The sequence below is a fragment of the Dendropsophus ebraccatus genome, chromosome 4 (assembly GCF_027789765.1).
Source record: "Dendropsophus ebraccatus isolate aDenEbr1 chromosome 4, aDenEbr1.pat, whole genome shotgun sequence".
Classification (NCBI taxonomy): domain Eukaryota; kingdom Metazoa; phylum Chordata; class Amphibia; order Anura; family Hylidae; genus Dendropsophus; species Dendropsophus ebraccatus.
Window position 1 is genome coordinate 92407963 of NC_091457.1, and position 120940 is coordinate 92528902.

Here is a 120940-nt window from a genome sequence, read left to right on the forward strand (position 1 = left end):
TGAGCGAACCTCAAGCATGCTCGAGTCGATCCGAACCCGAACTTTCGGCATTTGATTAGCGGTGGCTGCTGAACTTGGATAAAGCCCTAAGGCTATCTGGAAAACATGGATATAGTCATTGGCTGTATCCATGTTTTCCAGGCAACCTTAGAGCTTTATCCAAGTTCAGCAGCCCCCGCTAATCAAATACCGAACGTTCGGGTTCGAATGGACTCGAAACCGAACCCGATTCGCTCATCTCTAAAAACTAAATATTCTGCTTGCTGACAGTAAATGGGAACGTTCTGGTTTACACTCAGACAATCCTCTGTTAAACAACACGGAATACAGATCCACTGTAACAAATCCTGATATGTTTACCTCACAGAGGTGTGTATAGACTGGTTAAGGTGTAAGAATATCTCAGCATTACACCTTCAGCATCTGGATCTTGAAAGTGATGAGGAACTGAATCATAAAGTACATTGGAAAAGTTTTAGAAGGTGGATAATAATACAATGAAATATAAGCATGCTGTTCTACCTTTTACCACTAGGTGGCTCCCAAAGCAGCTACGCAGTAGCTGAGGAATACAGTAAACTTGGTTTCTAAAGCTGCTGTGGGAACTGCAGGTCTCAGATTTGTTGTATGTTTTAGTCCCTCTGGGAGTTCCTCCAATGGCGGCTGGGGAGCTTTCCAGCATGTTCTAGACATTACATGTTAATGATTATATACAGCTCAGTGGCAAGGGTTAGGTTTCTGTAACTAGCTCCTGGATCAATTCTTGGGGACTTTGCCCATTAGATCACCAATGAGAAGTGAAATGGTGTGAGTCAGTACAAATAGAGTGCACCTGTAATGAACAATAGGCCACTCCTTCCTCCACTTATTCACTTTCATTGATTTTCTGAAATATTTTTCATTCATTTTTTTATGTTATGTTCAAACCAGAAAACATTTGTCAAATGTGGGGAAATCCTTTCTATCATATAGTTCATGTGGTTCCAACTATGGTGAAACTACAATCCCCAGCACTTTCTCTCAGTAGACAGACAGAATTTATCACTTATCATAGATGGAAACTGTCAGCAGACTGAACCTATTATTTATCACCTATCATAGATTGAAGCTCTCAGCAGACAGACTGTATCATTTATCACATATCATAGAGGGAATGTATCCGCAGACAGAGCCTATCATTTATCACCTATCATAGATTGAAGCTCTCAGCAGACTGAACCTATTATTTATCACCTATCAAAGATTGAAGCTCTCAGCAGATAGACCATGTCATTTATTCAACATCATAAAGGGAATATATCAGCAGACAGATCCTATCATTTATCACCTATGATAGAGGAAATCTCTCAGCAGACAGATTCTATTATTTATTACCTATCATAGATTGAAGCCATCAGCAGACAGACCATATCATTTATCACATATCATAGATTGAAGCTATCAGCAGACAGACCGTATCATTTATCACATATCATAGAGGGGATCTCTCAGCAGACAGATCCTTTCATTTATTACATATCATATAGAGCAGCTGTCAGCAGACAGACCCTATAGTTTATTACATAAGACAGATCCTATAATTTATTACATATCTTACAGAGAAGCTGTCAGCAGACGGATCCTATAATTTATTATATATCATATAGAAGAGCAGACGGACCCTATCATTTATTACATATCATATAGAGAAGCTGTCAGCAGACGGATCCTATCATTTATTACATATCATATAGAGAAGCTGTCAGCAGACAGATCCTACCATTTATTACATATCATATAGAGAAGCTGTCAGCAGACAGATCCTTTCATTTATTACATATATAGAGAAGCTGTCAGCAGACGGATCCTTTCATTTATTACATATCATATAGAGAAGCTGTCAGCAGACGGATCCTACCATTTATTACATATCATATAGAGAAGCTGTCAGCAGACGGATCCTTTTATTTATTACATATCATATAGAGAAGCTGTCATCAGACAGATCCTACCATTTATTACATATCATATAGAGAAGATGTCAGCAGAGATATCTTATAATTTATTACATATCATATAGAGAATCTGTCAGCAGATAGATCCTATAATTTATTACATATCATATAGAGAAGCTGTCAGCAGACGGATCCTATCATTTATTACATATCATATAGAGAAGCTGTCAGCAGACAGATCCTACCATTTATTACATATCATATAGAGAAGATGTCAGCAGACAGGTCCTTTCATTTATTACATATCATATAGAGAAGCTGTCAGCAGACAGATCCTTTCATTTATTACATATCATATAGAGAAGCTGTCAGCAGACAGATCCTTTCATTTATTACATATCATATAGAGAAGCTGTCAGCAGACGGATCCTTTCATTTATTACATATCATATAGAGAAGCTGTCAGCAGACGGATCCTTTCATTTATTACATATCATATAGAGAAGCTGTCAGCAGACGGATCCTTTCATTTATTACATATCATATAGAGAAGCTGTCAGCAGACGGATCCTTTCATTTATTACATATCATATAGAGAAGCTGTCAGCAGACAGACATATCATATAGAGAAGCTGTCAGCAGATGGATCCTTTCATTTATTACATATCATATAGAGAAGCTGTCAGCAGACAGGTCCTATCAATTATTACATATCATGGAGGCAATCTATCAGCAGATGGATCATATCATTTTAGGAAATCTAGAAATTACTAGGACAGATCCTTGTCATTCGAGGACTTTTGTGGGTCTTTTACTTGCAGTGATTTAGATGAGCCCTGCAGCTTAGGCTGTGTTCCCATGTTTAGGATTCTGATGCAGTTTTTCCAGCCAAAGTCAGAAGTGGATTTAAAAAGAAGCAAAGCATTAGCATTATGTAATGTTCCTCGGACATTGGTGTTGGGGGGAGTCTCTGCATACACCGTCTATTTATGATGGATGTAGTTAGTCAATACCATCACACGTGGTAAAAATAAAAATAGAAAACATATAGTTTTCATTATCCAGCAGACCCCAGCACACACATCATGCACGGAAGCCACATGAGTCTTCAGACACATTCCCAGGAGAATGACAGGCTGTTAGGAGCTGCTATCCCTTATTATGGAGAGAACGTCTGCACAGCGGTACCACGGCCTCTAGAGGGCAGTGCCGAGCCGGGTGCTTCTCCCATCTTCACTTGGCTCATTAGGAGTCCGCGCGGCCCCTCCCGGGATGAATATTCAGTGATATGCAGATGAGGCGGCGGAGGGTGACTCGGCTGGAGCTGCTGGGCAGGACACTCTGTTTTACCTCACGGTCTATGGCTAAGCGCCGGGTATCAGCCGCCGAGCTCCGGGACAGGTGCTCCGCGGGCGCCTGCTGGCTCCTCCGGGGGAGCAGCGTCTATGATGTGTCCAGCTTTGTTAAGCTTCATCCCGGTGGGGAACAGCTGCTGCAGGACCGAGCCGGGACCGACATCCAGCGGGACCTGGACGGACCCCCGCACCGGCACTCGGACAATGCGCTCCGCTGGTTAGAACAGTATTATGTGGGGGAGATGGAGACGGAGGAGCCCGCACCGCAGGTGAGAGGGAAGCCTGCATGTCTATGGTGGGCTGCATGTCTATGGGGGGCTGCATGTCTATAGGGCTGCACCTATAGAGAGGAACCGGGACATCTATGGAGGCTGCACCTGTAACTTATATAGAGAGGAGCAGGGACATCTATGGAGGCTACACCTGTAACTTATATAGAGAGGAGCAGGGACATCTATGGGGGCTGCACCTGTAACTTATATAGAGAGGAGCAGGGACATCTATGGGGGCTGCACCTGTAACTTATATAGAGAGGAGCAGGGACATCTATGGAGGCTGCACCTGTAACTTATATAGAGAGGAGCAGGGACATCTATAGGGGCTGCACCTGTAACTTATATAGAGAGGAGCAGGGACATCTATGGAGGCTGCACCTGTAACTTATATAGAGAGGAGCAGGGACATCTATAGGGACTACACCTGTAACTTATATAGAGAGGAACCGGGACATCTATGGGGACTACACCTGTTACTTATATAGAGAGGAGCAGGGACATCTATGGAGGCTGCACCTGTAACTTATATAGAGAGGAGCAGGGACATCTATGGAGGCTACACCTGTAACTTATATAGAGAGGAGCAGGGACATCTATGGGGGCTGCACCTGTAACTTATATAGAGAGGAGCAGGGACATCTATGGGGGCTGCACCTGTAACTTATATAGAGAGGAGCAGGGACATCTATAGGGCTGCACCTGTAACTTATATAGAGAGGAACCGGGACATCTATAGGGACTACAACTGTAACTTATATAGAGAGGAGCAGGGACATCTATAGGGACTACACCTGTAACTTATATAGAGAGGAGCCGGGACATCTATGGGGGCTGCACCTGTAACTTATATAGAGAGGAGCAGGGACATCTATGGAGGCTGCACCTGTAACTTATATAGAGAGGAGCAGGGACATCTATAGGGACTACACCTGTAACTTATATAGAGAGGAGCCGGGACATCTATGGGGGCTGCACCTGTAACTTATATAGAGAGGAGCAGGGACATCTATGGGGGCTGCATCTGTAACTTATATAGAGAGGAAGCGGGACATCTATGGGGGCTGCACCTGTAACTTATATAGAGAGGAGCAGGGACATCTTTGGAGGCTACACCTGTAACTTATATAGAGAGGAGCAGGGACATCTATAGGGCTGCACCTGTAACTTATATAGAGAGGAACCGGGACATCTATAGGGACTACAACTGTAACTTATATAGAGAGGAGCAGGGACATCTATAGGGACTACACCTGTAACTTATATAGAGAGGAGCCGGGACATCTATGGGGGCTGCACCTGTAACTTATATAGAGAGGAGCAGGGACATCTATGGGGGCTGCACCTGTAACTTATATAGAGAGGAGCAGGGACATCTATGGAGGCTGCACCTGTAACTTATATAGAGAGGAGCAGGGACATCTACAGGGACTACACCTGTAACTTATATAGAGAGGAGCCGGGACATCTATGGGGGCTGCACCTGTAACTTATATAGAGAGGAGCAGGGACATCTATGGGGGCTGCATCTGTAACTTATATAGAGAGGAGCAGGGACATCTATGGGGGCTGCACCTGTAACTTATATAGAGAGGAGCAGGGACATCTATGGGGTCTGCACCTGTAACTTATATAGAGAGAAGCAGGAACATCTATGGGGGCTGCACCTGTAACTTATATAGAGAGAAGCAGGAACATCTATGGGGACTGCACCTGTAACTTATATAGAGAGGAGCAGGGACATCTATGGGGGCTGCATCTGTAACTTATATAGAGAGGAGCAGGGACATCTATGGGGGCTGCATCTGTAACTTATATAGAGAGGAGCAGGGACATCTATGGAGGCTGCACCTGTAACTTATATAGAGAGAAGCAGGAACATCTATGGGGACTGCACCTGTAACTTATATAGAGAGGAGCAGGGACATCTATGGGGGCTGCACCTGTAACTTATATAGAGAGGAGCAGGGACATCTATGGGGGCTGCATCTGTAACTTATATAGAGAGGAGCAGGGACATCTATGGGGGCTGCATCTGTAACTTATATAGAGAGGAGCAGGGACATCTATGGAGGCTGCACCTGTAACTTATATAGAGAGGAACCGGGACATCTATGGGGGCTGCATCTGTAACTTATATAGAGAGGAGCAGGGATATCTATGGAGGCTACACCTGTAACTTATATAGAGAGGAACCGGGACATCTATGGGGGCTGCACCTGTAACTTATATAGAGAGGAACCGGGACATCTATGGGGGCTGCACCTGTAACTTATATAGAGAGGAACCGGGACATCTATGGGGGCTGCACCTGTAACTTATATAGATAAGAACAGGGATATCTATGGGGGCTGCACCTGTAACTTATATAGAGAGGAGCAGGGACATCTGTGGAGGCTGCACCTGTAACTTATATAGATAAGAACAGGGATATCTATGGGGGCTGCACCTGTAACTTATATAGAGAGGAGCAGGGACATCTGTGGAGGCTGCACCTGTAACTTATATAGATAAGAACAGGGATATCTGTGGGGGCTGCACCTGTAACTTATATAGAGAGGAGCAGGGACATCTATGGGGGCTGCACCTGTAACTTATATAGAGAGGAGCAGGGACATCTGTGGAGGCTGCACCTGTAACTTATATAGAGAGAAGCAGGAACATCTATGGGGACTGCACCTGTAACTTATATAGAGAGGAGCAGGGACATCTATGGGGGCTGCACCTGTAACTTATATAGAGAGGAGCAGGGACATCTATGGGGGCTGCATCTGTAACTTATATAGAGAGGAGCAGGGACATCTATGGGGGCTGCATCTGTAACTTATATAGAGAGGAGCAGGGACATCTATGGAGGCTGCACCTGTAACTTATATAGAGAGGAACCGGGACATCTATGGGGGCTGCACCTGTAACTTATATAGAGAGGAGCAGGGACATCTGTGGAGGCTGCACCTGTAACTTATATAAATAAGAACAGGGATATCTATGGGGGCTGCACCTGTAACTTATATAGAGAGGAGCAGGGACATCTGTGGAGGCTGCACCTGTAACTTATATAGATAAGAACAGGGATATCTATGGGGGCTGCACCTGTAACTTATATAGAGAGGAGCAGGGACATCTATGGGGGCTGCACCTGTAACTTATATAGAGAGGAGCAGGGACATCTGTGGAGGCTGCACCTGTAACTTATATAGATAAGAACAGGGATATCTATGGGGGCTGCACCTGTAACTTATATAGAGAGGAGCAGGGATATCTATGGAGGCTACACCTGTAACTTATATAGAGAGGAACCGGGACATCTATGGGGGCTGCACCTGTAACTTATATAGAGAGGAGCAGGGACATCTGTGGAGGCTGCACCTGTAACTTATATAGATAAGAACAGGGATATCTATGGGGGCTGCACCTGTAACTTATATAGAGAGGAGCAGGGACATCTGTGGAGGCTGCACCTGTAACTTATATAGAGAGGAGCAGGGACATCTATGGGGGCTGCATCTGTAACTTATATAGATAAGAACAGGGATATCTATGGGGGCTGCACCTGTAACTTATATAGAGAGGAGCAGGGACATCTATGGGGGCTGCACCTGTAACTTATATAGAGAGGAGCAGGGACATCTATGGGGGCTGCACCTGTAACTTATATAGAGAGGAGCAGGGACATCTATGGGGGCTGCACCTGTAACTTATATAGAGAGGAACCAGGACATCTATGGGGGCTGCACCTGTAACTTATATAGAGAGGAGCAGGGACATCTTTGGAGGCTGCACCTGTAACTTATATAGAGAGGAGCAGGGACATCTATGGAGGCTGCACCTGTAACTTATATAGAGAGGAGCAGGGACATCTATGGGGGCTGCACCTGTAACTTATATAGAGAGGACCCGGGACATCTATGGGGCTGCACCTGTAACTTATATAGAGAGGAGCAGGGACATCTATGGAGGCTGCACCTGTAACTATATAGAGAGGAGCAGGGACATCTATGGGGGCTGCACCTGTAACTATATAGAGAGGAGCAGGGACATCTATGGGGGCTGCACCTGTAACTTATATAGAGAGGAGCAGGGACATCTATGGGGCTGCACCTGTAACTTATATAGAGAGGAGCAGGGACATCTATGCGGGCTGCACCTGTAACTTATATAGAGAGGAACCGGGACATCTATGGGAGGCTGCACCTCGTAACTTATATAGAGAGGAGCAGGGACATCTATGGGGGCTGCACCTGTAACTTATATAGAGAGGAGCAGGGACATCTATGGGGGCTGCACCTGTAACTTATATAGAGAGGAGCAGGGACATCTATAGGGCTGCACCTGTAACTTATATAGAGAGGAACCGGGACATCTATGGAGGCTGCACCTGTAACTTATATAGAGAGGAGCAGGGACATCTATGGGGACTACACCTGTAACTTATATAGAAGGGAGCAGGGACATCTATGGAGGCTGCACCTGTAACTTATATAGAGAGTAGCAGGGACATCTATGGGGGCTGCACCTGTAACTTATATAGAGAGGAGCAGGGACATCTATGGAGGCTGCACCTGTAACTTATATAGAGAGGAGCAGGGACATCTATGGGGGCTGCACCTGTAACTTATATAGAGAGGAGCAGGGACATCTATGGGGGCTGCACCTGTAACTTATATAGAGAGGAGCAGGGACATCTATGGGGGCTGCATCTGTAACTTATATAGAGAGGAGCAGGTACATCTATGGGGACTACACCTGTAACTTATATAGAGAGGAGCAGGGACATCTATGGGGGCTGCATCTGTAACTTATATAGAGAGGAGCAGGGACATCTATGGAGGCTGCACCTGTAACTTATATAGAGAGGAGCAGGGACATCTATGGGGGCTGCACCTGTAACTTATATAGAGAGGAGCAGGGACATCTAGGGGGCTGCACCTGTAACTTATATAGAGAGGAGCAGGGACATCTATGGGGGCTGCACCTGTAACTTATATAGAGAGGAACCGGGACATCTATGGGGGCTGCACCTGTAACTTATATAGAGAGGAGCAGGGACATCTATGGGGGCTGCACCTGTAACTTATATAGAGAGGAACCGGGACATCTATGGAGGCTGCACCTGTAACTTATATAGAGAGGAGCAGGGACATCTGTGGAGGCTGCACCTGTAACTTATATAGATAAGAACAGGGATATCTATGGGGGCTGCACCTGTAACTTATATAGAGAGGAGCAGGGACATCTGTGGAGGCTGCACCTGTAAGTTATATAGAGAGGAGCAGGGACATCTATGGGGGCTGCATCTGTAACCTATATAGATAAGAACAGGGATATCTATGGGGGCTGCACCTGTAACTTATATAGAGAGGAGCAGGGACATCTATGGGGGCTGCACCTGTAACTTATATAGAGAGGAGCAGGGACATCTATGGGGGCTGCACCTGTAACTTATATAGAGAGGAGCAGGGACATCTATGGGGGCTGCACCTGTAACTTATATAGAGAGGAACCAGGACATCTATGGGGGCTGCACCTGTAACTTATATAGAGAGGAGCAGGGACATCTTTGGAGGCTACACCTGTAACTTATATAGAGAGGAGCAGGGACATCTATGGAGGCTGCACCTGTAACTTATATAGAGAGGAGCAGGGACATCTATGGGGGCTGCACCTGTAACTTATATAGAGAGGAAGCGGGACATCTATGGAGGCTGCACCTGTAACTTATATAGAGAGGAGCAGGGACATCTATGGAGGCTGCACCTGTAACTTATATAGAGAGGAGCAGGGACATCTATGGAGGCTGCACCTGTAACTTATATAGAGAGGAGCAGGGACATCTATGGGGGCTGCACCTGTAACTTATATAGAGAGGAGCAGGGACATCTATGGGGGCTGCACCTGTAACTTATATAGAGAGGAGCAGGGACATCTATGGGGGCTGCACCTGTAACTTATATAGAGAGGAGCAGGGACATCTATGGGGGCTGCACCTGTAACTTATATAGAGAGGAACCGGGACATCTATGGAGGCTGCACCTGTAACTTATATAGAGAGGAGCAGGGACATCTATGGGGGCTGCACCTGTAACTTATATAGAGAGGAACCGGGACATCTATGGGGGCTGCACCTGTAACTTATATAGAGAGGCGCAGGGACATCTATGGGGGCTGCACCTGTAACTTATATAGAGAGGAACCGGGACATCTATGGAGGCTGCAACTGTAACTTATATAGAGAGGAGCAGGTACATCTATGGGGACTACACCTGTAACTTATATAGAAGGGAGCAGGGACATCTATGGAGGCTGCACCTGTAACTTATATAGAGAGGAGCAGGGACATCTATGGGGGCTGCACCTGTAACTTATGTAGAGAGGAGCAGGGACATCTATGGAGGCTGCACCTGTAACTTATATAGAGAGGAGCAGGGACATCTATGGGGGCTGCACCTGTAACTTATATAGAGAGGAGCAGGGACATCTATTGGGGCTGCACCTGTAACTTATATAGAGAGGAGCAGGGACATCTATGGGGGCTGCATCTGTAACTTATATAGAGAGGAGCAGGTACATCTATGGGGACTACACCTGTAACTTATATAGAGAGGAGCAGGGACATCTATGGGGGCTGCAACTGTAACTTATATAGAGAGGAGCAGGGACATCTATGGAGGCTGCACCTGTAACTTATATAGAGAGGAGCAGGGACATCTATGGGGGCTGCACCTGTAACTTATATAGAGAGGAGCAGGGACATCTATGGGGGCTGCACCTGTAACTTATATAGAGAGGAGCAGGGACATCTATGGGGGCTGCACCTGTAACTTATATAGAGAGGAACCGGGACATCTATGGGGGCTGCACCTGTAACTTATATAGAGAGGAGCAGGGACATCTATGGGGGCTGCACCTGTAACTTATATAGAGAGGAGCAGGGACATCTATGGAGGCTGCACCTGTAACTTATATAGAGAGGAGCAGGGACATCTATGGGGGCTGCACCTGTAGCTTATATAGAGAGGCGCAGGGACATCTATGGGGGCTGCACCTGTAACTTATATAGAGAGGAACCGGGACATCTATGGAGGCTGCACCTGTAACTTATATAGAGAGGAGCAGGTACATCTATGGGGACTACACCTGTAACTTATATAGAGAGGAGCAGGGACATCTATGGGGGCTGCATCTGTAACTTATATAGAGAGGAGCAGGGACATCTATGGAGGCTGCACCTGTAACTTATATAGAGAGGAGCAGGGACATCTATGGGGGCTGCACCTGTAACTTATATAGAGAGGAGCAGGGACATCTATGGGGGCTGCACCTGTAGCTTATATAGAGAGGAGCAGGGACATCTATGGAGGCTGCACCTGTAACTTATATAGAGAGGAGCAGGGACATCTATGGGGGCTGCACCTGTAACTTATATAGAGAGGAGCAGGTACATCTATGGAGGCTGCACCTGTAACTTATATAGAGAGGAGCAGGGACATCTATAGGGACTACACCTGTAACTTATATAGAGAGAAGCCGGGACATCTATGGGGGCTGCACCTGTAACTTATATAGAGAGGAGCAGGGACATCTATGGGGGCTGCACCTGTAACTTATATAGAGAGGAGCAGGGACATCTATGGGGGCTGCACCTGTAACTTATATAGAGAGGAGCAGGGACATCTATGGGGGCTGCACCTGTAACTTATATAGAGAGGAGCAGGGACATCTATGGAGGCTGCACCTGTAACTTATATAGAGAGGAGTGGGGATATCTATGGGGGCTGCACCTGTAACTTATATAGAGAGGAGCAGGGATATCTATGGGGGCTGCACCTGTAACTTATATAGAGAGGAGCAGGGACATCTATAGGGAGTACACCTGTAACTTATATAGAGAGATAGAGAGGAGTTACAACAGCTATGGGGGCTGCACCTGTAGAGAGGGGCCGGAACCCATTGAACAGTGTAATAGTACAGGGCTTGCCTGCCTGTGGAAGAGAGTGAAGGGAGCTGCTGTTGAGCATTAACACTACTGTGGTTTTTTTGTGGCCGCTGATCATTTATGTACCCTTTATGTTTATGGGTCATGGGCTTTATGGTGGTTTTACACGGAACAATTTATCGTTCGAATTTGCACGATAACGATCGAATTCGAACGATAATCGTACGTGTAAACGCAGCGAACGATCAAGCGACGAGCGAGAAATCGTTCATTTTAATCTTTCAACATGTTTTCAAATCATCGTTGATCGTTCGCAAAAACTTCGCAGATCGTTCAGTGTAAACAGTCTGTCAACGATTTCACCTATGTGTGAGATAAACGATCTCAAAACGATCGCATAACGATTTTTCCGTACGATGTATCGTTCTGTCTAAACGCTGATCGTTATAAAAAAAACATTGTTCATTCAAAATCGTTAATCGTGCGATCGGGCGAATTATCGCTCCGTGTAAAACCACCATTAGTCTGGTGCTTCTCAGGCCTCACCAACAGGTCATGTTTTGAGGATTTCCCATACAAAGATCACCTGTGAGAATACCTGATGCACTGAAAATAATTATATCACCTGTGAAATACTAAGGAAATCCTCAAAACATGACCTGTTGGTGAGGCCTGAGGACTGGAATTCAGAAGCCCTGCTTTAGTCCACATATTTCAATACATAAGAATTTATATTTATCGGAATAATGGCCTATGTCCAATAAGTAAAGATTAGTTTTTTCCTTATTAGGCAATTACAATACCTTCAAAGTTGTTATACAATAAAGTTGCAGTTTATGAATAAATGATCCATTAGGAGTATGGGTGCGTTTACACAGAGAGATTTTTCTGACAGATTTTTGAAGCCAAAGCAAGGAACAGACTATAACCAGGGAACAGGTCATAAAGGAAAGACTGAGATTTCTCCTCTTTTCAAATCTGTTCCCGGCTTTGGTTTTAAAGATCTGTCAGATAAATCTCTCTGTGTAAAGGCACCCTACAGTGTTCATTGGCTAATTACATTGGACAGATATATTCTGCAATACCACCATTTGTTTTAGGGTAAAATTTTAATATTAGTTTTTCTTAGAATATACATTTATGTCCATTTTTTCATTCATCTCCTAATTAATCTCTCCATTGATCTTTCTTACTGATAATGAATGGAGAGGTGTGTAATTTTTATTATAGGTACACTAGCGCAAACTTTTAAACTGTTTAGGAGCTCCTGACATCATAATTAATCATGATGCTTGAAGCTCCCAGGTTCAGTCCGCAGAACACTGTCCGTGTACGAATGGAACTCTACGAACATGTGAGTGACCCCTTACCCCACAAGGTGGGAATTGCCATGGAGACCCAAAGCTAGGAAGATTGACAGTCAGCTTTTGTTTCTTCCATTTTCTTATAACTGCACCAACAGTTTTTGCCTTCTCACCAAGCTGCTTTCCCATTGTCTTCTAGCCTATCCAGGCCTTTTGCAGGTCTACAGTTTTGTGCCTGGTGTTTTTAGAGAGCTCTTTGGTCTTGGCTAGAGATGAGCGAATCGCTTATCTAAACAAAGTAAAGCGCTCCACTCAAGTTGGCTGGCTGTCAGCGCTGCTCCACTGCCAGCCCCTACACCCCAGATGCCGGGCAAAACATTAATACAATCCTGGGAAACTGGGATGTTTCCCAGGATTAGATCCAGCTTTTCCTTGCATCCTGGGAGGAGTGGTAAGTAGCAGAGCAGCACTGACTGCCAGCCGACTTGATGAGCGGAGCGCTTTGATTCATTTAGATGAGTGATTTGCTTATCTCTAGTCTTGGCAATGGTGAAGAAGTTGTAGTGTTATTGATGAGTTGGTGGGCAGGTGTTTTTATACCGGTGCAATCAATACAGTAGGGCTTCTTAAAGAGAAAAAATAACAGGTCTACAAGAGCCAGAATTCTTTCTGGTTGGTAGGTGATCAAATACTTATTTCATGCTATAAAATGCAAATTAATTATTATAGAATCCTATGTTGTGATTTCTGGAATTAATTTTTAGAGATTTTGTCTCTCACTCCTCTCCATTCTTTGTAGGTGGAAAAAGTTGCAAAATTGGCAGTGTATCAAATACTTATTTTCCCCACTGTATATATAGACACAAAAACACAAGAGTGTAATAGCGCACTACAGATGCTAAAATATACTTTATATATTAGATATGTATACATAGATATTTAGAATGGCAAACTGCTTATAGAATTTTTTTTGGCATACCATTTGATCAAATAGTGTGTACCATCCCACCACGATAAGATGACCTCAGTGGGACCATCATTAGCAGGGTGCCATCAGTCAGGACCTTCTATGATTCAGGATACAGAATTCTCAGACAGTACATGGAATGTACTGGAACTGTGGTCCCAGGCAGCCATGTTGCTTTTTCAGGCTGAGCCTAAGGGCCTTATTCCACGGGCCAAGGAAGGCCCCGATCAACGATGTAAACGCTGCTCGTTTACTGGACCTATTCCACGGCCCAATGATCGTTGAGCGAGGGCTGCAGGGACATCATTACCGATGTCCTTGCAGCCCTTGCAGCATACATTACCTGTCAGGTCTTCTCTACTCTGTCTTCCTCCCCGGGTCCCGCGCGCTCTGGCTTTAGAATGGCCTGTCAGCTGACAGGTGACTCAGCCAATCAAAGGCCGCTGCGGTCCCGGCCTGTGATTGGCTAAGCGCTCCGTCAGCTGACAGGCCATACTGAAGCTAGAGTGCGCGGGACCCGGGGAGGAAGACAGAGCGGAGGAGAAGACCTGTAGCGATGCGCGGTGGGGGATCGATGATTTTAGGTCTGGCCCTAAATGAACGATCAGCCGATGACACGATCATCAGCTGATCGTTCTCTCTATTCCACCAAGCGATAATCGGCCGAATTGGGCCGAATGGGGCCGATTTGTCTGATTATCGTTCCTGTGGAATAGGGCCCTAAGGAGGAGATTTACCAAACGTGGTGTAAAGTGAAACTGGTTCAGTTCCCCCTAGCAACCAATCAGATTCCACCATTCATTCCTCGCAGACTTTTTGGAAAATGAGAGGTGGAATCTGATTGGTTGCTAGGGGCAACTGAGCCAGTTTCACTTTACACCATGTTTGATAAATCTCCCCCTAAGTCTTTGTTTGAGACACCACCTCTAAAGAACTTTTTACACTGGCTGATTATTGGCAAAAAAAATAATCATTAAGTTATTCAAAATTAAGCGATAATCTTCTGGTGTAAATGCGCCAACGATTATACGATGAATGAAAATTTGTTCGCATGTCATTGGTCGCATCTTTTGAGCGGACCTTAAAATCATTGTTAATGTTTCTCAAGGCTTTCAGTGTAAACACGCATCATTCACAGTATATAGATACAAGCACAATTACGAATATTCACAGAATATAGACGAATGCAATTACGATCGCATTTCCATAGCAAATTATACTCTCGTCTAAACACCTATCGTTTGAAACAGTGCTTCTCAAACTGTGAGGCGGCCTCACCAGTGCAGCGCCCCCTAGTTGTTGGTGAGGCATAGCTGGGGGGACAGTTTTCACAAAAGTGACTATAAGCTTCACAGTCCTTTGTCTGACTGCAACAATCTTTGGTTTACAAACATTATTTACTCATTTTGTACTTATGTTAATGTTATACAGAGTTTAGGAGCCAAATGAAGGGTAGACTGAGCAATAGTTTTTATTTTTGCATGGACCTCTACCACAAATGGTGAGGCCCCGGCATCCCCTTGGTCTGTCTGGTGAGGCCTAGTAGAAAAAGTTTGAGAAGTGCTGGTTTAAAACTCAAAATCTTGTCGTTTAAGCGATTTATCTGTGCCTGTAAAAGGACCCTAACAGCACCACTTTCAGCAAATACTGAGCAACAGGAACACAGCACAGGAAACAACATTATTTTCTCTTTTAACACAATTTTACCCACCAGAACATTTTTCAATGGCTGCCTCAGGCCTGGACCTCTGTAAACTCTTACAGTAGGTTTGTGTTTGCTGTACCCCACATTGTGCACATATTTATTCACTTGGCTGCAAACACTCATTTTTAAGTGCAATGCTTTTGGCACTACACCGTACATTGTCATTGTCATTGTCATCATCAGCCCAAAGCAAATAGACAACAGTCCCTGCTGATACTTTCTCCTACTGTAAAATGTCATCCAGGAACCCTGTTCCAGATGTCGGTAACGTAAACGGGAGTTTGGACTGTGCAACTGCAATGTACAATACAATCTGTCATAACATGGCAAATAGAAAGCAAATTTACTCTGTAAGGCCCCGAACATGTTCATTCTTCAGCGCGTACAGAGCAGGAGCGCGCGCCTCCCATAGACTCCCATTATGAGCGGGAGGCTAACGGCATTCCGCGGCGGACAATTCCGTTGCGGAATTCCGCTACCTTTACTCAGTGGGAACGGGGCCTAAATGGGCATGTGAGGATTACACTTCTCCCTCTTCCTCACAGGTTTACCTGGAATGGCCAGCTGTAGGGTGTAACTTTGAGAGCTCAGGTTATGACAAATGTGTGACCGCACCTGGCACATACTCAGCCAGTTTCATGATGATATATGATGGTATAGTAATCTCTGAGCCTATATAATCTGTTGTGTCCAGAAGTTCACTATAGCTGTTCAGCTGATTAAGCAGAACATCAGCTGATAGCGACCAATGCCACACTAAGGCTGCATTCCCACGTTCCGTGATCCTAACGGATGACGGACGTGGAATGCATGTACCGGAGTCCCCCCGCGCCCGGACGGCATCTGTAATTAGATGCTGGGAGCGGGGGAGACTGTATTCATAAGCGCTGTAATGAATCAGCCGCGCGGTGCTGTTACTACAGCCGGCGCTTATGAATACAGTCTCCCCCGCTCCCAGCATCTAATTACAGATGCTGTCCGGGCGCGGGGGGACTCCGGTACATGCATTCCACGTCCGTGATCCGTCAGGATCACGGAACGTGGGAATGCAGCCTAAGGCTATGTTCACACAACATATATTTTCGTAAAATCATGGCCCTTGTTACGAGAATATATATTGCATTGCTGTCTATGGGATGCCGGGTGGAGCGTATACGTGTGGTATACACTCCGGCCGGAATCCCTAGCGGCGCCGCAAACAACTGACATGTCAGTTTTCTGCAGCCGCTATTCATTGAATAGCGGCCGTAGAAAACCATGTCAGTGCACACTATGCAGCGATCGGCTCTGGCCGCTTGCTCCATAGCGTGCAGTGTAGCAGAAACCTACGGCCGAAAAGACCGTCCGTCCGGTACTGCAGTACCGACTGGGATGATCTTTTCACAAACAGGCTGTTCTGTGACCCGCTGGGTCACGGAACGGCCGGTCTTATACAGCGTGTGCACATGGCCTAAGGCTGTGTTCACACATTGCGCTTTCATTGCGTTACTGCATCATTGTTGTAAAGATGCTGCAGTGTCACAATGGTACTGGCAATGAAATTCCATGTGTGAACACAGCCTAACTCGCATGTCAGGGTATAGTCTACCATAGTACTGGTGGTCTCTTTTTATTTTTACAAAAATCCTTTTTTTTTGTTTAAATGGGAATACCCCTTAAAGTACATACACCACCATCCTGAGACCCAGGAACCCATGTCCAGTGATGGCATGGGGATGAAGCAAATATACTTTTTTATTTTTCTATTAGCCATAAGTTCCTAAATCTTTTCTTACAGAATATGCATGGCCTGGGGGCAAATTTAGGTCCAACACCTTTTCCATAAAGGTTGGTTATACATCTTCCTTTAACTTTTTGTTTGGAGACAAACATTCCCCTCAAGATGTTGCTCACTTCTGCTAATAAGGGCTCTAGGCTGGAAGGAGACTAGCACAGCTTTAAAGAGAATGTCCAGCATAAACTAAAAACTATGATGCTGCCTTCATGCGGAGGCTTCATTCATATTTTTTAGAGGTCAAAGCTCCTATTCATAGCATGTACCTGGACATCCTTATCCTCAAGATTGACAAATGTGGGTATAGTAAGCTGTACTTAATGGCGACTATTAGACATTGATTCCAGTTTGGACATGTCTCTTTAACACAACTCAATCCGTTGTGTGCTAATTTCTTGTAAATAGGAATATACAGTAATCGGTGGGGCAAACTGCTGATGCAATACACTGATGTCATATGTAAGTGTAGAGCCTAGAATCGATTTGAAAAGTACACCCCTGACCAAATAGAACTTAGGGCCTTTTTAGATGGCCTGATAGGAGGACGATAAGTGTGATCTGCACTTGATTGCAGAGCGGTAACAGGGCAGCCATTTAAATGCATTTTTATTGGTTGCATGTCCCCTGTTTAAATGTGCACTTTGGCGTGGCTTGCACCTTGGTGCTTAGGAAGTTTTCAGGCATCAAACAATTTAGCTACTAACTCAGCATTCTTCATTGGTTTGCCCGAGGAACCAACAAAGTCCATACTCTCCAAATAGGTCCATAAAAGTGGACAATACCAAAAGTATACCTTAGATCAGTTTGCACAGTTCTATCAGTGCTCCTTTGTGTATTTACTGTTCAGACGAGAGTGGTTGGTTGACTTTTTCCTCATAGTGGGTGACCACAGCCTATCTTGTCCTGTATGATCACTCCTGATGGCACCTTTGTCCACCTATATAAGAAATCACAATCTGTATTCAGAATGGGTCCTTAGTTATATTGTCAAGAACCTACTTTCATCAATTGTCATAGTCTGCCATAGTCTCTCTCCACTATTCGGCCCTGTGGCAGAAGTGTCCCTGGGTTTAAAGCAGTATAATGCTTGAAAGAGATAGTGGAGGACGCGATAATGTTTCATGAGATAAGTCACGCACAGTTGTTTGGCTTGACCTAAGTAGAGAATCTCAGTGACTGAATGGGGGAAACATAAGCATGAGGGTGAGGGCTAAGATAATGTCAGTGACCTTCTCCTTGAGTGGTGGTCCTCTGATAATGGGGTCCACGTTTTGTGGGTGCACAGCCTTACAATGTCCCTCCTTTTCAATACTAATTAACATATTGGCCCAGATTTATCAAAGGGTGTAAAATATAGACAGGTGTAAACTTCCCACAGCGACCAATCACGGATCCTCTTTCATTTTACCAGAGCTGAAAGCTGAGCTGTGATTAGTTGCTGTCGGCAGTTTATACCAGTGTCTATTTTACACCCTTTAATAAATCTCCCTCATTGAGTATACCTACAAATACTTTTAGCATCTTCTACAGACCATTCCCTTTGTTTCCCATAGTAACCAATCACGGCTCAGCTTTCATTTTACCATTCCAAGTTCCTTGGTACAGAGGTGCAGTAACTACAGGGCCCCTTCTATCAGTCTGATGTGCTAATAAGTCAATCACACAGCCAGAGACCTGTCACACAGACATACCATAGCAGGAATGGTTTTCACCAATAACACACAGATAACCTGCACAATATATTAGCTGCGGCTTACGAAACAACTGAGGTAAACCTGTGTGGGTTCCTAGCACATCTATGCAGCTGTACTCTAGCTGTAGCTAAATATGCAGGACATCTGCTGATGGAGACCAATGACCACACTAACACCCATGTCAGGTACGTCATAACCTACCATAGTAGTAGTGGTCCTCTACAGCAAGATACAGAGATACAACACTCAATCAGATGTCAGAAGACGTCACCAGGTTATTTACAGTAAGTATAGACATCACTAACTTGACACCCAGGACACAGAAATTAAGCAAATATACATTATTAGTTTGACATTTCAATCTTCCATAAGTTCCTAATTTTTTTTTCTTATTTAACATGCATGGCCTGTGACCAACCTTACCCCCATCACTTGTCTCAGGAAGGTCTGCCTATCTTCCTCTGACTGTAGTGATTAGCTAAAACGTCCCACAAGTGATTAAACTCATTTGAATACATAGCCGACTTGTGGTCTTGTTGCCGATCCATACCTGTGCTGGGTTGGGAGGGGACAAGACGGATCAAGCCCCCCAAGATTACTTACACCAGGCATCCCACTGAAGGTGCTGCCTTGCAAATATCATTTGAAAGTTTCTTATATTGTATATTTACCATTCTTTAAAGTTTGCTGAAGCGAGCGTGCCTTTTTAAGCTTGCAATTTTAGCCCGTCCGGACATGGGAGTGAATACTTAGGTGACTCCAGGGGAGTTATTTATCAAACTAGTATAAATTAGATCTGGCTCAGCAGCTTCTTCATCCTAATGTCCTACATCAGGGGTGTCAAACTCAAATACACAGTGGGCCAAAATTGAAAAATTTGACAAAGTCGTGGGATAACCTTGATAATTATTGAAGCGCGAATGCGACGGTCCTGGCACTTTCAGAGTAGCGTGCGGTGTACCTGGCACTGTCAGTGGTGTGCGTCTCCCAGCACTGTGCACTATGATAAATGTTATGATAAATTGCTATGATATGATTAAACCCCAACCCATATAATAGCCATAGTGCCCTTGTAGTAGCCAACCCAACCAAAATTGCCGGCATAGTAGCCAGCTCTCCCAGTAGTTCCCAAATAGTAGCCAGCCCTCCAAGTGTCCTATATAGTAGCCAGCCCCCCAAGTGTCCTATAAAGTACCCAGCCCTCCAAAATAGTCTCCTATAGTAGCCAACCCTCCCTAATAGTCTCATATAGTAGCCAGCTCTCCCCTGTAGTCTCATATAGTAGCCAGCCCTCCCCATAGTCTCATATAGTAGCCAACCCACCCCCATAGTCTCATATAGTAGCCAGCCCACCCATAGTCTCTTATATAGTAGCCAGCCCTCCCCTGTAGTCTCATATAGTAGCCACCCCCCCATAGTCTCTTATATAGAAGCCAGCCCTCCCCCATAGTCTCTTATATAGTAGTTAGCCCTCCCCAGTAGTCTCATATAGTAGCCATCCCTCCCTAGTAGTCTCATATAGTAGCCAGCCCTGCCCAGTAGTCTCATATAGTAGCCAGCCCTCCCCAGTAGTCTCATATAGTAGCCAGGCCTCCCCCGTAGTCTTGTTTATAGTAGCCATGGCGGGCCAGATGTAATTCAAACTCTGAATTGCCTGGCGGGCCAAAAGTAATGGCACCACGGGCCAGAGTTTGACATGACTCAGTCAGTGACTACAGCTGTGCCCTGCTGTAATGGGCCTGAGTGGGGCCATGACATCACAGAATCAGGAGCCCAGTGGGGGGACCATGAGCCATGATGCTGCACTGAGGGGGGACTGGGACAGGTAAATAGGACTTCTTTATTATGATCCCACCACCCCTTGTGTCCCCCTGGATTTTTCACTGTTGCCCAGAATACCTCTTTAATTTCTCTCTTAAATACACATGCAGCCTGCTGCAGTCATAGCACAGTGAAAAAAACACATAATCTTCTCCCAGAGGGAAAACACCACATTGAGGACAGAGTTTACTACTACCCTACGTATGGCTTCTTCTCCTCCTTCTCTGTATTACACAGGAGTTATCTTTATATTACACTGCACATATACTGTACAATCATCCAGCATCCAGAAAGAGAACAGCACAGATCTCCTACCAATTTTCCAGACTTTTCCAGCTCAGAAACAAACTGCAAAATAGTGACCGCCAACTTTTCCCTGACCACCCTTATCTAATAGGGCCAGTGCTTTATTACTGATAAATGGAGGAATGCTTCACCCTTTCTAACTAAATGTATGTGAGAAAGTGTTTTTTTCTGGTTTTAATAAATAAGGTCCTTAGATTAATACAACATAAAATATATTAATGAGGGACATTTATAAAATGTATATGAAAACTCAATTATAAAATTTTGAATTCACCAACCTCTCCTGGCTCGAATACTCTCAGCTTAGCTCTTACCTTGGCCCTCGTGGAGGCTGCAGCTCTCGCATCTACCCCTACTTCCTTTGAATCCCTGTTCCTTTTGGACTCTCCTCCTGAGCACTCCATCTCTGTGATATACCACCTCCTTCAGCAGGAAGGGGGAGACGATCCCCCTGGGTTCTGGGCCTCGTGGGAGAAAGATTTGTCAGCCACATTCTCCCCAGATGACAGGCAGAAGGCACACATTTTCACACATAAACTGTCCACTGCCTGTTCTGCCCAGGAACAGAATTATAAAGTTCTTTCCCAATGGTACCGGGTCCAAACAAAAGTTCATTCCATGTTCCCGTCAGTGCCGGATCTTTGCTGTCGGTGCAACAGTGAGAGGGGCACTATGCTCCACATGTGGTGGGGGTGTGACAAGCTGACTCCGTTCTGGTCAGGTGTTTTTGATGCCTTCCGGGCGATTTCGGGGCAGACGGCGCCTAGGACGCCCCAGGTGGCACTTCTCTCTATACTCCCTGGTGCTATAGGCCGACAGAAAAAGAGTATCCTGCGCTTCTGTCTGTCTGCAGCTCGGACAGTTATTCCTCGCCATTGGCGCTCCACACAGGTTTCCACCCTAGCGGAGTGGCAGGCTGAAATGTCACACCTCCACCGTATGGAGGAATTGTCTGCTGAGGCCTCGGGATCCAATAAAAGGTACAAGACGGTATGGTTGCCTTGGCTGCTTTTCCGGGATACTCCTGCCTTTCAGACATTGTTTACTGTTGGGGTACCTCCTGAGTTACTCACTTAATTGACCACCGCTCTCTTCCCCGTGGGGAGATGGTCCCCTTGGTCAGGGCAAGCACCCCCCTCACCCCCTTTCATTCCCACCTTCCCTTCCCTGGCCCCCCTTCTTATTTCCCTATTTTTGTACTTCCTTCTGTACCTCTTTCTACTCACTTTTTCCGATAAGTTTCTCTGCTGAAATCTCATGAACAAAGAAAAAACTCAGCTCACCATAGGTGGTTTGTTGTGTGATGGTGGACGTTCAGGCAGGAGCAAGTGGAGTAGTAGCGGGCCGCACCCGGTAATAATAGTAAGAAGGAGGAGAAGATCCACAGCGTCCAAAAAAAGTTTTGTTGTCTTTATTATGAGGCATACAAAAAGTTACAAAAGACAAAAACGTAGGCCGACGTTTTTATCTTTTGTAACTTTTTATATGCCTCTTAATAAAGACAACAAAACTTTTTTTGGAATGCTGTTGATCTTCTCCTCCTTCTTACTATTCTCTGCTGAAATGTCTATGTTCCGTGGGATGCTCCTCGAGCGCGTTATAGTTCCTCATCACTCAGCTATCATTTGGCTTGGGGGGCTTACTGGCCTTGGGTCCTGCCTCCTAGGTATAACGCCACGTGTTTTTTTCCAGACTCGACTCCAGCCAAAACTGAGGCCGCAAGTTTCTAGTGGTCCATAGATGAAGTAATGTAGCAGGTCTCACAAAGTAATAACAAAGGTGAAAGTGATTTCTATTACAAATGGGTGTGGCTGTGTGGTAAAGGATACAGGTAAGTGCAGGGCTTAGGTACTGTGTCCATGTGGGTGTGTGCCGTGTCTATGACAAATGCAGCATGAGCGTGAAATAGGAGTGTGAAACAAACCGACCACGTAACTCTCATGGAACTGGTTGTGTAAGCGCTTCATGGTCCAGTGGCTGATAGCCAGCCTGTGTTGTGTGACGCAATGTCTCTTATCTCAGATGACTTTTACATAAGACCCAATTTCATCAATGATTCGAGGATTTTAGATAACTGACAGAAATGCAGCGTTACATTTTTTGCATGCTTTAACCCGAGCCACCAGTTAGCCCTGTTTCTCAGGCCTGCACCATTGGAATGCTTATCTTTTTCAACATTGTGGACAAAGGTTGTCACCCTAACATGACTTTAGATTAGATCACTGCAGGGCATATAGCGACCATACCCTGATGACTTCTGGTTAAGGTAGCTTGAAAATGATGACAGACTTGCTGTCTTTATGGAATACTTTGTTTCAGTTTAGATACTATTTGTACATCTGTACTTTTTTCTTGTAATGAGAGTTTGGACCTCTGCTTGGGTTTTTGTTTTAAAAAAATAATAGTAAAATTGAATAAAAATAAATATTAAAAAATTATGACAGGCTCTATTTAAAGGGAGCATGTCTGTGAATTTTTCAATATTAAACAATGACTGTTTTCTACTGAAGCCCCTAATTGGTAGCCGAGGCTCACGTCAGCAGGGCACAGTCACAGGTCTGGACTAGATAGGTGTTGACTGCTGGCTCTATTACATTGCTATGCCGTGTGATGTCACACAGAGAATACTTGACCTTTTACCCACAAAAAAGCCAAATTTCCTGTTATTCCACCAAAAGAAGAATTAATGCAGTAATCCTATACTTGCATTGCTACTTGGGCAGGTGTGGAATTACCTATGAATGCACATATCTAAGAAAAAGAAATTAATGTGTAAAGCAGCGCTCTTACATAACAATTTTGGGGTAGTATTTACTTAAAGGAAATCTATCAGCAGGATAGGGCATCCTAACCTTCTGACAGAGCCATGTGAGCCATTGCTATGTTATCTGGGCTGCTGTACCAGTGCAACACTATGGGAGGCATTTATTAAGTCCGGCGTTTTTTACGCCGGACGTAAAAATGCCCCCGCAGCTCCGGCGCTACGGAGATTTATGTAGAGGCGGACTGCCTCTACATAAATCCCGTGCGCGCCGTTGCGCACCGCCGAAAACCTACGCCAGCTGAGGACTGGAGTAGGTTTTCGGCGTACATTTTGGCGGAACGGATGATAAATCGCGCGGACTCTGAGTCCGCGCCCTCCGTTCCGCCCACTCTCCGCCCCTTTTCCGCCCCCTGGCGTACTCGGTGGAAAGTGCCGATTTGCGAATATTTTATTCGCAAATCCGCCATTTTTGCTTAAAAAAAGACGCAAATCGGCACTTTCTGCCGAAAATCATCCATTCGCCGGATGATACATGTGGCCCTATGTGTATTGGTGCACCGAGGTGTAACAGACCCCATCCCCTGTCCTCTGAACGGCCCCATTTGCATATCTATAAAGCAGAGATTATACAGAAAATCATATTTGCAGGCCTTCTAGTTCTGGGCTGTGCACGTTTGATATTTGTAACTGATTTCATGAAGCCTTGTGCTCTGGAAGCAGCAGGACATGTGGTGGACACATCAGTTTAGGTGAATTTCTACTAATTTCTACTAATATTCTAGGCTCCATAGACGCTGAGTAAATAATACTGCTGGTTGTGTCGTTTGAAAAGTTAAAAAGAAGAGCTAACCCTCCATATGACACTATAACATTGTAGCCTTTAATCAGTACATCGCCAAGCATCTGGTTGCAAGGGGTTACATGAATGACGGTGTGAGGTAATTGTGGTGTAATGGGTAGAGGGCATTGCACTGGGTGGCATCACCCCAGAATGTGACTGGTGGAGGAAGCCAAAACAGCAAAGGGACATTACTACAAAGTTTCAGCAGAGCTTATTGCTAATTTCCTATAATAGTAATAATCTCTATATAGCACTAAAGTATTCAGACAGTGTTTTGTAACACAAAGGGTACAAATTCAGACAAAATCATACATTAAAGAGTATCAGAGTAATCAGCAATTCCTACAAGAAGAGTGAGGGTCCTGTGCACAAGAGCTTACAATCTATGAGGAAAGAGGGTGACACAATAGGTAAAAAGTACTTGATCTGCACAGTGGTCCTGCTTTAGGTCATAAAATAGAGTAGTGTACATAGAAGCCACATGAGCACTAGTGCAGCATATACCCAGAGCAGATAACCATAGGCTTACAACATTTCAGCACACCGCATCAAACATGCTAGGCTGAGATATGGCCATCCAGCAGCAAGCAGTCAGGTATAACATCCTTGTCTTATTCTGTCACTTGGTGAAAGTCTCTGTGTTTGGTGTGTTCGGTGAGTGGAATTTTTCATTCTTCATCGAAACCTAGAGCAGAGGAACAAGAATAACCAGACAGTCAACCTGGTCGCTTATCTCAGGGATAACCTGCTGGGACAACGGTCTGCGCTCTCCTCTGGTTTCACAGTGTTGGACTAGGGTGTAATGCTGGGACACTTATATATAGGAGAAATTGTAGCACCCTAAAAATGTAACAGTGCAGAAGGTACAGCTGGAGATAGTGGCAGCTTTCACGTAAAAGAATCAGGATGACTAAAGTGGTGCACAGAAAGGGGGCATAAAGGAGAACTCCACTTCTTATCTCCATTTATAGAACTTCAAGAGAAGCAGTTTGTATTGTACATTGTATAGCCCATTATGTCATGTTATGGCTCTTGGATATGACTGAGGGGTTGGGGGCAGAGGGCAGCTATAGTGACTGTCTTTCACCCTGAAGAACCCAGAACACCTTAGTATTACATGGATGGCTCATTGACTTCTTGAACAATTAATAGGGTAACAGCTCTGTACAATATTCAGGAACTTTTTATAACAATAATGCTCTAGGTATTTTGTACTGATCTTCTTACATCATATCTAACTGAAGTCATAGCCAGGGCTGCACACAGAGGGAAAGGGTAGAGGTCAGGAGTTGTTCCCTGCACCTTAGGGGTACATGAAACAGGTACAGGCTCTCTTATGGCACCAAATTATGTTATCATGTAAAACTTCACATGGTACAATATAAGTAAATGTCTTCTATTTTGTTTGCTTCTGTGGAGAACCTGCAGCTAAATGGTCTCAGTGACTGTCACATCCTATAAAGCCTAATAGTGGCTTATGGCCATAATCGGGGTGGGTGAGGTGGTTTAGATTGATGTGTTCATCTAGCAGTGTGAGAACTTCTTTTAGTATTACACACACTTATCTGAACAGTGCTACCAGCCGGTCATAACATCTGACCCCAGGATCACTCTGTGACTGAGCGGACACTCACACACACAGGTGGCTCGCCGCTGTGCTGTTACACTAATTGGCTGTATTGTATATGTGTACCGCTGGGAAAACCGAGCAATGAGCAGTATAGGCAATACTATATAGATCATCAGACATTTTGGGGGAGATTTACCAAAGGGTGTAAAAAAGACACTGGTGTAAACTGCTCACAGCAGCCAATCACAACTCAGCTTTCAGCTCTGGTAAAATGAAAGCTGAGCTGTGATTGGTTGCTGTGCGCAGTTTACACAAGCTCATATGTTTCTTTGATCTCAGTTTTGGTCATTAGATCCTCTGTTAGGCCAGGACTTGAGCTGTAATACAAATGTAAAAATGCATTGGCATTACATGCAATAGAAATCATCAAGAGTTGTGTGCCTCTTAAAAAAATAAAAAAGCACATTGATAAATTACCCCCTTTATATGTATTAATGTTTTAGGCTATGTTCACACTACGTAAATTAACGGCCGTTGTTTTCACCCGCCCGGACGTATGCGCCTGAAACTACGGCCGTAGAAATATGGCCATACGGGCTAGTCGTGAAACTATGGCCGTTGTTTAATTTTGCTTCCTAGCTTGTTTCTAAGCGGGCTGAAACAGGCCATTCATTTGGAATTCTGCGCCCAGCCCAATAAAGCACAGAAAATTTTTAATTTCAAAATCAAGTTTAATTCGGCTGAAACAAGTATTCCGTGTGCGGCCGCATTGAAATCCACTGCTGTTGTTGAAGCGTTACCGGCCGGAATGATTGACATGTTCATTTTTCAGGGGGCGGTATAAACAATGGCCGTTGTCTGGTATGTAGTGTGCATTGTACAACCGTAGTTCGTATATATTGCAGCCATGGTATAAACCTCAAAACAACGGCCGTAGTTTTGCGGCAAGGACTACGGCCGTAGTTTTACGTAGTGAGAACATAGCCTAATACTTTATTTTAAACTGGGAGAAGTTTTCCAGGATTGGATCCAGCTTTTCCCAGCATCCTGGGAAGAACAGCAGTGCTGACAGGCAGGCGACTTGATGAGCGGAGCGCTGATCAAACGAAGTACTTCGCTTTGTTTAGATAAGCGATTCGCTCATCTCTAGAGGATAGGTTACATAGGCTTTGTTTTCATTATTTGCAATTAAAAACCTGAATGTGTGAAAACACATCAGATGCTCCGGATTTATCTGTCAGCCTGATAAGCTTTGATAAATCTGGTGCATTTGAAGACTGTCTGTCCTAGTTTGTCTGCCTGAGAGTTGGGGTGTAGTTATACGTACCTAATCTGATGTGTGTCTCACAATGTGTATTTCATGCTGCAAGTTTGACGCTGCAGATTTCAGCCATTTATACTGAGCTCAGCCTTCATTTCGCTGTTCTGCTGCAACAAAGGATTCGCTGAGTAGGCTGTCGGTGAGCAGGGACCTGTTGCGCAATTGATGGTGCGCAGGCAGGTAATCATGGGCTGTTTATTATTTTTACCGGAACATCAGCTAAGTAGTTAAACATGGCTGTCACTATATTCTCGCAGCAAAATGTAAATCCGAAACTCGCACTGTGAAATCCATTGGAAACTCGGAACGGGTGAAGACAACCTTAATAGAGTCAATCTGCAGCATAAATTTTGCAGCGTAAAATTGACAGTGGTTTAAAGGGGTTGGCCACTTTATAGTAAAATTGCTCAGTGTACAGTATTAGTAAGTGTAATCACTGTGTATAGTGACAGCAGCTCCCTGTGTACCTCATACAGCTAAAATTAGACTCTCCTCCTCCAGGCTGTGCTGCCCTGCTCTGTGGTGAGTTTGTCTATAAGATGGCCGACATGGAAGAGCATGTTACCATGCCCCCCCAAGCGTCCACCATAGGCATATGCAGGCTCAGTGGTGGACACCGGTTGGGGATTGGCAGGGCATGGTCACATGCACCTCAATGTCGGCCTTCTTATGGACGGAATCACCATGGAGTAGGGCAGCACAGCCTGGAGGAGGGGAGTCTGATTTTAGCTCTATAAGGCACATCAGGAGCTGCTTTCGGTAAGTGCAGTGAATACACTTATACTATAAACTGAACAATTTTGCTATAAACTGGCCAGAAAATGTACAGTTGCAGAAAATGTACAGTGATTCTGCACCAAAGCACATCAGTGGATTTAAAATCAGTTCAGCTAATCTCAGGCTGCATTCACATGTCTGTGATTTATGGTTTGCAAGCTGGCTGTATATCATGGACTGAACACGCACAAGCCAAAAAGACAGAAATGGCTGCACATTGCACCCATGGCTGACACGAAAGCTTATTCAGCTACATTTAAAACCAACATCAGAAGTTAGTATATAATTTGGCAAAACCATATTGCCTCATGTACCATGTGCAGGTCTTCTGATACACGAGTCCCTAACTAAAAAACATCACTGTGCCGGGGGCCTTTTAGGGTCTGGTCCTGTGACAATGGGGTTGCAGGGCCATTCCGTGGCCCCCCTTCTCTGCTTGCACACGTTTTGCAGGGATTGTGGTTGCTGACCGGCACAGTGATGTTTTTTGGTTAGGGACTCATGTGTATCAGAAGACCTGCACGTGGTACATGAGGCAATATGGTTTGGCCAAATTATATACTAACTTCTGATGTTGGTTTTAAATGTAGCTGAATAAGCTTTCGTGTCAGCCATGGGTGCGATGTGCAGCCGTTTCTGTCTTTTTGGCTTGTGCATATCATGGACTGAACACTTTACCTCTTACGGGACTCCCTGCATCATAATTCATTATAATACAGTGAGCTCTGAAACCGCTAAAGCTGTAAACTACTGAAATGAAGATGTTTACAGGGCTTACAGAGTCATAGAGGCGGGTCTCAGTTCCCCCTTCTGCCCCTGCTTTATGTTGAGGCCATTGCCAATCACTCTGGAAGAAGTGGGGTGGCCTGAAGACACAGTGGTGGTCGGAGAGCAGGACAGGAGCAGACAATGTTACAGATGCACCTATGTGATACTGTCAGCCTGAAATGAAGAGCTTTTTACCCAAAAATGCTGGATCGTAGAGCTTTGCTAAAAGTATGTTCACAATGCTTGTGTAATAGGTACCTGAAAACTATAAGTTTCAGAGTTGCATAAGAGGTGTGAATGTAGTATATATACTGCAGATTTTTGCTGGTAAGTCAATGATAAAATCTGAGAAAGAAAATCCTTAGCTCATTTAGTATATGTGATGTATTTGTGAACATACCCAAACACATGCTGCAGATATGCAGATTTTCTGCAGCAGAAAATGTGTCAAAGGCAGAATTCGATCAAGCTGGATGGGGGAAGTATAAGGGTATGTTAACACAAAGGAATCAACAAGGAATTTGAAGCAGAATCCCCCTTTAATTTTCCATGGATTCCACTTGAAATTCATTTGAAAAAATATGAACAGAGCAATGTCCCATTGTATTCAATGGGATTTCCGCTCTGTTGTTGACACGGCGGGATTTTTCTTAGAATTTTCTGCCACGGATCTGCTTTCAGTCCACAGAATTGACATGCCAATTCTTTGGGCAGATTCCGCTAGAGAAATCCTTTAGAAGTCAATAGGGCTTTAAATTCTGCTTGAATTCTGCTCGAATTCCGTGACTCTTCTGCCAGAGCTGAAGAGGCGTGGAATTTGAAGCAGAAAACTTTCCTCTTCAGTTCCTCGCCTATTGCTCAGTGTGCACATACCCTAACACCTTCCTTTATATTTCTTCTATTGGTGGTGGAGCTATTTTGTTGTGCTGTTGATCTGTCTTTGCTTTAGGCATGACTGGAGTAATGCATTGGTATAGGAGGCAGAGCTGTATATGGCAACATGTGTTTTACCTGTGGAAAAAAGGAACTAAAATGAAAACTGCAAATTGTTAGGATCACGTGATTTTGAAACAGGAACATAAACACAAAGTAAGAATTTTTTGTTCCCTCGTCTGCAATGACCACAGTCTGATATGATAATCTACAAGCAGTGTCGGACTGAAGTGCCTTGGCCCACCAGGGGAAATCATTCTTGGGGCCCACCCTTCTGCCACCGCACTTATCTATGGTAACATTAATAAGGGTCCATTAACACGGCGTGATATGGGGCAGCATAGGGCTGCAAATGATTGCTAATCAGCAGGGCAGGTGATGTGCAGCCGACAGCAATGATCTTAGCCGCACAAAAGATCAAATCAGTCGACTATGGGACATTTGCTTGCATGTCAGCAGATCTCTGGCACTTTTACATGGGCCGATCATCGGCTGAATAGACTTCCTAGGAGCACTTGTTACCAATTATTGGCCGGTGTAATTGGGCTATAAGACAATTTTTTTTGCATGATAGCACTGTATACTTAGATACAAGTCATACAGCTACCAATAACACCAGTATACAAAGAGCAAATATCCCCACACATATTACCGCTATATAGTAACTGACCAAATCCTGTCTATCAAGACCGATATTACCAATAAACCAGTATACAGGAGGGAAATAGTATCACCATACATATTACCGCTATACTGTTACTAACCAAATCCTGTATACTGAGACCAATATTACCAGTATACAAGGGGGAAATATTACCGCAACACCACAACCATTGCTACCATATTGTTACTGACCAAATCTGGTATACTAAGACCAATGAACACCACACCAGATTACAAGTAACAAATAATACCCCCACATACTGACTAACACCACCAAATACTGACTAACACCACCGCTGCTACTGAATAAAATCCTCTGAACAAAAGATCAATATCCCCTCATACAGTCATATAGCGGTAGCCCCAGCTCTACACTATATACGTTACAGTGCACATAGATTTAGTGACTCACAGGGGGACGTCTTCTCTGATCGGAGTTCTTCCCTTTTCATCTTCTTCTCCATCTGCCCTGGGCCCTTATGAGAACTTCTCCGAGCCACGAATCCACAGAATCTGCCAGAGAAATATATTAGGCTCCTCACTCTGTCACCATCCTCATCTCTCTACACACTGCACATCTGTACTGGCCCCTTTACACCTTCTCTCAGTGATTAGCCCTGACTATTTGTAGCGTGTGTATGTGTGTGTGTGTGTGTGTACACACCTTGTAGATGGCCCCTTGTTCAGTTCTCCATATAGATGGCCCTGTGTGCCTCTACTATAGTAGAGATCCCCCTCTGTGTAATCCCCTTACAGTAGATGACAACCTCTGTGCATTCCCTATATCAGGGGTAGGGAACTTCTCCAGCTGTTGCAAAACTACAACTCCCATCATGCCTGGACAGCCACAGCTAAAGCTGTAGTTTTGCAACAGCTGGAGAGCCAAGGTTCCCTATTCCTGCCCTATAGTATATAGCCCCCTCTGTGTAGTCCCCTTATAGATGACCCCTCTGTGTAGTCCACTAAAGTAGATGCCCCTCTCTGTGCATGCCCTATTATATACACACCGCACCCAGTATAGTTACCCTTATACATTGTTGTCCCCCTCTGTGTAGTGCCCTTTATAGATGCCTCCTCAGTGTTGTCCTCCTTATAAATTGCCCCCAACCAGTGTCCCTTATAGATGGCTCCCTGTGTTATCCCCCTTATAACTGGCCCGCTTGTGTTATCCATCCCCCCATATAGATAGCCCCCTTATGTTGGCCATCCCTACCCCCCATATAGCTCCTTATGTTGTCTATTCTCCCGTATAGCCCCCTTAGGCTGTCCTTGCCCCATATAGCCCCTTATGTTTTCCTTCCCCTGTATATAGCCCCTTATGTTGTCCTTCCCCTGTATATAGCCCCCCTTATGTTGTCCTTTCCTGTATACAGCCCCCCTTATATTGTCCTTTCCTGTATATAGCCCCTTATGTTTTCCTTCCCCTGTATATAGCCCCCTTATGTTGTCCTTCCCCTGTATATACCCCCCTTATGTTGTCCTTCCCCTGTATACAGCCCCCCTTATGTTGTCCTCCCCCTGTATATAGCCCCCCTTCTGTTGTCCTCCCCCTGTATACAGACCCCCTTCTGTTGTCCTCCCCCTGTATATAGCCCCCCTTATGTTGTCCTCCCCCTGTATACAGCCCCCCCTTATGTTGTCCTCCCCCTGTATACAGACCCCCTTATGTTGTCCTCCCCCTGTATATAGACCCCCTTATGTTGTCCTCCCCCTGTATATAGCCCCCCTTCTGTTGTCCTCCCCCTGTATACAGACCCCCTTCTGTTGTCCTCCCCCTGTATATAGCCCCCCTTATGTTGTCCTCCCCCTGTATACAGCCCCCCCCTAATGTTGTCCTCCCCCTGTATATAGCCCCCCTTATGTTGTCCTCCCCCTGTATATAGCCCCCCTTCTGTTGTCCTCCCCCTGTATACAGACCCCCTTCTGTTGTCCTCCCCCTGTATATAGCCCCCCTTATGTTGTCCTCCCCCTGTATACAGCCCCCCCCTAATGTTGTCCTCCCCCTGTATATAGCCCCCCTTATGTTGTCCTCCCCTGTATACAGCCCCCTTATGTTGTCCTCCCCCTGTATATAGCCCCCCTTATGTTGTCCTCCCCCCTGTATACAGCCCCCCTTATGTTGTCCTCCCCTGTATACAGCCCCCTTATGTTGTCCTCCCCCTGTATATAGCCCCCCTTATGTTGTCCTCCCCCCTGTATACAGCCCCCCTTATGTTGTCCTCCCCCTGTATACAGCCCCCCTTATGTTTTCCTTCCCTGTATATACCCCCTTATGTTGTCCTCCCCTGTATACAGCCCCCCTTATGTTGTCCTCCCCCTGTATATAGCCCCCCTATGTTGTCCTCCCCCTGTATACAGCCCCCCTTATGTTGTCCTCCCCTGTATACAGCCCCCCTTATGTTGTCCTCCACCCTGTATACAGCCCCCCTTATGTTGTCCTCCACCCTGTATACAGCCCCCCTTATGTTGTCCTCCATCCTGTATACAGCCCCCCTTATGTTGTCCTCCCCTGTATACAGCCCCCCTTATGTTGTCCTCCACCCTGTATACAGCCCCCCTTATGTTGTCCTCCCCTGTATACAGCCCCCCTTATGTTGTCCTCCACCCTGTTTACAGCCCCCCTTATGTTGTCCTCCCCTGTATATAGCCCCCCTTCTGTTGTCCTCCCCCTGTATATAGCCCCTTATGTTGTCCTCCCCCCTGTATATAGCCCCTTATGTTGTCCCCCTGTATACAGCCCCCCTAATGTTGTCCTCCCCTGTATACAGCCCCCCTTATGTTGTCCTCCACCCTGTATACAGCCCCCCTTATGTTGTCCTCCACCCTGTATACAGCCCCCCTTATGTTGTCCTCCATCCTGTATACAGCCCCCCTTATGTTGACCTCCCCTGTATACAGCCCCCCTTATGTTGTCCTCCACCCTGTATACAGCCCCCCTTATGTTGTCCTCCCCTGTATACAGCCCCCCTTATGTTGTCCTCCACCCTGTATACAGCCCCCCTTATGTTGTCCTCCCCTGTATATAGCCCCCCTTCTGTTGTCCTCCCCCTGTATATAGCCCCTTATGTTGTCCTCCCCCCTGTATATAGCCCCTTATGTTGTCCCCCTGTATACAGCCCCCCTAATGTTGTCCTCCAACCTGTATACAGCCCCCCTTATGTTGTCCTCCCCCTGTATATAGCCCCCCTTATGTTGTCCTCCCCCTGTATATACCCCCCCTATGTTGTCCTCCCCCTGTATACAGCCCCCCCCCCCTTATCTTACCCCCTCTGATAAAAAAAAAACACAAGACTACTCACCTAACCACACGATCCCCCGTCGGTCGCCGGCCTCCTCTTCTCTCTTCTCCTGACAGGTGAGCAGCTCCGTTGCGAAGTGCCGCCAGCGCCATCACTGACCTCAGTGTGCGCCGCGGTGGCTGGGACTTCCGGTATTCGCTCCATGAACCGGAAGTCCTAGCCGCCGCGGCGCACACTGAGCCTACGGCTTCCCGCTTTGTCAATCAGAACACTTCCTTACATTTAACTGGAAGCGATTGTTGCGATCGCTTCCAGTTAAAAAGGGAGGTGCGGCCCCCGGCCCCCCTAGGAGCGGGGGGGCCCACTCCAGCTCGGGGCCCACCGGGGGTTTCCCCGGCCCCCCGGTGGCCCAGTCCGAGCCTGTCTACAAGGTATCCACTGCTGAGGCTCAAAGCTCCCCATACTCTGAAATAGTTGCATACATCTATATTTTTTGTTCACACTTTGTTAACAGTTGCAGACAGTATTCGGGCCCATGGTTGTATAAGTGCTCATGTGCACAACCATCGGGTTTATTTTCAACAAATTCAGATATGGATCCACAAAAAATAGGCCCTGCACTTACACGGGCCATATTTGCGGCACAGGGTTCTCCTCGGCTAAATGCATCTTTTTTACGGTTTCAAAATGTATTATTTTGGCTGCACATCTCCCAGTATAAACGGGGATGTGTGGCTGATAGCAATACATTTAAATGGCCACACAAACTATAGAGTGATCGTTTGTGTGGCTCAGCCACATGATTAGTAGTGCCTTCTAAAGGCACTGCAAATGAGCGTGGATCTCACTGATCGGCACTCACTTGCATCCTTGCATGACCCCCCCTATCATGCTGTGTAAAAGGACCCTTAAAGGAGTTATCCAGTGAGGGAAAAGTTTTTATATATTGTTGTATATTAGAGATGAGCGAACCGGGTTTGGGTTCGAGTCCATCCGAGCCCGATCGTTCACCATTTGATTAGCGGTGGCTGCTGAAGTTGGATAAAGCTCTAAGGTTGTCTGGAAAACATGGATACAGCCAATGACTATATCCATGATTTCCACATAGCCTTAGGGCTTTATCCAAGTTCAGCAGCCCCCGCTAATCAAATGCCGAACGCTCGGGTTCAGATGGACTCGAGCATGCTCGAGGTTTGCTCATCTCTATTGTATATATAAGTATATAGAAAACAATAAAAGAAGCTTTCTAGAGATGGGCAAACCTTTGTCGCTCTGGTTTGTCTGAACCCAAGAGTGCAGCATTTTATTAGTGGTGGCTGAAAGAGTTGGATGCAGCCCTAGGGGGTCCTGCGAAACATGGATACAACCTATGACAGTATCTATGTTCTACAGGCAGCCTTATGGATGCTTCCTACTTCTTCAGCCACCGTTGATCAAATACTGCACGCTTGGGTTCAAAGGGACCCAAGAATGCTCGAGATTCGCACATCTCTAATGCTTAACTCTCCACACTCCCCGATGTTCTGCTTGGGGTCTCTGGTATCCCCTGCTGAATGATTCCGCTTCCACTTCCAAGGCAGACTCGTCTCAGCTATGACAGCTAGCTATGCCAGTCAATGACTGACATGGAACCTGAGTGAGCTGTCACCGCTGACACAAGTTCGTATTGCAAGTGGAGGCAGGATTATTCAGTGTGGGCCAGTGGAGAGGTAAGCATAGCTTCTTTATTGTTTTCTATATTTCTGAAACAATATATAAAAGCTTTTCCATTGCCGAATAACCCCTTTTAAGCAGATTCCCTTAACCTGCACTCCTAACTCTGACAGTGTTTTCAAAGAGCAGACAGCACAGATAGGTTTTGTATTCATGTAGTAGAAATGCACCAATCGTGTAGAATTTCAGAATTTTTATCTAAAATTAGCAAATTAAAATAAAAAAAAATAAAAGGATGATTGAATATCCAACAGAATTCTTACACAGTTTGCCCAATAAAAATGGCAATTACTTTACACATTTATTATATCTTGTAGACACTTTTTCTACCCCGTAGGACTTTGGTAAAAGTGGACATGACTTAAGATGAGATGGCACGTGACAGAATACTGGCACAGTTTAAGCCTACTAATAAGTGGTGTAAAGATGTGCCAAGCTTATTAAACAATCTGGAATTATATGGACCGTCAATCTATTCGAAGCAAATGATCCTAGTTTATTAGTACTGAGATAACAGGACAGCGTGTCTAATCGGTAATTCTTATATGTGACGTTGTGTTATCCTGGTGCCAATGAACTAGGAACATTTGCTTTGAAAAGTGTGCCAGTCCATGTCATTCTGTTTGTACTGGGATACGTGCACCGCACAACACCATCAGGAGTGCCAACTATATGTTTTTTTATGACTTTGTTAAATCTGGTGCATTGTTTTATCTTTGTATTGTGCTGTAAAAGAGTTTGTGTAGAGAAATCTGCACTGACCACTGTGGCCTCCCACAAATCTGGACAGTAGCAAGAGTCAGCAGAGGAAGACAAACGCATGGTGCCCAGTGTCGGACTGGCTCACCAGAGGATAACACTAACCCTGACTGACATGTCATTTCTCACTGGTTCTTTATTGGTGGGCCCCCAGGATCATTTCCTCTGGTGGGCCCCAGATACCCCAGTCCGACACTGGTGGTGCCCTTTGTCTGCCACTGTGGCGTTGTTGTGGCACTTTAGGAGCCCTTTTACACCGTGATGCACATCACTGTTGTGGGGGCCCCTTGGTTTGGGCTACTTGTGGAAGTAGTCTAATATTGCAGAATTGATAATCATGCAGTTACTAAGTGAACCACGGTTTTGCTATGTCCTTTGAATGAGTTGAGCGGAGGAGGTAGCAGTATGCCCTGATGGTGGGTGATTATGTAGTCTGTGAGTGGTGTAGTGGACGGCTAGAGGTTGAAACTGAGATAAGTGCTGTTGAGTAGACAGGATTAGTGTCTTCAGAGCTGCAGACTGGAGCTGGGCTGGGTGTAACAATGCTGGATGCTATGCTGCAGAGCTTGTCTGACCGCTGTGTAGCTTTGCTGGGTTATTGAGATAAGGTGTTTGCTGTTCAGTCCATGAGCAAAGGTTACAGGTGTATACGTGATGGTGGGATAAGCTGCAGAGTAGGCGTGCTCCTGAGGTTGCAGGCAGGTGCGCACGCCCAACTTTTTAGACCCAGCAGTTTTATCATTGAAATTCAGCTCCACCCAGACACTGTATTTTTCACAAGCCACCCATTCATCTACAATAAGAGTGAAAAGACTGACCCTGCAGTGCAAGTTGTGTCACCCACACAGACCCTCATCTCTGTGTGCATGAGACTACCTTGTACAGAGCCTTTACATGATACATGTCTTCATATATGAGAGAACACCTATTGTCACCTTCTAGTTTTGGGGCTAAGGAGCAATACACCGGGTCTCATGCTCCCAATTTTGTCCTAATTTACTTAGTATTTAAATATATCCATGTATTTAAAAAAATATTTTAGAATCTGATGTAGTAACCAGATCACAATGTGTATTGTAGAACTGTTTGGTTTCATAAGGTAATATCTTATGTAATAGGCTTAGATACCTTAGCACTAGCTCAGTAGACAGGATGTCACATGACTATAACCATAACCTAAAATCCTCTGTGCTGCTGGGTGTTCCTTGCTTAGATACAGTGGCTCAACAGACAGTATCATACGGCTTATTTGCAGTAGCTCAGCAGACTGGATTACACATGATAGGTTTTGGTGTAGCAGTTTAGACGGCAGTGTCACACATAGGCTTAGATACAGTGGCTCAGTATATAGTAGCAGGGGTGGATTAACCTTACCATAGGCCCCGGGCTGTTCACCATGCCTGAGCCCTCCAGCCCACTCTAAATATGGCAGCACTAGCATGGTCTTCATGGTACAGTATAGATAATGTCATGATTGCTGTAAAAAGCAGTGTTGTTTTTTTTGTAAAGCCTGGCAGAATTGTAGCCAGGAGACAATACACCACTACCAGTATAAAGGCACTATTCCACGGAACAATTATCGTCTGTATTCGTCCCGTGGAATAGAAGGCAACGATCAGCCAACATCGTTTATGTTGGCTGACCGTTGTTTCGTTTGTCTTTCAAACATGTTGAAAGAGAAACGACTCATACAGCAACAATCTGCTGCCATCGCCCCGTGGAATAGTGGCGGCAGCAGCAGAGCGCTGCTCTATGCTATGGGCTGCCCGTACGATGTAGCGATCACCCGGACAGCTAAACCCCACCCCCCCCCCCGCCCACACACACCTCCCTGCACCACCCGGACTCACCTTCTCGCTGCTGCCGCATGGAATAGCAGCGTCAGCGAGCCAGGAACGAGGAGCAATAGCTAATAGCGCTCGTTTGCTCCTCTCAGTCGGCCCATTGAATAGGGTGGCCATGGACCTTTTATAATCCATGGTGGCCATGGACCTTTTATGATCTGCTACTGCATAGTATGACACGATTGGCTTGGATGCACTAGCTCGATAGCAGATGTTGGCTGTGGGTGCTTTCATGAGCAATGTCTATTCTATGCACTTATTGACAGTCAGATTATTATTAGTAGTAGTTAGTAGTAGTAGTAGTAGTAATAATAGTTATAAACTGTTGCTTATTACATTATTTTTTGTAATGCAGTGCCTCTCACTTTACACCTTTGTCCTGTATTATCCAAAATGAAAGGATGATTTTGTTCCTCGGCCATGTGACATGTTGTGACACTCTGGGAGAGATCCCAGATAGAGATCCTTTCATAAGCCCTGCTCATGCTGCAGCCGCAGGAACTGGTATTTCCAGTCAGAAATGTCCTAAAACAATTCACAGCCGGTCCGGATTTGTCAAAAAGCCTCTCAGTGTGGGAGACCCACACAGCGGCTGTGGCTTCTTAAAATGTCACCTCTCCTTTAGAAATGTGAACATCTCCCCACCCCACCCCGGGGTAGAGAATTGTTGCAATGTTAGGCCTCTGACCCTTATGGCGACTGCCCCCAGAATCTGTATGAAAGTCTGAAATGTTGGCTTCTGTGTTCTTTCTATTTGCTCACAGGGGTTTTCTGGTCACAACATATTTATGATCTAACCTTATGATGCATCATCAATATCAGATTGGTGGGATAGCATTACCTAGTGCCCCCGATCAGCAGTTTGCCAAAGCTCCAGGGTTGATCAGTTACTGCAGTTTAGCTTCCATTAACCTTAATGGGAGCTGAACTGCAGTAATCCACTAGTCCCTATACTGTACATAAAATATAGCGGTCTGTTTACTGTGTATATGCCAGAGCCATTTTAATGGACAAACAGATGATTGATGGAGTGTTAGTTGTTACAACCTCACCAATCTGGCATCAATGACATTAAGGATAGGCCATCTATATAGTATCACTAGGGATGAGCGAACCTCGAGCATGCTCGAGTCCATACGAACCCGAACTTTCGGCATTTGATTAGCGGTGGCTGCTGAACTTGGATAAAGCTCTAAGGCTATGTGGAAAATATGGATATAGTCATTGGCTGTATCCATGTTTTCCAGACAACCTTAGTGCTTTATCCAAGTTCAGCAGCCCCCGCTAATCAAAAGCTGATCGTTCGGGTTCGGATGGACTCGAACCCGAACCCAGTTCGCTCATCTCTAATTTTCACCAGAAATTTTTTTAAAGTGTCACTGTCGTTATAACTTTTAAAGACTAAATCAACATAAACATAAAACAAGTTTGCCATGTACATTCTTTTTTTTATGATGTTATAATGCTGTAAAACAAAGCTGAACTTACCAGAAATCCAGGTCCAGTCTCCTGAAGGCAGATTTTCTGACTTGTACTGGTTTTAAAAAGAGTACAGAGAGTCACGGCTCAATGTGTCTATCAGTCACATGACTGCCTTCTCTCTGTGAGCGCTCAGATGAACTGGGATACACAGGACTTCCTGTTTTCCGTCTGTTTCCTGTTTTTTGAGAAAAAAGGTCAAAAAACAGGAACTGCTGTGTTTTCCATAATAACAAAAAAAAAAAAAAAAAAAATGTAAATTGCAAACTTGCCTTATATCACATCTACTGTTGATTTATATTTTGAAAGTCATAACGACAGTGACACTTTAAGGTAGTCTTCTTAAGATGCAAATTATGCATGATGTTTTTCAGGGCTGAAAAAAAACACAAAAAATTGTCAGCAGTTTTTACAGGGTTTTTTTTCTGCTTTTTTCCAGTTTAGTATGCTTTAGTGTAGGTGGCTATAGGAGTGGAAACACCATTATATCTTTAAAAAAAAGCCATACCCTGAGAATGCTGTGATTTTTGAAAAACTTAGCTGAGCCAGAAGGGGTTAAAAAATGTTATTTAAAAGCAAACAAACCATGTAGGTATGTTGTTTTATATTTCCTTATTTACTCCCTGCTAACATAAGGCTGCAGTGTTTTCTTGGTTGTATGCAGTCCTGCTTCCAAGTCACAGGTACTACAAACCTCTATAGGCAGGTTGGAAGTATACTGCAGTATATTCCATTTGACAGGTTGCCAGAGTATACTGTGAGTATACAGGCAAAACATGCTAGTAACATAGCCCAAGCCCCCTCCACATGGCGGATACAGGCAGCTTTCCCATTGAGTTCTGTCATTAAAGGAGCAGCTCGTGGAGCTTTGTGTAGAATAAATTAAAAACATCTTTATCTACATCCTACTTGTTGTTTCAGAAGATGTACTTTGCGATCTAGCCCCATGACAACCATACATATAATGGAAATTAGTAAATGTCACTGGAGTGCCTCAGTAGTGCAGCCTCAGGCTATAGGCCTGTAACTAACAGATAACCGCTGGGCCAGTCACTGTATACCTATCATGGTAATCCTTGTGCTATAATGACATTTTGTCTGTGTGCGCTGAGGGCTGACGTCATTACCAGTGTGAGCACACACGCATCTATTACATAGGTAACAGTGGGTGTGCCTCCGCCTGCACTAACCCTACTCTAGTGACAGAACGTGTGTGCCTGGTCATAGTTAACAATTGATTGCAGAGTAAATATCTGGTTCTCATCAGCACCTGGTACAAGGATCGCAAGGGCACGTGGACACTTATCTCCTGGGCTGCTGTTAACTCTTTAGACTGTGACATTGCTTGTAGTCTGAAAATATAGGAAGTGGATGGGTCTCTACACTAAACAGTTTACATGTACAATAGGAGATTTACAGTAATAGATTTTAGATTGCTGTTGCATGCTGAGCCGTGTGTTCTCAATTGGAAGAGGGGAATAAGCTGGTGTTGGACTCCTCTGGCAGCTGCTTATCTCCCTGGGAACAAAAGGATTGTATTTATTATTATTTTTTCTTTCTAGCCCTGAGGCTTCCATTGCACGTTTCAGCATGTAACTGGGCAGAAAAGTGACCAGTAAGGCCTCATCCACACATCAGTGTTTCTCGAGGATTAGTGATGTCCTGGAGAAACCATCAGTGTGGTATCAGTTGCATCGGTGTGTTGTCTGTTAAAAATGGATCCATTTGGGGAGATTTATCAAATTTTATCAAAAAAAAAGTTTACACCAGTGTATATTTTACACCCTTTGATAAATTGGATATTGACTTCTATTGTAGCTTCCATTTGGACCATATAACCAAATTGGTGCAAAATCTGTTAGAGTTCCCATTAATTTTAATGGGAACTTCCACCCAGAAATGCAACAACAAAACCCCACAATGTCTTTTTAGGGTATAAACCCACACACCGTATATGCAGTGTATTTACTACTGCGATACGCAGCAAATACGCAACAAATACGCAGCAGATTAGATCTAAATAACTGAACACAGCATCAAATCTGCACCACCAAATCTGCTTCAAATCTGCTGCGTATCTGCTGTGTATACTGTGTGTGGGTTTGTACCCTTAAACATCTTACCTGTTTTTGCTTGTACTGCTAGGGATTACCAGCATCCACTAGAGCAGCCAGCGTTTGGTGTGAGACATAGGGTGACCCCAATAACCTAAACATCTCTGTACATCCTGTCACTTGTACAGAAGGTCCCTTGGGACATTGGCAATGGATGTTGATAGTGTTTCCGTGCAGTGGTTCTTCAGTTTACTATACCAATCCCATTGAGCTGTTTACATACAGTAATTATTGTGGATATGGTCACACATGGGGGTGGGTTCTTCCTCTGTGTTTTGTGGCTTGTCTAGTCCCATGTTTTGTACTTTCTTTCGATCTTGTGGACTAACCATAGGAGTCCCATATGCCAGGTCAAAAAGTTTATTGTATATTAGATGCAACCTCAGACTCTCAGTATGGAACAACTAACAGTCTCTCTTGATTTTATTATGGGTTGTTGTTACTACTGTGTATTGTTTGATTGACATGTGTAAAAAGAACATAATGCCTATTGTTATATGGTATATTTTACTTTATTTCAGCAGTTCAGCTTTTGTTACATATTTTGCAAATATAACTTCTAGATGTAAAAAATGATAAAAATACAGTAAATAAAAAAAAAAAGACATGGGTGTGTATGTGAGGGTGTGTCACTAAATAAATAGTATTTTGGGAACCACTACAGCGCTAACCTTCCTTGTCATCTTCTTTCCAAAATTGTTCCAAAAAGGTTGATTTCCTGCACCCTTACTTGTTGAGGGGTCCTATTAACATCTGGCTGTGCCCTCCCTCTCTCCAGAGGATCCATAGCAGGTGTTTAGACTTATCCTATTATTATAAATGTTACCTTGCAATGAACAGGCCCTGTCTATAAACAGAAAAACACTAAAGATGGAGGCATTGCTTACGGAAGTCAGATTCCAGAGCATGAGTGGCCTGTAAGTCTCCACACGTATTTATGACACTTTGTTCGAAGAGAAACTTAAGAACTCCAGCCCTGGCTAAAATTTGACAGGCGTCAGAGACATGGGCAAATGTAACAACCAATCCTTACCCCTGCTTCTGCCCATGCTGGAAGGCATTTTTCCCCGAGTTGTGATGATATCATGACTCGGAGGAGAATGCCCATTCTGGCTGATGGACAGCCCACTCAGCTAGGGCCTGGAGCAGCGTCCCACCCCAGTCACTTTAACCTTTGTCCTTTAACCCTTTTAGATTTCTATAAGAATCTAGAAGTTTTTCATAACACAAGCTTCAGATGGCATTATGGATTTTGTACCTCATCAGGTTATATTACATCTTATCTGTGCAGGGTCACAATCTTCAACTATGAGTGACAAAGAGCGCTCATCTAGTGTTGTCACCTCTTACTGAACTCCTCATGCATTGTAGATTGTCAGATGCGCTGCTAAGGACTCTCGCTATTTTTCGGCTGTGGTCAGATGTTGTTCTAGACCTTTGTCAGGTCCTTTAGTGCTATAGGGGTAACATATACAATGCTGCTGTGTGGCCCTTCACGTATATCATGTTTCTTGCCATACATAAATTATGAAGGTTGTGTGTTGACATCTCGGCTACATTACATAGAGCGACACAAGGACCTCACGCGATAAGTAAATCAGAAGGCACCTTGGCGATTGAGAGCCAGCAGGAAAATGAGAAATGTGCCGACTGATAAACTATCTGCATTTTACATAATCTGTGTTCTATATAATCTCTAGTACTAGTAGCACTGTGACACAGACTATTGGGTTACTGTGACATTCCCTAGTGGTACATGAAGACTGATATAGTGCATTGAGCTTCTTGGGACAGTATCACACACAAGAGGCTTAGATACAATGGCTTAGCATAAAGGATCACATAATAGATTTAGGCGAAGAATACTTTTCAAGCGTGCACCCATATCCTAGGTATCAAACCTTTTCCTTTCTGTCTTGTGCTGCCAACATTAGACATAATAGATTAGATACAGTGGCATAATACTGCAGTGTCTGTGGCCGCTGTGCCCGACGTTCCTGGTAGGAGTATTTGCTGTAAGTCTGGCAGTCGATAACTTTAACATGTAAAATTTAGGATTTGGGAACTTTTGGGGATTTTGCAAGATGCCCCCATCACCCACTCCTTTTTTTTTACTTTTGCCATATGCATTCTGCATTAAAACCTGGTCACATGTTATCTATCAGTAGTTATATTCTTGTACATAGGGGCAGTATTTAAGTAGTTGTTTAGTTAACGTTTTTTAGTTATTTAGTAGTTATTTAGTAGTTTAGTTACATCCAGTATTGTACTCAAAGCTGCCCTCAAATGTTTGCTGACTCCAGAACTGAAATCTCCTAACATTGCTTGCTTGTTCTGTGACTGCATATTCTGGTTTCCAGTGTACAGTACATACATCATTTAACTGATGTAAAACCACTTTAAGACAAGCAAGATGAGAGCGGTCAGTTCTGGACAGCAGTGGCGACAGCACCGCGTCTCACCCCACATAAGGCATGGGATATGAATGTACGTAGGCTGCAGTAAATGGACACTCACTGTGCTGTGCTTGTGTGTGCAGCGTATTCAGTGACTTGTGGAGGGAGAGTGTGGGTGGGAGCAAGAATTTTATAAATGCCGGGACCGCGAGCACAATGAGTAAGGCAAACACACTGTACATTTTTGACAGTGTCATTGTATTAACTCTTGCACCCCTGGATTGATCTGTGGATTGACGGACAATATGTTAAATAAGAGCAACTTAAATATTAGAAGTCTGTGCAGTTCTTTGAACTAAAACTTAAAGTTCTCATGGAGAAAGTCCGCCAAAACTGGTGAATGGCTGAAGGTCATATATGTCCACTGTAATGTAACGGATGTCTTGTCATACACTGCAAATATTTGTGTGCTGATAAAACTCTATTCAGGGGCAGATAAAACACAGTTATCGAAATGGCAACCAGCAGTATCATGTGGATTAACCTCTATCACAGTGAGTACATCAGTGTAAGATCAGCACTAGAAAGCTGCAGAAGCTGAAGATACCAAAGAAAACATATATACAAGAATGCAAATAACTTTCACAATGAAAATGTGACCATTATCACTCTTATGCCTCTAGAAGATCAGTGGTCCCTAACCTGCGGATCTCCAGGGGTTGTGAAAGTACAGCTTCTAGCATGCTCAAATGTTGGCAGTTGTAGTTTTACAACAGATGGCAAGCCGTAGAATAGGGACCACTGAATGGTCCCAGCTCCATTCTAGATTGTACGCCTTCACCAATACCCTCCAACATACAATCAGACAAAATCCCTAAATAATGGGATCAGCCATAGTGCTGCATTTACAGTTTATGGCTATGTTCACACAATCTATAAAAAGGTTCAAATAACTGCCATTATTAGGGTAGCTTCACACACACCGTATCGCAGCGGATTTTCTGCTGCGGATCCACTGCAGATTTGATGTAAATAACTGAACACAGTATTAAATCTGCACCATCAAATCTGCTGTGGATCCGGTGTGTGTGAAGGCGCCCTTAATGTTAATGTTCATTAATAACGACCGTTGTTTGACCTTATTTTTACTTTGTGGAAACATAGCTAAAAACATATATTACCATAAAGATGATAGTGTTTCTATGCGGAGCTAAAATCAAAGCATTTCAATACAAGAAGCCATTGCAGAAACAGGCCTACTACTATAATATTGGTTAATTCACCTTTCTCAATCCTAGGATGGGGAGCCTGGTCAATCCTTCCTCAGCTACACACCTCATGTGTGAGGCTGGGACTGACAGCCTTTGTTGTGGTGCCAGAGGAGCAGCTGTATATTGCAGACTGTGTAAGGCTATGTTCCCACTGCGTATATTTCCGGCCGTAGTGCGAACCGCGAATATACACACATAGTTTTGAGGTTGATGCGTTCGCTTGAAAGTATACGATATACGCCCGCACAATGCACACTACGTATGAGCTTACGACCGGATCGTATACGGCGCTGTGAAAAATGAACAAGACCATTGTTTGATGACGGAAATGTTGAAACTCACGGCCGTGGATTTCCATGCGGTCCCATACGAAGTACTTATTTCAGCCAAATTGAACTTGATTTTTTGATCCAAAAGATTCTGTGTGGTTTATGGGGCTGGGCGAAGATTTCCGAGTAAATGACCTGCCTCAGATCACTTCGAAACAAGCTAGGGAAGCCTAACTGTACTACGGGTGTATGTTCGTGGTTCGTACGCAACTGGCCGCATGTCTATTTTTCCCACGCCCGTAGTTTCAGCCGCACATGTACGACGGTGTACGAAATGCGGCCGGACTTGTACGCAGTGTGAACATAGCCTAAAGGTGGCCAATAGAGATGAGCAAACTTACAGTAAAAGTTTGTTTTCTCAAAATGTGGAACGCTCGATATTTGACTTGCAGTGGCTGGAAAGGATAGATGTAGCCATAGGGTAGTCTGGAAAACATGCATACAGCCATAGGTGGTATGTTAGGTAGGTTGACGGTTGTTAAACAAACAGTCGTCTGATGCAGGAGCACTTCATGAATGCAGTTACCTACATTTTAGACCATATAGGCAATGGTAATTGTTAAAACTGGGCATAGGGCGATTGTTTAAATTTCAATTACAAATGACCATTTATCTTAAAATTATCTGTTTTCACCAACTTCAGTGTTTATGGGCACTTGAAGATAAATGTAATCAATGTAATTCACACCATAGCGGCTGTGACTGGTTACTGCAGATCAGCTTAGCAAAATATAGCAAAAAAATAACTAAAATAAAACTAAACTAAAGTCACTAAAATAAGTGATGCATGCTCTTGTCAGAATTTTTCTTGCTGTTTATTTCTTGGCATTTACATGTAGCTGTATACCAGTGCTACGTTATGGGGTCACCCCCTTACTTATGCACTTGGAGTCTGCGACCACCATCGCCAAAACACCAGCGCCCATTGAGGGAGTGACCCAGTGGTCCAGTAACAGCACTACTGCCAGACCAGGCCCCCTGGCTCTAGGCAACACCACCACACCAACACCACATTGCAGCAACTGTGCTGCTCCCAGCACCACACCAGTGTGAACAGATGCATAGGCTTACTTTATGCTTCCAGTCAGTAGACTGAGGGAATAGGTACTGACCCATATACAGACTATTTGGTGTAGGAAGAGGCTAAAACCAAAGCAGAAAAAGGGGGCTTGGTCTGGTGGCATGGACCACTAGGTCGCATCCTCCATGGCCATTGCTGTTGTGGTGATAGTAGCCACCACCCAGCACTACTCCATTTAGGTTAGGGACCCACATAAATCAGGACCTGTTAAGTGATGTGTGGTCTTGTATACTTTTGATTGTGCTGAGAAGCAGTGGATCAGTGTATAGCATGCGGATGTGCGGCCATGTCTTTTTTCTTTTTATAGAATTACATTATCTTTAATCTATATTTGCTGATATGTCGATGAATCAGAGTGAATGATAATAAGTGACATATTGTTCCAGGCAGTGGGCAGGGGCTTTTCTCCTCTCAATTCTCCCCAGTTTGAGTTTGTTCCAGTCAGTCCCTGTACGGAACAAGTCTCCATGTGTATAACAGATTGGTACAAAGACAAGACTCCCACTGTTGAGCACACAGTATCTTTCAGAGCACGTGCCAGTGGTCTGAGCTCTGTTTCACAGCCTGGAACCTGGAGAATAAGCTGTGCTGTTGAAGATTTTTTATTTCTTATTGGAAATATATTTTAGAATTGAGGTTGCAGCCAAATGTGATTTTAAATGTGATGTGCGCCTTGGTTACCATCATATTCATTGTCTATTATTGGGCAGAAAGGGCCCCCAGCTTTTGTGTCCGATTGCCCAGGTCATGTTTTGAAAGGAGGGGTCATTAAATTTTCCCACATCAGATTACTATACCGGTATGAGACAGGGCATCTTTTGTAGCCTGCAGAATAGTGAGTGTAGCTCTGGAGTATAGTAAATGCATCTACCCAGTACGATAGTGTGTGCAGCTCTGAGATATAATATAGGCAGAGGACCTGTACAAGATAAGTAATTTATGTACAGAGTGACTGGGATGATAACATAAATGCTCAATATAAGCTTTTACATGATGATCTAGGGGAGACCTGAAGACGCCACGAAGGGGATCGTGCTGTATACCAATCTATACATTTCAGTGGGAGCTGTATTAATCCATATTTAAAGCACTCCCTCTAGTGGTTGCTGCAGATTTATTATATAACATAATGGCCATGTGAAGGGAAGCAGCAGCAGGAGTGGCCCCACTCCAAATCTTCTATCAGAAGACCATGAACTCAGGCCTTTATAAAGTTACATTATGAATTTAATAGAATTAAAGTTGTGTTAGTGTCAATATAAAGAAATTAAAAAAACATGCAAAGACTGCAATGTAAGATTGCGTTTAATGACGTAATGTGTGTTTTTTTACAGCCTTTGAGAGAACGAAGGAATCACTACACAAAGAAGGCACCTCACTACTCCGATGGAATTCAGTTTAAAACGTTTAACCCAGAAAAGGTGAGCATGTAAACATGTTAATTTCTGAGCGCAGTGGAACAGTAATCTTATTGGGTACTTTGGTCTGCTCCTTCACTCTCTTTTCTGGTTATAGCTGGTCATTTCCTTTGGGCTTCTTTTCTGTGAAATAAATGTGCATGTAAAAATATGTAATCACGAATGCAACAAAACAAGTAAATCAATTGTCAGACAGCTTTGCCCTAGGGATTTTTAAAGGATGCAATGTTATGGTAATTTGAAAATAACTTTTTTTTCTTTTCTGATGGCTTGTAAATAGAGTAGAATTGTAAGTTAGGGTCATTTCACACCTACAGGATCCGCAGCAGATCTGCAGCAGATCCACAGCAGATTTGATGGTGCAGATTTGATGCGGTGTTCAGTTATTTAAAAGAAAATCATCTGCGGATCCGGTAAGTGTGAACGTACCCTAAGGGTCATTTCACACTGAGGAATCAGCGACAAAATTCCAATTGGATCCCCATCACGGACTCTGCTCGGAATTCCATTTGCCTCAGTGCCTCAATGGAAGGTATAGGGTGCCTCTGCTCTCCGCTGAAAGAATATACATGTCAATTCTTTGAGGGGAGAGCTGCAGAGCCCTATACCTTACATTCTGAACAGAGTCCGCAACGCGGATCCGCTTGGTATTTCATCTCTGATTCCTCAGTGTGAACTGACCCAGAAAGTAATGTTCATATAGGACAAGACCTTAAAAACAAACAAAAAAAAAATAAAAAATTCACCTAAACAAACAGATTTTGCAGGCGAAGTTTGGTCGTCATATGGCTTCCTTGTGGTTTAGAGGGCGCTTTCTCACTTTTGTGCTTCTGTATCACTTCTGTTTTCAAGTACTTTATAAATATTTTTAAAATATTATGTATACTAAAGTTTTTATGATCCATCCCAACTCTGGTACTTCTGATTGTAATCAGAACTTAGGCTTAGTGACCCAAACACTCCATGCCCTCCTGAGCTATTTAGAGATATAGATGAAGCCACAATGAGCCAGAGCCCCCCACCTTTTTTAGGATTGTGTGGCTTCATAAGGGACTACCTGGCTAAGACAATTCTGAGTTAATAAAGGAGACAGGTCACATGTTTATGGCCATCATCAATAACCCAGAGCAGACAGTAGCTAACAATGCATCTTTGTTTGGAAGGCCTGGCCCACTAATGCAGTAAAGGAACACTATGGGGGTATGTATCATTAGCGATTTTTTTTTCTGCTAGCGCACACAAAAAACTCTGGTACATGCACCAAAATTATCAATAGAAGCACAAGCCTTGAAGATATTGCACAATTTCAGTGTGTGTGTGTGTGTGGGGGGGGGGGGGGCTAACAAACTACACCAGGGTCTGCCTGCAAATTGCACATGATAAGCCTGGCTAAAAAAATGTAAATGTTTTGCTGAATATTCACCCCTGTATCTTCCCTAGCTTGTTCAATAATGAGTGTTCCATTGTAGTAGCCTTTGCAGGCTGTTTGTCTGTTTGTTCTAAAATTTATTTGAAAATCTCTAATAAACTCAAACCACGCCCCATCCAAGCGCAAAGTATATAAAAAAAGCGTAAACTGCTCAAAAATAGTGCAAACGGCGTGATAAATGCTGCTAAAAAATATACACCATGCGCAAAACACCTTTTCTGCCAAAATAATGGCACAAAAAGAATCATACATGCTCCTTAATGTACAAAGAATTAAAAATTATTAGGGAGATTTATCAAACTGTTATAAAGTAGAACTGGCTCAGTTGCCCCTAGCAACCAATCAGATTCCACTTTTCTTTCCTCAGATTCTTTGGAAAATGAAAGGCTAAAATCTGATTGGTTGCTAGGGGCAACTGAGACAATTCTACTTTACACCAGTTTGATAAATCTCCCCCTATATGTATATAGTAGACTGTAGCTATCTTTTGATATCCATTTTTTTATTGTATTTTATCTATTCTGTGGTAATAAGAATTTCTGCAATTAGTTTTAGTAATGATTTTGAATCATTTTTGCTCTGCAGCTTATATGTATCTCAGTACTAGCAAGCTGCCTAGAAGCCAAGTCATCCAGCACTTACATAAGTGATGAAAAGTCACTCTACCTTATTACACTTCTGCATCTTTGATGCAGACATTACACGTGGGCTAAAATAACTCCTGGCATTTCAGTGTAGAAAGCGAGGGATGACGTTTTATCCCGGACCGATGCGGTCATCCCTCACTTTTTACTATTGTAGATTGATGGCTGCGTGGAGTCCACGACCTGGATGAATTGTGCATCTTGCAGGCCATTTTGCTGGAGTGCTGCTGACCAGGGCCGTCTTAACAGCATTATGGGCCCCTGGGCAGAGGTGCGAATTGGCCCCCCCCAACCGCCACCATCAAATCCCCTACATCTTTGCATATAGTGCCCCCCATATAGAGCCCCCATAGTAGCCAATCCCCCCATAGTAGCCATTCCCCCCATATAGTGCCCCCCATAGTAGCCAATCCCCCCATATAGTGCCCCCCATAGTAGCCAGTGCCCACATAGTAGCCAGTGCCCCCTTGTAGTCAGTGCCCCTCATAGTAGCCAGTGCCCCCCATAGTAGCCAGTGCCCCCCATAGTAGTCAGTGCCCCCATAGTAGCCAGTGCCCCACATAGTAGCCAGTGCCCCCATAGTAGCCAGTGCCCCCCATAGTAGCTAGTGCCCCCCATAGTAGCCAGTGCCCCCCATAGTAGCCAGTGCCCCCATAGCAGCCAGTGCCTCCCATAGTAGTCAGTGCCCCCCATAGTAGCCAATCCCCCCATATAGTGCCCCCCATAGTAGCCAGTGCCCCCCCATAGTAGCCAGTGCCCCCCATAGTAGCCAGTGCCCCCATAGTAGCCAGTGCCCCCCATAGTAGCCAGTGCCCCCCATAGTAGCCAGTGCCCCCCATAGTAGCCAGTGCCCCCATAGTAGCCAGTGCCCCCCATAGTAGTCAGTGCCCCCCATAGTAGCCAGTACCCATATAGTAGCCAGTGCTCCCCATAGTAGCCAGTGCCCCCATAGTAGCCAGTGCCCCCCAAAACAACAAACCAGTTACTCACCTGTCCGGCAGCCCCAGCAGCTCCTCTCCCGGCAGCGCGCACTCCCGACATCCTCCGGGCACAGGCAGCGGGGTACAGAGAGACTGCCTGTGCCGGAAGTGTCCGGCTGCATGACACATCAAGGACACAGGCAGAGTCTCTGTACCCCGCTGCCTGTGCCCGGAGAAAGACGGGAGTGCGCGCTGCCGGGAGAGGAGCTGCTGGGGCCGCCGGACAGGTGAGTTCTGGGACCGCCCGCCCCTTCTATCGCCGCTTAGCTGAGTCGATCAGAAGCCCAGGAAAGTGCTGCTCATTGCACTTTCCTGGGCTTCTGATCGTCTGTCAGCTGAGAAGCGATAGAAGGGGCGGGCTGGGTGGGCGGAGGGGGTGGCTCAGGGCCGCTCACTATGCATATGCATAGTGAGCGGCAATAGATGGGGCTGGCGGGACAGCTTCCTTGCGGTGTTCAGCACTGCTTGGGAGCCGTCTTTGCTTTATAGGACGCACTTAGTTTTATAAGTGCGTCTTATAAAGCTAAAAATACAGGTCACAGAGGGCAGGGGCCCCCTAGGACGCAAGGGCCCCCGGGCAGCCGCCTACCCTGCCCAATGGGTAAGACGGCCCTGCTGCTGACCCTGCTCTGTCATTTACACATTTCAGCGTAGTGATCTTTATCGAGGCTTGGAGCAAAATTGTTGTGGCAACGCTGGTACTCGAAAGATGACATTTAGATATCATGTCGCGCTCTACGTTTTGAATTGTTTGTTCAGTTTATTTTGCTGTATGCTGTGATAAAGATTGCAAGACTGGTTCTAAGAAGTTTTTATAGCCCATATGTAATGTCTGCATCCAAGGTGAAGATTTATTAATGTGTGAGGCATGGGACATGTGAGTGCTGGACTCCCTTACTTTAATGTGTTAGTGTTACGGCCCAAACAGCATATTATTGTCACTAGAACGGTAACTATAATTAATGACATGATTATAGTGAGCGCGTTTCTGCCTAAGGCTGCGTTCACACTACGTATATATTTTAGTCAGTATATGCATATTTCAGTCAGTATTGCAACCAAAACCAGGAGTGGATTAAAGAAAGGATCTGTTCACACAATGATGAAATTGAGTGGATGGCCGCCATTTAATGGCAAATATTTGCTGTTATTTTAAAACAACGTCTGTTATATTGAAATAATGGCAGTTATTTACTGTTATATGGCGGCCATCCACTCAATTTCATCATTGTGTGAACAGATCCTTTCTGTGTTTTTAATCCACTCCTGGTTTTGGTTGCAATATGAGGACCACAATACTGACTGAAATATACGTAGTGTGAACCCAGCCTTACATTGCAAGCTATTCATTGGTGCTGACTGTCAGTAACATCAGACTGGTTCCCAACTATTCATGTATCCCGAATGATCATCTAAGCTGAATTCTGATTAAATTGAAGTCAATAATATTGATAAATGCAGAAAAAAATGGATTCTTAGATTACCATAACCTTTATTTTTATTTTAAGTTGTCAGAAAACAAAGGCGCTCCTGGATTTCTATTTACTACAGGTGGGGGTGGCTCCTAGCTTAACTACTATGGTCTGTCGCTTTGCTGGCAGCTATTAGAGAGCAGGAAATGAATGGCAGTACGTGCCAGTAATTGTATCAGTTGTGGATACAAATGAGTGCACTGAAACTTGGCAACAACACAAAGCACAATGGATTGGTCACTGACAGGAGGTAATTGTCATGGGAAGACTTTTTACAGTTTGTTATGGTAAAGGTTGTGGGTTCAGAGTGTTACAGTGCTGTCGAATATATAGGAAGGAAACACACGATACATAGTGTTTGTAAAATAACCCGAAATTATCATGGTCTATTTTAGGACTTAGTAGACTGGGAGAAGCCACTGCTTTGGCAGGTTGGTCACTTGCGGGAAAAATATGAAGAATGGGTTCATCAGCCGGTGGATAGACCCATCCGACTTTTCCAATCAGACCTTGTGGAGTGGTGTTCAAAGACAGCATGGTAAGGGCTCTAATTTTACAGGTTAAACACTTTGACCCCCCAACAAATCTGAAAATTGGACCATATGTAAAATCACCAAAAATGCTACATTTTCTGATACAGAGACAATTCCCTGCAAATTGAAGACCAGGTTTAATGCTATATGGTAAATCCTGCAAAAGGTACAAAATACAGATGAACAGCCATTCACCCACGAGGGGGCAGATGCGTTGTATTAAAGGGAAGGTGTTATCAGTAAACGACCTGTTTAAATAAAGATTTTATGTTAAACATATTTTAATGTTCTGTTTTGCTATCTATATTATAACATAATTCTGAAATCTTGAAGTGCTTGTCCTGGCTACTTCGCCCAATAATAAGCTGACACTTCCTGTTCTGTAAAGATAATTCTCAGCAGTCATATCCTTATCACTGGGAGGTTTACAGTGTACATATAATATGAAATCAGGCCATTTTAAATATGTGATGCTTGGCGTTCAGCCTTTGCCCTCCATGCGTAAAGACTTTTGCACAGGTCTCAGAGCATGCTTTGCAAATTCTTCCATAGAAGTGTATGGGGTTTCTCTCCAGTCTGTTGTGCTTATGTCAATAGGGCTTGCTGTAAAGCATATCTCTAAATGCCAGTAGTAGCAGCTCAAGTAAGGTGGCTGCCTCATAAAAATGCACATAAAAAAAAATCTGGGTTACGTATTCACTTTACACTTGCACACTGCTGGGACTGATCTACCATTCAGAATTTTAGGCAGCTTTGAAATCAGCTCTACATAAGATACAGAAAGGCCACAATATTATATGGAAAGAATACCATAGGTGTGTAATACTGATTACTAAATACTGAACAGTCTTTCCATTAAAGATGGCATGTCCCCTTGCCTGGCCTACCTGTTCTAGTAAATAGTTATTATGCCACTTCTCTGTAATTCTTACTAGAAATGTATGACTGAATGGCCAACTGGGTGTTACCCATTAGGGCAGATCCTTGCACAGTCTGAGACTACCCAAGCAGAGCTGACAGTGCCAGTGTAGGGACAGCCTCCCCTACACTAAGGGCCCTATTCCACAGTAACGATAATCGGCCGGATCGGCCCCATTTGGCCGATTATCGTTCGGTGAAATAGAGAGAACGATCAGCCGATGATCGTGTCATCGGCTGATCGTTCATTTAGGGCCAGACCTAAAATCATCGTTCCCCCACCACGCATCGCTACGGTTGAATAGTGGTGTGCGGTGGACGACCGACGATTTGACAAGCAGCAGCAGCATACATTACCTGTCCAGGCTTCTTCTCCGCGCTGTCTTCATCCCCGGGTCCCGCGTGCTCTATCTTCAGAATGGCCGGTCAGCTGACAGAGCGTTCAGCCATTCACAGGCCGGGACCGCCGCGGCCTGTGATTGGCTGAGTGTGGCCTGTCAGCTGACCGGCCATTCTGAAGATAGAGAGCGCCGGACCTGGAGATGAAGACAGCGCGGAGAAGAAGCCCGGACAGGTAATGTATGATGCTGCAAGGACATCGGTAACGATGTCCTTGCAGCCCTCGCTCAACGATCATCGGGCCGTGGAATAGGCCCAGTAAACGAGCGGCGATCTAGCAGATCGCCGCTCGTTTACATCGTTGATCGGGCCCTCCTCGGCCCGTGGAATAGGACCCTAAGTTGGCCATTCAGTCATGCATTTTTAGTAAGTATGGGGAATACATGTAATTTACTAAATAGTGTCAAGGGTCACAGGTCCAAACATTAGCAGAGCTCCCATAATGTACAATGATGCATTGTTGGCATAATTCAAACATTGTTTTCCAGGGACTTTTTGACAGAGTGTGGTTTATTAGGATGGGTCTTACCACATATTTTCTTTATATTGCCCTCACTAGTGGAAACTTACAACAGGACAGTATAAAAAGAGAGCACAGTTATACTGTTCAACAGTGCTGAAATCTGCTGCAGCCAGGTTAATACAAGTGCCCAATTTAGACTAGAAAAGCATAAAGCATCAAAGCACCAAAAGCTCAGATACCACTAAACCACTTGCTACCATTGATCTGCTTTGAGATCTTCATTATTTTACACTGTACTTGTAACGTTAAAATGGGGCCTGGACTCTAGTAGTTACCGGTGAGTAGTGAATGTATACAATTCATTGTATACAGCTTCTGTTTTACATGTCACTTGGAGCAACACAAATCTGACAGGGAGATTGCATGTCAAGCTGTTGTGTGACAAACAATGACCTGAGACACTGCGCGACAAGCAGCTCGGAGCACACAGACTGATATTATTGAATATCTGTAGTAGATTTTTTTAGCTTTACCTCTGCTAATTTGCAGCAACACAATTTTCTATTCATTTACATCCCAAGTTATAATCATAATTCAGTTGCATTTATAGGACTAGAACCTTCAAACAGTTCATTGTGGGAGCTCAGATGATACAATATTATCTGTGCTGATCTTTATGTCTGACAATAGAGTGGAGCTAAGCAGACCCTGTTTCTCATACAACCCCTTTATTAACTAGGGAGTAACTCTGATGCTGGTTACCTTCTTCCTCTGGCTGCTGTTGTCTACCCACAGTAAGAGGAAGACCCGTGAAAATAAAAATTCAACCGCAGGCAGGGGGGTGGTAGGAAAATATAAAAGAACTTATGCTTACCCATCCCTCTGCCACCGGACTGCCGCTCTCACCACTCTCTGATGGCGGATTGATGTCAATTTTGGTTACAGCCCCCAGTCACTGATTGGCTGAGGGGGCAATCCATCTGCCGGGTACATGATGTTGCAGCTGCAGGAGGCCGGTGGCTGTCAAATATCGGTAAAGCAGTGCTATGGCGGCGCGGGGATGGGTAAAGTATACTTTCTTTATTATGTTCCTGCACCCCCTGCCTGCCTGAGATTTTTTTTTACAAGACTTCATCTTTATGAAGTGTGGAGTAGAGTCATGCCCTGCAGTCATGCCAATGTTAACAGGATTATTGCTATTTATTTCTTTTCATGTTGCAGTAACTACCTAGAACAGGGGTCTTGCTCCCATATGGTGGGTTATTGTAGTAATTGCATTTTCTTTTCTATGTCCAGGTACATTGTGCTGGCGGTTTGGGCACCAGTGGTGGCATATTTAACATGGTATTGTCTCACAGAACTGGCTCGAGGGGAAACCAGGCTCTTTGCTTCATTCACTACAGGTATGAAATGCCCTATATCTATTCCCACCACCCTACCAAAAATCTCTGTCCAGACTCTGTGCTCTAAAAATGTGGGGCAGATTTACTAATCCTGTATCAGGCTATGCTCACACAATGTCTTTTTGGGCAAAATAAAATATATTTTTTTTATATTGATGGCCGTAAATAAGCATGATCATTATTTATGGCAGTCATTGTAAAAAATGCATTTTTTCACCTAATAAGATATTGTGGGAACATAGCCTAATACTTAGCCTAAAAGCGTAACTGTCATTTAAGTGTCATTTTTCAGAAATTAATAAATATCAATAGTACAAGGTATTTTAAGAAACTCTGTTATAGGTTTTATTAAGCAAAAGAGTTTCCTTATGTTGTCAAAAAGCTGTTTTGATACCCCCCACCCCCTCACTTCAGAAGAAGCAGGATTTCTGTGTCCATTATGCTCTATGGAGAGGTGGGGGCAAGGGGAGTGAGTGAGCACGGAGAGTAGACAAACAGCCCTGCAAAACACTACATCCTGCAATCTTCTCTCACCAAGCTCCCAGATAAGCAGGTTATAATGGACTCTGCAGCTCTGTCTTACCTTTGCTTCTGTGTAATGAAGACAACTTTACCTGATAATGAGCAAATAAGAAGTGAGTGTGGGGGTGGCTGGGAAACATTTTTTTTTATACAGAAAGAGGCTTTTTTGCCTAAAAAAAGTTAATACAGAATTTCTTAAAATTGTATGTACTATTGATTTCTGCATCAAAAATTAAAATTACATTTACACTTTAACTTACTTAAACTGGTTTAAAAATACTCAAAAGTCTCCATAGCGGCTCATCTTCAGGGAATCTTTAGACTTTTTATGCCAAATCTTGGTTGTCTTACATTGCACCAATACTCTGTGCTGCAGTTTTGGTGCTTCTAACAGGCCTCTTTTACTGTCAATCACCAACTGCAGAGCGTGCTGAGGGCTGTGGCCAATTGCAGCTCTGGACTTCCCCTGCCTAGCTTATGGCACTCTGCCTACCCTATGCACGAGATTAAAAGGGTACTTTGGAGAAAAATCATTGTTTTTAAATTAACTGGTGTCAGAAAGATATATAGATTTGTAAACAACTTCTGTTTAAAAATCTCAAATTTACAGCACTTGCTGTCCTCTCTGCTGCCACCTCTGTCTGTGTCAGGAACTGTCCAGAGTAGTTGCAAATCCCAACAGAAAACCCCTCCTGCTCTGGACAGTACCTGTGATGGACAGAGGTGGCAGCAGAGAGGACTGTGTCAGACTGGAAATAATAAACCAGTTCTTGCAGGACATACAGCAGCTGATTAGTACTGGAAGACTTACGTTTTGTTTTGTTTGTTTTTTAAATAGAGGTAATTTACATATGCGTGTAATTTTCTCACACCTGTTGAATTGAGAACAATTTTTTTCTCCGGAGTTCCCCTTTAAGGGTACAAACACACACACCGTATACGCAGCAGATACGCAGCAAATACGCAGCAGATTTGATGGTGCAGATTTGATGCTGTGTTCAGTTATTTAGATCTAATCTAATGCGTATTTGTTGCGTATTTGCTGCGTATTTGCTGCATATCGCAGTAGTAAATACGCTGCGTATACGGTGTGTGTGTTTATACCTCAGAAGCTGTTTTTCCTGGATGTGAAGCTATGAAGTATATGGTAGGATAGGGTAGCTAGTTAGCACATCTATGTAGTGCAGTTGGGATCTTTATCAGCACAATTGTGCTGATTAGTTCCCTTTAGACCAGTGCTTCTAAATTCCAGTCCTCAGGCCTCACCAACAGGTCATGTTTTGAGGATTTCCTTAGTATTTCACAGGTGGTATAATTATACTCAGTCCATCAGGTATTATCACAGGTGATCTTTGTATGGGAAATCCTCAAAACATGACCTGTTGGTGAGGCTTGAGGACTGGAATTGAGAAGCACTGCTTTAGGCCATGCCACTGTTAAGTATGCTCGCTTTTAAGGGGAGTTTACTGTTATGGGGCAATATTTTTATTCAAAAATGCACCAAATTATTATTTAGAACTGTATTTCTGCTATATTTAATGTACATGGAAAATGGAGATTCTTGGCACACACTTTGATCAAATCCTGTGAACCCATTTGCCAATATCAAGTTGACAACATCTGTCTGGAGTCCAACATTAAAGGGGTATTTCGGAGGAAAAAAGTTTTTAAATCGGCTGGTGTTCTACAAATTGAAGTTGTACAGATCAACTGGAAGTTATACTGATTTGTAATTTAGTTATATAAAAAAATACCTTCCAGTATTTATCAATCGCTGTGCGCCCTGCATGAAATGGAGTTTTCTTTTTAGTGTGACACAATGCTTTCTGCTGCCACAGGAACTGTTCTATAGCTTATCCCCATAAAAACCTTTCTTGCTTTGGGCAGTTCCTATCACAGACACAGGTGGCAGCAGAGAGCACTGTGTTATACTAGAAAAAATACACCACTTCCTGCACTGCATACAACAGCTGAGTACTAAAGTAATAAAGTACTAAACTTTATTTATTTTAAATAAAAGTGATTTACAAATCTATATGACTTTCTGACACCAGTTGATTATAAAAAAAATTTCTCCAGGGTACCTCTAAATAAACATTGTCATGGTCCTTAGACCTATAAAATGTATTCAGGTATGAAGGAATCAGCTATACTCTGCTCTACCTAAAAACAGCCATGGCTGGAGCTCGCCCCCCTTGGGCATTTAGATTTATGACTGGTGAAATCCTAACCAGCTTATTTGTCTCCTTTTTCCTTTGTTATGGAACCCTAATATTTTTTCTATATTGACCAGTTCTTTGTATTTCTGAAAAATATTATTCTGGATGTTCTTGCCCTCTCTTTGATGGAACAATATTGTTCTCCAGTGACTGTGGAAAAGATTTTAATACAGTTTGAGGGTACAAACACATACACCGTATGCGCAGCAGATCTGCAGCAGATTTGATGCTGTGTTCAGTTATTTAGATCTAATCTGTTGCGTATTTGTTGCGTATTTGCTGCGTGTCGCAGCAGTATATACGCTGTGTATACGGTGTGTTTGTTTATACCCTTACAAAAAAAAAAAGAAGCCTTGGACAGATGAGTGGAGTGCAATACCAATGTGAAGGCAGCCACTCCTCCATACATACAATGTAAAAGACATAATTGTTCAGCAACTCCAATAGCAATGAATAAAATGTACATGTAAACGCTGCCATGGCTGCAACACAAATGCAAACACACGTAAAGGTGCACTTTGCAAACAGGAGCGTAGGAGGGGGAAACCAAAAACTGTATAGTCATCTGGGATAGGAGAAACTGAGTAAAGATGACATTTCAGAATGCAAACAAGTAGGGAATGCTGGAAATTTTCAGCTGTGAATCCTGCAGAATTGCGAATTCAGCTCTGGTGTGAATTAACAGACATTGCTTTTTAAATAGATAATGTTTTATTACAAACTGAACTGCCAAAAGCTAAATGCCAGCATCTTTGTTTTGTCAGAATACTCCATCCCTGTCCCAATGTTCTGCTTCTTCCCTCTCTTTCTCCTGGGAATGTTGGTGTGGTCACTTATGGAATATGGAATACACAGATACATATTTCACATGAACCCCCCAGCAAGCAACTACCTTCTCATCACCCTGCATTTCATGCTTCATGGACAGCACCATAAGGTGAGGTGGAGAGGGGGTATAACTGAGATCATCACTGTTAGGTGTCTGAAATGCTATATATTGAAGGGGTAATTCAGGTTATTTGTTTTCTAATGAAAGGTTATATCATTTTCCAATATACTTTTTCTATTTAAAAAAAACCTCTGCTGCCTTTATATTGTGTCTGCCAATATTAACCTTCACTGTTTACTTCCATTAGACACAAATGTGCCCTGGGCATGTGGCAGACACACAGGAGCACGGTTGGTTACAGCATGTTCATCAAAGCTGTGCCCTGTAACTCTCTACTAAAGTAGTACCTTTCTACTTAAAGCTGTGTGGGTGGTGGGTCAGCTTTTACACCCCCACTAGTCACACTTTTGAGACTTATCTCATTAATAAGCCATAAAAGTCAGTTGGTGAAAAGTGCCCCCATACAATGTAGTTTTCAGTATATGAGGGAAGTACCAGGTTTTGCAGCATGGTATAAGATAATACCAGTCATATCAGGCCTCATCCTGACAGTTCTTTCTTCTCCCTCTCTTTTCTAGGCCCCCTTTGACAGCTCACGTTTGGTTTTTCCTCCGGTCCCTGCTTCATTTGTCATCGTACCACTGTATGTCCTCCTGCAAATGATCCTACCCCCGGTAGTGGGACTCTCCCTCTTTGTTGGGGGGTTGTTTGGATATGTGGCCTATGATATGACACACTACTACCTACACTATGGTTCACCCGCAAAAGGGTCTTACCTCGCCTGGCTCAAGTCTTATCATGTCCGCCATCACTTTGAGCACCAGAAATCAGGTATGAAAAGAAATCTTATTACTGTATTTGTATAATATACAGAAATGTAATGTCCCTGTTCTGATGGATCCTTGTCCCAAAACCTGTAAAATAAAAGATGAACATAGGCAAAATAGAGTATTAAAGGCTATAGACACCTTTTGGGGCATTTTTTTCTTTATTGAAATACTTTTAGATAATTTCTAGCCTTTTGTTTTATTGAATAGTCTGGTTTCCAAGTAGTAGACTACAGTGCAGCGATATCACGTTTTATTACATTTTGAAGAATAAGTCTAGGTAAAAATGAATCTTAGCACTCAGATCCACTAGATCCATCAGCCAGCCTCAGTGCCTCAATTTAATGATGCCAGCAGACCCATCAAGGATGAAACAGAAGATTACCAGTCACTCACTCACTTTCTTTTCCTTTTCCTCCCTCCATGTAGGATTTGGCATAACCAGCACCCTATGGGATCGTCCATTTAATACTCTCATCCCCGAAGATGCAATTAAGGACTACTAGTTGCTTCAGAGAATCACTGTGTTGACTATGATGCCTGCTGACTGCAGTTGACATGTTGGGGGAGGAGAAAACCATTGTATTTCAGTCATATAAATATTTTATAATTATTTTAGTTTTATTTAGTTTTTATTTTCTTTTTCCATTGATCCCATGGAAGCGTTTCAGCAGGAATTAATTATTTATTTAAACCTAAAAGAGAAATCTAAGAAGAGAAAAGTTCAGGGGGAAATAAAGCGACTGGTTACTGAGTGCCCGACCACTTCCAGCTGTAATAGTGGTGTGTATGCCGGGTGAGACTTTGACCTGACCATGAAAAAAAAAAAAAAAAAGAATGGACTCCTGTTTAAATACCAAATGGCACTGACAGTTAAAAGCGTTAACCCGCCATGTGAAATACTTGCTGTAAAATCCATAATGTACAAATGCTTGAAAAATAAACTAACTTGACTTTTTTTTTTTTAAGAAAAATTACTTTGTATTTTTTTTTCTTCGTAATGAAAGATCTTGCTTCTGTTCAGGTTCATATTTCTCCTATACAAAGAAAGGAAGTAAACAAGTTTTCTGTGAATCAGTTTCAATGTGAATCCACACACAATGAAATTAGGAAAATAGAGGGACTTTGAATGTTCATCAGTACCAGACTTACCCGGGCCAGGATTTTAACCTTGTGGGGTTTTCTAATGCAATTGTGTAGAGAGTATACCAAGAATACTGTGATTGAGGATAAATATCCAGCCAAATGGAACCCTGTGAAAGTAAACTAGTCGGAGGAGGATCTGATGAACAGTCAAGCAACAGTCCAGCTGTATATAACACATGCTCTAATGTGTCCAATTACAAAACTCACTAGTAAGAAGGGGCTTGTAACAGGAGATAAGAGGAACAAATCACTGATCTCAGGGAGACCAGCCATAGATGACGCTGTCAGTTGCTGGTTAAAGCGCTCAATGCAGAGAAATCCTAGGTGCATTGCTCCCTGGGAATCATGAATATGGAAAAAATATTCCCTTGTCAATACATTGACTTATAGGGCCACTTAATATGGTGGTTTTGGTGGTTTCCCTACAAGAGCCACCCCTTGGCTGGGTCCTTACCAGGGGGGATATCTGACTAGTCCTGTGTTTCGAGACTCTTAAATGAGGCTCCATGGGCTCTTTTTTTGTAACAGGAAATGGCCAGTCCAAGTGCCAATACTGCAAGCTCCAGTGGGCAAAAGAGGGTAAAAATTGGATCAGATGCATTCAGATTTCTGAATGTGATGTGAGAGTCAGAATTTGGTGCAAGTAGCATGAACCAGAGAACTCTTCCCATCAGGTGTCAACTAATCCGTCTGTTGAAAGTGGCGTAAAGATGTGGGGAGTGTTTTCTTGGGGTCCTCCAATAACCTTAGGTCGACTTTGAGCAGTGTTGTTTATTTGAACATCGCAACTAACCAAGTTCATCCCTTCATGGCAGCCGATTAGCCTATGGCAGAACAGTGCACCATGCCACAGGAATCATAGTCATGGACATGTTTTCCTTGCTTTCCTTGCCTTCACAACCCTCGAAGCTTAGTCCTTTAGAGCAACTTGGAGACCTGGGCTGTGTAAAACATGTCAGCATTTTTAGTTTGAGTCAACTGTGAGAAGCTCTCTCTTCTTCATGGACCAATATTCATTCTGAACTATTTTAGCGCCGAGTGCAATCAATGTTACAATGAATGGCTGTGGTTATGACAGCCAAAGTTGGGCCAATGCACTCCTAGATAGGTGTCTAATAAATCAGCTAGGGAAGGCAGCAGTCTGATTCTGAGCCAGGTGTTTTTTTTGTTTGTTTTTGACCCTGTGCAGCTCTCTGACAACAAAAATCTTTTGTATATTGCCACTTAGATGGTACAGTAGGTCTCACTGCAGATTGCCAATATCCTGTCCATTAACACCTACAGCATAAGCTGCATTTACACTACGTATATTTCAGTCAGTATATTTCAGTCAGTATTGCAACCAAAACCAGGAGTGGATTAAAAACACAGAAAGGATCTGTTCACACAATGTTGAAATTGAGTGGATGGCCGCCATATAACAGTAAATAACTTCCATTATTTCAATATAACAGCCGTTGTTCTAAAATAACAGCAAATATTTGCCAGTAAATGGCGGCCATCCACTCAATTTCACCATTGTGCGGACAGATCCTTTCTGTGTTTTTAATCCACCCCTGGTTTTGGTTGCAATACTGATTGAAATATACTGACTGAAATATACATATAATAACTGAAATATACATAGTGTGAACGCAGCCATAGAATGTATACCAGAGGAGCGGCATAAACCAACCTTCCTGGTGAATGAGAAGATGAAGATCGAAGAGGTTAACAACGTCATCTTAGGATTTTCCAAAACCGGTATTTCTGGAAAAAAAAAAAGGGTGAGTGGCAGACTTATTCATACTCCTAAGAACATAGTAACATTGTGTGAAGTGCCAGATATTTCATGGCTGAGAAGAAACATGTCATCATATAGGTGAATATATACACACATGGCAGCTCCCTTATTTATTCCTGTTGGTCACTTTCCATACAGGAGTTATCCAATGATTCTAGTGCCAGTAGTTGCATTCTCTGCTGCCATCCTGGTGCTAGTTACTGCTGCCTGCACTCACCTGTGCAGCTTGTGTGTAGCTGCCACTAACTGGATCACTGCAGGTAAGTTTTGCCACCCAATTGCTATACAAATGCAGATAATGATTTTCCACAAGTTCTTGCAGATACTTTAAGTGTCTTTATTGTGCAACACAAAATCCATAGACCATCTCAATTGTCAAAACCCAACGTTTCGGTGTATCACACACCTTTGTCAAGGGGTCTGTATGGTGAATGCAGAAAGATATCCTGGGGAGTACACATGAAAGGGATCTGGTGCTGGTGGCAGATTGTGTGACGTTTGGCTGGCGACTTGGATGGTGGCATGCTCCAAGTGGCCAGCCAAATGCCACACAGTCTGCCACCAGCACCAGATCCCTTTCATATGGATTCCCCAGGATATCTTTCTGCATTTACCATACAGACCCCTTGACAAAAGTGTGTCATACAACGAAACGTCGGGTTTTGACAATTAAGATGGTCTGTGGATTTCATTCTCTGCATTTGTATAGCGATTGGGTGGCAAAAATTACCTGCATGAATTACAATTCCGACCCAGCTACCTCAGTGAGCGCGACTCGTTACCCATTTACACTTACTGGATCACTGTTTTGACACTTTACAATATAAGTGCTGACCTCCAATGTTGGTGATACTTATCTGCAGCCAGTCTCCCCATGTAAAAGGGTCCTAACTTGTAAATGTGTAAATGTGATTGTACAATTGTTCTCAACAGAGAGATGTAGGAATCCACCATTGTGGCCACGTATGGCATCCGTCCCTGTCATTATGGGTTGACAGTCTCATGTTTTCTCTACAGATAATGTGTAAACCTTGTATGTGCAGAAAACTGGTTGGACAACTGTGATATAATAAGGGCTCTCAGTTGTTGCCGGGCTGGTTTTGCCTTATCCTGTTGGCAGGCACGCATTGCTGCTGGGCTCATACACCATCCATTGTCACTACTTAGTAACTATCAGTCCCTTGTTTGCTTGTAAACTGAGGCTGGGATCATCCACTATGCACATTTCAGTTGATTCTGTTCCGCTACAAAAAAATGGTTCATTGCTTTGGCAGAGTTGTGCATAGAAGAATGGGAGAACCCTAACTGGTTTTTTCCAGACCAACCTTCTGCCTAGCACAGGAGTGTCTGACCCTTGTTTTACACTGCCTTCTATACATAACATAATGGAAAACAGGCAGTGTGACCCTTGCTTGTATTCCCCTTACTTCATTTGCCAATGTTGGGGTGCCTATATGGGTCATACAGTCAGTGAGGAAGAAGGCCGAGCCAGGCTTCCCGCCCCCATAGCAGCTATAGGGAAAATCTTGACGTTTCATGGGAGATTGCTCTTTGTTAAAAGTTTGAGCTCAAATCTTAAGGTGGGCTGGGCACCATGTACGTAGATTTCTCCATTTAAATTTAGAATCAAAAATTTCATCCCAAAGAGCAGATTTTTGAGTGTGAACAAACCCTGTGTTCATTTCAATAAACTTTATTTATTACAGCCATGCCCTTGTCTCTGGCAATGGGATGCAAAGTAACTTTAAAATGGAACTCAAAATGGAATCAGAAAGCGGGAGAGACGGGCATAGCTACCATTCATAAAAACCTATTTATGGAAGCTGCTTATTAAAGGGGTATTCTAGAGAAATAAAATTAGACTTTTTACATTTCTTTTATAGAGTTATGTCACTTTATTAAAGATTTTTTTATGGTTTCATTGACTTGCAGCAGTAAGGGGCGACAGAGCCCCTTTTGCTGTTACCAGTGTCTATCTTAGGAACTGAAAGCAGCCCCCCCAACTGCCCAAAAAATTCCCACAAAAATAATGAGTCTCTTGGTTACTATTTGCAAACAGCGTAAACTGCCTCACCACGATAAGGTGGACTCATATCGAGGCAGACCCTACACTGTATGTACACTATGGCCTCTCCATGGCGTATAATACGCCTATGCTCTGGGCGTGCAAGATCCGTCTAATACCTGCAAAAATAATTGCACCACCTGGGTGAGACAGGTGGAGTCAGGGCCGTCTTAACAGCATTATGGGCCCCTAAGCAGAGGTGCGAATTGGGCCCCCCCCCCCCCCAACCGCCGCCATCAAATCCCCCACATCTTTGCATATAGTGCCCCCCATAGTAGCCAATTCCCCCATATAGTGCCCCCATAGTAGCCAGTGCCCCCCATAGTAGCCAGTGCCCCCCATAGTAGCCAGTGCCCCCCAAAACAACAAACCAGTTACTCACCCGTCCGGCGGCCCCAGCAGCTGATGTCTCCCGGCAGCGCGCACTCCCGACATCCTCCGGCACAGGCAGCGGGGTGCAGAGAGACTGCCTGTGCTGGAAGTGTCCGGCTGCACGACACATCCAGGACACAGGCAGCGTCTCTGTACCCCGCTGCCTGTGCCCGGAGGATGACGGGAGTGCGCGCTGCCGGGAGACATCAGCTGCTGGGGCTGGCGGACGGGTGAGTTCCTGGACTGCCGGCCCCTTCTATCGCCACTTAGCTGAGCCGATCAAAAGCCCAGGAAAGTGCTGCTCATTGCACTTTCCTGGGCTTCCGATTGGCTCAGCTGAGAAGCGATAGAAGGGGCGGGTGGAGGGGGTGGCTCAGGGCCGCTCACTATGCATATGCATAGTGAGCGGCAATACAGGGGGCGGGCAGGACGGCTTCCTTGTGGTGCTCAGCACTGCTTGGAAGCAGTCTTCGCTTTATAGGACGCACTTAGTTTTATAAGTGCGTCTTATAAAGCAAAAAATACAGGTGTGTCCCAGAAGGCAGGGGGCCCCCTAGGACGCAAGGGCCCCCGGGCAGCCGCCTACCCTGCCCAATGGGTAAGACGGCCCTGGGTGGAGTGCATGACCAAATAGAGGCAGCCACTCCCCCAACTGGAACACAGAAAAAAAAAAGGAAAAAAAATTGGTCAGCTCTCCTAGAACACTGTTCACACTAGGCAGGAGCACGTTGCCATGGCTGAAATTGCAAACACACAAAAACACAGAAAAATGCAACAGCTCACCGCAACAGAAAAATACAGACCCACCATAGACATGAAAATAATTAAAAGCAGCCCCCCCAACTACCCAAAAAATTCCCACAAAAATAATGAGTCTCTTGGTTACTATTTGCAAACAGCGTAAACTGCCTCACCACGATAAGGTGGACTCATATCGAGGCAGACCCTACACTGTATGTACACTATGGCCTCTCCATGGCGTATAATACGCCTATGCTCTGGGCATGCAAGATCCGTCTAATACCTGCAAAAATAATTGCACCACCTGGGTGAGACAGGTGGAGTGCACGACCAAATAGAGGCAGCCACTCCCCCAACTGGAACACAGAAAAAAAAAAAGGAAAAAAAATTGGTCAGCTCTTCTAGAACACTGTTCACACTAGGCAGGAGCACGTTGCCATGGCTGAAATTGCAAACACACAAAAACACAGAAAAATGCAACAACTCACCACAACAGCAAGATACAGACCCACCATAGACATGAAAATAATTAAAAGCAGCCCCCCCAACTTCCTTTTTTTTCTGTGTTCCAGTTGGGGGAGTGGCTGCCTCTATTTGGCCGTGCACTCCACCTGTCTCACCCAGGTGGTGCAATTATTTTTGCAGGTATTAGACGGATCTTGCATGCCCAGAGCATAGGCGTATTATACGCCATGGAGAGGCCATAGTGTACATACAGTGTAGGGTCTGCCTCGATATGAGTCCACCTTATCGTGGTGAGGCAGTTTACGCTGTTTGCAAATAGTAACCAAGAGACTCATTATTTTTGTGGGAATTTTTTTGGCAGTTGGGGGGGCTGCTTTAAATTATTTTCATGTCTATGGTGGGTCTGTATCTTGCTGTTGCGGTGAGCTGTTGCATTTTTCTGTGTTTTTGTGTGTTTGCAATTTCAGCCATGGCAACGTGCTCCTGCCTAGTGTGAACAGTGTTCTAGGAGAGCTGACCAATTTTTTTTTTCCTTTTTTTTCTGTATCTTAGGAACTGTAGGGCTTTAAAAGCCTTGGTTCTGACACAGTTAGGTATCAATAATAAATGTCATCTATGCCCATCTCTCCTGCTTTCTGATTCAGTTCCATTTTTCAGTTCATTAAGTTATTAAAAAAACATTTTCTTTAATAAAGTTATATTACAAAGTTATGAATTAAGATTACACTAAAGACCACAGCAGGTAGCCATGATGGCTTGTCACAGGCAGGTGTGGATTTGCTGTGCAGCTGTGTTGCAAGATCCGTGTAATATTATATAATTGTTACTGCTTTTATTGCTACAAATGACTGGGCTGTTAGGACACTGTTACTTGTGAATCATGTGACGGGGAAAAGTGCATCTCATGAGCTTCAAATCAGATGGTGTAAAGCTGAAGTCGTCATTTTTATGTTCATGTGACCATACAGTTTCGATGTGTCATTATAAACCTGGATCAGTATTAACAATAAAAACTAAACTAAATAAAAATGCAGGTTTGGCCGCCAGTATAAAGTGTATCGGGGTCTCCTCAGGAGACAGGACAGGAGAAATAACTGTCGGCCAAATGATCGATTGGCAAACAGTTATTAAAGGTGTGTAGCCACCTTTAGGTACATAGCACATCACAGGTTATTGACAGGAGTCCTGCTCTGAATGGGGTTTAAAGGAAAACATCGGCATTCATAGCTAAAAAATAAAAAATGCCAACATGGGATCCTGTTTCCCCAAGTGTCATTTTCAGTGCAAAAATTGCTGCTTCCCGACACCCCAATACACTTCTGTCTTCACTTCTGGTTGGAGCTGCTGCTGCATGCAGCTCTTTTCCTACAGCTCCCAACATCCTTCTCTCAGTTGTCAGAGAATGCATCCCGCCCACTCTTTGAATCTCCTTACATGCCACAGGATACATGCATTGTAAAGGCATGTATACAGGCTGACGAATGACGATGAGGTACAGGTTCTTTAAGTTGTCAGTTGTCATTTTTTATTAATTTTATTAAGTCAGTTGTCATTTTTTTTTTTATTTATTAAAAATTACTGTCACACCTTAAAGATTTAACCACGCTGATCAGAGACATCAAAAAGATAAAATAGGGAAAATATTCGAGTTTCTTATTAAAGAAGCCTTATTGAATTATTGGACTGGATAGGAACTGGACTATGAAACTTCAAAAAATGAAAAGATTATGCCATCATGAGCCAAGGTCAGCCAGGCCTGGCCATTATGCAAGCAGGTAGTAAATCTAAGTGCAATGAGAGAGATGGTAAATAATTACCTGGCATTGTCACCTGCTTAACTCATTATCAGGCCCTGTGGGTAGAGAACTTCGAACGTTTGCAGGTAAAATAGTTGCATTTTATGGACACTATAGCTATAAAGTTCTAACCTGCATACCTGAGTGCAGAGAGCCCCCACTGTGGCCTAATAACCCCTTAAATACCAGAGGCTACAAAACACAACTTGTATTGTGTTTAAATACAAATTGTTTTAATTTTGGGAACGCCGTTTGTCAAATCACCCTGACAGCTCCCACGGATTTCTGTTTGTTTGATATATTTAATGACCTCGCCAAAGGCCCTAAGGTCCCCATACACTTTTATCATTTTATACTGATGTCGGCCAAACCTTGCGACAGATGATGTCAGTAAAGATTTCACTGCCCGACCCCTTCGTTCTCAGAGAGATAAGCCCCACAAGAGCTTTTTGCTGCAGCTTACCCCCTCAGATTTCAGGGAAACAGGGTGACCTTCTTTTTGTAATTGAGTGCCGATCTGCTAGATTGGCACTCGCTTACCGGGCCTATTACACGGCTCAATAATCGTGCAGCAAGGGCTGCACAGACATGTTAGTGATGTTTGTGCAACCCCTGCTGTGTATACAAAATAATAAAATATGTAGAAATAATAATAAACTCTATAGTTACCTCTCCACACCCCTTTGTCCTCCAACCTGTTTCCTTCTCACAGCAGCCACTTCTGAATCCTTCTCTGAAGTTACAGGCTTTTCAGCCAATCACTGGCCAAAATGGGACAGCACTGCTGCCAGTGATTGGCTAAGTGGTCTGTCACTTCACAGACAGCTTCAGATGGGCCAGCGGTAGCTGCGGTGAGCAGGGAACGGCTAGGAGGAGTTTGGACAGGTAAGTATAGTATTTATTATATTTAACATATTATAATCAGCCGCAAACCTTGGTCCTCCCAGCGACAGCGTTCAGCCGACGATCGGATCCTCAGCTGATCATTTTCCGCAGTATTTTCCAATATCTGCCAGTATCTGCCTGATTGGGCAGATAATCGTCCTGTGTAATAGGACCCTTAAAGTGTCACTGTCGTGAAATTTTTTTTTGCAGAAATCAATAGTCCAGGCGATTTTAAGAAACTTTGTAATTGGGTTTATTATCCGAAAAATGCATTTTTATCATGAAAAAGCAGTTTGAAGCTCTCCCCCCTGTCTTCATTGTTCTCCTATGGAGAGAGCTAAAGAAAAGACCAAAACAGGACAACAAAGAGTTAATCTACAAATCCCTCACAGGATATCTCCTGTGACAGTCACCAGTGACCTGTCTGAGCTCGGATTACAGCTGTCACCCAGCTCTGTGCCTGTAATCCTCTGTTATCTGCTTTCTGCTGCCGGCTAACTCCCTCCTTCCTCCTCCCCCCTCCCCTCTCCCTAGAGCAGACAGGGTACGTCTCCTGCAACAAGTCACAATTTTCAGATTTTTCAGAGTGGATGAAAAAGAGGAAGGAGGGGGGGGACCTGGGAAAAGGCTTTTTACATGCAGATAATGGCAGATTTGGCTAATAAACCCAATTACAAAGTTTCTTAAAATCGCCTGGACTATTGATTTCTGCAAAAAAAAAAAATACGACAGTGACTCTTTAAGGCCCTATTACACCAAGCGATTATCAGCCGTATGCGGCTGATTATCCATTGCGGCTGATAATCGCTTGATGTAATAGCTCATGTTAGAAGACAACGATCAGCCGGCATGCACAATGTTGGCTAATCCTTGTCTTTCAACTAGTTGAAAATTTTTTCAATGATAACGATGGTCTGCGACGGTCTCCTGTGGGCTCCCCAGGCAAGGGGCAGGCAAACGCTGATCTGACAGTTCAATGCTCGCTTGCTCCTGCTGATCGTCCTGTGTAATAGGGGTTTAACTCTCTGTATTATCTCCTACTATCACACAATGCCGCACATGTAAATTATCTAAAAAAAAGAAAAATACTAACACAGTCTATTATTGTCAAAAAAAAATAAAAAAAAAATTGTGTCCTGTTTTTAGTTCTGTTCAGTGCTGCCACCCTGGTCCTCCTCCCCTCCACCTTTGTTTACATCCCTGCAGAGGTAATATACCCATATACCTTGTATCCCATCTGAGGGGATTGTAGTGTAGGTTCTTGATACTTAAAAGTAGTAAATCCTCGTACTCAGGTATATATGGATCTCTGCATATGTGACCACCTTCTGCCCAATCAGATCGGCGACCACCAGGTTGGGTAACAAGAGTCCTGGGTCTCTGTCTCTAGGTAGAGCTAACTCATGAAGGTTTCCCTAGGTAGTTGAGCATAGTCAGTAGAATATTTCAGCTCTCAGCAACTTTGTTCTACTGGGGATCCTTTCCTTTAGGGGTTGACTGCCCTGACCTTAAGAAGGATCCCATGCGTAGACAAGAGTTTACCCAGTTCACTGTTAACCCACTTCTAAGGGCTGGCACTGCATACTGTTATCTCAGTCTCTCTTACTAGGGCTCCTCTCACTATTCTGACTGGATCAGAACTCTGACCTCCTTCAAAACAGGAAACCCCTATCCTATATAGGGCTTTGTCACAGGAAAGAAGATACAGAGAGTGTGAGGGTAGAAGGTCTGTATCTGTGATTGGTCTAAACAAAAGTTAGCTAAACCTTTACATACTGAAGCTGTGCACGGTGGGAAAAGTTAGACACTGGAGGCTGACCTCATCTGGGATCGTCTGGATACAGGACCAGTGGATGCTGGGGACACTATTGATCGCCTAAATAAGGCACGGGTGAAAGTGAACCTGACAGTGGGTTGCTTTGTGGCTCAGAATGGGGCTGTGGGGCAATGGGGCATCCGAAAACGGTTAACTGCTGGTCTACTGTATCTCCCAGTTCTATAAGGTCAGAAATGGCCACTCAGCCAGTCACTGACTTGATGAGCATGTAGTTTCTGTGTTGTCATGATGACACTGGAACCCAGCAGATACAGGAGACTGAAGGGTTACAGTGGGCAGTAGTGCTCCAACCGCAGGGACACTGGGAAAACTGGGAAAGTATCACTTCATTATATCACTCCACGCCTTGTCCCCCTCCCCTTTTTTTTTTTAAACATTTGTCCACACCAGCTGCATAGTTACCAACAGTCTACATTTTGCTTAGACTGTCCCGGTTTTGGGAAGACAATCACGGTAAAATCATGTAATTAGGGATGGTCCGAACCGAGTTCAGTTCGGGTTTGTACGAACCAGAACCCTCGCTAATGATTCCCGCTGTCTGCCCGCTCCGTGGAGCGGGCGGATCCAGCGGGAGGACCGCCTGGAAAACTGGGATACAGCCATAGCCATAGGCTGTATCCCAGTTTTCCAGGCGTTACTCCCGCGGGAATCTGCTGCCGAGCGTTCAGGTTCATACGAACCCGAACCTCGGCAGGTTCGTACCATCCCTACATGTAATCATGTCCCGGGTGTGTCCGGTTAAGCCCCACCCCCTATGCCACAGCAGCACCACACTCTGTTCCCTCCTCTACCCCAGACCAGCATGAGTAAGTAGGGAAGGGGAAGGAGGGGTGGAGGCTGAGCTGGATGATTGTATGACGGGGTGCAGGGGCGGATTAACTTTACTATGGGCCCTGGGCTGTTCACCAAGTTTGGCCCCCCAACCCACTGTAACTATGGCGGCACAAACTTAAGTCTTTTTCCTCCATAATGAGGCCTGTAAAGGATCTGTGGTGACATCATTGTCAAATGATAAGGTCCTTCAATATATTCTCTAATGTTACTGCATTGTCTTCTGGCTGCAGTTTTGCCCTGATTTGTGCAAAATTGTGGTAAAAAGCAGCAATTTTTATGTAAATCATGACTGAACATAAGTCTGTTTGTGGGGCCATGGGCCCCTCAGGAGCTCAGGGCCCCAGGCTACCGCCCGAAAAGGACCTATTATACTCCGCTTCTGAGGGGGAGACCTGTAGATGAGTGTGGGGAGGTTATCTGGACAATGTCGAGGGGGGGGGGGGTGGCGAGTAGGGAGGCTTGTGCACAGAGCCTACTCATTTATCTTTGGATCCAGCTCTAAACTCCCCTATGCTAGGTTCTGCAGCAGCTGGGGTTGTATTATGAGATCCTGCAGCAGCTGGGGTGTGTTATGAGGTTCTGCAGCAGCTGGGGTGTGTTATGAGGTTCTGCATCAGCTGAAGTGTATGAGGTTCTGCAGCAGCTGGGGTGTATTATGAGGTTCTGCAGTAGCTGAGGTGTATTATGAGGTTCTGCAGCAGCTGAGGTGTATGATGAGGTTCTGCTGCAGCTGAGGTGTATGAGGAGGTTCTGCAGCAGCTGAGGTGTATTATGAGGTTCTGCAGCATCTGAGGTGTGTATTATGATGTGCAGTAGCAGCTGAGGTGTGTATTATGAGGTTCCATAAGTTTTATGATGTGTAGCACCTCTTACTTTATAGAGAACCAGACATAATTTTTTAGCTGTAATTGTCATACTACCAGTTCCAGCATATAGCACAGAACATCATAATACACCACTGGTGACAAGCCACACCCTGCAAACCACACCCACTGTAGTCCACACAGACCACAGTCATACCCCTTGTTACCAACGCTAAAGTGTCTCTGGTGAAAAAAATCAAATGTTGGCAACTATGTAGCTCTGGGTGGGGGTTGAGGGAGAAAAATTACTCATTAGTGTACTGGAGAGCGGCTCCAGACATCGAAGTGCTGTACAGGAATGTACAGTGTCATGTGGGCGGCACAAAACTAGCAGAGAGCGGCTCCTGCAACAGTGACTGCATTGCAACGTGGAGGCAAGGCTGGCAACTGGTTTGTTTGCACGCACTGCAGATTAGCACTGCAACAGTATAGTATATAGGCCCAGGACTAACTTTGAACAAGGTAATTTGACATAAATGTCGCAGGAGAAGACAAACATAGGAGGGGAGGCGCCAGACTAGGCCCAGGGAGTGAGGTGTGAAGTTGGGGGTGGGGCAACATTGTTTTGTTTATTTTTCAGCAGCTGTCCTGGGACAAGAGTTCTGCTCTTGAGTGGATGCATTTTCTACTATGGTCCTGGCCCAGGCTTTCTATAATTTCATGTGTACCGTTTAACAGCTAATAGATTTCAGGTGGGTTCTTACACATGGGGGTAATTTATTTTTGTGTTCTTTTTGTTAAATGTATACATGCAAGATATACTATTGGTAATTCTAATTGGAAACAATACTTTTAAAAGGATCGTTGCATTGGATGAAACATACAATAAGCAAAGCCCTGAGCATTACCTATAGATCAAACTCGAGAACACCTTTACACATAGAAAAGAGACATATGTCATCTTTCTGACCACATTTTCCCTTATTCCCCGTAAGAGTATTTAAAAGTTGTATTCCGGCATCAGAAAATAAAATGTTGATAAAAGTTTTACCCAAAGACATACAAAGACAAGTGTTGTCACTACTAGCACTGGCTTCAGCATGCTTCACCTCCAACAGGAAATGCAAAATAGAAGACAGGGGCCCAGACTTATCAAAGGGTGTAAAATACACACGGGTATAAACTGCCCACAGCAACCAATCACAGCTCATATTTCACTTTACCAAAGATAAATGCTGATCTGTGATTGGTTGCTATTGGCTGTTTCCACCAGTATATATTTTACACCCTTTAATAAATCTCCCCCTAAATGTGTATTTTCTCCAGCTCCCCAGTTCTTCCCTCTTTCCCGAAACAATACATCATCCTCGGATGTCACAGGAGGCTTGGTTAGATCTTGTCTCTGAGCTCTGGCTCCATCCTCCTAAGCAATGTGATCAACTCTGACCAGCCCCTCCAGCCTACTTCATTATATTCCTGTCATATACATATAATTATCTCTTTATTGAGACACTTTGGGAGGGTGAGAAGCATTAACAATATGATGCCTTATAATTGCAGATGTTGCAAAGCAGACAGGGGATAAATGCAGCAAGTGCTGCAAACTTACTGTGCAATAGTCTGCAGTAAAATGAGATGTTTACAGCTTTGGATGGGGAACTGTCAGGAGCTCTGTAGAAGAGTAGGGAGACTGAAGAAGGGCAGAGGAAAACCAGTGCATTCCGGTAATTGTAGTACTGAGCAACTGCTCAACCAATAAGTATGACTTCAAAATACATAATGAACACCCCCCAAAACTGAATTTCAGAGCTGGGTTTCGAGATCACATTAAGTAGTTACCATGAGACAGCCAAATGTATGTGTGGTTTGCCACCACAGGTGTTACTAGTAGTTACACCCTTCGTAAAGCCTGTACTTTTTGATGATGTAGTAGTGTTAAAGTTTCGCCACAAGATGCCGCTATTGTAAGTATATGTTCTTGGTTGTTGCACAGCTGTAGTATGGAAAGGGTAATTGTTTATTTGTATGTCACATGGATCTGTAGACCATTCAACGTGTTCTCTTCTTCTATCCTATCATTTCTCTCTTTACTTCTTACATATGCACTCTTCACCCATTCACAGCACACCTAACAGGGGCTGTAGAGAGGAAGTCACGTGGGTTGAGGAAGTGTAGAGGTTTTTTGTAGTTAGACTCTGTAGACGAAGGACCCAAGCTAGAACGCTTTCTACAGCGGTCCAGTTGGGCCCTTGCCCTCTGCCAGGTCCCCATTCTCAGTGTGCAGTCTAGAAGCAGACCCAGGCACATGAAGCTAACCTTTTCTTCTCCACTCAACACTATGCAGTGTTAGACCCTTCACTAGAGAGGACAAGTCAGAGATCATCTCAACCCATGCCGTGGACAAGGAGAGTAACAATGTAGGACAGTATCCACAAAGCAAGGCTACGATCTGATCCGGATAGAGCAAAGTTGCTAGAAGCCTATGAACTCTATCTAGCAGCACGGGTGTCAGCAGGTCTTGTGTCACCCACTAGGATGGGTCCCTCGACACTGGTAGGGCAATAGGTGGTGCAAAGACCCAAGAGGCAAAACACGGGCACAAGTACTCTCTCTCTCTTCTCAAGTATTCTATTTCTACCTCCGACATCTCGGCAGAGCACAGTACTACTTGGGTTGGGACTCTTAAGACATCCTCCTCTCTACTCTTCTGAACCTCTTGTATAAACCTCGCAACTCAGTCAGCACAACTGTACTGCTCCCTATTCGCTCACTACAGATCTGGTTCCTAAGTTATCAAGTGTAACGTCTTCTGTCAATGCAAAGCTGTATGACCTGCTGCATATAAGTGTTATCAGAGTAAAGATGATTTTATTTATGACCAAGAGACTCTGTGATTCCTCGTCAAGCACCAACAGAGCACATATACATTCCTTGGGTCAGCTCCCCTTTCTGTGGGTTGCAGTACCAATAGTCCGGGTGGGTCACTACTCCACTCCGGACCACTGTGACAACAACCCAAAGGACCCCGCAACAAGCCGGTAGGTCACTGTCCACAGGGGAACAAGGAACAACCGACCCTTTAAACTAAAAGCAGGTGTGCCACCATACCTGTGTGTCCAACCGGCACTGGCGTCATGACATAACATCTCTGGGCCCGGCTGTATCTCGACCAACCACCACCACAGTGGCGTCATGCTCTACCATCTGGCAAGTGACCGGCTGTCCTACCTCCATACTACCAGGGATGGGCACCACATATGTAGTGGTAGGCCTGTGACTAAAGCCACTGTGTAGCCTAAACTTTTCTGTCAATCATATGTCAACAGAAGAGTAGTGTGAGGGAATTTATGTATTTGGCAACGGGGCTGCACTTCTGGCAGGTAACACATCCATTCACAATGGGCTTGTTAATATTGATGAACAGAAGATCAATGAACAACCCATAGGTGGAATGACAGGGGGCTGAGTGACTCATTATTCAAACAGGAGAGCTTGTCATAGACTAATACCTGTGACAAAAACCTGTGAGACCAGCACAGACCAGACACTCCTTGCTGTTAGTCCTGTCACCCATGACAATGTGCATTCCAGGCTTCACAGCAAGGGTTTCACACCAGTGCAAGAATAAAAACCTCTATGAGTAAAACTACTACTTTGAGAAACTGGTTTGTTTGCCCTTCACTACAGAGTAATTTTACATTTTCCATAGAAACATGCAGTGTCAACACTCAGCAAAGGAACTCCCATGATGCCTTGTGCCAGGACAAGGGTCTTACAGCTTGAGGGTACGTTCACACTGAGGAAAACAGGCAGAAATTCTGAGTGGAATCCCCGCCGCGTACTACACTAGGAATCCCGACTGCCTTACTATCTCAATATTATGTATAGGGCGCTGCGGCTCTCCACTCAAATAATTGACATGTCAATTCCAAGGTCCTTTTCCCAAGCAGAGAAATATGGAGCCCTGTGGGTGTTGCTTTGAGAAGTGTCATAAGGGTTCTGTCTAGAAGAGAAGCCAAATTTAGCAGTTCATTTGTCCAATATACAAATTGTATGCTTAGTTATGAATGACTTGGCAAGAGTGCCTATCCGATTTTAAAAGTCATGGTAACATGGCTAGGTCCACAGAGGAAAGCGTCACTTCCACTCCCACCCAACGTTTGGAGACAGCCTTATGTGTCTAGTATACGTAAAGGAGTAGTCAGACGAAAATTTTTATTAAAGTTTTGTATTGCCCCCCCCAAAAGTTATACAATTCACCAATATACATTTATTATGGGAAATGCACATAAAGTGCTTTTTTCCCTGTACTTACTACTACATCAAGACTTCACTTCCTGGATAAAGTGGTGATGTCACGACCCAACTCCCAGAGCCGTGCGGGCTGTGGCTGCTGGAGAGGATGATGGCGAGGGATGCTCAGTGTCCCTCCAGTGTCCTGTGTGTGGTGTGCCCCCGGATGATGTTGTAGCGATGGGACGGCCGCTCACTTGCTTGATGGAAGTGTGATGCCACAACCGTGGTGAATACAGCCGGGCCTTTGGGTTTGTCACGTGACGCCAGTGCCTGGTGGGCACACAGGTGTGATGGTACGCCTGCTTTTAGAGAGTAAAGCCGGTTGTACCCTTCTTCCCTGTGGTCGGTGTCCTGTCGGGTTGCTGCAGGGTTCCTTGGGATTATGTCACAGATGGCCAGAGTGGTATAGTAACCCTCCCGAATAGTGGTAGGACCCGCCACCCACAGAAAGGGGAAATGTCCCAAGGTTGCGGTGTAAGTGCTGTGCAGGTGCAGGTGAATAATCACAGACTCAGGTGATAGCGTTGACTTGGTTTGCTACTGGTAAATGTGCAGCAGGTAATACAACGAATATTGAAATACACTTGATACAGTTCCAATAAACGCAAAAATGTAGAACCACCAGATCTGTGAGATAAGTGCTGAGTAAGATATAGTAGAGTTGATAAGGTTGTACTGAAGTAGCATAGTAGAGAGGAGAGCCCAGACGGCCTGTCCCTGCAGCCGCCACCGCTGGAGGGGAGACTGGTTCAGTATCCGGGGAGCCCTCCTGGGCGGAGGACGGATCCTCCGGTGAAGAGGCCATGGCGGCCACTACGCCAGATGGCGGTAACAGGTTGGAGGACGCCGAGGACAGCTAAGGGGTACCCAGGATGGGCGAATCCTCACCCTGCTTAGTGGGCTTAATGACACCAGGATCCCCGCTCTGGGCTCCGAGAACTTCAGGGTCCGCAGGGCGCAGCATCCACGTCCCTTCATTTGCCATTTTGTCTTCTCTGAGGGCAGAGTCATCACTTCCGGTGGAGCGCAGGGAACATACATGGGAAGTAGAGGAAAGGAGTTGTCTCACCATCAGGGGTCCTCCCGTAAACAACTCTGTGCTGCGCAATCCCACAAGGGGGCAGTGTTGAGCTTTTGGAGCGCTTTTAGGCAGTCTTTCCCGCACTTTTCTCCTTTTGGCGGGCTTTCTTGGTGGTGATGGCGCAGTTGTCTTTCCAAGCAATACAGATGGCTCCCCCACTTTTATAAGCACTGTAGGGCGGTAATTATCTTCAGGGCAATAGGTGGTGCAATACTTAGTACACAGTTCCAACAATGAAAGACACACCATACACAGCGTTTTAGGCAGCGACAATAAACAGCAACAAGGGTTGTAATCCTGTTTGTGACGCCAATTCTGTGGTGAGCCCCCGGATGATGTTGTAGCGGTGGGACGGCCAGTCACTTGCTAGATGGAAGTGTGACGCCACTACCGTGGTGGATGGCCAGGATACAGCCGGGCCTTTGGGTTTGTCACGTGACGCCAGTGCCTGGTGGGCACACAGGTGTGATGGCACGCCTGCTTTTAGAGAGTAAGGCCGGTTGTACCCTTCTCCCCTGTGGTCGGTGTCCTGTTGGGTTGCTGCAGGGTCCCTTGGGTTTATGTCTCAGATGGACAGAGTGGTATAGTTCTACACAAATGTAGAACCACCAGATCTGTGAGATTAGTGCTGAGTAGGATATAGTAGAGTTGATAAGATTGTACTGAGGTAGCGTAGTAGAGAGGAGAGTGCCGTGAGAGTCTCAACCCAATTAGTAATGTGCTCTGCCTGGAGGTTGAAGTGTAGAGAAGAATACTTGTAAAAGAAGAAGAAGAAACAACCTGTGCCTGTGTTTTGACCTTTCCTATAGTCTTCACACCACCTGATGCCCACTAGCGTTAGCGGAACCGTACCAATAGGTGACACAGGCCCCAGACCCTGTTACCTGGGATAAGTGGAATCGTTAGGATTTCCTAATTATACATGTGCTGCGAGATGGAGTTCATAGACTTTATGTAACTTTGCTCCACCCGGATTAGTTCCTAGCTCTGTGGCTCTTTTGCAGATACTGTCCTGCACTGTAGTTACTCCTTGTCCTCGGCGTGTTTTGAGGTTATCTGTTGGCTAGTCCTCTCTTGAAAGGCTTAACAGTGCATCACACAGCGTGTGTGGTGCTTCAAGAAAATGGTTTGTAAGAGCTGACTGTTCTGCGTCCTACCCATGCGGGGTACTGACGAAGACTAGACTTGTTTAGGGGACCTGGCAGAGGGCCAGGGCCCAGGTAGAACCACTGTGGAGAGCTATCTGAGCTGCGTCCTTTCTCCACCAAAGCTCAGCTAAGACTCCTCCTACTAACTTCCTAACCAGCGTGTAAGATGCGCTGTGGTTGGGTGGAAAGAGTGCAATAGAGAAACCGGATAGAAAAGAGAGGATAGGAGTGAAGAAAGGAGAAATTCTACTGGATAACAGAATCTGGGACTTACAGAATCAATAACCCTTTAGTATACTTCAGCTGTGCAGCTTCTAGACCTTAGTTATATGATACAGCTAGAGACATCTAGTGGTCATCTCTGGTAATACTACAGCTGTGACAAGACCACAAACAAGTACAGACTTTTAAGAGGGGTGTAAAGTATAGCAACACCCACAGTGGGACACCACACTTTGTCCCTCAGTTTCCCCCTGTCATCATCCTCTCCAGCAGCCACACCCCGCACAGCTCTGGGAGTCGGGTTGTGACATCACCATTTTATCCAGGAAATGAAGCCTTGATGCAGTAGTAAGTGTAGGGAAAAAAGCAATTTATAAGCATTTCCCATAATAAGTGTATATTGGTGATTTGTATAACTTTTTTTTTTTTTTTTGGGGGGGGGGGGGGCAATACAATACTTTAATAAAAAAATTTACTGGACTTCTCCATTTACCCAGCAGGGGGTCAGGGGCAATTTATCAATTGAGACTCTTGATTGAGTACTCTATTGGATTTTTTTTTACTACTCATTGCCTCCATTAGCCAAAATCCTATCCACACTCATGAGGGGCTATAACCCGAAATAGCTGTCTGTGGATGGATGCCTGGCTTTGGTTTTCCCTTGTCATGTTGCAATACTCACAACTAAGTTTGACTTTGATGGAAAAGAAGCCACACTGGTATTTCCCTACTTGTGTACTTATATTAGCTACTGAGTAAGACTTTAGGGGCTATATTTCAGGGTGGTTTGGTGATCTCTCTACTGGGAGGCACCCTTTAGCAACGGGTTTCCTTCCCAGGAGGGATATCTGGCTATTCCTGTATTTTGAGGTACAATTTTAGGTATGGTAATCCCACTCTGCATAAAACTTTGCGTTTTAATAATGTTTACCTATTGAACAAGGCACGCCCATTACTCCACATGTGCCAAGTAAATTCATGCATGGAAAAAGTACAGGAAACAAGGCTGGACATCCTTTTTAAGGTTAGAGAAATTTATGGTAGAACGCCTGCAATGCATCTAGCGTCCTCCTGTGCAGTGGGAGGTAGTTCAAAGAGAATGAAAGCTTAGAAAGGGAAGGAATCAGAATCCCCAAGTATGTGATACTCTAAGGTTGCCAATGGAAGGTAAGGTTAGATTGGAGAGAGGACAACTCTGCTAATGGGAGCGTGGTGTTAGGCCCTTCCAACTCCGCTAAAGAAAGCGTGATGTTAGGCCCTTCCATCTTCGAAAGATTGACCTTAAAATTACTAAATCTACCAAAAGTTTTAAATTCTTATAAAACAGAGGGGGGGAGAGGTGTATAGAAAGGTAATGTATAGCAGTGATTGAGCTTGTGGTTATACTGCCCAACCCAAATTCCTTGGATATCTGGATTGTTGCGTAAAGAAACAGCTAAGTTCTATTCTTGATCTGGAAGGCCTCCGACAGGCAACCATTGGCTCTGTTTCTAGCTGAGGAAGGAAAAGTAAAGGTCCACGGTCCCGATGATAAAGTTAGTAACCAACCTCATTTGTGCCATTAATGCAAAACTTCCATCGTGCCTTGTTGAAGGCCTTCTCAGTATCAACCAAGACACATCAGGGTATTGATCGAATGTGCATGGACATTGAGAGATACTGTACATAGGGTATTATTCTTAGCCTCCCATCCCACTTCTTGAAAAAAAAGGAGGCAAAGAAAGAGGTAGAAAGAGAAAAAGAACACAAAGGCCCAGATTTATCAAAGGGTGTAAAATATACACTAGTGGGGGGGCGTGGCCTGAAGCTCATGGAGTGAAGACGTGTCTCCTCTGAGCTCCCGGGCCGCCTGTCTTCACACGCCTGCAGCACCCTGGCCCCCGCTCTCTTATGGGGAACAGGCGACACCAGAAGCCCCCCAAGACTCTCCCTACCTCCCGGGCAAGCCGTTCGGCGCAACCGACGCTCCTCCGGTTCACCCGCTGCGCCGTGACCCAACATGGCGCCGGACCCGCCTGTGACATCAGCGAGGTCTGATGCGGATGCTCCCGCCGGCCAGCAGCCACTACAGGACCCCGCGAATCCTCGGGACCGCACTGCCCCCGCCACCTCCGCCTGCCGCGGGCGGCAGGGTGACAGCCTGCACGACGTCAGGGGGGGGTGCACCATTTCCTTCTCCCCCGGCCCCACGTGCTCTGACTATGAGGCGCAGTACCCGCCGCTGGAGCAACGGCCTTTTACCCGCAGGCAGGCATCCAAGGAGAGGGCTGCCATACAAAGTGCCACAGCCCAGCACCAGCCGGGCCCTCCACCTGTCGCCCCTGCATCCTCACCTCACTTGTCCCCTGCTGACTTTACATTGACGCCCGCCATCTTGCAGACCCCAGGTGGCCCCTGGTCTTCCCCCTCCTCTCACTCCTCCATGGAAGATTACCCTGCCCCCCCGCATGATGCCTCTGCCCCTTGGGCACAATATCTGAAAAATCTGCCCACTAAGCAGGACTTTCAGTCTCTGATATCTGAGGTCAGCTCAGCATGTAGGGCAGAAATTGCTGCTGTGAGGAATGATATTAAGGCCATTGCTGACCGTGTGGAATTGCTTGAAACTGATCACGAGCAAACCAGAGCACTGACATCTAACCTCCGCAACACTTCTGAGGCTCAGACACAAGCTATTAGAGAAATGCGCCGACAGTTGGAGGACCTTGACAACCGTGGCCGCCGCCACAACATCAGGGTGCGGGGTTACCCCGAGGCGTCTGGAACCGAGGACCTACATGTTACCCTCCAAAAGTTGTTTAACCAAATTCTGGGTCTCCCAGCAGAGTCCCCCCTGAAACTGGATCGTGCACATAGGGCCCTGCGCCCAAAGGGAAGCTCTGCCACTCCCCGTGATATTATTTGCTGTGTTACGGATTTCACGACAATGGAGGACATTTTGCGCAAAGCGCGACTGTCGCGCATTATTGTCTTTGAGGGATGTGAAGTTCAGCTCTACCCGGACCTCTCCCGCATTACTCTTTTGCAACGGCGCCTCCTGCGCCCCCTTCTGGACACTCTGAGAAACAACGGGATTCTATATCGCTGGGGTTTCCCTTTTTCCCTCACGGCCAAAAAGGACGGTCGCTCTGCAACCCTCTTCTCTCCTGAGGACCTCCCTAAATTCTGCGATGCCCTCCAGATCTCACCCCCATCGCTCCCAGATTGGGACCAGCTTACTCCGCCCCCCCCCCCCGCTGCCACGTGTCTGGACTCCGGCTCGACACAGGGGGAAGAAGACCCGTAGCTCTGCCCCCTCCCGCCTCGATCCAGCCTGACTGATGGGAGACCTTAAATGGAACCGTAGGGAGGTGACTCCTTAGGACCTTCCACCTTTCTTCCCAGGGTCCATTTATCTGGGTCCATGAATGTTACATTATTTGTGGTTGCCTACTGGGCTGCTTATGTTGTCCTATGTTGTTCCTTCTTCTTTAGTTTGTGCCTTACCCTATTCCCTCTTCCCTCCCTTCCTCCCAACCCCCTCCCCCCTCCTTCTGCATCATGGTCAATTCTTAAGCTGAACCCTACCCAGTCCCCCCCTCCCCGCCTCCATCCCCCCTCCCTACCCTACCCACCTCTCCCCTTCTACCCTACCTCTTTTGGGATCCCTCTTTGGGGGTTTATTTGTTTTTTTACATTGCACTGTTCTTTTTTTTTTTTTTCTTTTTCATTTTACTATTATAGCGGTGCTGCAGGTTATTCTTACCCTTGCCTTGAGGGGTACCCATGGCGCCCCATCACTTGGTGCTGGGCGCCGTGGCTTCCCCTCCTTATAATCTTGCATGCTCTAATGGGCGGCCTGGGGCTTGACCTGTTGTTGAGCTCCCCGGCTTCTCCCACGTTCCCCACTGGATACAAGTGGACCACTCTGTTTATCCTCATTACTTATTTCCCACTATTGTGGATTGTGTTCGTAGCTGATTGACATTTTTCAGCCATGGTCTGGTATCTCACGCCTGACTTGGCGTATGGTTACTTAATTGTTTTCTATGTTTTTCTTCTTTCCACGCTTTCTTCTTCTTTGCTTTTCCCCACCCTCTATTCCTCTACCTCCCTCTTGGACGCTGTCTCTCCTCGCTCCACCAGTCACCTTCACTATAGGGGGGCTCTCTGGCACTTGTGGGCCCTCACTCATTCCGCACCCCCCCCCCCCCCCCCCCCTGGGACCGCCTCACTCATACACGACCCCACTCCTTCGCCCCTTTGACAATGGTTAAGCTACTCACCCACAATGTTAAGGGCCTGAACTCCCCGGCTAAACGCAGGCTCGCCCTTCAGGAATTGCGCCGCCTTAAAGCGGACATCGCTTTCCAGCAAGAAACGCACTTTGAGGCTAGCTCCTCTTTTGCCTTCGCTAAGCGCTGGTACCCTCGCGCCTATCATGCCTACCTTTCTACAAAAAGGGCGGGTGTTGCCATATTGCTGGGGACTTCTTGCCCTTTTCAAGTCCTTAAAGACATCGCCGATCCGCAGGGTCGGTACGTTATCTTGCACGGCTCACTTTCCGGGATTAAGCTTACTCTCTGTAACCTGTATGCTCCTTATGTCAAACAAGTAGCTTTTTTCCGCAGGGTGTGTAAACTCCTTGAGCCTTTCCGTGACACTATGTTAATAATCGGTGGTGATTTCAACCTTGTTTTTTCTCCCACTGCAGACAGACACGCTCCTTTTTCCCCGCTCCTCCCCCCTCGGGTCTCCCAGCAGTTGCGAAGCTTCCGTCAAGCCGTTCGCGCCTTTCAGCTTTTCGACCTCTGGCGAATCCACAACCCTTCTGCCCGCCAATACTCCTTCTACTCGCTACCCCACAAGACGCACACCAGGCTGGACCACTTCTTTGGTAATGTACTCGCCCTGTGCACCCTCACCTCCTCTCACATCGAACCTATCACCTGGTCGGACCACGCACCTGTGCTCCTGAAACTAGCTGTCTCCCACCAAGCCTCGCGTAGATGCCATTGGCGACTAAATGAGAGGCTTCTTAAGGTTCCGGAGCACAGAGACGTCCTGAAACAACACTTATCTGCCTATTTCTCCCTTAATGATCACTCTGTCTCCTCCATTGCCTCACTATGGGCGCACAAGGCGCACAAGGCGGTCATGAGGGGTCACTGCATCTCCCTGGCGTCCCATCTCAGGAAGAATAGGATAGAACAGGTGGCCCACTGGCGGGCCCGCCTTCAGTCCTTGGAGACTCGGATGCATCTACGCCCCACGGTCCCGGCCCTGCGAAAGATTGTAGAAATTCGGGCAAAGCTTAAGGGCTTGGCCATGTCGCAGGTCGAAAAGCTCATGCACTATTCTAGACGCCTCTACTACGAGAGGGGTAATAAGGCCCATACACTCCTTGCAAAACAGCTTAGGGACCGCCAGGCCCAGACTACTCCTTTTAGTATCCGCTCCCCGTCTGGCACCCATGTTTACGACCCAGATGGGATCGCGGACCTCTTCCGCGACTACTATACCTCCCTCTACTCTCTCCCCTCCGCCCTACCCGACGACCCCCTCGAGCATCAGTCTCTTATCTCCTCGTTCCTTTCTACTCTCCCCCTCCCTAGTCTCCCCTCGGAGGCCCGGGACCACCTGAACTCAGCCATTGACTCGGAGGAGCTGGAGGAGGTTATTAAAGCCCTGCCCAATGGCAAATCTCCCGGTGCGGATGGGTTCCCTTACCTGTACTACAAAACGTTTGGAGAGGTCCTCAAGCCACACCTCCTGAAACTGTTTGCTTCATTTCTTCAAGGGGACCCCATTCCAGACACTATGCTCTACTCACACATTGTTGTTATCCCTAAACCAGGAAAGGACAGCACAGCATGTGCTAGCTATCGGCCCATCACTCTTCTCAATTCTGATTTAAAAATTTTTGCTAAAATTCTGGCCAATCGCCTCAATGTCTGGCTTCCCCAGCTCATTCATCATGATCAAGTGGGCTTTGTCCCTTGCCGCCAGGCGGGAGACAACACCCGCCGGACGATTGACCTGATTGATGTAGCCGATAGACAGCACTCCTCCATGCTCCTCCTGAGTCTCGACGCCGAAAAGGCCTTCGATCGCCTTTTGTGGCCGTTCCTTTTTACCACCTTGGCTCACCTGGGCTTCCGAGGCGAGTTTATCACTGCCCTTCATGGCCTATATTCCACCCCGATGTCTGCAGTCCGACTCCCCCACGCCACATCCTCCTCCTTTCCTGTGCGCAACGGCACACGCCAGGGATGTCCGTTGTCCCCGTTGATCTTCGCTCTATGTATAGAGCCCCTTGCGGCTGCTATCCGAGCTCATCTGGACATCCATGGGGTGCGCTTACACGACAGGGAATTTAAAATCGCCCTCTATGCAGATGACGTCCTCCTCACCATCACTCAACCATTGATTTCACTGCCCTCCCTGCACACCCTTATCTCTTCCTTTGGTAAGCTGTCCGGTTATAAAATTAACACCTCCAAGACCGATGCCCTCCCCATTAATATCCCTAGTCCTCTCCTGACCACCCTCCAACAGTCCTTTCCATACACTTGGCAATCCTCTTCCCTCTCGTACCTCAGGGTCAAGCTAACTCCCTCATACTCCCTCTTTCAGGCCAATTTCACTCCCTTAATTACTGAGGTCTCCCGGCTGCTAAATTCGTGGACGCACTTACCTATCTCCCTCATAGGCCGCATTAACACGATAAAAATGGCGATCTTACCCAAATTCCTGTATCTCTTTGAGACCCTCCCGATTATGGTACCCCGCCCCGCCCTCCGACGCATCCAGGCTCTGTTCCTCAGGTTTCTCTGGAAGGAGGGGCGCCACAGGATCCCTCTCTCGGTCCTCACCTCGCCACCTCATAGGGGCGGGTTGTCGCTACCTGATATATTTTGCTACTATCTGGCCGCACATTTGCGCACTATCCCCGCCTGGGCGTCCCTCCGTTCTTACAAGAGATTTGTGGAAATTGAGAAGCTCTGGATAGCCCCTATTCATCCTTGCGCCCTCCTCTGGGCACCACGACGTGTCTTGCCAGACTCGGCGCTTCTAGCCACCATGGCTTTTCTCATATCAATTTGGTCCCAGTGTCGTTCTAAATATGATCTCTCTGCCCACTCTTCCCCGCTCGAACCCTTCCTCTTCACCCCCGACTTCCCAGTCAGTGTCACCTCCTCTATGACTCAACCCTGGTCCGCTGCGGGTCTGTTTAGGTTCTATGACCTAGTCAACCCGGTCTCCCGGAAATTCCCGGACTTCTCAGCCTTGCAAGAGAAATACGGCTTGACGCAGCGTGCTTACTTCTCTTACTTACAGATCCGTGACCTCTTCCGCTCCCGTTTGGGCTCATTGACCTGCCCTCGCCCTAACCAATTTGAGCTCTGTTGTTTGAGAGGTGCATCCTCCAAGGGGCTGATTTCAGACCTTTACCGTCTGCTCTTTCCGGCAGACCCCTCGGGACATGGTTATATGCGCAAATGGGAGCGGGACCTAGGCCTTACGATCACGCCATCTACGTGGCAGGTAGTGTGGCGTAAAGCGGCCACTTCTTCCTTATGCACACAATACAAGGAGGCTCAGTACAAACGACTCATGCGATGGTACCACACCCCTCACCTCCTCCATAAATTTAACCCTGCTTTCCCCAACACTTGCTGGCGGTGCTTGTCCGCCCCTGGGACACTACTCCACATATTCTGGGACTGCCCCCTGATCGCTCCGTATTGGGCGATGGTGCAAAACACCACACGAGAGGTTCTCGAGATACAGGTCCCACTGACCCCCCTACACTTCCTCTTTAATATCCCCCCGAGGTCTATTGGGACACGCACTGCCAAGATGCTCCTACACATTCTTACGGCGGCGAAGTGCCTTATTTCCCTTCATTGGAAGAGCACCTCCCCCCGTCCTCGCTGGATTTACTGACGAGGATTAGAGATGTCCGCAGTATGGAATCCCTTACGGCCATCTTGAATAACACAGTAGATAAATTCAACGAGGTCTGGTCGCCGTGGGATGCGTTCTGGGACAGACGTCCGAGATAACCCTCCCCTCTTACCCTTCTCTTTCCCCCCTTCCCTCTGATCCTCCTACTAGCCCCTCTCTTACTCTACCTCCTCTTTTTCTCTCCTCTTCTAATCCGAGTCCTACCCCGGAATCGGGTCTATCCTCACACTGCATTACCTGAGGGGCCTAAGGTGTTCCTTATGCCCTGCTATCTATCACTGGGTCTCCCCTGACCCACACCCGTCCGGCCCACCAGGTTCTGCACTCTCTCAGTGCCTGCCTGCCTTGGTCGTGCCCTCTATGGACCCTTCTCCGGTCAACTGCTTGGTTTGTGTTTGCAAATTGTTTTTGCTTTAATTGCTTGCTAGTCATATTCCCTTACTCTCCCCATGGACTTCCTGGTTATTCTTACTGCCCATGACTATGTCAGCTTTTTTCATTTTGCTTAATTCTGTTGTGTTGTCTTATATTGAAAATCTTTAATAAAAAGACAATTATTAAAAAATATACACTAGTGTTTCTCTCTAAAGCAGGGTCAAGCCTTGGGATGTACATTCACTTGTGGTGGAACTGCCATCTTATTCAGCCATTTTAAACAGCCATTAAGGCAATTACTGAGAAAATGAGGTTCTAACTGTGACTCATTGCTGCTCCTTTTAACACAGCATACAGTAATAGTGTCCTCACTAATAATTGCCCAACTCTTATTTTATTCACATATAATGACCCAACAGTACACCCTTTTATTACTATTGTTCTATATAATAATGCCCCATGTATTAATAATGTCCTCATGTAGGAATGCCATCATGTGGTTGTGTATGGTAATCATGCCTTCCTATGCCCCAACACAGTAACTTTGTCCCCTCATGCATTAAAATACCCCATATACCATGTGGTAATAATGCCCTTCTGCGCCTCCATATAGTAATCATGCCCTCCTATACTCATAAATGTATATTAGATTCTGTGCCCCAAAATGGTAATAATGTCCTATGTACCAGGCCCAGATTTATCAAAGGGTATAAATTATACACTGGTGCAAACTGCCCACAGCAACCAATCACAGCTCAGCTTTCAGCTGTGATTGGTTGCTGTGGGCATTTTGCACCCTTTACACCCTTTGATAAATCACCACTTATGTGTTTCCAGGGAACCTCTGGGGTTGATGTCCACTGACATCACAAGGAGCAGCCATCTTATTGAGCCTGCTCTCATAGACTTGCCCTGTTCCTTTTGCCTTCGCCTCCCGAAAGTGACTCCTAGGCCTCACATGCCTGCGAAGTTGGCGGAGGAGCAGCATGTGGTGGCAGCTACGGCCAAAGCCCTTAGTGACATTGTTGGAATCTTGTCCTGCTGGACATCAGAAGTGCCAATGGCGGCCCCTACTCACGCCTGGCACTACCTCTATGTCCCCTGACAGCCAGAGCCCTGCCCTGGGTAAGTACATCAACACTGCCCCCTCGGTCCGAAGCAAGTGGCTTCAGCTCAGCACTCAACACAAATCTAGAAACTAAGACGGAGTATAATTTCTTCTCCTTGGACAAGGGGGAAGAGGCTGCTGAATTTTGAGATGACCCTGGTCGTATTGTTGAAACGCGAACCATTGAAGGCAGGTTATGGGTATCCATATACGCGACTCCCTCCTTCACCTACATGAGCAATGGCTCTTTGGGGACGAGCTACAAGTCTTCTGAGAGCTACCACCCAACTTTGACAAGCCAACCGTACCTTCCCAACAACAGGTGGCGGTGAAGGGTGCAGACAAAGAATTCCCTGGCCTTGCTAGACTAGAAAGGCCATGACCTTGACCCGGCCAGGTCACGGAACGGCCGGTCTCTGCACAGATCACTCCGGCCGGTACTGCAGTACTACAGATGATCTTTATGGCCGTAGTGTTCTGATGCGGGCGCATCAGCGCGCACCCGCATCAGAACACTCCACAGCACACATTGAAGTAAGTGGCCTGAGCCACTCACTTCCTTGTGTGCACTGACAGAGCATGTCAGTTATTCGCGGGTCCGCATGGGATCTTGGCCAGAGCATATATGATGTGTATACGCTCCGGCCGGGATCCCATAGCAGATAGGGCAGTGTTCACAGGCGCATAAAGTATTGCGAAAGTTTAAAGGAAAATAAGATTCTACAGATTTCCCCGATATTTGGGATATTTAAATTGATAAAGACGGGCCCTTTTAGGAAGAAAGCTTTATGTATTCTATATAGGGAACTGCTTAAGAATAAACAGGGAGGGAATAAACATAATAGTGTAAGAAAATGGATGGAAGAGCTGGGGACTATGTCGGAAAGACAATGGGAAAAATGTATGGGAATATTGGGAAGGTAGGGATAAGTGCAGGGTATCAAATGGTCCAATTTAACATAGTCTACCGTTTACATTATACTCCTGGTCGGCTATCCAAGATGTATCCAAACAAAGAGCATAACTGTAGGAGATGTGGGGAGGAAAAAGTGGAGTATTTACATATGTTATGGTCATGTCCAAAACTAAAATCATACTGGGAAACTATATTGGAAATAATAAGTCGACAATTTGAGTTAAATATTCCATTTTCACCACAGATGGTTTTGTTGGGAGATGATTCGGATATTAATCTGCCTAGAAGCAAAAAACTTGGCCTTTTGAAAACCTTGTTTTTGGCCAAATATCTTCTCATAAGAGAATGGACCGATGCTAATCCCCCGCATGTAAATAAGTGGAATTCCCAAATTAAAACAATCATGGAATATGAGAGGTTGTATCATCAAGCGAATAATATCAGGCAAAAAACCAATTGGGGTAATATGAATACAGTAACCTAAGGGAAGCTGTTTTAGTAGTCCAGAACTATGATATGCTATTTCTGGGTTTGTTGGCTTCCTGATCAGTCCCTTGGGTGGGGTTGGGTGGTTAGGGGGGTGTTGTAGAAGGGATTTTATTTACACCATGGAACAGAGGGTGATTGATTAAAATGTAAGGTAAAAATCTTTCTTGTTATTTTTGGCTGTAAATGGCTGCCGCCAATTTGGAGAACCAAAAGTAGGGGCCGAGGTAGGAAGAGGGAAGAAGGATGTGTTTTTTTAATTTATTTATTTATTTTTTAAGGTGTGTATGTATGTGTATGAAAGTTTGTGTGTGATGTGTCTGTGTGTCTGTGTGTATGTGTATATGTGTATGTATATATGTATATGTGTATGTATATATGTATATATATGTATATGTATGTAGGTAGGTGTGTATATATGTAGGTATGTATATTTGTGGGTATGTATGTATGTATATGTATATAATTTTTTTTTATTTAATCATAATTTTTATTCATTTATTTATTCTTTATTTATTTTATTTACTTATTTATTTTTCTCTTTTTTTTCCCTCCCCTTTTCTTGTGAGAAGAAATGAGAAAATTTAACTGCTCAATCTGAGTATAGGTTGTAAGAAAATAAATTAAAAACCTGGATAATACCAGGGGTATGAATGAATAAAAGAGCATTACCGATTGGGAAGGGCATTATGGATGTTTTCTCCCAGTTGGTGTCAAGGTATGAGAGACTAAGTACTACTTATACCGGTTCTCCTAACCCCTACTCTTTGGGTGGGCAGAGGGAAGAACTAAGGAATGAATGTTGTGAGGGGTAGGGGCACTAAGGGGGATGATGGGCGTGATATACGCACATTAGTCCCACCTTCAGCTGACCCGTATAATTAAAAATATTGCACTGTGCTCTGGTTCTTTAAGTAAATATGGGGGTGCGAATTAAGGCACCATGAATCACTTTGCAACTATCATAACACAGGGGAGACGATTAGAAGTTGTCTCTTTCCCCTATATAAAAACTCTTATTTATTTATTTTTATTTCTTTTTTATTTAATTTTTTCTCCTTCTTGATAAACCATTTTTTTTTTCTAGTTTTGTTATTACTATTAATGAGAATGTATGTATATATGTGTATGTATGTGTGTATGTAGGTATATGTGTGTGTGTATTTATTTATTTTTATTTCTTATGATGGGGTTTAAAAAGGAGGAAAGGGTTGTTTTTTTTGTTGTTTTTTTGTTTGTTTGTTTGTTTGTTTGTTTTGTTTTTACATATGAATGAAAAGAAGTGGCTCTCCAGGTTGGTGTCGGCTAAGGAATTAAAATTAAAGAAAGAAATATGTATATAAATTAAATTCTTATAATGTATGTTACTCTGTGGTGGATTCAGCATGTAATTTTTGAATTATGATAATAAAAAAAAAAGAAAAAAATGCAAAAAAAAAAAAAAAGTATTGCCATTGTTGCCGATGGCAACAACAGCCGTACTTTTACGTAGTGTGAACATAGCCATATACTGCGAGTGTGCGAAAAAAATAAACGTTTGGTACTACTTTTTGCGTTCAGTGCATAAAATAAAACAGTTCAATGCCTGTTGCCTGTAGGCATTAAAAAAAACTTCATATATCAGGTATATGGCAGCAAACTGCAAGTGTGCCAAAAAAAACACCTTTCTTTTGCTTAAAATGTGGCTTTCTGTTCATACTACTGTAAAGGAAAGAAGGTTTTCATGTATATTTTGCACTTTACATAGAGGTTTTATTGTGTTTGGAGTGTATAGTTAATAGGGCGTAATGCTGCGACTTGAGCATGTTAGATGCACACAGGCATGCTTCCCCTGCTGTCCCAGTTGCATTCCAGAGGTGTTGGCATCATTTCCAGAGGTGTCATTGTGGACTTGGTGACCTCCAAGTGGTGAAATTTTGGTTTTAAAGAAACAAGCATTTTTCTCCCATAGACTTTAATGGGGTTTTATATTTGATCGAATAGTCGAGTATCGCGGTCTACTCTAATCGAATTTCGAAATTTCGAATATTTCTCTACTCTCTTATTTCTAGTTAAGATTTGCTGTAAAATGACACAAATTTCCATGGTGGGTATGTAGGGTTTAAGAACAAGAATGGCCTGCGTGACTAGGCAGTAATGCCACGTTTATTGAGCCATTTGATATATACTTAGCACAATTTTTTGTGACAGCTGAACTATTTATAATATGGCACTATTGATATATGTCTTCTAACAATCCCTGTGTATAGCGGGTAGTTAAGTACATCATCAGTGTATGTATCACCATATAACTTCTAGAGCTGTTGCTGCCCTTAATTATTGGGTCCAAGCAACCAATATTGGATCATTCATAGGTGTAGGGGTCATAGAGTTTAAAGGAAAACAAAAGTTAATCATTTTGTAAAACACACTAATGATTTGTAAAAATATGAGCCTAAGATACAAAAAACCATAACATATGGAAATAATCTAGGACTTGTACAACAGGTTGTCTGCAATACTGAGGCGTAGTCGTCATGTTTTCTATGCTGATAATCCAGTCATCACACGGCATTACCACACCTTGGGCTCATAGTGAAGGTAGTAATTGTTTACCTAGAGAAATGCAGTGAAGTCTTCCTATGGCTGCATAAAATGATTCATTAGAATGAGTTATATCTTACATTTCTTCATTAGCCTCTTCCTTCTACAAATACCAGAGGATCCATGAAAATACAGAAAAACTAACTATAAAGCATAATGTAGGATTGGTCAGCTGGGTCTATGGGTGGAATGTAGCATTCTTTCTTTATGTATTAACATGATTTTTCACTGTTATGCATGTCTTATGTCACATGTACCTGTGAGAGACTTCCACAGGAAACATTGCCCAGATAACAGCTGCTGGGTGCTCCACCTAGCCCTGTAAGCACTCCTGAGCCAATGGCTCATGTCCCACCCTGTGGCCGGGCCGAACATTCCTGTGTATAGGCAGGATGGGAGAGATCCAGGGGCGTAGCTAGGGGTTCAGCCTAGGGGGGGCAAGTCAGTCTCAGTGGGCCCCCAACCGATTATGTTACCCATAGAGAACCTCAGTAGATGTAGTATTTCCTACTACATTACTCATAGTGAACAAGGACTGAGAACAGTGGAAAAGACTTTCTACATTTCACATATATTACAATGTAAAAATTAAAGGGGTTATCCAGCTGTGCAAAAACATAGCTGCCTTTTTCCCAGAAACAGCTCTCTCCCCCAAAGCTTGGATGTGGTAGTGCAGATCAGTTCCACCAAAAGAGAATGGAACCACAACATGGAGGAAGCTATGGCGCTGTTTCTGTTTTCTAATTAGCCATCTATCCATTCTTCTATCTCTTTATCTCATATCTATCTGTCTAAAATCTATTTGGCAGCATGAGGACTAAACCATTGCTAATGGTCAATGACTAAATTAGCAACACCTGAAGGGTATACCCGCAGTACCAATAGAGTAAATGTATAGTACAAATGCTGGGTAATAGCAATAAATAGCCCCATGCAGTTCAAGGCGACTATACTAAATAAACTATATACAAAAAAGCCAGACTACTGCAACATAACTAAATGGAATAATTATTTGACTAATTTATAGAAACAATACATGTGTCAGCAACTTACTTGCCAGTGTTCCAGCGGCGTCCTTGCTCTCTGCTCCAACTGACGGCACTGGGACACAGCGCCGCCTCAGAGACTGGAGCCAAGTGACGTCATGGACACCCGACGGCGTCCCTGGCAACCGAGGGAGCCGCGGGTCTCGTGTCACTCGTAGCCGACCGGCCTGACACTCGGCCTGCGGGGCCTCAGCTGCAATGTCGCTGGATTCAGGAGGCCGGTCCAATCAGCTTTTGGTCAGGGCTCCTGATCCAGTATAAAGTATGGTTCAAGCCAGTATCTCATCGCTGGCTATTAGGTTAACTCCTGGTCCCAGCTTCCCCGTGTCTATTCCTGTGATTCCCTTCCTAATTCCCTCTGACTGCTCGACTTGTTTTCTGACCTCCCGCCTCACCTTAGACTATCCGATTGTTTGCTGATTTTGTACTACATTCCCTGTTTGGTTCTGACTTGGCTTGGCTTGTTCATATTCTATATTGTGTTTGTCTGTCTGTCTGTTTTGTGTTCCACATATACAGCATAGGGAACGCCTTCGTGGTTTCCCGGGCCGACTAGCGCCGACTGAGGCAAGTAGGTAGGGAAAGTGGGTGGGTTGAGATCTAGGACCCACTGTCTTGTCTTGTCCATACCTTCATATCCTGACAACATGACAATACATTAAAAATGTAGGAGAAATGAGCCCCGATAATCATGGTGTACAGGATATAAGAGAGCAGCTAATTTATGCACTAAAACAGTATATATTATACATATAGTTAATAATATAGATTCTAAATGTATTTATACTCACTCAGTGTGAAACCTGGGCCTGTTTTCTTCTCCCCCTGTGCTTCTCTCCACCATACTTCTCCCCCCTACTTATCTTCTGTGCTTTTCTCCACCATACTTCTCCCCCCTGCTTCTCTCCCCCATGCCTCTCTCCACCATACCTCTCCCCCCTGCTTCTCTCCTGTGCTTCTCTCCACCATACTTCTCCCCCTGCTTCTCTCCTGTGCTTCTCTACACCATACTTCTCCCCCCTGCTTCTCTCCCCCATGCCTCTCTCCACCATGCCTCTCTCCACCATACCTCTCCCCCCTGCTTCTCTCCTGTGCTTCTCTCCACCATACTTCTCCCCCCTGCTTCTCTCCTGTGCTTCTCTCCCCCATGCTTCTATCCTGTGCTTCTTTCCACCATACTTCTCCCCCTGTTTCTCTCCTGTGCTTCTCTCCACCATGCTTCTCTCCTGTGCTTCTTTCCCCCATGCTTCTCTCCACCATACTTCTCTCCCCTGCTTCTCTCCTGTGCTTCTCTCCTGTGCTTCTCTCCCCCATGCTTCTCTCTTGTGCTTCTCTCCACCATACTTCTCTCCCCCCTGCTTCTCTCCACCAAACTTCTCTCCCCCTGCTTCTCTCCGATGTTTCTCTCCCCCATCCCCAGGTTTCTATCCCCCCCCCCTTTCTCCTCACCTCCTCCGAGATGGTCGCCGCTGCTGTTCGCCTCACCTACTGGCCGCCCATAGGGCCCGGACGTGCTCCTCCAATCAGCGGAGATCGGGAGCGTGGTGCGCTGCGGCGGGCCATGGCGCACACGTTGATTGGATGCGTGCATCACGGCCCGCCACAGCGCACCACGCAACCGCCCACATTATAATCCGCCACTGATCGCTGTGCATTGCCGGGGAACAAAACACAGGGGCACCATAGTTTGGGGAACTTTCCACGCGGCACACCCGACCATGTGTCGCGGGACACTGATATAGTAGATAGGCCTATGTGCCCCAATATAGTAATTATTTCCCCCTGTTTCCATGTAGTAGTAGTTAGGGCCCTCTGTGCCCTCATATAGAAGATAGACTCCCCTCTGTACATCTATCTAGTATTTAGACCTCTCTGTGCAGGCAATCCCCCCCCCCCCCCAAAAAAAAAAAAAGGTATTATCCTCCACGTAGGCAGCCCTTCCAGCAACATGTCATGTAGGTTATCCCCCTGATATGTATTCCCCATGAAGCCACCCCTTTCCCCAGCAGTAATCTCCCTAGTAATCCTCCTGGTGGTTAGACACCACCCCCACCACCACTGTGAGTAGACTGTACCTCCAAATTAGGCACCCCTTTTTCAGTTATCCAGCACATCCCGTACCCCAACCCCCATATATAACATCCTTCCCAAGAGTTAGCCCCACCCACCCACATAGGCCTCCTCCTCTATAACTAAGGAAAAAAAGCCATACTTACTTGTTGTGCGGTTGCAGTACTGTAGTCTTCTGATGTCAACTCATGTCCTGCAGCTCTAAAGGAGGAAACGGCCTCTTGTGGCAACAAAAGTGATTGGCAGGGTGGAGAGCCAATGCTCTTCTCGCCTTTTCAATCACCCTGCTGCATTAGGCTGCGTTCATACTACGTATATTTCAGTCAGTATTGCAACCAAAACCAGGAGTGGATTAAAAACACAGAAAGGATCTGTCCACACAATGTTGAAATTGAGTGGATGGCCACCATGTAATGGCAAAAATTTGCTGTTATTTTAAAACAACGGCTGTTATATTGAAATAATGGCAGTTATTTACTGTTATATGGCGGCCATCCACTTAATTTTAACATTGTGTGAACAGATCCTTTCTGTGTTTTTAATCCACTCCTGGTTTTGGTTGCAATATGAGGACCACAATACTGACTGAAATATACGTAGTGTGAACCCAGCATCAAACTGTATGTTCTCCTTGCATACAAGAGCATACAGCTAAAAGGCCAGACACATCGGGGGAGATTTAACAAACATGGTGTAAAGTGAAACTGGCTCAGTTACCCCTAGAAACCAGTCAGATTTCACCTTACATTCCTCACAGACTCTTTGGAAAATGAAAGGTGGAATCTGATTGGTTGCTAGGGGCAACTGAGCCAGTTTCACCTTACACCATGTTTGATAAATCTCTCTCAACGTTCGTAGCCGTGTGGGCCCCCCAGGAGCACTGGTTGCTGGCCAGGGGCCACCTACAGCCAATAGACATTTGTTAAGTCTGTCTGCATAAGCAATAGCTTAATAGCTTTTGCAGATAGCATTATATAGCAAAATCTTCAGTAAGCCCCCTGCCGCACCCTCTGCCCCCACCAAATTACGCTACTGGAGAGATCACTGACAGTTATTCAGGGTGTATGGCCACCTTTAAAGGGACAGTGACCAACTCTCTTTTAAGGTCTAAGACTATGTTCACACTACGTAAAAGTACGGCCGTTGTTGCCGAAGGCAACAACGGCCATACTTTTGGCACGGTGGAACAATGCCTGTTTCTTTATGGGATCACGGCCGGAGCGTATACACATCGTATACGCTCCGGACGGGATCCCATACGGGGCCGCAAATAACTGACATGTCAGTTTTCTGCGGCCGGAATTCAGTGAATTCCGGCCGCAGAAAGACCTGTCAGTTCACACAGTGAAGCGAGCGGCTCCGGCCGCTCGCTTCACTGTGCGCTATGGGAAGCTTCAGAGCTCTGCGGCCGGACGGATCATCCGGCCGGTACTTAAGCCCTTAGTGACCGCCGCACGCATATTCACGGCGGCCACTAATGGGCTTTATTCCGATGCGTACGCCTTTTAACGGCGGGCGCATCGGAATAAATTACCGCCCGGCGGCGGCTGCAGGACGGGTGATCAGCGGTCAGTGTGACCGCTGACACCCTCCTGTAACTGCCCGGAGCGAGCAGTTTAACCCGTTAAATGCCGCTGTCAAACCATGACAGCAGCATCTAACGGGTCCCGATGGATCCCGGTCGGTGCCGTGGGTCACTTACGCGATCGCGATGTCCCGCGGCGCCGTCCGGTCCTCCGATGTCTCCATGGTGATCCCGGGGTCCTAATGAAGGTCCCTGGGGTCTCCATGGAGATGCCTCATGCTGACCCATTGCAGTCAGTGGCGTAGCTACCGCGGTCGCGGCGGTCGCCGCCGCGACCGAGGCCCGCCACAAGGGGGGCCCGCGGGGCCCTCCCGATCAATCACTCTTGTGACTGCAAGCATTGTTTTGCTTGCGGTCACAAGAGTCTGGCTCCGTCTTCCCCCGGCTGCTGCGCGGCTGCCGGGGGTGTCGCGTCTTACCCCCGGCAGCACGCGCATCCCAGAGCTCCCTACGCGCCTTGGGCCCTGACTTCCGGTTTCGGTGCGCAGGGGGCTCTGGGATGCGAGCGCTGCCTGGGATAAGACGCGACACCCCCCGGCAGCCGCGCAGCAGCCGGGGACAGACCAGGAGGAGTGAGGATCAACGTGAGAGCGCGTTGTCAGGTGAGTTAAGTTTTGTTTTGTTTTTTATCAGCCTGCACGGGGGTGGGGGGAAAGAGGGGGGCATCTATGAGGGTGGGGGGAAAGAGGGGGCATCTATGAGGATGGGGGGAAAGAGGGGGCCATCTATGAGGGTGGGGGGAAAGAGGGGGCATCTATAAGGGAGGGTGGGGGGAAGGAGCGGGGCATCTATGAGGGTGGGGGGAAAGAGGGGGCCATCTATGAGGGTGGGGGGAAAGAGGGGGCCATCTTTTAGGGTGGGGGGAAAGAGGGGGCATCTATGAGGGTGGGGGGAAAGAGGGGGCATCTATAAGGGAGGGTGGGGGGAAGGGGACCATCTATAAGGGAGGGTGGGGGGAGAGGGGACCATCTATAAGGGAGGATGGGGGGAGAGGGGACCATCCATAAGGGAGGGGGTAGAGGGGGCCATCTATAAGGCAGGGGGTAGAGGGGGCCATCTATAAGGGAGGGGGTAGAGGGGGCCATCTATTTGGGGGGAGGCAACATAGGGGGAGAGGGAATACACAGAGGGGGGCATATATTATTAGGGGGTCACATAGAGTCAGGGCTACCCACTAAATGAGGGTGTAAAGGGGCCAATACAGATGTGCAGTGTGTATAGAGATGAGGATGGTGTCGGTGTGAGGAGACTAATATGTCTGTCTGGCAGATTCTGTGGATTCGTGGCTCGGAGAAGTTCTCATAACGGCCCAGGGCGGATGGAGAAGATGAAAAGGAAAGAACTCCGACCAGAGAAGACATCCCCTGTGAGTCACCTGATATAACTGCCCTGTAATGTATATGGTGTATAGAACCTGTGTAGAGCTGGGGCCACCTCTATATGACTGGATGAGGTGATTTAGTATACTGGATTTGGTCAGTAACAATATGGTGGTGATGGTAGTGGTTGTGGTGTGGCAGTAATGTTTCCTTCCTATATACTGGTATTACTGGTAATATTGGTCTCAGTATACAGGATTTGGCCGGTAACAGTATGGCGGTAATAGGTAATATCTGTCTTGGTGTGTGTGTGTGTGTGTGTGTATATATATATATATATATATATATATATATATATATATATATATATCACACCAATAGCATCACTTGGTCGTAAAAGGAGGGGGGGGAGCCCAAGTTGGCCTCTCGCACCAGGGCCCAGGAGACATTAGCTACGCCCCTGATTGCAGTACATCAGGTACTGCAATGTATTGTATCAGTGATTGAAGTATTTTACACTAGTGTACAGTAATGTACACTAGTGTAAAAGTAAAAAAAAAGTGAAAAAAGTGTGCACCAAACACAACACAGCCCCCCCCCAATAATAAAGATGCATTACATTCCCCATACACAATAAAAGTTGACATAAAAGTGATCAAAAACACAAATCATATACATATTTGGTATCACTACGTCCGTAACAACCCAATCTATAAAACTATATCAATAATTATATCGCACGACACACGGTGTAAAAAAAATAATAAAAAAACCAGTACCAGAATAGCAGTATTTTATCAATCTGCTTTAGAAAATACGTTATAAAAGAGATCAAAAAGTCATATACATATAAAACTTGGTATCAATAGAAACTACAGATCTTCCCGCAAAAAATTAGCCCAAAACCAGCTCTGTCGCGCAAAAGATAAGAACGCTATGGATCTTGCAATGTGGCGACAGTTTTTGTGGGTTTTTGCTAGGAAGATAGTTTCTATTGCACCAAAGTGATAATAGTTAAAAAAACCTACACAAATGTGGTATCGCGTAACCGTAGTGACCCAGAGAATACATGTATTATGTTATTAGTGACCGCCGATACGGATTTTTACGGCGATCACTAATGGGCTCTATTCTGCTGCCATCAGCTCTTTATGGCGATGGCGCAGAATAGTGCAGCGGCGCCGGTAATGCCCGCAGCCCCCTCCTCTCAGCTATCGGAGGTAGCTGAGGGGTTGGGGTAGAATGTGGGGTCAGTCCCGGCCAGTCCCCTCACCGGTGATCGCCGTTATTACCAGTATAACGGCGGCCACGGGTAACGGGCATTGCCAGCGCAGCTGAACGCTTTCATCTCTTCCCACAGTGAATTCACAGTGAGAGGAGATGAAAAGATGTCCCCCCCTGTCCCCAGAATTAACCCTAGTGACCTGGTCACTGACCCTCCCTTCCCTGGGCGGCCATCTGATCCAAGATGGCCGCCGCCATCACTGTGAACAGACTCTGTTCACAGTGATGGATTCCTAAAAATGATCAAAGCTCCATTCTCTCCACCACCGAAGGTGGCAGAGAGCATGGGGCAATGATCGGGGACCACCCGGTGTGGTCCCAGTACAAGCGATCAGCGGTATATACTATATACCGCTGATCGCTTGTACCAAATGGTGCAGGCACTTTTTTACCCCTGTCACCAAAGTCAAAAGCCACCCCGGATTAGCTGTAACCACTCCAGATTACCCGTAACCACCCCAGATTACCTGTAACCACCCCAGATTGCCCGTCTCCTCCCCAGATTGCCTGTAACCACCCAGATTGCCTGTAACCCCCCCAGATTGCCCGTAATCCCCCCCCCCAGATTGCCCGTAACCCCCCCAGACAGCCCGTAACCATCGCAGACAGCCTGTAACCACCACAGATTGCCCGTAACCATCGCAGACAGCCCGTCGCCACCCCAGATTGCCCGTCGCCACCTCAAATTGCCGGTCGCCACCCCAGATCACCAGTGAACACCACCAGATTGCCCGTCACCACGCCAGATAGCCAGTGAACACCACCAGATTGCTCGTCACCACCCCAGATAGCCAGTGAACACTCCCAGATAGCCAGTAAACACCCCCATGATAGCCAGTAAACACCCCCAGATTGCCCGTAACCACCCCAGATAGCCAGTAAACACCCCCAGATTGCCAGTACCCCCCATATAGCCAGTAAACACCCCCAGATTGCCCGTATCCACCCCAGATTGCCCGTAACCTACCCAGATTGGCACAGACTGCTCGTAACCACCCCAGATTGCCCATAACCACACCAGATTCCCTTTCGCAACCTCAGATAGCCAGTAAACACCCCGAGATTGTCCATTACCACCCCAGATAGCCAGTAAACACCCACATATTGCCTGTAACTAAAATTACACTCCTTCCCTTCTGAGCCCTGCTGTGTGCCCATACAATGGTTTATGCCCACGTATGGGGTACCTTTTTACTCAGGAGAACCTGCGTTACATATATTTGCAGTGTCCCAGAACATGCAGACTACTACTCCTATTATGGCCATTTCTCTTGCTGTGTCTCTTGCTGTTTTCCCCTAGTATTCTCTGGTAATGTGCATCCTCATGTGTATTCTCATGTATTCCTGTGTATTATTGCATTGTACAGTGGTATGCAAGGCTGTTGATCACGTGACCTGTAACCCTGGTTCCTCCAATGGTCGATTAGCTCTGGCCAGGAGCAACCATGTGACCTCCCACTTCCTCCTAACAAGTGAGTCTTCCCCCTGCTTCCAAGCAAGGAGGATGTGTGTCGTCCCTCTCCTGCCTCAGAGGAGTTGGGCTTCTTCTCTGCAGCTCCCACTTCACCACTAGAAGTGTGGATCAGGTGCTCTGCTATATTCAAGTCTTCGGCTGTATCTGCCTGCTCAAGTGTCCGGAGTCTTCTCTCTCATCTGGGTGTCATTCCGTTATCTCTCATCATCGCTACAAGGATTCACAGCAAGTATTATTCTCAAGTTAATCCACCCAGCAACGCTATTTCTCTCATACTCCTACTTCCATCATCCGGCACGTATTCTCACAGCCTATGCAGCACCACTCCTGCTTTATTTGCCAAAGCCTGCTATATACCCGGTTGCATCCGGAGAGACTGTTGCTACTAGTTACCTCATCTATAATAAAACCGCTGTTACTGAACCCCGGCATTGGTGTCCACTAACTGGTGCCCTGACTAAGTGCAGCGAAGAATCGCATGCCCATCATCACCCGCAGATTCCACAGACCGGCCCTACGGCTGTGCTGCCCTCAGGCCTATACCGTGACAAGTATAACCCCTGCAGCTGCCCCGGTCATTGCCCGCTCATAACACCAGCACTGCGGAAGTGGCCCCCAGGGGCCAGGGCATCGCATTTTTGGCGTCACGAACAGGATCACGTACACCCCGCGGTGTTCATATTTGCTACCCCTCATGATCCTCAGAGACTCTGCTATTGCCGCGCTGCGGCCTGCTAAGGGGTCAAGTCAGCTGGTGACGCACTGTCTTCGCGCGTGCGCGCGCTCAAGCTCCGCCCCGGCCCTGCAGTACCCAAGCCTCTGTTGCAGGAGGGAAGAAGATTGTGCCCGGACCGCCGGAAGTGTTGGTGCTGACTTCCGCCATATCCCTCTCCGGTCCCGGACACCCTGCCTATCGGTGCCTGCTGTTCCCGCAAGCTCTCCTCTGCTTTCTTCCAGGCGCCTTACACCGGAACCCCTCATCATGTCCACCGGCCATCACAGTGACTCTGACGGGTCCGGAAGTCCGCCGATGGCCCGGGCGTCACCCGCGGCTCCCGTTGCTATGGCTACCGCAGCGGTTCCGTTCTTCATTGGGCCTAACAATCTCTCCAGCTATAAAGGGGAACCCCACACGTTGGCTGCTTTCAAGGAAAAAATTTCCTGCACCCTTGAACTTGTCTCACTCTCTCCCACTCAGCAGGTGCAGTTGCTGCTAGGACAACTTGAGGGTCCCGCTGCAGAGGAGGTGCGGTCATGGCCAGCTACGGAGAAAGCTAATGTACAACAGATCCTGGCCTGGCTGAGTAAAGAATTTGAGGTACAGTCACCCACGGAGGTCCGCCTTAAGTTTTATGACCGACGACAAAGGCCAGGTGAGACCCTCAGAGACTATGCACTAGCACTCCAATCTGCCTACCGGGCCCTGAGACAGGTTGATACCATAGACCCCTCAGCTGTGGAGAGTATGATCACTGACAGCTTCATAGAGGGGGTGGACTCTAGACTCATCCAGAGCCAACTGCGTATGCTAGCTGCCCAAAACCCTACAATGCCTTTCCTGGACTTCAAGACTCTGGCTCTGAGGGTGGTTGGCATTGACAATCCCTGTGCCGGCTGTACTCCAGGTTCATATTCCCCGGACCCGGTGGGACCTATACCCTCACCTCCAGTGCCCACTATGGTTCCGCCGGATTTCCGCTATACAAGCTGCCCAACAGTCTATCCCGGCTAGCTCACCAGAGATCCCTGCTCTCCTTACGCAAGTGGTTGACTCCCTCTGCCAAGCCCTAAGGGGGCTACAAGGGGCCTATCCAACACCTCCACCAACATAGGACCCCTGCCCTGAGTATTCAGTTCCCGATCGCCCTCCTCCACAGAGACTTAGATCCCCTGAGCGCCCCTATTGCCGCCACTGTAGGCGACATGGACACTACCGCTCTCAGTGCTATCAGTTAAACGGGCTACCCCTGGGTCCGAGGGCCAACACCCAGGAGGTCGAGATCCAGGCCCGCAGGAAGCACAGTGGTTCTCAAGGTTCCTCTCACAATGCCAGCATGTGACTCTCTTGGTGGACGGAGTCCCCCTGGAGGCCCTGGTAGATACAGGTTCCCAGGTTACCACTATCCCGAGGCATGTGTTTGAAGAACATTGGGATCTGAGAACCCTAGGTCCAGTTGAGAAATACCGTCTGAAACTTATTGCTAGTAATGGTCGTCCTATTGTGCAACTAGGTTACTGGGAACCCACTGTCTGCATAGGGAAGCGAGAGCTAGCACGTCAGGGTATCATTGTTACTGAGGCTCAGGGAGATAGTGGGACCGTGGTATTAGGCATGAATATTATCCGTCATGTATTCACTGAAGTGTTGGATGCCTTGAATGCCTCTATGTCTTGTGCTTCTCCTCAGTACAGGCAAGCCGTCCAGAAGACCATAAAAGTGCTCACCGCTCAGCGGAAGTTTGCCAATCCTCGAGGAGAAATCTGCCGTGTCCGCACTAGAGATGCTCGTCCGATCACCATCCCAGCTAACAGTGAGTTCCTCATCTGGTGCAGGGTCCATCCGGGCCTCAACAATGCTGACTATGTGGCCCTTCTGGATGCTATTGAAATTGAGGGGCAACCTCTTGTCAGGGCCGCTAGAAGCCTGGTGACCGTCTCCAATGGTCAGGTCCCTGTCCGTCTGGTAAACCTTGGAGACTCCCCAGCTGACCTACCCAAGTTCACCACCGTGGCCATGCTATACCAACTCGATCCTGAGGACATCGTCTGTGAGGAGACCATCAGAGATCCATCCGTGGCACTCAAAGGGACACAAACAGGGCTCTCGCCCCTTGGTGGGACGAGCTCCATATTGGCGATGCCAATACCCCACTTGAATACCTCCACGGCATCCTCAAGGTGGCCAAAAGGTATCACGAGGCCTTCAGCAAGCACTCCCTCGATTTCGGGAAGACCAATCTGGTCCAGCATCGGATCAACACTGGGGACCATTTGCCTATCAAAGAGAAACATCGGCCAATCCCTCCTGCCAGCTATCAGCAGGTCAAGAAACTGCTCAAGGAGATGAAAGACTCTAACGTTATCCAAGAAAGTCAGAGTCCGTGGGCTGCCCCTATTGTCCTTGGGAAAAAGAAAGACGGTAACATCCGGTTCTGCGTGGATTATAGGAAGATAAACACAATCACCCACAAGGATGCCTATCCTTTGCCCCGGATCGAAGAGTCTATTGCTGCTTTGGGGTCAGCCGCCTACTTCTCCACCTTGGACCTCACCAGTGGGTACTGGCAGGTGCCCATGGCACCCGAAGACCGTGAGAAGACGGCCTTAACCACCCCCATGGGGCTCTTTGAATTCACCAGCATGCCCTTCGGTCTGTGCAACGCCCCCGCTACCTTCCAGCGGTTGATGGAAAGGTGTCTCGGCCATCTCAACTTTCAGAGTGTCCTGCTCTACCTAGATGATGTGATTGTCTATTCACGTACCTACGAAGATCACGTCCATCATCTGGCTGAAGTGTTCCAGGTCCTAATCGATCACGGCCTGAAAATCAAGCCTTTCAAGTGCCACCTTCTCAAACCCCAAGTGAACTATCTGGGGCATGTTGTGAGTGCTGAGGGGATACAACCCGATCCAGAGAAGATCTCGGCTGTGGAACACTGGGATACCCCTAAGACCGTCAAGGAGGTGAGAAGCTTTCTGGGATTTGCCGGCTATTACCGCCGCTTCATTCCCCACTTTGCCCAAGTGGCCGAGCCCCTCAATGAGTTACTCCGGGGTTGCCCTCGAGAAAGCTACAACCGACGACTCCCCGTCGAGTGGTCCGAACGGCAGGAGGTTGCCTTTCAAACCCTGAAACGCCTGTTGACCACGCCTCCTATCCTGGCCTACCCGGACTATAACCTTCCTTTCCGGCTCTACACGGACGCCAGCTTCCAAGGCCTGGGAGCTGTGCTGTCCCAGGTTCAAGATGGCCAAGAGAGAGTTGTAGCTTATGCCAGCCGGAGTCTTCGGGGCGCTGAAAAGAACGACAACAATTATAGCTCCTTCAAGTTGGAGTTACTAGCCCTAGTGTGGGCCGTCACCGAAAAGTTCAAGGACTACCTGGCTGCCACCCCTGTTACCATCTATACGGATAACAACCCGTTGGCGCATCTCAACACTGCTCGGCTGGGCGCCCTGGAACAGCGGTGGGCTTCTCGACTGGCCAATTTCCAGTTTGAAATTAAGTACCACAGTGGCAAGGCTAACGTCAATGCAGACCTCCTGTCCCGACTACCCAAGGGCGAAGAGGCCCCAGAGGACAGCGATTGGGAAGATGTAGAAATGCCTCCCTTCTATCAAAGGTTCGCTACCCAGAGTGCTATTGATGCAGCTAGGCCTGAAACGCCTTCGCCTCCACCTAGGGCCTCGCAAGACTTGGCCAGGTGGCAGACCATCCAGGAAGAGTCCCGTGTCCTGGGGGAGATCTATGACTACCTCTCTACTGGTCGGGTCCCCATGCAGATAAAGAGGCCCTATCCTGATGTCGAGCTAAGGCGACTCTGGAGGCAAAGAAAGAGGCTCTTCCTACAGAAGGGACTGATCCTGCGGAACTCTCTTGACCCAGTCTCTGGGGAGAGGTGCCACCAGATCCTCATTCTCCGACGAGACGCTAAGATGGTGCTAGATGCCTACCATGACCAGTCCGGTCATTTCGGGGTACACAAGACGGAGGCCACTATCCAACAGCGGTTCTACTGGATCGGGATGAGGGCTGACATCGAGAACTGGTGTGCTGAGTGCCCTGCCTGTAATATCTCCAAAGCTGGGGGAAGAGAAGTCAGGGCCCCTTTGCATCCAATCACCTCCCACCGGCCGAATCAGCTAGTCGCCCTGGACCATGTGAAGCTGGCCCCTACGAGATGCGGGTATACCTACGCCCTCACCATGGTCGACCATTACTCCAAGTGGGTAGTCGTGGTACCTGTCAGGGACTTGACCGCCAAGACCACCGCCCTTACTTTTTACAAGGAGTATGTAAAGCACTATGGGTGCCCAGAGTCTCTGCTGACGGACCGGGGTCCGGCCTTCGAGTCGCAACTTTTCCAGGAGCTGTGTGCCTACCATGAATGTAAGAAGCTCCGTACCACGGCCTATCACCCTCAAGGGAATGGTCTGTGTGAAAAAGTTAACCAGGTCTTTATCAACATGCTCCGAACGGCTTCAGTGACGAAGAGAGTAGAGTGGCCCCACTTGTTGGATGAACTAGTGGAGATCTATAACAATACCACTCATTGTTCCACTGGCTACTCCCCGTTCTACCTGATGTTTGGCCGCCAAGGCCAACTTCCTCAGGACCGTGCTCTTGGAGTCCAAGCTCCTGACACCTTCAACCCCCTACCTGAAACTGACTGGGTTCGGGAGCATCAGAGGAGAATCCAGGATGCCCGGGAAATTGTTGACCGGAGGATGGGGGAAGCTCAGCAGCACCAAGAGGATGCCTACAACCAAAGGGCGAATGCCACACCACTACAAGTGGGAGATAAAGTTTGGCTAAAGAAATATCATCGCTCTCACAAACTTGAAAGCCTTTGGGAGCCTGAGCCCTATGTCATCTCTTCTATCCCTTACCCAGAGACTGATGTGTATGAAGTCAAAAAGCCAGGGCTAACCCCACAGACAGTGCACCGGAATAGGATAAAACGTTGCACTAAGGAGGACCTACAGGGCCTTACAGCACCGTGTCCGGTACCTGCATCCACGCCTCCGGCTCCCCCAGCAGCTCCAGCTAAACCTCTCTCTCTGGAAGAAATGTTCCAAGTTGAACCGTTCCTCATGGCCATAGGCTATCCAGCGGTCCCTGTACACATTCCAGTGGCCCCTCCACTTCCAATTGTGCCTCCAACAACTCCATCTCTACAACCAGATGCTGGGGGTGATCTTCGACCTGTACCTGCACCAATCACTGTTGAAGAGGATCCTCCGCTGAGACGGTCTGAGCGCTCTACCAGAGGAATTCCTCCACTCCGCTACAGAGACCAGAGCCCTTAAACTGTTTTGTTGTCTAACTGTTTTGTTCCAGTTCCTGCAACGTTCAAGGTGCGTGCCTGGTCCTCCTGACCAAGTTCCCTGTACTAACCAGCCATGAGCTGATGGACACTTACAATAACAAAAGGTTCTCTAGTGCCTGTCCCAGAGCCTTTTACATGGACGATGTTCCAATTGCCTAAAAGAGACTCTACCTAACAGAGACACTTAATCCATTCCTTCCTAATGCACTTTCCTGTGATTGTGTGTTCCACACAGGGTATTGTTGCACTTATTTCATTATTGCACTTTTTCTACTATTGCATTCCAGTGTTATCGAAGTCTTTATATTCCCTCCTCTGAGTAAGCACAAGGTTACATAGATTGCCTCAGAGTAGAGCGCCTCTTTTGTAAAACAGTATATTTTCCAGTATCAAAGTCAGATAGCTCCTCCTCTGAGTAAGAGAAGTCAGTTTACATATACCTCAGAGAAAGTCCAGTTTATGTAGGAGTGTATTTTCTCATCCAGTCTCATTATTGTGTATTATTATCATATCTATAGCTGGAAAGATTTAGTTGAGCCAGTTCGTATGCAGATTTTTCTCAAATTTTCATTCAGATTTTTCTCAGGTTTCATTCAGATTCATGTGAGCCAGTTCTCCTCAAGACCTCGCAGTATTTGTTGTCTGTTGTGTTTCCCTTCCTTTTTGTTTCCAGTATTTGTTCGCCTCTGTCTTGTCCCAACACAGTAGTTATCACACATAGTCATACCTAACCTTCACACTTGTCCATACATATCGCACCTTGGATGCCTTTTCGTGTGTTTGGCCTGTGGAGTGCTTGTGTGTGTGATTGAGTGGTATGAAAGGGAGCTCCCCATGTATGTTTGCTTTTATTATTTTGTTCTTTTCTCTTCCAGGTATCCAAGACACTACTCAGACACGCCAAGGTAGTACACAGGTCTTCACAGTTCTCTCCTCCAGTAGGGTAACACATTTAACAGAAAACCTACTGTCTAACTGGCTGGAATATGGAGGGTCACCCGCCAGCAGTTAAGTTGTCCTGGCTTACACGTCAGATGGTTCACGCACTAGCTACCTGGTCACCAGAGTACGTTAGGCACCCCTAGGTGAAGTCCTGCCACTAGGGTTTCTCATTCTCTCTCTCTTCTCACCTGTGCCTTGGGCGTGGGAAACACACACCTCATCACACTCACTCTCATCATTCATTCCTGTTGTTTGATTGTCCAGTCTATTCATGTTTGCTGCCTTCTAGATTCGCCAAGGTCGGCTCAAACTTGCTAGGGAGGTATGCAGTGTCCCAGAACATGCAGACTACTACTCCTATTATGGCCATTTCTCTTGCTGTGTCAATGCCTGTTCTGGTAAGGGTTTGCACTGCAACTGCTGCTGGTTTTCCCCTAGTATTCTCTGGTAATGTGCATCCTCATGTGTATTCTCATGTATTCCTGTGTATTATTGCATTGTACAGTGGTATGCAAGGCTGTTGATCACATGACCTGTAACCCTGGTTCCTCCAATGGCCGATTAGCTCTGGCCAGGAGCAACCATGTGACCTCCCACTTCCTCCTAACAAGTGAGTCTTCCCCCTGCTTCCAAGCAAGGAGGATGTGTGTCGTCCCTCTCCTGCCTCAGAGGAGTTGGGCTTCTTCTCTGCAGCTCCCACTTCACCACTAGAAGTGTGGATCAGGTGCTCTGCTATATTCAAGTCTTCGGCTGTATCTGCCTGCTCAAGTGTCCGGAGTCTTCTCTCTCATCTGGGTGTCATTCCGTTATCTCTCATCATCGCTACAAGGATTCACAGCAAGTATTATTCTCAAGTTAATCCACCCAGCAACGCTATTTCTCTCATACTCCTACTCCCATCATCCGGCACGTATTCTCACAGCCTATGCAGCACCACTCCTGCTTTATTTGCCAAAGCCTGCTATATACCCGGTTGCATCCGGAGAGACTGTTGCTACTAGTTACCTCATCTATAATAAAACCGCTGTTACTGAACCCCGGCATTGGTGTCCACTAACTGGTGCCCTGACTAAGTGCAGCGAAGAATCGCATGCCCATCATCACCCGCAGATTCCACAGACCGGCCCTACGGCTGTGCTGCCCTCAGGCCTATACCGTGACAAGTATAACCCCTGCAGCTGCCCCGGTCATTGCCCGCTCATAACACCAGCACTGCGGAAGTGGCCCCCAGGGGCCAGGGCATCGCATTTTCTCCCCTGTACCTCGTGAAATTGAGAAATTTCAAACTAAACAAACATGTTAATGGAAAAATTCAATTTTTTCATTTTTACGGTTTAGTTTTGAATACTTTCCTCCAATACCTGTGGGGTCAAAATGTTCACCACACCCCAAGATGTATTCCTTGAGGGGTGTACTTTCCAAAATGGGGTGAGTTTTGGGGGGGTTCTATTCTGCTGACACTACAGGGGGGCTGCAAACGCACCTGGCGCTCAGAAACTTCTTCAGCAAAATCATGCACTGAAAATGCTAATTGGCGCTCCCTTCCTTCTGAGCCCGGCTGTGTGCCTATACAGTGGTTTATGCCTACATATGGGGTACCGTTCTACTCAGGAGAACCTGCGTTACATATATTGGGGTGAATTTTTTCCCCTGCTCCTCGTGAAATTTCAAACTAAACAAACATGTTATTGGAAAAATTCAATTTTTTCATTTTTACGGTTTAGTTTTGAATATTTTCCTCCAATACCTGTGGGGTCAAAATGGTCACCACACCCCAAGATGAATTCTTTGAGGGGTGTACTTTCCTAAATGGGGTGACTTTGGGGGGGGGGGGGGGTTATTCTGCTGACACTACAGGGGCTCTGCAAACGCACCTGGCGCTCAGAAACTTCTTCAGAAAAATCATGCACTTAAAATGCTAATTGGCGCCCCTTCCATTCTGAGCCCGGCTGTGTGCCTATACAGTGGTTTATGCCCACGTATGGGGTACCGTTCTACTCAGGAGAACCTGCGTTACATATATTGGGGTGAGTTTCTCCCCTGTTCCTCGTGAAATTGAGAAATTTCAAACTAAACAAACATATTATTGGAAAAATTCTATTTTTTCATTTTTACCGTCTTCTTTTGAATACTTTCCTCTAATACCTATGGGGTCAAAATGGTCACCACACCCCAAGATGTATTATTTGAGGGGTGTAATTTCCAAAATGGGGTGACTTTTGCGGGGGTTCTATTCTGCTGACACTACAGGGGGGCTGCAAACGCACCTGGCGCTCAGAAAATTCTTCAGCAAAATCTGAACTGGAAATGCTAATTGTCGCTCCTTCCCTTCTGAGCCCCTCTGTGTGCCCATACAGTGGTTTACGCCCACATATGGGGTACCATTGTACTCAGGAGAACCTGCGTTACAAAATTTGGGGTGCATTTTCTCTCATGTTGCTTATGAAAATGAGATACTATAATCTTAACAAATATATTATTGGAAAATTTCTATTTTCCATTTTTTTTGGCCTAATTGTGAATACTTTCCTCCAGCCCCTGTAGGGTTAAAATGCTCATTATACCCCTAGATTAATTCTTTAAGGTGTCTAGTTTCCAAAATGGGGTCACTTATAAGGGTTTACAATATACAAGCCTCCTAAATCAACTTAAAAAAAGAACAGGTGCCTAAAAAAAATCAGTTTTGGAAATTTCATGAAAATTTGATAATTTGCTGATACATTTCGAAGCCCCATAACACCCTATAAAAAGTGAAATATGTTTACGAAATGAAGCCAGAATAAAGAGGACATATTCATAATGTGACTTACTAACTAATTTTTGTCATGTGACTTTCTTTTTTTAGAAGGAAAGAATTTCAAAGTTTGTAAAGTGCAAATTTTTCAAATTTTTCATGATATTTTGATGTTTTTCACAAAAAAGACAGTGATCAAATTTTGCCACTAACATAAAGTACCATATGTTACGAAAAAATAATCTCAGAATCGCTAGCATACGTTAAAGCATCACTGAGCTATAAGCGCATAAAGTGAGACAGGTCAGATTTTGAAAAATGAGCCTGGTCATTAAGGCCCAAATAGGCTTGGTCCCTAAGGGGTTAAAGTGTCACTGTCGTTAAAATTTTCTTTGCAGAAATCAATAGTCCAGGCGATTTTAAGAAACTTTGTAATTGGGTTTATTAGCCAAATATGCCATTATCTGCATGTAAAAAGCCCTTTCCCAGGTCTCCCCTCCTCTCCTTTCTGCTGTCCACTCCTCAGAATCAGGAAATCTCGACTGTTTTTTCATCTCTTTCATCAGTCGGATCCTGTCTGGTCTATGAAGAGGGGAGGGGGGAGGGGGAGGGGGAAGGAGCGAGATTAGGGGCAGCAGAGAGCTGAGAACAAAGGATTGCTCAGCGGGGGAGCTATTCAGAGCCCTAATTAGTGGTCAGAGAGGTCCTTGGTGACTGTCAGAGGAGAGAGAGGTGAATGTAAATTAACTCTTTGTTGTCCTGTTTTTGCTGCCTTTACTTTCTCTCTCCATAGGAAAACCATGAAGACAGGGGGGAGAGCTTCCAACTGCTTTTTCATGATAAAAATGCATTTTTCGGCTAATAAACCCAATTACAAAGTTTCTTAAAATCGCCTGAACTATTGATTTCTGCAATAAAAATTTTAACGACAGTGACACTTTAACCGTATGCGTACGTCATATGTCCTCACTTGCACTTCAAAGTGCAAGCTTTGAAGTGCCGCGATCCCGGGTGCCGCGAGTAGCCCGGGACCGCTGCTATTAGCGGGCACGGTCTGATCGCTGTCAGCAAAGTTGACAGCTGCCTCCGATTACCGGAGGCAACGTTTCCCTGGGGTCTAGTGGGGGAGATCGCTCCTCCGGGACCTTGTCCCGGAGGAGCGATCTCCGTTACTGATGCCGGCCGGGGACGCGTCCAAGATGGCGCCGTCCTCGGCTCGGCACTCGTTCGTTTTCGGCTGCAGCAGCCGAAAGCAAACGAGTGCCGATCTCATGGATCTCTGCAGCATATCTATGCTGCAGAGATCTCAATGAGAGATCACAGTGTATATACTAGAAGTCCCCCAGGGGGGCTTCTAGTATATGTGTAAAAAAAAAAAAAAAAAGTGTTGTTAATAGTAAAAAGCCCCCTCCCCTAATAAAAGTCTGAATCACCCCCCTTTTCCCAGGTTTTAAATAAAAGTAAACAAATAAATAAATAAATAAACATGTTTGCTATCGCCGCGTGCGTAATCGCCCGAACTATTAATTAATCACATTCCTGATCTCGTACGGTAAACGGCGTCAGTGCAAAAAAATCCCAAAGTGCAAAATTGCGCATTTTTGGTCGCATCAAATCCAGAAAAAATGTAATATAAAGCGATCAAAAAGTCGTATATGCGCAATCAAGGTACCGATAGAAAGATCACATCATGGCGCAAAAAATGACACCTCGCACAGCCCCATAGACCAAAGGATAAAAGCGCTATAAGCCTGGGAATGGAGTGATTTTAAGGCACGTATATTGGTTAACAACGGTTTGAATTTTTTACAGGCCATCAGATACAATATAAGTTATACATGTTATATATCGTTTTAATCGTAACGACTTGAGGAACATGCATAACAAGTCAGTTTTACCACAGGGCGAATGGCGTAAAAACACATTTCCCCCAAATAAAAGAAATGCGTTTTTTTTTTTTCAATTTCACACTTTGAATTTTTTTCTGGTTTCGCAGTGTACTTTATGCAAAAATTCAGCCTGTAATTGCAAAGTACAATTAGTGAAGCAAAAAATAAGGGGTCATGTGGGTTTCTAGGTGGAAAAATGCAAGTGCTATGACCTTTTAAACACAAGGAGGAAAAACCGAAAACGTAAAAACGAAAATGGGCCATGTCCTTAAAGGGTTAAGTACAGGCCGCGATGATCCGGGCACAGACCGGCCGTTCCGTGACCCGGCAGGGGTCACGGACCGGCCGGTCTGATACGTAGTGTGAACATAGCCTTAAGCTGTATTTTTGTGCCATAAAATAACACTGTATGATTGCTGTATTTTTGCACAGAAACTGTTCAGCAAGGTTTATATAGTTTTTCAACAGAATCCTAGTGTCAGAAGTCATTCATCTGCATCTTGTGTTAAAGAAAAGGCTATTGATAGTAAAGTGTGACCTGCACTGGGGTCATTGGGAAAGGATAAAAGCAGAGGGTCGCACAAATGATCCAGTGATTGTTCTCGTGCCCTGAAATGGGCCATATAAATAAACGCTGATCAGTAAGGTTGGCATATGCCGTGACAGGGCCCTAAGATGATACAATGAACGCTGCTTACATCAATGTAGTAATATACCACAATTCATACTATATAATACATGATCATCAGAGCTCAGCAATTCTATAGCACAAATCTGAAAACATTGGTCGACTGTTTAGAAAAAAGGATACTCTACTTTCTAAGTACTCTGATTCTAGTATGATGACTTTTCTAGAGAATCTTCGCACCTAAAAAGCAGAACTTCTTTTTTTCTACACAGAACAAATTGACCACAAGTGAATTATTAGTTTAGTCGATTTGTACTGTAAATTCACTCATCTCTGCTGACCATATATCACAACCACTCATATATAATAACTGGTTTTTCCACTGTCAACCAATGACCAACTCGACAGGAAAAAGCACTGGAGGGTTATATACATCCTGCAGGCATCAGGATTTGTGCCAGAGGGTGCTAGGGGCTGGTCTTTCCAGTTTTTGTTCTTTGTCTCTTTTTGCCCCACAGTATCAGGATAAAACTGCATATCAGGTGCACAGGCTAGATTTTCCTAAGACCCTGGCACATGGGAAGGGTCACATCCTGCTCTCTATATATTGCAGCTTCTGACCATATTTGTTACATCAATACTTTTTCTTTTCTGGTTTGCACATACATTGCTGATATTGTCATCATCCCTCCCTCCTGTGCTGACTGTCATGGTCTGAGCTGCAAATGACATCAGTGTGTGCTCATTGGGTTGGGCAGAAGGAGATAAGATCTGAAAGACTGTTCTGCCTGCTCCTACTCTGGATGTCTGCTGACAGATATTGAAGTTTTTTTAATCCTTCTAGCAAACCCCAACTTATATTACTCAAATATTATACACTATACCCAGTCTTCTGGCCTCCATGGGGTAATGGGAGTCTTAAAGGGGTTGTCCAGTGAAAATCTTTTTCTTTCAAATCAACTGGTGTAAGAAAGTTGTATAGATTTGTAATTTACTTCTATTTAAAAATCTCAAGTCTGCTGCTGCTCTCAAAATCAGCTGCTGTATGTTCTGCAAGAAATGAGAAAGTGAGTTTGAGGGGAACAGGTCTGTTCAGTTTACACTAAACTATTTTACAATTCTAGGGTTAAGCCAAAGAGGAATGTGTACAAGAAGGAGATGTGGAGAGAGGTTGAAATAAGGAATTCTCGCCAACAGTGGTGCACAACCTTTGGCCCTCCAGCTTTTGTAAAACTACCATTTCTATCATTCTTTGACACCCTATGTAGTTCTGCAACAGCTGGAGGGCCACAGTGCCCTACTGCTCTACAGGATTTCATAATGAAATGATGAAACAATCAACAAGGTGTAAACCTTCCAGATGGAGTAATGGCTGCTGAGTAGTGACGAGTGAACGTCAGAAAATTGTCCAGGTTTGGTCACATGGCTAAACCCCAATACTCATTATTCCACTCCTGGCGCTTAGAGCAGTTGGATGCCTCCCTAGGTGGCTCAACCCGGACAATTCTCTAATATTCTCTGCAGAGCACAAGTAACAATGTTCTCATTGAAGTGATGTCATGTGTAATGTACAGAGACACCTACACTACTTAAAAAGATGAAACCAATCAGCATATTTGTGTGGACTGGGCTCCCAGAATGGCTGCACAGACCTCGCAGCTGGGTCTCCTATGGTGTTGGGGGTTCCGGGCTCTGTAGGCTCCATGTTGGGTAAAATGCTTTTTAATCCCATGTGCAAGGCAGGTGGAGAGCCGTGAACTAGTCATCTGGGCTTGTGACTAGTCACGGCTCTCAGTCCTGTCAGCATGCTCTGCAGGGTGATCGACAGGCAAGGAGGCCCATTAGTGGCCTGTCTATCACCCAGCAGAGCTGATTGGTTTCCTTTAAGTAATATTTAACAGCCAACATTACTTCTGAATTCTCTGTAGGCTTCCACATTTGTTGAATAGTTGTTGAATAGTAGTGCATAATTTTTAAAATTACAACCCACTTTATCCCCATACTTTCGTTTAGCTAGAGGTACACGAAAGGTTTGCCCTATCTCTCCTGTATTATTTGCTGTGGCAATCGAGCCCTTGGCTCTCTGCATTCGCCAGCACCGGATTTTCAAGGGAATTGTCAACGGCAATTGGCAGGATATGGTAGGCCTGTACGCGGATTACCTGATTTTATTTATGTCCCAACCTACCACTCCGCTACCATTAGCCATTACTATTATTGAGACCTTTGGAAATTATTCGGGTCTCCGTATGGGGAAATTGGGGAGAATCTGCATTTATGCCCCTTAAACCAGAGGGGTGGGAAGAAGAAATATCTGGACTCAAAGTAGTGTCTCAATTTAAATATTTAGGGATAATAATAAGTCGTGATTACTTGGAGGACCTGGCCCATAATGTTTATCTGTTGTTATCATATGTCAGGGATAAATTTAGAGTTTGGGCTCCCCTCTCACTGGCTGTGCCTGGCCGTATAAATCTCATAAAAATGGTAATATTGCCCAAGTGAGGTTATCCGTACTGCAGCGCCCCAAGGAATTGGGTGGGATGTCCCTTCCTGATTTTTACTTGTATTATTTATCTGCTCACCTTACTTAAAAGTTTGGGTTAAAGCTGGGATTTTGCCTAATAGAGAACACCATCTTGCTTACCACTTAGGCCTTGCCCACTTGCCCACAGCAACCAATCACAGCTCAGCTTTCCTTTCAGCACTGCCTAAAGCTGAGCTGTGGTTGGTTGCTGTGGGCAGTTTGCACCAGTCTAAATTTTAAACCCTTTGATAAATCCCCCCACTATGTCTAAATACCCCTTGATAGGTATCTTTAAGACTCAAGGACCTTGTGGAGTGATTTCCACCCTTTATACTTATTTATTAGCTACCGTTGAGGGACTAATGGAAAACGTGGATCCTATCGTTGTCGGACGATGAGTGGAAAGAGGCGTCGTCTTCGCACCTCTATGTATTCCTGTGATTAACAACAAACTGACACAACTCTTTATTTTTCATCAAAGTTATCTAACGCTGGTTCACTTACATAGGGTGGGAAGACACTCCTCACCAGGGTGTCACAGATGCAGACATCCCCACTCTGATTTTAGACATATGATCTAGGACTGCCCATACACACGTTCTTTCTGGGAAGATGTAACCACTCTGCTTAGCAATGTTATGCAACGTCCACTTGAGTTGGAGCCTAAAGGGTGTTTACTTGGTATACTAGACAATGAGATCTGGACACATTATCACCTGATATGTTTGAAGGAAACACTGTTTATGGCTAGAAAGACCATTGCCCTCAAATGGATGGACCCCAAGGCCCCCCACACTGCCTGAATGGATAGCCTTAGTAAATATGGCTGTGTCCCATGGAAATTTAGTATTCAAACCCCAGCTAAGTTTCATAAAGTATGGGGACAGTGGTGCCACCACTCCGCCACTAATTATTCCACGGCTAGGTTCACCCGCCTCAGGAACGCTTTGACTACTTCAAGTTCCTAACCTCCTCCTCATTTCCTTTCCCTTTTTTTATATACCGTCTGTCTAGGGATGGTCCGAAACTGCCGAGGATCGGGTTCGTATAAACCTGAACGCGCAACATCAGATTCCCGCTGTCTGCCCACTCCGTGCAGTGGGTGGATGCAGCGGGAGGACCGCCTGGAAAACTGGGATACAGCCATAGGCTGTATCCCAGTTTTCCAGGCGGTCCTCCCGCTGTATCCACCCTCTCCACAGAAAGGGCAGACAGCGGGAATCATTGCCGAGAGTTCGGGTTCGTACGCACCCCAACCGAACTCGGTTCGGACCATCCCTACTTCTGTCCATGTTACCTTTCTTTATAGTATTACCAATATGCCGATAAGCTCCTTTACAGGCGCGAATGTGGTTTGCGGTTTCCTTAAAGTGACTCTGTACCCACAATCTAACCCCCCCCAAACCATTTGTACCTTCAGATAGCTGCTTTTAATCCAAGACCTGTTCTGGGGTCCGTTCGGCAGGGGATGCAGTTATTGTCCTAAAAAAAATAACTTTTAATCCTGCAGAGCTGTGTCTAACGGCCGGGGCTTACATTTGTATATGCATTAGGATGGCACCACATTTCCGTCCTTCCTCCCCACCCTCCTCATCATTAGGAATGATCCAGGAACATTTACTGCTGTTTGAGCTTTGCACAGGTGTATAAATGATCCAGCCCATGTTCATTATACACACAGGTGGGGAATAGGAAGCAATCTGCCTTGTGCATTCCTAATGATGAGGAGGGTGGGGAGGAAGGACAGAGACTTTATTGTCCTTTATGCGATCATTTGACATGTGTACATGTACGATGCTTGTTAACTTTTAATAAAAACTAGTTAAAAAAAATTACAACCCACTGTAATAAATTACCAACCACAGCTGCTACACACTCTTAACACATAAGAGACAAATCTTTGTGTTCTATGCTTTGCTATATTTATTGTATTGTGTTCTATATTTGCAACCTCTACTACAATGTATTGGAAAGAGATGTGTAATATGATTGTGCTATATACATAAATACAAATAATGGCAGCACCCCACTTTCTATAAGCATTTACTTATAAGTGTACTGGACACAGGTGATCAGTATGGGCTGAGATCAAATCAGAGCAGGTGCAGAGCTGCAGTTATCTCAATACATGTAATTTGTTGCCACCTAGTGGAAACAATAAAAGACTGCACATCTGTTTAAAAAGAAACTGTCGGCTGCAATTAATCTGAGGTCCGCTCTGCAGAATGCTGTCCGTGCATTACAGGTTTTTTTTACGGACATGTGAATTCTACCTTAGGCTGTGTTTGTTTGACAAATACAGAGGAAATGCATGTGTTTTAAGATTGAGCTTCATGAGCAGTAGCTGACAAAACATTATTAAGTAACAGTGTTTCTGCATTATAAACAATCTGACGTGCCTGCAAATGCTGATAACACTGCAGACCACACAGTTTAGGTTCTATAGAGAAATGCAACAAAAAACGCAAATATAGGAGCACAGAGGTTAGTTATGTTTTCACATTTGTTATCAGAATGTGCTCTGAACTTGGGTAAAACCATGCCCATGTTTGTTTACCACTGCATGATTTTGCTGGGAAGAAATCGGTGGGGGGGGGTTGTGGCCACATTTAGAGTTCATGCCGAATAAAAATGTGGAGCCACTGCCTTAAAGGGGTACTCTGGAGGAAAAAAAATTCTCAAATCACTAGGGCGAACTTTTAGGCTGTGTTCCCACACAGTATTTTTGCTCAGTATTTTGCAACCATAACCACGAGTAAATTAAAAACCCAGAAATAATATGTTCACACACTGTTAAAATCTAGATAATTTAACAATTATTTACCATTAAATGACAGATATCCACTAAATTTCACTTAACAGTGTGGGAACATAGCCTTTCTGTGTTTTCAATTCACTCCTAGTTTTGGTTGCAAAATACTAACCAAAATACTGAGCAAAAATACTGTGTATGAACTTAGCCTAATACTGTTTAGGAGCTCCCAACATCATAATTAATCATGCGCAAGCCAAAAAGACAGAAATGGCTGCACATCGCACCCATGGCTGACACGAAAGCTTATTCAGCTACATTTAAAACCAACATCAGAAGTTAGTATATAATTTGGCCAAACCATATTGCCTCATGTACCACGTGCAGGTCTTCTGATATGTATTCTGTCCCTTTTTTCATTGTGGCTAGCACTTGTGCTGTGTAAGACCCATGTGATCCAAATTATCAGGAAGCACCGGTGTACATAAGGGGAGGATCTCCTAGCATTCTCCCATTCTACCTGCAGAGGAATGGAGAGAGGTAAGAGCTTGTTCACACTTGTGTTGCTTGGCGTCCACTTTTTCCGCCGGCGGTGCCTGCGGGGTTCGGGGGGGCCCTTTAGGGTCTGGTCCTGTGACAATGGGGTTGCGGGGCCATTCCGTGGCCCCCCTTCTCTGTTTGCGCACGTTTTGCGGGGATTGT

At 45.5% G+C, this 120940-nt stretch overlaps 1 protein-coding gene and 1 long non-coding RNA gene across 3 annotated transcripts; one reads left to right on the top strand and one right to left on the bottom strand.

The window, feature by feature from the left end:
- Positions 1-3267: 3267 nt before the first annotated feature.
- Positions 3268-62020, top strand: FA2H (fatty acid 2-hydroxylase). The gene is made up of 7 exons (XM_069966276.1): positions 3268-3558; positions 48265-48351; positions 53269-53411; positions 56483-56589; positions 60095-60267; positions 60798-61050; positions 61476-62020. Exons 1-7 carry the CDS (start codon positions 3295-3297, stop codon positions 61550-61552), a joined length of 1104 nt encoding a protein of 367 aa, XP_069822377.1. The 5' UTR covers positions 3268-3294; the 3' UTR covers positions 61553-62020.
- LOC138788427 (uncharacterized) lies at positions 48242-97333 on the bottom strand. 2 transcript variants are annotated; one of them, XR_011362604.1, is made up of 3 exons: positions 97201-97333; positions 63868-63941; positions 48242-48471 (listed from the first exon to the last, which is right to left on the bottom strand). It is a non-coding gene; the product is annotated as an uncharacterized lncRNA (long non-coding RNA). The 2 variants fall into 2 exon arrangements; XR_011362603.1 differs by lacking the exon at positions 48242-48471 and adding an exon at positions 60996-61133.
- Positions 97334-120940: the final 23607 nt, after the last annotated feature.

What these genes read in the sequence shown, in the direction of transcription:
- FA2H (XM_069966276.1), top strand. Translation starts at nt 3,295, where the DNA reads ATGGCTAAGCGCCGGGTATCAGCCGCCGAGCTCCGGGACAGGTGCTCC. An exon ending in CGGAGGAGCCCGCACCGCAG is followed by an intron (nt 3,559 to 48,264) that starts GTGAGAGGGAAG and finishes GTTTTTTTACAG; the next exon opens with CCTTTGAGAGAACGAAGGAA. An exon ending in TTCATGGACAGCACCATAAG is followed by an intron (nt 60,268 to 60,797) that starts GTGAGGTGGAGA and finishes TCTCTTTTCTAG; the next exon opens with GCCCCCTTTGACAGCTCACG.